Source organism: Somniosus microcephalus, chromosome 24, assembly GCF_052327205.1.
Source record: "Somniosus microcephalus isolate GS21.2 chromosome 24, FLI_Smic_1.0, whole genome shotgun sequence".
NCBI classification, from domain to species: domain Eukaryota; kingdom Metazoa; phylum Chordata; class Chondrichthyes; order Squaliformes; family Somniosidae; genus Somniosus; species Somniosus microcephalus.
This window is the reverse complement of record NC_141010.1, coordinates 45,600,682-45,744,860: the sequence shown is the minus strand read 5'-3', so window position 1 is coordinate 45,744,860 and position 144,179 is coordinate 45,600,682. Positions and strand designations below refer to the sequence as shown.

Sequence of the window (144,179 nt, the reverse complement as noted above, 5' to 3'; positions counted from 1 at the left end):
TCTCTACGTCCCTTCTGACGTTTGGCTTAATCAAATCCAGCCGGCATCTTATTCTTCTATTGAAAAACATCATGGCGGGAGTTTGGTTTGTGACCGCATGTGTTGCATTCCTGTACGCCAACAAGAAGTTATCTACCTTATGTTGTAGATTTATGTCTTCATTACCCATGGCCTTTATGGCCTTCTTGAAGGTCTGGACAAACCTTTCAGCTAATCCATTGGTGGCGGGATGGTATGGGGCGGACATATAGTGCTTGACCCCATTGCTTTTTAAGAACTTCCTGAATTCTTCGGACACAAATTGCGGTCCATTATCAGAACAGATCTGTTCCGGCAGCCCATTCCTGGCAAATATGGTCCTTAATACTGTGATGGTTTTTTCCGTGGTGGTGGAGGACATTTTTATTACCTCCGGCCACTTGGAGTGTGCATCCACCGCGATTAAAAACATTGAGTCCATAAATGGACCAGCAAAGTCGATATGTACCCTTTGCCATGGAGATGAGGGCCACTCCCATGGATGCAGAGGAGCTTGTGGTGGCGCGTTTTGGACCTTCTGGCATCCTAGACAGCTCTTAGTTATTTCTTCGATGTCTCCATCAATACCTGGCCACCACACAAACGCTCTGGCTAGGTTCTTCATTTTCACTCCACCCAGATGCCCCTCGTGAAGCTCCTTTAGTACTTTCTGCTGGAGTTTGGGTGGAATCACCACTCTAGATCCACACATCAAGGTTCCTCGGCACACTGACAGCTGTTCTCTTCTGTGCGAAAATGCTGGCAGCATTGGTTCGCCATGTACTGGCCATCCCTCCACCGTTAAATCGTAGACTCGTGAGAGAGTCGGGTCATTTCTTGTTTCCTTTTCGATCATGGAATTTGTTACTGGTAGACATTCCATTATGGTTGAGTGGAACATCTCCACTGGGTCCACTGTAGTCGCCTCTTCTTCCACTGGCAACGGTAGGCGCGATAACCCATCAGCATTTCCATGCTGTTTGGACCTTTTGTATTCGATGTCATATTGGTGTGCCCCTAGTAGAACGGACCACCTCTGTAGCCTTTGTGCTGTCATAGTGGAAACGGCCTTGTTAGGGTTGAATATGGACACCAACGGCTGGTGGTCTGTCAGCAATGTAAACTTCTTGCCCTGCAGGTAATGATTGAATTTCTTTACTCCCCACACAAGGCTGAGAGCCTCCCTATCTATCTGAGCATAATTTCGCTCAGCGGAGGTCAATGATCGGGACGCAAATGCGACTGGCCTTTCCGAGCCATTTGGTAACTTGTGTGAGAGTACAGCTCCAATACCATAAGGGGAAGCATCACAAGCTAGACGAAGAGGTAGCGTTGGGTTGAAGTGAGCCAACACTTCCTCAGAGGTAATCAACGCCTTGCTTCTGCGAAAGGCCTTCTTACAGTCCTCGCTCCACTTCCATGGTACTTCTTTCCGCAACAGAGCATTCAGCGGATGCAGCACCGTGGATAGATTTGGCAGAAACTTATGGTAATAATTAATCAACCCCAGAAACGACCTCAACTGTGATACATTTTCCGGAGCGGGGGCCTTCACGACCGCTTCGATCTTGTCAGGTGACTTGTGCAGCCCCTCTTGGTCAATGACATGACCGCAGTACGAGATCCGTTTCTGGAAGAACTCACATTTCTGGCGATTAACTCGAAGGCCATATTCCTTCAAGCTGGTGAGCACCAGTTTCAAATTTGCAAGGTGTTCCTCCTCGTCTTCTCCCGTAATCAGGATATCGTCCAAGTAACACTGAGTGCTTGGAATACCCTGTAAGACCTGCTCCATGGCCCTCTGCCAAATTGCTGGAGCCGAAGCTACTCCAAAAACCAGTCTATTATATCGATACAAGCCTCTGTGCGTGTTGATTGTGAGATACTGGCGTGACTCTTCCTCGACCTCCATCTGTAAATATGCTTGTGCCAGGTCTATCTTGGTGAAGTGTTTCCCGCCAGACAATGAAGCAAAGATATCCTCCATCCGCGGAAGCGGGTATTGTACCGTGTGAAGCACCGGATTAACTGTGATCTTGAAGTCTCCGCAGATGCGGACCTTCCCCGGTCCCCCTGGCTTGCTACTTGATGAAGACTTCATGACGGGAACAATGGGCGTGGCCCACTCACTCCAGTCCACCTTCGACAGTACCCCTGCACGTTCAAGCTCTTCCAGTTCTGCCTCCACAGCAGGTCGTATCGCGTAAGGTACCGATCTGGCTTTGAAAAATTTTGGGCTTGCATGTTCTGCAATCTTGATTTTTGCCTTAATTCCTCTCAGTGTTCCCAGTCCCCGCTGGAATACCTCTTTAGCCTCGTCCAATATTCTGGACAACCGTTCAGGTTTGACATCTTTCTTTCTGAAATCTACCGTCATTGTGTTTAGTGAGTGCCAGTCTATCTTTATTTTCCTGATCCACTCCCGTCCCAGAAGTGGTGGACCTCCCTCGGGTAGTACATATAAGTCCATTCCTTGGTGATCTTTGCCCTTGTGTCTCACCTTGACTTTTATCTTTCCGATGGGGTATACTTTATGCCCCGTGTATGTCTGCAATACTATCTCCGTATCCCGTAGGGGAATATGTTTGAATAACTTTTTGTAATCTTGTTTATTCATGACCGTCAACGCCGATCCGGTGTCCACTTCCATCTTCACTTGGACTTTTGCAATCTGCAGTGTGACCCAGATAGTTTGTCGGTCAGCTTCTTTACTCACATTGTGAATCCTCAGACTACCCAGTTCCTTGCTGTTGAGGTCTGAATCCGAATTCAGTTCATCTGGACTCTTCACAGTCACCTTATGTACCTTTCTGTACTTCTTCTGCGGTGACTTATTGTTGCTGGTCTTCTTTCCTGACCGGCATACTTTAGCTATGTGACCAAGTTTGCCACATTTTCTACATTCCTGGTTTTTAAACCAGCATTGGTTCTGGTCATGTGTTGTCTTCCCACAACGGTAACATTTCGTTGTACCCAAAGTCATTTGATCCACACTGAGTACCGCTGTCTTCAGCTGCATTTCCGCCGTGCCTCTCGCTGCGGCTTCGTGCGATGCTGCAATAAGGACAGCCTTATCAAGTGTAAGATCGTTCTCTTCGAGCAGTTGCTTTTGTGTTCCTTCCTTCGACATCCCGCACACGAACTTGTCTCTCAGTGCCTCTGTCAGATTTACCCCAAACTGACAGTCTTTTGCTAGCCTACACAGTTCAACCAGGTACTCCGCGTTGCTTTCCTCCTTTAGTTGCGTTCTCCCGTAAAATTTAGTTCGTTCCGCTAACATCAGCGGTGTGGGGTTCACATGATCCTTCAGGACAGCAACAATATTAGCGAAAGACTGATCCGCCGGTTTAGCTGGTGATAGAAGATGCTTCAATAACCCGTATGTCTTCGCACCCATTGAGTTTAGTAAGGTTAGAGCTTTATCATAATTTGCTATCTTATTGACCTTACAATATATCTTGATGCGTTCTACATACGTGGTCCAATCTTCCACATCAGAATCGAATTCGTTGATGTTGCCACGCTTAGGCATCTTCACAATCTTCCTGAGAAACAACAACGAAATTTTTCTTTAACTTTTTTTTTCCAAAAATGGCGGTTTCCCGCACTTGTCTTCTTCCCCCGCCCACTTTCAAAATGGTGGTTTCCCGCTCCTGTCTTCTTCTCCGCCTACTGGCGGGAGGGGTAAGCTTTTCCCTCGGGCGACGACCGCTGGCTTTCGGGGTTCGCAGCCTGCGCGCCGGCTTCAGTGCGTTCTTTGTTCCCTTTTCTCGGCAGGGCAACCGGCGCTGGGGACAACCCGTTGACGGCGAACAGTTCCAGCCGCTGGCTGAATCTCCTCGGTCTCCCTCACTCGGCTCTGTCTCTCCCGCTCGCTCGGGCTCTGTCTCTCCCTCAGCGGCTTCCAATCGCGCCTCCCAGCCCTCTCGCAGTCCGGTCCTTTCCTCCCCCGGCTGCGGCTGAGTTCTCCGCGGTTTCTTATTTTTATTTCTTCCCGCGCCTTACGATCCCGGTCGCAGTGCCTCGCGGCCTTGGTAGCTGCCCGGCCTTTTGCCGGTCGCGGTCGAGCTGTCTCACGACGCTGTTGCGTCTCCCAGCCCACTTGTAGCCCGGTCTCTCACACCGGCTGCGTTCCCGCTGGTAGCCCGGTCTCTCACACCGGCTGCGTTCCCGCTTGCACCGCGGCTTCCGTGCCCCACGCTGCCCCAGTCTCAGCGCCACTGGGCCCGACTTTTGTCCGGCTCCTTTCCCCCCCGACCATGGTCGAGTTCACCGCCCTTCCTCCGTTCTTTTTTTTTATTTTCCCCCGACTCACAGTCAACGTGGCCGACTTGCTTCTCGTGGCTGATCGGCTCACTCACCACCGTGGCAGAAGGGACGATCACTGCCTGTTGCTGATGGAAGGCTTCGTGTCTGAATTCTTCCTTCTTCCTTGCTCTGCAGACTCGAGTCTTCTCTCAGCAGAATGACGAGGGCGGGTGCCTCCTCTCGACGCTCGTTAACTGCTTTGGATGTATCGCTGCCGCAGGGTAAGATCGAACTCGTCGCCACTGTAAAGTCTGTGGGTTATATGGTGAATTAATACACAGACTACAAGAGTAACTTTAACAGGACTTTACTATTCGAAGGTCAGGGCGAATCTGCCCAATAAATCCTTACACAGCACTTATATACCGGTGTGGTCACCACCGGTATTACAGTATACAGTAGCCAAGATAAAGTAGTGCAACCCTTAAAATAGTTCTCTTAAAGGTGGAACGTTACATTCACTACAGACTCGTTCCTGTGACGCTAGGATCTGGTTGACATGGCGTCTCACAATGTTCTCCCCAACATCCACTGTGCACATTAGTGGCCCCTGCCGTGTGCATATCGTTCCGGGTTGCCATTTCTCTGTTCGGTAGTTGCGGGCCAAGACTGGTTGTCCTACATTGAAGCTCCTTGTCGGCTTCTCATTGATGTGCTGGAATTGCTTATTCTCAACATTTCTTCGCACATTTGGTCTGAGCAAATCCAGACGAGATCTCAACCTTTGGTTAAAGAACATCATGGCCGGGGTCTGGTTGGTAACTGCATGTGTCGCATTTCTGTAGGCTAACAGGAAATTGTCCACCTTACGCTGCAGTGGAATGTCGTCATCGCACATGGCCCTTACTGCCTTTTTAAAGGTTTGTACGAACCTCTAAGCCAATTCATTTGTGGCTGGATGATACGGGGCGGATGTGTAATGCCTTACCCCATTCCTTCTCATAAATTTCCGAAACTCTTCGGACACAAACTGTGGTCCTCGATTTGTTGATCGATCCCCGGCCACCACACATAAGCCCTAGCAAGGCTTTTCATTTTCACCCCTCCCAGATGGCCTTCGTGAAGCTCATTGAGCACTCTCTCCCTTAACTTGGGTGGAATTACCACTCGGGATCCACACATCACTGTCCCCTGGCATACTGACAGCTGTTCTCTTCTGGATGACAATGCTGGCAACAGTGAGTCGCCATGTGTTGGCCATCCCTTCACCGTCAAATCATATACCCGAGACAGTGTCGGATCATTTCGGGTCTCCTTCTCTATACCCGCGTTAGTTACTGGCAAGCGTTCAATTATAGACGAATAAAATATTTCGACAGGGTCCACTGCTGGTGCTTCCTCCGCAGTAGGCAGTGGCAGGCGTGATAGCCCATCAGCGTTTCCATGCTGTTTCGTGCCCTTATACTCGATTTCATATTGGTGCGCCCCTAGAAAAAGGGACCATCTTTGTAGCCGTTGTGCAGTCATCACTGGAACGCCCTTCTTTGGATTAAAGATGGAGACAAGTGAATGGTGGTCAGTCAGCAAGGTGAACTTCTGCCTGTGCAGATAGTGGTTGAACTTTTTTACTCCCCATACTAGGCTGAGGGCCTCCCTGTCAATCTGGGCGTAGTTGCGCTCGGCTGAGGTTAGTGACCGAGACGCAAAGGCTACTGGCCTCTCCAACCCGTCTGGGAATTTGTGCGTCAGCACCGCTCCAATGCCATAGGGTGATGCATCACACGACAACCGAATTGGTAGTGCTGGGTTGAAATGAGCCAACACCTCTTTTGATGTGATCAATTCTTTGCACTTCTGGAAATCTCGTTTACATTCGTCATTCCACTTCCATGGTACCCCCGTTTGCAGTAGGGTGTTCAGTTGGTGTAATACTGTAGACAAATTTGGTAAGAACTTATGGTAGTAGTTCACCAGCCCGAGGAACGACCTCAGTTTTGACACATTTTCCAGTGCTGGAGCCTTGACTACTGCCTCAATCTTTTCAGGGGACTTATGTAACCCCTCTTCATCAATAACGTGGCCACAATACGAGATCTGCTTCTGGAAAAACTCGCATTTGTGGCGATTAGCTCGTAGCCCATATTCCTTCAATCTGGTGAGCACCTGCTCCAGGTTGGCGAGGTGATCACTGTCATTTTCGCCCGTGACCAGGATGTCGTCCAAATAACACTGGGTCCCTGGAATCCCTTGCAGGACTTGATCCATTGCCCTTTGCCAAATAGCCGGAGCTGATGTTACCCCGAACACCAGCCGGTTGTATTGGTAGAGACCTTTGTGAATGTTGATCGTGAGGTATTGTTTCGAGGCTTCTTCTACCTCCATTTGCAGGTACGCCTGGGCCAGATCAGTCATAGTGAAGCGTTTTCCTCCAGATAGCGAGGCGAAAATATCTTCAATCCGCGGAAGCGGACATTGTACAGTGTGAAGGACTGGGTTCATTGTCACCTTAAAGTCCTCACAGATGCGAACCTTCTTTGGTTCCCCAGGCGTATTACTTAACGACCTCTTCATTACAGGAATGATGGGTGTAGCCCACTCGCTCCAGTCCACTTTGGGCAGTACTCCTGAACGTTCCAAACCTTCCAGCTCTGCTTCGACGGCTGGGCGGATCGCATAAGGCACTGGCCTGGCCTTAAAAAACTTTGGGCTTGCATTTTCCTCTATTTTGATCATCGCTGTTATGCCTTTTAGTGTTCCGAGTCCCTCCTGGAACACTTCTTGTGCGTCAGTTAGCATTTTTGACAGTCGTCCAGGTGTGACATCGTCATCCTTTTTGGCCTCTACCGTCAGTGCCTGTATGGAATGCCAATCTAAATGTATCTTCCGGATCCATTCACGCCCTAGTAGTGGTGGTCCTCCATCTGGCAATACATATAGGTCCATTTTTCGTGTTTCCTGGCCGTTGGATATCACGTTCACCCTTATTTTTCCTTTGGGGTAGACCTTTTGCCCCGTGTACGTCTTCAAGACAATCTCTGTAGCTCTCAAGGGTATATGTGAGAATAGCCGCTTGTAGTCACAGAATCACAGAATCACAGGATCACAGAAACACCACAGTGCAGATAGAGGCCATTTCGGCCCATCGAGCCTGCACCGACACATATCCCACCCGATCCCTGTAACCCCTACACCAACACATATCCCACCCTATCCCCGTAACCCCACGTATTTAATCCTCATAACACTAAGGGTCAATTTATCATAGCCAATCAACCTCACCCGCACATCTTTGGACTGTGGGAGGAAACCGGAGCACCCGGAGAAAACCCACGCAAACACGGGGAGAATGTGCAAACTCCACACAGACAGTCATCCGAGGCCGGATTTGAACCCGGTGTCCCTGGCGCTGTGAGGCAACAGTGCTAACCACTATGCCACCGTGCTCCCTTCGGTTTATGACTGTTAGGGCTGATCCTGTGTCCAATTCCATTTTCACTTGGACTCCGTCTATCTTGAGCGTGACCCAGATAGTCTGGTGATCCTCCATTTTGATTATATTATGTAGTTTCAGACAACCCAGCTCCTTGCTTCCGGAGTCTGTATCACTTTTCTGTTCGTCTGAACTACTCTCCGTCACCTTATGTACCTTTTTGTACTTCTCCTGTGGAGATTTCTTGCTGCTGGTTTTCTTCCCCGACCTGCAGACTCTTGCTATGTGTCCTGCTTTTCCACACTGTCTGCACACTTGGTCCTTGAACCAACAATCCTTATGGTCGTGTGTTGTTCTGCCGCAGCGATAACACTTCCCTGCTCCATATGACATTTCATTTGTGCCATATTCTTGCGGTCTCCGTTGTATCCCTGCAGCGCCCCGTGCGGCTGCTTCGTGTGATACTGCCATGCTGAAAGCCTTGTCCAGCGTAAGATCCTTTTCTGATAGAAGCCGTTTCTGGGTTCCTTCACTTTGAAGCCCACACACAAACTTGTCCCTTAACGTATCTGCTAGTCCCATTCCAAACTGGCAGTGTTTCGATAGCTTGCGCAGTTCCGTTAAATACTCAGCATTACTTTCGTCTTTATGCTGGTTCCTTTTGTGAAACTTAAATCTTTCTGCTATCAGCAGCAGTGTGGGGTTTAAGTGGTCCTGTAGGATTTCCACTATGCTTTCGAAATCCTTATCCACTGGCTTCTCTGGGGTTATTAGGTTTCGCAGTAAGCCATACGTTTTTGCACCCATGGAATTCAACAAAACCAGTGCTTTCCTGGCATCTGGCACTTCATTCGCCTTGCAGTACACCTCAATGCGTTCCACATATGTCACCCAATCTTCGACTTCCTTGTCGAACGCTGTGACACTGCCACTCTTCGGCATCCCTGGGTGTGGTTAGACTGGCTAAAATGGCGTCTCCCGCGCTCTCCCTTCTTCTCCGCTGGCTCAAAATGGCGTCTCCCGCGCTTCCCTTTCTTCCCGCGCTCGCCCTTCTTCTCCGCTGTGGCTTAAAAAATGGTGTCTCCCGCACTCTCCCTTCTTCTCCGCGGCTCAAATGGCGTCTCCCGCGCTTCCTTTCTTCCCCTGCGGACGCTGCTCAGCCCTTGAGCCCTGGCTGCGCTCTGCGTGTTCTCCTGTGCGCCTCTCTCGTTGCCGCCGCTCGGTCCTGAACCCCGGCTGTGCTTTACCCTCTCTCTCTTTTTGTTTTCCGTCGACGCCGCTCGGTCTTCAACCCCCGGCTGCGCCCCGTGCGCTTTACCCTCTCTCTTACCCCGTCGACGCTGCTCGGCCTTTTCTGTGCCGTCGGTCGGCTCCAGCCGCCGCTGTCCGGGAAGGGTCTGCGCTGTACCTGTTGCCAGCCTGTTGCTGGATCGTCATAGCTGGAGAACCAAGCCCAGCTCTCAACAGCCTCCCCTGCGATGCTCACTCTCTGCCGGATGACTGGATGGTTGCTCGTGGTCGACGCCCGTGCTTCTGGCCTCGACTTTCTTCCACTGTCCTCCAGGAGCGAATCCTTGGGAGGAAATGCAGAGTTGCAGGTAGGTTCGAATCGACCTCGTCGCCACTGTTAAATCCGTGAATCTTAAGGTATGGTGTTCTTCAATAAATAGACGGAGACTGCAGATCAACAATCAACAGGTGTTTACTGGATGAGGGTAGTCTAAAAACTAACAGTACAGAACCCTGCTCAGGGCTTATATACAGGTGTGGTCACTGCCGGTACTACAGTATACAGGAGCTGTAAAAGTAGTTTTTTCTTAAAGGTACATACACTACACTGGGTCCCTGGGATCCCTTGCAGGACTTGTTCCATTGCCCTCTGCCAAATAGCCGGAGCTGATGCTACCCCGAATACCAGCCGGTTGTATTGGTAGAGACCTTCATGGGTGTTGATTGTGAGGTATTTTTTTGATGCTTCTTCTACCTCCATTTGCAGATACGCCTGGGCCAGATCAATCTTAGTGAAGTGTTTCCCTCCAGATAGCGAGGCGAAAATATCTTCAATCCGCGGAAGTGGATATTGTACGGTGTGAAGGACCGGGTTCACTGTTACCTTAAAGTCCCCACAGATGCGAACCTTCCTTGGTTCCCCAGGCGTGCTGCTCAACGACTTTTTCATCACAGGGACGATGGGTGTAGCCCACTCGCTCCAGTCTACCTTGGACAGTACACCTGAACGTTCCAGACTCTCCAGCTCTGCTTCGACGGCTGGGCGGATCGCATAAGGTACCGGTCTGGCCTTAAAAAAATTTGGGCTTGCGTTTTCTTCAATTTTAATCATCGCTGTCATGCCTTTTAGTGTTCTGAGTCCTTGCTGGAACACTTCTTTCGCGTCAGTTAGGATCTTTGACAGTCACCCAGGTGTGACGTCGTCATCCTTTTTGTCAGCCACAGTCAGTGCCTGTATGGAATGCCAATCCAGTTGTATTTTCCAGATCCATTCACGCCCCAGTAATGGTGGTCCTCCATCTTGCAATACATACAGGTCTAGTTTTGGTGTTTCCTTACTGTTATATATAATGGTCACCCTTATTTTTCCTTTGGGGTAGACTTTTTGCCCCATGTACGTCTTCAAAATAATTTTTGTGTCTCTCAAGGGTAGGTGTGAGAATAGCCGCTCGTAGTCCCGTCGGTTTATGACTGTTAGGGTTGATCCTGTGTCCAATTCCATCTTTACCTGGACTCCTGCTATCTTGAGAGTGACCCAAATGGTTCGGTGATCCTCCATTGTGATCACATTATGTAGTTTCAGACAACTCAGTTCCCTGCTTTCGGAGTCGTTATCACTCTTTTGTTCGTCTGAACTATTCTCCGTTATCTTATGTACCTTCTTGTACTTTCCCTTTGTCGGTTTCTTATTGCTGGTTTTCTTTCCCGACCTGCAGACTCGTGCTATGTGTCCTACTTTTCCACACTGTCTGCACACTTTGCCTTTGAACCAGCAATCATTCTGGTTGTGTGTTGTTCTGCCGCAGCGATAGCACTTCTCTGTTCCATATGACATTTCGTTTGTGCCATATTCTTGCGGTCTCTGTTGTATCTCTGCAGCGCCCCGTGCTGCTGCTTCATATGATACTGCAATGCTGAAAGCCTTTTCCAGTGTAAGGTCCTTTTCAGATAAAAGCTGTTTCTGGGTTCCTTCACTTTGAAGCCCACACACAAACTTGTCCCTTAAGGTATCTGCCAGTCCCGCTCCAAACTGGCAGTGTTTCGATAGTTTGCGCAGTTCTGTTAAATAATCAGCATTGCTTTCATCCTTATGCTGGTTCCGTTTGTGAAACTTGAATCTTTCTGCTATCAGCAGCGGTGTGGGGTTTAAATGTTCCTTTAGTATCGTTACTATGTCTTCAAAACTCTTTTCCATTGGCTTCGTTGGGGTTACTAGATTTCGTAATAAACCATACGTCTTTGCACCCATTAAATTTAACAATACTGACGCTTTCTTGTCATCTGACACCTCATTTGCCTTGCAGTACACCTCTATTCGTTCGACATATGTAGTCCAATCTTCGACTTCATTGTCAAATGCGGTGATACTGCCACTCTTCAGCCTTTTGGGTGTGGTTTAAAATGGCGTCTCCCAATGGCTTAAAATTGCGTCTCCCGCGCTTTCCTTCCTCCCCCGCTGCTGCCAACGCTGCTCCCGGCAGCTCTCGTGGCAATGGCGGCACCCTGTAGGTTTCACGCGCTTCTCCTGCGCTGCTGCCAACACCGCTCTCGGCGGTCCTCGTGGCAATGGCGGCGCCTCGCAGGTTTCTGCGCGTCTCTCTCTCCCTCTCTTCGACGCTGCTCGGCCCCTGAACACCGGCTGCGCCCTGTGCGCTCTGCCCTCACTCTCTCTCTCCCGTTGTCGCTGCTCGGCCCTTTGCTGTGCCGCTCGGTCGGGCTAGGTCTGCGCACTACCTGTTGCCAGCCCGTTTCGCTGGACCACCTCGACTGGAAAGCCAAGCCTGGCTCTCGACAGCCTCCCCCGCAATTCTCGAGTCTCTGCTGGATGACTGGGCGGTTGCCCGTGGTCGATGCCCGAGTCTCTGGCCTTGACCTCCAATCCACTGATCTCCAGGAACGAATCCCCAGGAGGTGATGCAGAGTTGCAGGTAGGTTCGAACTTGCCTTGTCGGCAATGTTGTGTCTGTGTATAATAAGACACAGACTGCAGGAGAAACGGTACAACAGGTGTCTACTCAACGTGGCTCACAGTGGAACTGCCTGTACAGATTACTACTCAGTGCTATATACAGGTGTGGTCACTGCCGTTACTACAGTATACATGAGATGTAAAAAGTAGTTCCCCCCTTAAAGGTATATACATTACAGTATACTTACCAATGTACGAGAGCCCCGTACACGGCCACAGGTGCAGGAGTCCCGGTTACACGGTACTTGTGCAGGAACCCCGGTTACACGGCCACAGATCCAGGAACCCTGGTTACACGACCACTAGTATATAGTAAAACTTACCTGAACCTACTCCTGAATTTTGCCGGTTAAAAGAGAGTTTCCTGTATAAATGGCATTGCCCACTTCATGCTCAAGCCCACCCAAAGTTAGTTAATAAAGGAAAATACAGCCCATAATTTATCATTTATTACCTTTGCTTGCAATCCAGTCTTACAATTAACCTTCCCTACTCTCCTGCTCTTGGCAGTAAATGAGTTTTAGTTGGACTGCTCTTGTTGTATTGTTATTGATATCAATTCTCCTCATGTTTCAGCAATATGTTCCCTCATCACCAGGTCACTCATCATTTCCAATTTGTTATGGAATACCAAATCTAATGTGACAGCAGCCCTGGCGCACTGACTTACACAAAACACTAAAACCAGTCCTCGACTTCTTGTGTGCTTCCTCTTCTCAAAGATATTCCACTCACTGTATCAGAATTTTGTGGTTCAAGAAGTCGAAACAAAACTTACTGTCAAAATAAAATAACTTTTGTCACCTGTCTGTGCGTTTGCATGGTACAGTGAGACGGCCACACTCTTTTGCTTTTTGGATCTGGATTGTCTTAGACAAGGGTCAGAGGGTGTTGAAGGGTCAGAGGGTGTTGAAGGGTCAGAGGGTGTTGAAGGGTCAGAGGGTGTTGAATGGTCAGAGGGTGTTGACAATGAAACGACAGCCTAATGCCTTAAATATGTTTTAAAATTAAGTATCAGCTTAGTTCAGTATTAGTACCCTCACCTAAGTCAGAAGCTTGTGGGTTCAAGCCCTACTCTAAAACTTTAGTAGGCTGACAATTCAGTGTACTACTGAGGGAGTGCTGTATTGTTGGTGGTGCCATCTCTCAAATAAGATGTTAAACATCTGTCTGCCTGTTCAGGTGAATGTAAAAGATCCCATGAATTCATTCAACAACAACTTGCATTTATAAAGCACTTTTAACATAAAAAAATGTCCCAGGGCGCTTCACAGAGTCATAATATTAAAAAATAGCCACCAAGCCAAAGTAGGCGATATTAGAAGGGTGACCAAAAGCTTGATCAAAGAGGAGAGCTTTAAGGATTTGAGGAGAGGAGTGGGAAGTGGAGAGGAGGAAAGGTTTAGGGAGGGAATTCTACAGTGTGGAGCCCAAGCAGCTGAAGGCCCAACTACCAATACTGGTGAGGAGTGAGGGGGAATACACAAGAGGCTAGGGTCAAAGGAGTGGAGAGTTGTAGCGGGGCAGGGGAGTTGTAGGGTTGGAGGAGGTAACAGAGCTAGGGAGGGGCGAGGCCATAAAGTGATTTAAACCAATGATGAGAAGTTTAAATTTGAGGTGTTGGGAAACTGGGAGCTAATGTATTGACAGGTAATGGATAAATAGGGCTTGGTGCAGGAGATGGACAGCAGAGCTTTGGATGAGCTCCAATGTACGGAGGCCGTCCAGGAGAGCATTGAAATAGCCAACTCTGGGGGTGATAAAGGTATGGATGAGGGTTCAGTAGTGGATGGGCTGAGGTAGAGATGTGGACAATGTTCCCACTAAGCTGCGGGGCCGCTGTCTGCCGGTTCCACGCAGCCCGGGACCGACCTTTTCAATGTAAAATTTGGCGCATGCACAAAACTTTGAATGGGCCGCCCAGCCCGTTAACGGGACCGTGCACCCAAATTTAAAATTGGGGGAAGATTGGATGTGAATGAGTAATTTTACAGAAGTGGAATAGATGGTCTTTGTGATGGAGAGGATATGGGATCAGAAACTCAATTCTGCATCGAATAGGACACCAAGATTACAAACCATTTAAATTCAACATGAGACATTGTCCAGAGAGAGGGATAGAATCAGTGGCATGGCTACAGAGTTTGTGGCCGGTGGGGGTGAGGGGGGCGGGGGGCAAAGACAATGCATTTGGTCTTCCCAATGCTTAATCAGAAGAATTTGCAGCTCATCCAAGTCTAGATGTTGGACAAGCAGTCTGACAACACAGAGGTAGTGGAGGGGCCAAGACAGGTGGTGGTGAGGTAGAGCTGGGTGCCATCAGCGTACATGTGGAAGCTGACCCTATGTCTGTGGATGATGTCGCCAAGGGGCAACATGTAGATGTGGAAAAAGTTGGGGCCAAGGATAGATCCTTGTGGGACTCTGGAGGTAACAGTGCAGAGAAGAGAAGAGGCTCTAACTGTGCTTGGATAGCTAAGAGTGGAACCAAGCAAGTGCAGTCCCACTGAGTTGGATTGTGTGGTCAATCGCATCAAAGGCTGTGGAGTGGTCGAGGAGGGATAATGCACCATGGTCACAGTCACAGAGGATGTAATTTGTGAATGATGGTGCTGTGGCCATTTTGGAGCTGTGCCTAGGGTGGAAACCTGATTGGAGAGAATCAAACATGGAGATGCAGGAAAGAAGAACAGACAACATTCATCCCTCAACTGAAATAGGTTAACAGGTAATGATCTAACTTACGGGATTTAGCTGTGTGAAAATTGGCTGCTGCGTTTGCCTACATAACGACAGTGACTATACTTGCATTGGCTGTGAGGTTTTTTGGGATGTGACTGGTGCTATATAAATGCTAGTTTGTTTATTCATTCTTTCTATAAAGAAATTGATTCGAATTGTGGTGGAAGAAGGCCATCGTTTGCTTTCTGTCCTAGAAAATGTAGAAAAAAGGTTGGGTGCTGTTGTGTATGTAACCTGTTCCACCTTAAGAGAGCTTAAGCCTGTTCCACCTTAAGAGATGTACTACTTTCTCAGGCTGCTGTAGACGTAATACCGGGGGTGAACACACCGGTATATAAGCACTGTGCAGTAATCTTGTATTCAGTATAGTCCCTACCTCCAACCAGTAAAGACCTGTTGAGTTATACGTTTAAGTCTTTGTGTTAATTGTTCAATACAATACACATACTTAACACTGGCGACGAGTCAGGTTCTTACCCTGCGGCAGTTATTCCACGGCGGTTGAAGAGAGGTTTCAAACCTCACCACTCACCACCCCACTGGAAGCGACAGGCATTAGGACCCTGAAGCCTCCATCAGCTTGTGAACCGGAGTAGAAGACAGGACTGGGGAAGAGAGGTACAGGGCGATAGCGATCGGCAGATAAGGGCCGGGCCGCTTTGAAATGAGGGGCGCAGCCGGGCCATCGATCGCATCCGCTGATAAGGGCCGGGCCGCTTTCAAGTGCGAGGCGCAGCCGGGCCATCGATCGAAATCCCTGATAAGGGCCGCACTCGGGCTGAAAGGCGCGGCGGCTGCAGAAGCTCAAGGTGCGAGAGCCGCGGTGCACAGCGCGGGCTATCGATCGCGGCGAAGATAAGGGCGGCACTCGGGGGCTGAAGGGAGACGGCGTCGGGGGACGGGTGAAGACCGCCAAGCGCGGGAAAACCGCCATTTTGTGGGCGGAGGACGACGGCAAGAGCGGGAAGCCGCCATCTTGGATAGCAGTAAAAAAAAAAATCTGAGAAATTGCAAATCTGATAAAGTACTACAATGCCTAAACACGGGAATATTAGCAACTTTGATAGTGACATCGAAGATTGGGCCATATATGTTGAACGAGTTAAAAATTATTGTAAGGCCAATAAAATTCGTGAGGCTGATAAAGCACTAACATTATTAAATTTAATGGGTGCGAAGACATACGGGCAATTGAAACACCTGTTATCACCAGATGAACCGGCGGATAAGACGTTCGATGAGATTGTTACTGTCCTGAAAGATCATCTAAACCCCACGCCGCTGATGCTAGCGGAACGATTTAAATTTTACGACAGAAGGCAGCTACAGCATGAAAGCAATGCTGAATATTTGCTGGAATTGCGTAAATTAGCGAAATATTGCCAGTTTCGAACGGGACTGACAGATGCACTACGAGACAAATTTGTGTGTGGTTTATTTAAACAGGATACACAAAAGCGACTGCTCGAGGAGAATGAGCTGACGCTTGAGAAGGCGGTCACTATGGCAGCAGCACACGAAGCCGCAGCGAGAGGCACGGCAGTAATGCAGCTACGGTCACTGGAGCTCAGTGCACACAAATTGGGTGTGAGTTCTGTTAAATGTTATCGTTGTGGAAAGACAACGCATGATCAGAACCAGTGTTGGTTTAAAAACCAAGAATGTAGAACTTGTGGTAGGCTTGGACATATAGCTAGAGTATGCAGGTCAGGGAAGAAGACCAGCAACAAGAAGTCACCGCAAAGGAAATACGCAAAGGTACACAAGGTGGCCGAACAGGAGTCCGATTCAGACGCAAGCAGTATTGAACTGGCTAGCTTAAGGGTACTCAACGTTGGTAAGGGTGCAGACCTCCAGACAATTTGGGTTACTCTTCAGATAGAAGGAGTCCAAGTAAAAATGGAATTGGACACTGGATCGGCAGTGTCGGTCATGAATAAGAAAGATTACAGAAGGTTATTCCAACATATTCCCCTACAGGATACGGAGATTATATTGACAACCTACACGGGGCAGAGAGTGTACCCCATCGGGACAATAAAGGTTGCAGTGGCCAACAAGGGCGAAGGAAGTCAAATAATGGACTTATATGTGCTACCGGAGGGAGGTCCACCACTACTAGGCCGGGAGTGGTTTAGAAACATAAATATGGACTGGCATTCGCTAAAAGCCATAAAGAGTGAGAACTCGGTGCAGATAATCAGCCCAGACTCTAGAACTGACGATGGTAAGACCAACCCATGTGCAAAAGACAAAGTTTCAGCACAGAATTCCACTGAGCAACAACAACATAGTTTAACAGAGAATTCTGAGTCTGTCAAGTCTACTGATATGCACATTTTTGAGGGACACTGGGCTCGAACTCAACTCCATTTCAAACTACAACAGCAATTAGAACAAATGATTCGCCGTTTTGAGCAAGAGATGAATGAAATAAAAAAGTTCTTTGTTACAGAGTGGGAGAATCTGGAAAGGCAACAGAAGCAACTGATGGAGAAAATGGAGCAGGAGCACACCAACCATCTGCGCGAGGAGGCCGAACGAATCAAAGCTGATTCAGGTTCTGAAGGTGCGTGCCATAATCTGGTGTCAGAAGAGTTAACGGTCAGCCAACTCCTTCATATGCTGAGGGACAAGACTCTGAAATGGGAAAAACTTGAACACGAGCTGCGATCTTCAAAGGAAAAGGGTTCGGAGCTCTCAAAAGTCATTGAGATGGCTGATGTGACGACACAGACTGAAACGACTGCAACAGAGCAGCCATTGGATGCCAAAAGTACGCTGACTCACGTCAATGTAGAACAACAGACCGCTGAAACAGCTGCTCCGGTAGAGGGACTGCATAGTCCGAGCAATCAATCTCCAAAGGAAGTTGAAGTATTAAAATCACAAATGAGGTCACTAGTAAACGACTTGCTGAAAGCCCAGAAAAAGCTGGATGCAGAGGTACACATGAAGAAGTCTCTTCAGGAAAGATGTCTGGATTTGGAACAAGAGCTGGCTAACGTCCAGCTGGGTATGGAGGAAATAGACGACCCTCTCGCTGGCCTAGCTCAGGACGACACCGAATATTACCATGACCTGTCGGACGACTCCGAATATTACGATGTCCTGTCCTGCCCAGCTTGTAACTTCGACCCCCAAAGTGCAGAAATCATGGCGGAGCACCAAAAGTCTACGGAACATCGGAAGAAGGTGGCTCTACTACGGGAAGTAAGAGAGATAGAGAAGGAACAGCAGTCGGATAGCGTCCAGTTGGGTAAGGAAGAAGTAGAAGGGCCTCTCGACCTGTTGAGTGATAGTGAATACTACGAGGATGTGGTATGCCCAAATTGTGATGGAAACTCCCAAAGTGCTGAAATCCGGAGGAAGCACTTAAGGTCTAAAGAACATAGAGAGTTGGTAGCATTACAGCTGTCCGCCGAGAAGATGGGAACGACAAGAGTTGTAAAAAGGCAGAAAAGAAAAAGAAGAGGCCGAAAATAATAATTGTTTAAAATATTGTTACTTCTACTACCTCCGGCCGAACACTACGAAAAGATGCTGTCTGGAACGAATTAAGATCAGAGACTGAATTTACGAACTGTTCCCACAGAGACTGAACCTGTAAACTGTTCCCACTAAGAGTATGTTGCAACTGTTCGTAGAGATTGAATCTGTGAACTGTTTTCCGCAGAGACTGAATCTGTGATATGTTACGTTAAACATGAAGTTATATATGTATATATGTTATTACGTTATGTTAAATGGGGGGGATGACTATAAAGCTAAGAAGGGAGGAGTGTTGTGTATGTAACCTGTTCCACCTTAAGAGAGCTTAAGCCTGTTCCACCTTAAGAGATGTACTACTTTCTCAGGCTGCTGTAGACGTAATACCGGGGGTGAACACACCGGTATATAAGCACTGTGCAGTAATCTTGTATTCAGTATAGTCCCTACCTCCAACCAGTAAAGACCTGTTGAGTTATACGTTTAAGTCTTTGTGTTAATTGTTCAATACAATACACATACTTAACAGGTGCTTCTTGAGAAGCTGGATCGAGATGAGATCATATTTGATACACACTGAAAAATATGGAGGTAATCTCTAGAGCCTGAGAACTTTGGGTACTTTTTTTCATTATATTTGTGACTTAGCTCTTTTGTATTAGTTTGCTTGGCGCAATGTATGTACATACAGTATGTACGTATTGTTGTTTGTTTGCACATGTCTTGTTTTGTATTCATTGCATTGGTGAAGGCTTTAAGAAATTAGTGAAGATTAATTGAACTGTGGCCAGTCCCTCAAATTAAGGGTATTTTACCATCGCTGGTGATATAGATCTTTTATTCCAGGGACCTTGACACAGGCCTTCAGAGCCCAGTGTTTTAGTGTAGACTATATGATTTCAAATATATGAGCCCCTGGAGGGTCCACAAGAGAATGGAGGTAAAGAAAGAAAGAACTTGCATTTATATAGCGCCTTTCATGACCTCATGCTGTCCCAAAGCGCTTTACAGCCAATCAATACTTTTGATGAGTAGTTACTGTTGAAATGTCGGAGATCTCTCAGTTCTGAGAATATTTAGTTTACTTGTGTGTGTTTTTCTGGGGGATCCACAGGTCATTATAATTTCTGACCAGCTGTCATCAGATTTCTATATCTTTCAATATTTCTTTATTACTGGCAAATATTTCCTGTTGCTGTTTACTAATTTAAAATATTTCTGCAAATGAGAGCACTGTTTCCCTTTGGATAGCTGCCACTGCCTTTCAGATGTTTAGACAGGGACTTCCTCGGAGTGTGTCACCCATACGGAAAAGTTACAAAGCCAATGGTGCAGGCTTTCTACTTTGGTTTGAAAAACACAAATATATTTCTGAACATCACACTCCAGTGCAGAGCTGAGGGAGTGCTGCACTGTTGGAGGTGCCCGCTTTCGGATGAGATGTTAAACCGAGGCCCCGTCTGCTCTCTCAGGTGGACGCAAAAGACCCCATGGCACTATTTCGAAGAAGAGTAGGGGAGTTATCCCCGGTGTCCCGGCCAATATTTATCCCTCAACCAACATAACAAAAACAGATTATCTGGTCATTATCACATTGCTGTTTGTGGGAGCTTGCTGTGCGCAAATTGGCTGCTGCATTTCCCACATTACAACAGTGGCTACACTCCAAAAAGTATTTCATTGGCTGTAAAGCACTTTGTGGCGTCCGGTGGTCGTGAAAGGTGCAAGTCTTTCTTTTTCTTTCAAAATGAATATAAATAGATCTCACATGTTATGCTAATAGCTCCCCCTGCAAGGTTAGCAGCTATGCAGGTGACACTCCAATGTGCAGTGACACATCCATTGCAGTGCTCAGCATAGTTGCTGTACGTACGGATGATCAATTTTGAGTTGGTCCCACACTACAGTAAGTTTGTAAACCTACCATAGCCACTTAAAGCAAGGGGTGAACTCAAACCTTGCCTTTCCTCTGCCCCAGTTCACAGAAATACTGACTCACAATGCTGATGTTTGATATTCCTTATCGAATATATGCCAAATCTCATGTAAATCGACAAACAAAGTACAATCTTTGTGCATGGACGTACAGCCATTAATTTTAATTCATATTTGTTACACTGAGGTACAAAAATATGTAATGTTTTGTGAGATGAAGAAGAGGTTGGAGCTTAGAGTTGTTTAAGGGTCTAAACTACCATACAATTAAATTCACACTAATTTCTGGAAATCGAAAACTCAGTGTTATTGTGCTGAGCCCTGCTGTCACATTAACCCCCTGATTTCTCCCATACAGTTCCACATGTGCCAACCGCTCTCTGGTATCTCTGAGCTGTGAGTCTATCACAGAATGTTGGCAAGTAATTGAACTGTGTGGAATGGTGTTGGTGAGGGCGAGGGGGGGGGGGGACGGGGGGGGTGGTTCCACAGCTATCCTATCTTTATCTGATGTCCATGCATATACATTTTCCAGCAAAGGTCAATGGTCAATGAGAATCTTGGCTGATTTTCCCCCTTCACTAGGCCAGAGACTGAGAGGCAAATGTAACATCCCAACTGCCACAGATACTAGAATTGTACCAGTGTAGGAACATGGGTTCCTAACTAAAAGACTGAGTTCTACTCAGGCGATCAAACAAAACGAACTTTAATGAAACAAACAGGTTTTAACAAGAAACTGCAGGATAACATCGAATGTAGGTCTGCTCTCTTTGGAGGCTCCACGAGGACTGCCCCTGCAGTCCCGTGGCTGACGTCATGACGTCATCACGTTTTCCCGCCAGTGAGGAATCACGTGATGAGCGGCGTGATGTCATCACGTTTTAGCCGTGCTGTTAAAGTAACCACGCTCTGTACAGTTAAACAGCATAAATACAGATACAGACTCAGGCTGTAGCTAACATGTTGTTAAAGGAATTATATACAAATGATCTGAGTCCTTTGGTGGCTCCGCCACATGCGCCCCCCCGAATTGTCTTTAACAGCAAAAGTGAGGCGTCGAGGAGGCCTGACAAGTCTGTCCGAGCGACTTCAGTAACCTTGCAGAGGAAGCTGATGGACGGTGGTCGAGCTGGCGGGCAGTTGTGGTTGAGCTGGCGCGGCGAGTGTGGTCGAGCTGGCGGGCGGCTGTGGTTGATCTGGCACGGCGGCTGCAGGCGGTCGGCCATGTTTCGGCGGTTGAGCGATGACGACTGGGCGGTCCAGGTCCAAGTGAGCCAGCTTCAACCAGTCCACCGAAATGTGTTCCGGCTTTCCTCCGATGTCGACCGAAAAGGATTTGTCTCCTGATTCGATGACGCGGAAAGGACCAGTATAAGGGGGCTTGAGTGGATCCCGGTGAGCGTCGTGGCGGATAAATACGTACTCGGCGTTCTTCAGCTCCGCTGGCACGTGGGAGCTCTGTAGGCCGTGATTTGATGTAGGCACCGGAGCGAAGCATCTGGCCGCTTCCTGGTGGCTGACGAGTTGCTGGGAGGCGGACCATGGCTCTGTGGGAGAAGGGAGGAAATCCCCTGGTACTCGGAGCGGCTGGCCATAAACGAGTTCTGCCGAGGACAATTGCCGGTCTTCTTTGGGCGCCGTACGAAGACCCAAAATGACCCATGGGAGTCTGTCCACTCATCCCACACCTTGAAGACTGGCCCGTAGGGCGGCTTTAAGCGACCTGTGGAATCGCTCGCACAGGCCGTTCGCCTGTGGATGATAGGCGGTGGTGCGATGAAGTTTGGGGCCGAGCCGCTGAGCTACAGCGTTCCAGAGCTCCGAGGAAAATTGTGGCCCACGATCGGAGGAGATGTCCGCCGGTACCCCGAAACGAGCAACCCAACAGGAGATGAAAGCTCTAGCGACATCTGCCGAAGTGGTGGAAACCAAAGGAATTGCCTCTGGCCACCTAGTGGTGCGGTCCACCATGGTGAGGAGATGCGTATAACCATGGGAAGGCGGAAGTGGCCCCACAAGGTCCACATGCACGTGGTCGAAACGACGCTCCGGAACAGCGAACGTAGCCACTGGAGCTTTAACATGACGCTGGACCTTGGCTTTCTGGCAGACCACGCAGGTGTTGGCCCAGTCACGGACATCGAGGTGCATACCCTTCCAGACGAACTTCGCCGACATTAGCCGTTGTGAAGCCTTCATACCAGGGTGCGACAACCCGTGTATGGCGTCAAACACCTTCTGGCGCCATGCAACTGGCACGATAGGTCGGGGAACGCCCATGGAGACGTCACAAAGGAGCATGGTGCCTGCGGCCTGGAAACTGACGTCAGTCGCTTGGAAACTAGAGGGGACGGTTCTGTACGATTGGACCTCTGGGTCCGAGGCCTGATCCGCAGCCATGAGGGCGTAGTCAATCCCCAGGTGAACCGCATGGACCGTCACACGGGAGAGGCAATCCGCCACCAGGTTGTCCTTACCAGACACATGTTGAATGTCCGTGGTAAATTCAGAAATAAACGTCAGGTGACGCTGTTGACGAGCTGACCACGGTTCGGCGGTCTTGGCCATGGCGAACGTTAGAGGCTTGTGGTCGACAAAAGCCGTGAAGGGACGTCCTTCTAATAAGAACCGGAAATGGTGAATGGCTAGAAAAAGGGCCAGCAACTCCCGATCGAAGGTGCTGTATTTTCTTTCATTTCTCCGTAGTTGACGGCTGAAAAACGCCAGCGGTTGCCACGTGCCGTTCACCCACTGCTCCTGCACTGCGCCAATGGCGTAGTCTGACGCGTCTGTGGTAAGGGCAATGGTGGCACCTGGAAGTGGGTGCGCCAGCATGGTTGCATTGGCCAAGGCGCTCTTGGTGTTGACGAACGCCTGGTCCACCTCGGCCGTCCAGCTGATTGGATCCTTACCGGACTTGCCCTTGAGGGCCCCGTACAAAGGCTGCATAAGCTGAGCCGCCTTAGGGACGAATCGGTGATAGAAATTGACCATCCCCAGGAACTCTTGCAGGGCCTTGACAGTTGGTGGGCGCGGAAAGAGGTAACAGCTTCCACCTTCGTCAGTAAGGGGACGGCGCCGTCTGATGTTATGCGGTGTCCCAAGAAATCGAACTGCTGCAGTCCGAACTGGCACTTGGCCGGGTTGATGATCAAACCGTGCTGACTAAGGCGTGTAAAGAGGGTACGCAAATGGCAGATGTGCTCTTCCTTGCTAGTGCTGGCGATGAGAATGTCATCGAGGTAGACGAAGATGAAGTTTAGGTCTCGGAGCACGGAGTCCATCAAGCGCTGGAAAGCCTGTGCCGCGTTCTTCAAGCCAAACGGCGTGCACAGGAACTCAAAAAGGCCAAAAGGGGTGATGACTGCAGTTTTCGGGACGTCTTGCGGGTGCACGGGAATCTGGTGATACCCCCAGATGAGGTCAACTTTTGAAAAGATAGAATTTCCCGCCAAATGGGCCGAGAAATCCTGAATATGCGGGATCGGGTACCGATCAGGAGTAGTGGCGTCGTTCAGGCGTCGGTAGTCACTGCATGGCCGCCAGCCGCCGCCCGGTTTCGGAACAATGTGGAGAGGCGAAGACCAGGGACTATTCGACCGGCGAATAATCCCCAGCCGCTCCATCGTGTCGAACTCCGCTTTCGCAGCCGCGAACTTGCCTGGTTCAAGCCTTGTAGCCCGTGCATAAACCGGAGAGCCAGTAGTGGTGATATGATGTTCAACACCATGCTTCATGGCCGAGGAGGAGAAAGTGGGCCTGGTCAGCTCCGGGAACTCTCCGAGGAGCCGCGTGAAGTCATCCGGAGATGGGAACGCGCAGGCGATAGAGCGCGACACGGAGGTACCGTGGTGGCACGGAATCGAGTGGAAGGTGGCCGCGTTGATCAACCGGCGGTGCCGGGCATCAACGAGGAGGCCGTTGGCACACAGAAAATCCGCCCCTAGGATGGCCTGCGAGACTGTGGCTGTGACGAATTCCCAATGGAAGCGCTGACCGCCGAAACACACTTGGACCCGACGCTTTCGGAAAGTTCGAATGGCTGCGCCATTAGCCGCTACGAGGGAAAAGCCGTGCTCCCCAGCTTGCATATCGAGATTCGATGCAGGTAGGATGCTACACTGCGCCCTGGTGTCACAAAGGAAACGTTGACCCGATAGGGAATCGGTGATGTAAAGAAGTTTCCCCGAAGATCCGATGGCCATCGCAGCCGCGGAGCACCCGTTAGACCTGGTCCTCCTTCGCCAGGAATGCTGCAGGAGTTTTTCTTTGGGGGGCGAAAAGCTGCAGGGAGAGCGGCAGCGTCATGCCTTCATGCCAAAATGGGCGTGGTGGGAGCACCAGCCCACTGCAAGAGGAGCTGCAGCCGCACCTGTGGGGGATGGGCGTCTCGTGGCAGCGCAGCACTGCTGGGTTACTGTGAAAATCTTATCTGCTTCGGCAGCAAGCTCGGCGCAGTCTGTGACCTCGGACCTGGCTAGGGCAGCCTGCACCTGCTCCAGCAGTTGGCAGAGGAATAGCTCCCGGAAGAGGAAGCATTCCGGTTCGGCACCTAAGAGCGTGAGCATTTGGCTCATGAGCTCGGACGGTTTGGAGTCTCCGAGTCCGGGCATAGCGAGGAGCCAGCGAGCACGTTCTGACTTCGAAAGCCCAAAGACTTGTAGCAACCGCGCCTTTAACGTATCATACTTGCGGTCACTAGGAGGACTACCGAGGAGACTGACGATCCGCGAGGCAGTGGCGCTATCGAGGGCGGAGACCACGTAGTAATAACGGGTCTGATCCGCGATGATGTTCCTGATGGCGAACTGGGCTTCAGCCTGGATAAACCACGCGGCTGGTTGTTGCTCCCAGAACTGTGGCAGTTTCAGAGTCACGGCGTTCGTTTCCATGCTGAAGATCTTCCGTGAAAACCGTTCATGAAAGTCGGGGTCACCAATGTAGGAACGTGGGTTCCTAACTAAAAGACTGAGTTCTACTCAGGCGATCAAACAAAACGAACTTTAATGAAACAAACAGGTTTTAACAAGAAACTGCAGGATAACATCGAATGTAGGTCTGCTCTCTTCAGAGGCTCCACGAGGACTGCCCCTGCAATCCCGTGGCTGACGTCATGACGTCATCACGTTTTCCCGCCAGTGGGGAATCACGTGATGAGCAGCGTGACGCCATCACATTTTAGCCGCGCTGTTAAAGTAACCACGCTCTGTACAGTTAAACAGCATAAATAAAGATACAGACTCAGGCTGTAGCTAACATGTTGTTAAAGGAATTATATACAAACGATCTGAGTCCTTTGGTGGCTCCGCCACACCAGAAGATATTTTCTTGATAAAAAAAGTTACCAAAAATCCAATAATATGCGTATTTTGTTGCCTTTTCCCCTTTTAGAATGTAGAAGAGCAGGCTTCCTGCACTAGAGTACTAACTTTCCAATAAAACTGTTGATAAATGTGATAGGATTTATTTTAGCTACTTGCTTGTCTCCTATCTTCAAGGCCCTGCACTTGTCCCTTAATCAATTTGAAACAAAGCATTTTCTCCTCTTGTAAACAGATATTATTCATCTGCCTTTTCAGAAAAAGCTTTCTGTAGGAACGCTAGCTGCTAGTTTACAGCCTTTGGAAAAAAGACCTGGCAAATAAATCAAACATTTTAAAATCCTTTAAGGATCAAAGCACTTTGCCAGCTCTCAAATCATCATGCCCTTCCTTTATTCTTTTCCATCATTTTACAATTAAGTTTAAAAACAGTAGATCTGCAAAAGGTGATATTTCTGACAAACAATTAAAATACTGCAGATGCTGGAAATCTAAAATAGAAATAGAAATAGGAACATAGGAAAATTCGCTTCCACAGCACCATCTCTATTTTCAGCTCCAACTCATTCCATATGGATTCCAGCTTAAATTCCACCCTTCCTCTTTCAGATTAACCCACAATCACAGGTATCTCTGTGGTATTTATCATTATTCTAACCACTGCTTTCACCATTTCATCAGGTCCACCCTCTCCACCACGTGCTGCCGCGTGCATAGAAACATAGAAGATAGGAGCAGGAGTAGGCCATTCAGCCCCTCGAGCCTGTTCCGCCATTTAATGAGATCATGGCTGATCATCCAAATTCAGTACCCTGTCCCTGCTATCTCCCCATATCCCTTGATCCCTTTAGCCTTAAGTACACTCTCTCAAACTTTCTCTTCAGTAGCACTGACTCACTTTATTTCAGAGCTGTCCTAGTTCCCCAATTCCAATTCATCCTTCATCCTATCTGGTGTTTAAACAAAAAACTCTTCTTTCCCCTTCCTTTTAGGTGGCAAGACTTTGAATTTTATTACATTATGTTTTTTGGGTTCTGACAGGGGCTCATAGACCTGAAGCATTAAACCAAGCTTTTTCCTTTCTCCACAGATGCTGCCTGACCTCCATGATCTTTTTTATACAGCTCCAGTGCATGAAAGTAATGAAGTAGAACTAGGGAATGCGCAACAACGAAGAACATGATTAAGTTTGCCATGTACAACTCTGTGGTTGCCAACTCTGGTTGGACATATTCCTGGAGCTTTCATCACATGATCTCCCACATTCAACCACCCGCAGACAAATAGCCATCTCCAATATTTTGATATACAAAAGTGTTCAAAGAAAATGAAAAATACGCAGAATTTTTTTAATGCCCCTGTGATTTTTCTCCTAGGTTGCTCACAGCAGTGTCCAGTAAATTAATCTTTACTTCCTGGAGACTCCAGGACATTTTTGATGGGTTGGCAGCCCTAATGTACTGGGGACTGACAGGAAATATTTGATTGATGTTGCTGACTTGCTACTACAAACACTTCAAAGTTAAAGAAATGTCAATTAAACTCTTCTTTTTTCGCATTCTAAAGTTAAACAATCAATGGGTCTCTTCAGTATAGAATGGAAGGAAGGGCAGTGCAATAATGGAGGATCTTTCACAGTGCAACGACAGAGAAATAATAAGCCCCAATCTTTCTGGTTTCTTATCTATCATTTTTCTCCATTCTGGTCTGTGCGCAGAGAAAAACTACATTACCCACAACCCCACCGAGCGAAAACGCGCCTGCGCAGGAAGACTGCCGTCACCGCACCCCCTGCTGCACAACCGACCTTACTGGTTGGGAACGCCACTCCGCCCCGCCCACAAGCTGACGTCCATTGGGCGGGAGCGCGCGATGACGTCACCGGCCGGCCGCGCCAGTGGGCCAGCGGGCTGTCAGTCAGATGACGTGCGGGGGGACGGCCAGGAGGTTAGGTTGCGCGGTCGCGGTGGGGAGGGGGAGGGACTTGATGTGATTGTCGGTGAGGAAAAAGATGGCGGCGGCGGCATTAGTGGAGTTCCAGCGCGCTCAGTCCTTAGTCAGCACCGACCGGAACGCGTCTATAGACATCCTGCACAGTATCGGTGAGTGAGGCCGGCGGAGGCCGCGGCCAGCCCCGGGGGTTGCGGGCAGGGGGGGAACAACAAGAGGCCGGGCCGGGAAGGAGGGAGGCGCCGGGCCGCGGGGCTAACGCTGCTGACTCACTGTGAGTGCGGGGCCGGGCCTAGTCTGCACACACACTCTCCAACTCACTCACTCACTCACTCACTCTCTCTCTCCACCGTCCGTGTGTACCGGCCGGTGGATCCGGGCCCAGGGCTCCGAGGAGTCGGCAGACAGGCCCCGATTAAATGCTTGCCGAACGGCGTGATTGGGAGCCAGGGAAGCAGGGAACCACAGGCGGATGAATGGAGGGTCCGGGAGAGAAGTGGTTTGGAATTGATTGCCAGGCTCCCTGGATGGAGCACGGCTCCGCACATGATCCTCCTCCTCCTGCTGTTACTACCAGTAGAAATAGTCACTTCAAAAGAATCTGATATGGGCTGAAAGGCAACTGGCAGATCTTCAAAGAGGAATCGTCCCCAAATTATATTAATAAAAAAAACAGCTTTAGAGAAAGTAAATTATAAGATGAAAATGCAATGCACAGGAGTGGAAAAGTAGTCAATGAGACCTAATGCCAAGAAACGGGATAAGCAAGAGTGAGGCAATTTACTGAGTCATAGTAACAATGGACAGACATGTCACCTACGATCAGTCTATGGGAGTGAACAGGGGCAGATTAGAAAGTAGTAATGTTGCAAGGGAAAACACATAAATAATCATTGTCAGGAGTGTGTCCTAATCGGAGTGTAGAGGGTCCTGGCAACGAATTTCTTTGATGATTGGTGTAAGCTGATCATCATATAAATAAGCCAATATGAAGACAACACTGTTTTCTGGTCTACATCAGTTTTACAATCGGGAATGTGGTAATTATGTGAATGAAGTACATATTTGATACTTGTTCTAGCATCTAAAAGGGAGAACTGAGCACTATATCCAGCATGCTTATTATGTTTTTTCCCCCAAAAAATGCTCAATTAGCTTGAAGGTAGGGAGGGTAGGCCAGGCCAGAACAGATCAACTGGTGCTCGGAAAAGATTTTGCATGTGAGCGCAGTGTCCAGAGTGCATACGCTAATGACATGCACAATTAAGTTGAACTGGAATTGAATAACACTCTTTATCCTGTGCATATGAAAATTGATGAAGATTTCACTACTTCTTTTGCACTGATTATCAACAGTTTTCTGTAGCATAGTACCCTATTTTTAAGGTTCGTAGCATGTATTCATGTGTACACTTTGAATATACCTGCGTTTCGAAACTTCAGGCATTTTCTATTTCATTGTCTGGGTGGTGGTCTTGTAGAATTGGGAGAAGTAAACAGTTGAAACTGTCACTCAGTTCTTGTGTAAGTGAGAGCATCCCTTACTATAATCACTCGGGTGAATGACTGACATTTTCCCATCAATCAGAAATACAGTATCTTTTGGAGTGAGACACCAGTATCTCCACAACAAATATATTTTATATAAATTAAAAACAAATTGCTGGAAATGGCCATCATGTCGGGCAGCATTTGAAAGAGAATGAAAGGTTAACATTTCAGGTAGGACACTTCTTCAGAACACATTTAATGCCTTGTCTGTTTTTGGACACTTGGTTAGTTCAAAAATGTTGACGAATAGGAAAAGAGTTGAGAGCTTGAAATCTGTTATGCTGATCCTCTCCAACATATCAGATGATGAGGTGTAAAGTTTACTGCTAGATCAGTCTGTAATGGTCCTATGGTGCAGAAATGTATTTTGCAGACCCTAAAGTATCTCAATGTCAGATCTAATTCTGGAGGACTTTTTATCTTTTTGGTGGCTTGTTTGGTTTTGAGAAGTTCTGTACTGACTTCACAAAATAATTCAGCATAAGCTGAGCCCGATTAGAAGATACTGCAATGTAAGTTAAGTAGGTTGGCTTTTCTTGATATTAGTGGCTGTTTTGGTATTTGGAAACTACTTGTCTTTGTCTTAATTTTTTTTAAACAAAATTTGAGCCTACTTTTAAGACTCTCTTGTGCTGTCTTGGTTTTGCATTGCCCAACAGTAATATCACCTGTAGGATCTGTTCGTCAATAACGCAGGGAGGTTCTTAAGGTGGGGCTGAAGAGCAGTTAATAGTCAGGGTTCAGATCTGGTTAGCAAGAAGAGACACCAAGTAAACAATAACAAACTGGTTTCTGAATGTGGCCATGAGAATGTTCTTTCCTGAATGACAGTCAAGTTGAACAATTCCACAGGTCAAGAGTATTTGGCTATGTTTGGAAGCATTAGAGTTTTTCACTGGAATTCTGGGAAAAACAACTATGGTCGCCACAGATGACAAATGTTGTCCTTGTGCTGTTGTTCGGTGTTATCAACAATAGCACCAAATACAAAGGTAAAGACTAAGCTATTGTTAGTTCTTTGTCAGATTGATCTGTTCTCCAGTCTTGGGTTTGACACTGCATTCTGTTGTACTGGGCTTGGAAAGTAAACTATTTGATTGTTTATGTGCAACACTTGTTGAATAGATTAGATTTTGCCAGAGTGCTTTTCCAATACAATGGAACCAATCTACAAGAACTTGTAGAGTGAAGCTATTTATAATGAAAATCTCTTGCTTCAATTATTCAGCTGTATAACTGAAAATCCAGGCATTCGTGTATCTAATTGTTAGGTTATTGTGAGGAGTGAGATGTATCTCGAGCGTGTCTCACTAATTTGTTATTTCATTACATTCCCTTGATCAACAGCATTTGTGTTACAGAATTCAAAATGTTTTCTCCGTAACCACACTTGAAAGGGCAAAATCTATCATTGCACTGCACTGTGTCCAACTCAAGTGGACACAGTGCAAAAATTTCACTCACTCCTGCCTCAGTTGTAGAGAATTTGAGCAGTCAATGTGCTATATAAATATTAATTGCACACTTCACTTTTCAAGTGTGTTGATTTCTATTTAGCTATAGAGCGCGGTCTCAAAATTGTTTTCATGACATATATAGTCGTGTTAACCTGACGCAAAATTAGAATATGATACAATTGAAAACCACACTCCCTGTGTTATTGGCAGGTCTATATCCGATTTGATGAGGGATCTTTGGTCCTGAAGTCTTCAAACACACACAAGTTTATTTCACTTTTACATCCGTGTTTAATCGTGAATTCCAAAATAGGTGATTCAGATAAGCAATTTTAACTCTTTTGTGAATGCGGTCAATTCTTGATAATTCACTTTTGCACTAAAATTAAATTGAGCAACCTAATTAACACCGTATAGTGGGAATTTAGAGTTTAAAAGTTAAATTAGGTAGTTTGAATTAAGAGAGGATGCTGATATCTTAATTCACTTTGTCGTCCAATAAATGTGAAGGAAATGTATTATATTGTGTTTAAAACTACATAGCCTCACAAAAAGTAGTAGAAAAATCTCCTTGCTGGCTCAGTAAGTGTATCAAGTGAGTAATAGAACCAAACGAAACATGCAGGTCCCTGGTCTTGATTCCTGTTCCCTTGAGTTAGCTAATCACAGCTGGGGCAGCAGAAGGGGCTTTATTAGGAAAAGAAAAATTGCGCAGTGTTCCTGCTCCTGATCGCCATCCAGTCACTCCTCCTGGCAGTGCATATGTGTAGATACCATGGAAATGCATGGAAACAGGCCCTTTGACCCAACCAATGTGTGTTGGCATTTACCCTCCGTGCGAGCAAATAGTTTGAATGGTGAGGGGTGGATTAGGCTTGGCTGTATTGCCCCCCCCCCCCCCCCCCCAAATCCTCAGTAGTTAAAGAGCCTGCTGGTACTCTTTGTCAAGGCTCACACACCGATAATGTCACTTGGGTTAGACACCATGAAGCTGTAATTCCAATGGGGCACAGCTACCTGCAGGAGATGAGAGGAACCTGGGAAACTATAGAAGGCAAAGACATTTTTGAGACTGATTTTAAATGGAAATCTCATGACCAGGGCACTGTTTTCCCCTGTTCACCTGGTAAGCACTAATGAAATGATTTGGGTTGCAGAGTTTGACACTGCGAGAGAATGGCATTAACATACAGTTGATGCGGAAGTATATTTTGATTATATTCAGTCCTGTTGCTATCGGACCCAGTACCGACTTCAAAACCGTGCCCCAGGTGTTGCCAGCGCTCACTTTAAACAAAAGTGAATTATGATTAACTTCTGTTTAAAGATTTTCATTGGGTTCTGATACTGGAGGTGGCAGTTTTTAATACTGAACTGCATATATTTTAAGACCAATTTAGGTGAACAGTCGTGTTTATTTTACAAATGTGTACATCATTCGTATTTTACAAAATCATACATTTAGGTGCAATCCTAAAGGGGGTGCATGATCAGAGAGACCTTGGGGTATATGTGCACAAATCGTTGAAGGTGGCAAGGCAGGTTGAGAAAGCAGTTAAAAAAGCTTACGGGATCCTTGGCTTCACGAATAGAGGTATAGAGTACAAAAACGTGGAAATTATGATGACCCTGTAAAACACTGATTCGGCCTTGATTCTGTGTCCAATTCTGGGCACCATACTTTAGGAAGGATGTGAAGGCCTTAGAGAGGATGCAGAAAAGATTTACGAGGGCGATTCCAGGGATGAGGGACTTCAGTTACGTGGATAGACTGGAGAAGCTGGGGTTGTTCTCCTTAGAGCGGAGAAAGTTGAGATGAGATTTGATGGAGGTGTTCAAAATCATGAGGGGTCTGGACAGAATAGATAGAGAGAAACTGTTCCTATTGGCAGAGGGGTCGAGAGCCAGAGGACACAGATTTAAGGTGATTGGCAAAAGAACCAAAGGCGACATGAGAAAAAACTTTTTTACTCAGCGAGTGGTTAGGTTCTGGAATGCACTGCTTGAAAGGGTGGTGGAGGCAGACTCAATCACGGCTTTCAAAAGGGAGTTGGATAACTAACTGAAGGAAACATTTTTGCAGGGCTACGGAAAAAGGGCGGGGGAGTGGGACTAGCTGAAGTGCTCTTGCAGAGAGCCGGCATGGGCTCGAAGGGCCGAATGGCCGTCTTCCGTGCTGTAGCCATTCTATGATTTCACGTCAATATATCCAGACTTCTTGGCATGACTGTGCTTGTGGGCCAGGGTTGAGGTAAGCTTGTTTATTTATTTGTTCAGCTGGTTAGTTCGGCCTATGGGCAAGGAGGCTGACATACTGGTGGTCATGGCAGTTGGTATCTGTGCCACTCCTGGCCAGGGGGTGGGATGCTGTTACCCCAGTTCCAGGCGGAGATGCCACATGTTTGTTTGTGAGCGGAGCTCAATAATCCCCCTAAGGTGTGCAGGCGCACAGCCGCGCATCAGTCGGGAGGTCCCGCGCTGGGTGCTGGAAGATACCACGTGCAGCAAATTTAAAGGGACCGTGCGCACACAAAATTAGAGGGAACATTGGCGGAGCTGTACTGCGCCACAGTGGAGGAGGTACCTTGTTGCAGCTCCTAACAAATTAGCCGCCCTACTAATTGCAGGGGACCATCGGGCGTGCCTTTATAAATGGAAAAAACATTGCTTTTAAAAGACAAAAAGCAAAAATGCTGGAAGGCATTGAGTTGGTCAGCATCTGTGGAGAGAACAGATGCGTTAATGTTTCGGGTGTAGACCATTCGTCAGAACACCTTTGTTGAAGGGTCTACACTTGAACCATTAACTCATCTGTTCTCTCCACAGTTGCTGACTGACCTACTGAATGTTTTAATCATTTTCTAGTTTTTGCTTGTCGAGGTTTGGACAGTTGCCCTCTGGCGCAGGTGCATGCAGGAAAGTTATTCTGGTAGCCTTGGTATATAGATAAAACTGTTGGAGACTAATTGGGGGCCAAGTCAGAAAATACCTTCAATCCAAAATTTTATTTCCTTAATTTGCTTTCATTGGTGTGTCCACGCATCCAATCCAAAACTGAGGAATTGGGAATTGTGCAATGTTGAGAGTTTTAAATGATCATTAGCAACAGGAAATGTATGATGAATAGAATCCTAATGCGTGTATATTTATTTTATTTATTTGTCTGAATACGCTTTACTGTCTCTAACTTTACAGTCAGCTTTTAGGGCCATGTCATTATACAGGAGCTGTGTACATGCTGATCTGTTTCATACCGTATGACTGTACAGGGTTGAGCATGCCTGCAGATGTAATGATGGACGACTCCCTGGCTCACGACATCTTGGGTGGAGCATACACTTATGTTTTTACACCATCTTAGTTCCATGGTCTTTTCACTTGAGCAGTGCCTGAATTCCACTCTGAAGTGTTGTTCCAGTGCAGCAATGAGTGTGTTTGAGGAGCATAAACTTCATAGTATGGAAAGAAGACAGTTAAGGTGTACTTAATGGAATTGTATAAAAATATAAAGTAAACCCAGATTATTAGTTCAAAGCAAGCTAGGAGAACATAAATGGAAATGAGTGGGGAAAATAACAGATATCAGTAAAAGAAACTTCTTTACTCAGTGATAAATATATTGTATAATCTACCAAACAAGATAATGGAAGCAAAGGTGCCAACCTTAGCTGACCTCTTGCCTCTGAGTCATAAGGTCAGGGGTTTAAGATCCACTGCAGAGACTTGAGTGTGTAATCTAGGCTGGCGCTTACAGTGCTATACAGGAGGAGTGCTGCACTGTTGCGGGCGCTGTCTTTTGAAACCTGACTGCTCCCCCAGGTGGACGTATAATATTCCATGGCTTTAGTTGAGGAAGAGTAGGCAAGCTCTCCCCGTGTCTTGGCCAACATTTGGCCATCAACCAACACTATTTGAAACAGGTTATCTGGTCATTTGTCTTTTTGGCTGGCAAAAAGATAAATGACCCGATAGTCTGTGTTGAAATTAGCTACCATATTTCCTGTATTACAGCAGTGATCACACTTCCAAACGTGCTGTGAAGGGCTTGACAGGGTAGATGCAGGGAGAATGTCTCCCCTGGCTGGGGAGTCTAGAACCAGGGGTCACAGTCTCAGAATAAGGGGTTGGCTATTTAGGACTGAGATGAGGAGAAATTTCTTCACTCAGAGGGTGGTGAATCTTTGGAATTCTCTACCCCAGAGGGCTGTGGAGGCTCAGTCATTGGGTATATTCAAGACAGAGATCGATAGATTTTTGAATATTAAGGGAATCAAGGGATATGGGGATATTGCAGGAAAGTGGAGATGAGGTAGAAGGTCAGCCATGATCTTAGTGAATGGCAGAGCAGGCTCGAAGGGCCGAATGGCCTACTCCTGTTCCTATTTCTTATCTTCTATGTTCTAAGCTTTTGGGACATCCCCAGGACATGAAAGGTGCTATATAAATGCACACTGAGATGCAATTAGATGTTATGAGGGAGGGGTAATGAAATTGAGGAATGAGTTTCAATGGGCTGAATGGCCTTTTCTCATTCCTGACATTGCTGACTATCTTTACTGCAACTTCCCCAACATTATTGCATTCTAAAGTGGTAATCCTAGATTGCTGTTTGCGCGATCGTAGATCCCAGGTCCAAGTAGTATCCAAGCAATCTTTCTGATTGGTTTTCATTACACCGTTCGATGTGCTTATGCCAGCACAAACTTTTAATACAAATGAAAGAATCATCCTGGCACATGCAGAATATCTATACTGCATTCTCCAGTGTCACAAAAGGGAATAGTAATTTGCAGCATGAGCAATGAGTACGAGCCCGTGGTGTAGTATGCTCGGGTATTAATGGTCTGTACTGCTCTGTACACTGTCTTTTTTTTGCATGGTTCTTCGACCATGGGCAAAATGGACCTTCTGCAGTGTCTGTTCTTAATATTTTTAAAAGCGTTCGGTTAAAAAAATGGCAATTGTCCTGGAGAAAATTGCTTCTCCTCAGAATGGAAAATACGATGTAACACTAGTCAGCCACAAGTTGGTGCGAATTTTAAGACGGGCAGGAAAACCCCAAGAAGGTCTGCTTCCTGGACATAAAATGCCCTGCTCCTCCAGGCTCATCTCTATTGTTTGGAAGACTGCTCGCTTCTGCTTCTACAATATTTTACTGCTGCTCCCATCTCCCACTTTCTCCCACTTTCTCCCACCCCCGCCCCTCCTAGTTTTCTTGTGGTTTATCTCATTTGCTGTAAATATCTTTCTCTGGTGTAAGGGAATTTCTGGGTGATCTTGTAAGGCTAATGCCATCACTGTGAAGCCTTGTTCTGTGGGAGCTCCGATTTGGGTAATTTAGCCGGGAGATCAGCCCTCCAGATTTCCTGAAAATTGGAAAAACCACAAGGTGGGTGGACAGAACCCTACATCCAGTTCTCTGATTTGTGCTTCGATAGCCCGAGTCTGTGTCCCATGAGTAAAGACTTGCAATTTCAAACTTTATTCGTCTAAGTAACCTTTCTTTTAATAAGCCTGCAAGGATTTGTTGCAGTTGAAGAAAGCACTGCGAGTTTAGTGTTAATATGAAGCGATTATTGCTCTGCATTGATGCTAAGCTGGAAGATGTCTGATGTGACTAGAGCGAAGCAGTGTGAGACTAGGGGCAGGACAGTTAACATTTTGGGGAGACAAGAGAAGCAATGTAAACCAGGCTCTGCCCTGATAGGCACTCGAACTGCAGCAACTGGTCTCGGTGTACAGTGGAACTGTTCCCTAAAATAGCAAATTAACGTATAAACATCTTTAATATCTTCAAACTCTGCTGCCCATATCCTAACTTGGACCTTCTTCCTTTCACCCATCACCCCTGTACTCGCTGACCTACGTCGGCTCCCGGTCAGGCAATGCCTTGATTTCTAAAAATTCTCATCAAATTTTGCCTGATAATGCTCCTGTGAAGCAGCTTGGGATGGTTTTACTATGTTAAAAGTGATGTAAAAAGACTACTAAGCACTTGGTTTGAATATAAAACAAGGCTTTAATCAACTGTTTCAAAACCATGAGATTTCGAGTTACATCACTAGTTCCTGGTTACAGAAACATCCTGAGCAAGCTGGGCCCACGCCCGAGTATTTATACACCTTGGGCGGCGCCACCAGCTGGCCGCCCAGTGTTACTTCATGAGTCATGATGAGATTCATGACATCCTTCCTGCCTGAAAGTTTTGGAAGTCCGACGACTTCCTTCTAGTGGATTAGGCGGACCACGAATAGGTGCAGTCTTTTAGACCTTCGCTTGTGGCTGGAAGGCACGTCTCCACGGACCGTGTCTTGGTCCCTGGATCACTTGGTCTGTACTGGTAGATCGACGGGGCCCGTATCGCCTTGATCGACCTGCGGAAGACTGGGGAGATCGTGACTCCGGGTGCGGCTCCCCACAGGCGCAGAGCTGGCGTCATCTTGGTTGGTAGCCAGGGATTGACTGGCTTCGGGTGGCCATCCCATGGGAAGCGCTCGGCTCCCCGAGTTGATCCGGTGGGGTAGCCAGCAGATCCCTTGATGTCCCAGGTAGGGCGTCATCCTCAAAGGAGCGCAGAGCGTCGGCATCATTACCATGGGTTCCTCTACCAGTTGGGTCCGTGGGACTGGTTGGACAGGGAGCCAGATCTTGGAGTGAAACGGTGGACTCCCGGCCATCAGGGTACCGCACGTGTGCGTAAGTGGGATTAACGTCCGTTAGTTCCACCTCGTCGACGTGGGGATCGTTTTTGGAAGATCGGACGAATCTTCGGAGCAGCACGGGGCCGGGAGCTGCCAACCATGATGGTAGGGACATCCCATGAGCGGAGCGACGCTGGAACCTGAAGAATCGCTCGTGAGGAGTGACATTGGTGGACATAGAAAGAAGAGACCTGATGGAATGCAACGCGTCAGGGAGCACAGTTTCCCACTGCTGGTCTGGTAGGTTGCGTGACCTCAGTGCAAGACGAACAGTGTTCCAAATGATAGTGTTGTATCTCTCAACCTGTCCGGTACCAATGGGATGATACGGTGTTGTTTTACTTGTGGCGATTCCCTGTTGGGAAAGATAACTTGAGTTCGCTTGACATGAAGGAGGGACCCCGATCAGAGTGGTTGAAATTGACCATACCGCAAAGAGAAAAGACTTGATCGAGGCATTTGATCACGGTGGAAGTAAGCATATTGGGGCAGGGGAAAGCAAAGGTAAAGCGTGAATATTCGTCCACCATAGTAAGCAGGTAGGTGTTTCGTATTGAGGAAGGCAATGGCCCTTTAAAGTCAATGCTGAGTCGCTGCATAGCGTGTATGAGTGAGCCATCCGACGGATGGAAGAATTGCGGTTTTAATTCCGCACAAATTTTACAGGTGGAGCATGTTCTTCTCACATCTTCCGTAGAAAATGGGAGATTTTTAGATCGCACAAAGTGCAACATACGGGTAATGCCAGGATGGCATAAGTCAGTATAAAGATCCGCAAGAGTCGAAGTTGACATAGAAGGGCAGAATGCACGCGAGGGTATCCGGGACTACATTCTCTTTGCCGGGTCGATAATGTATGGTGTAGCCAAAGGCGGCCAATTCCATCCTCCAGAGCTGTATTTTGTTATTCTTGATCTTAGTGCGTTTCTGGTTATCCAGCATAAAGGCCACGGAGCGCTGATCAGTTATAAACGTGAAATGGTGACGAGCGAGAAAATGACTCCATTTACGTACTGCTTCGATGATGGCCGTAGCCTCCTTCTCGACAGGAGGATAATGGAGCTCGCTACCCTGCAAAGTTCTGGACAGAAATGCCACGGGTCGACCACCTTGATTCAAGGTAGCCGAGATCGCCACCTCCGATGCATCGCACTCGACCATGAAAGGAATATTTTCATCGATGGAACGAAGCGTGGCTTTTTCCAGTTGTCGCTTGAGGAGGTTGAAAGCTGAAATAGCCGTTGCCTCCAACGGAAATTACTTTGCGTGAAGCAGGGGCTGGATCTTGTCGGAGAAGTGGGGTATCCACTTCGCATAATAGGCGAAGAGAGCCGAGATTCGTAGGGGGAGGGAGCTCCTGAAGCGGACGAAGTCGCTCCGGATCCGGTTTGATGACACCGTTGCCCACCCAGTAGCCAAGGATGTTGACTGATGGTACTGATTTCACAGATTTGGACTCATTTAAGGTTAAGTTGTGACGACGGAGAACGTCAAAAAATTTCTGGAGGTTGGCATCATGCTCCTTCTGGTCATGACCAGCAATGGTGATATTATCCAGATATGAAAAAGTGTCCGTTAAGTTCTCCTGTTTGACTAGGCTATCCATTACCCGTTGAAAGACAGCCACCCCATTGGTGACTCCAAATGGAAGGCGACAAAACTGATAAAGCCGACCATTGGCCTCAAAGGCCGTATACTTTTTGTCAGAGTCCTTTAACGGTACTTGATGGTATGCGCCCTTTAAATCAAAAGTTGAAAATACCTTGTAGCTGGCAAGGTTATTGACCATGTCATCAATGCGTGGTAGTGGGTAGGCATCCAGGTCGGTATACTGGTTAATAGTTTGCGAGTAATCGATGCAAAGACGTTTCTAGTGTTGCTTCAGAGGATTTTTAACAATGACGACTTGAGCCTGCCAGGAAGATGAACATGGCTCAATGATACCGTCAGCTAGAAGGCGAGAGATTTCTTCCTCGATAAAGGATCGATCGTCTTGGCTGAAACGTCGTGACTTAGTGACTATGGGCTTACATCGGGGGGGAAAGATTGGCAAACAAGGAGGGCTCGTCAAGCGAAAGCGCACAAAACGGTACTTTGGAAATAGTAAGCTCCGGCTTTGACCCTCCAAACTCGAAAGTGAGTCTTTTGTGTTGTTTCTGGAAATCCTGTCCCAGGAGCACATCACTGCATAGGTTTTTGAGCACCCCGAGCCGGGTGGAGAAATAAGTGCGGCCATTGAGAATAAGGTCGACAAGACAAAAGCCGGAAGAATTGGTGGTCAGTGTCATCAGAGCCATTGCAATTTCCCTGTCAGAGGGGTAAATACGCAGTTTTAACTTACTGACAGCCCGCTCACTAATGAAGCTGAGTCGATTAGTGCACTCAATGTGTCCATTTACTGAAACCTTTGTGGCTGCATGGGACAGACTTTGGGGAAAAACAGCTGTGATGGGAGGAGGGGCAGTTTTACCCTTGACAGCTGTAACCTTAGTCGTGGTTCTTGGGGGAGGAGCAGTTTTATAGATAGTAGCTGCAAAACTAATGGGCTCTTGACTGGTATACCTTAGCAAAGTAACCTTTCTTACTGCAATGATTGCAGACTGCGTTATGAGCAGGACAAAATTTCCTATAGTGGAATGCACCTCCACAGAAGAAACACTTCCTTCCGGATTGCCAAGATGCCGCTAGGGCAGGGTCATCATCAGTGAAGGCTTCTAGGGCAGGGTTGTCATCAGCCAGGTGGGGGAAGTCATCAGTGAGGGCTTCCGCCCGAGGCCTGTCGAAGGAGTCACTAAAAGTGACAGCAGCAGCCCGTGCACGTGGTGAAAGATAGGCTTCTGCATTCCTCTTGGCTAAGTCCAAAGAGCATGCCTGGTCATAGGCAGCCTGTAACTTGAGGGGTTTATTCTTCAACAGACGCTGACGTATGAAGGGAGACGCAATCCCATTAATAAAGGAATCACAAATTAACTCCTCCTCGTACTGCTCAGCTGTGACAGCTTTAAGATTACAATCCTTGCTGAGCCTGCAAAGTTTCTGAAGGAATTCGTCAAGTGATTCCCGGGTTGTTGTCGAGTTGTGGCCAGTAGATGCCGAGCAAAAATTTCGTTTGGGGACTTAACATATAGTTGCTGTAGTATTTGGATAGTGGCGTCATAGTCTACACAGTCTTCGATATAGTCGAACACATGAGGGGATACATAGTTGGCAAGCATTCGTAACTTATTAGGAACATCCTCACCACACTCCTCAAGGAAGTTGCTAAAGGTACGATACCAGTGTTTCCATACCTTAGTAGCTGTAAGTGAATTCGGGTCCAGGTCGAGATGGGCAGGTCGGAGTAGTTTCTCCATGATGGATCGATTACTTTGTCCGAGTTCCCTTCTATGGTTTGAGTCGTAGCCGTCTGTTCCCAAGACCAGTCAGGGCGTGGAGCAGGTTCAGTTGATTAAATTGATGTAAAAAGACTACTGAGTGTTTGGTTTGAGTATAAAACAAGGCTTTAATCAACTGTTTCAAACCATGAGATTCTGGTTACATCACTAGTTCCTGGTTACAGAAACATCCTGAGCAAGCTGGGCCCACGCCCGAGTATTTATACTACTTGGACGGCGACACCAGCTGGCCGCCCAGTGTTACTTCATGAGTCATGATAAGATTCATGACAAAAGGTGCTATATAAATGCAGGAAGTTGTTGTTGTTTATGTTCATTGTTGTATATGATGGTTAGTAGAGGCTTCCAACAGCCAGACAACCAGCAAATAGGTTCAGGTTGAGCCGAGGGTTTTGTTTTTTGTATTGTAGGTTATTATTTTTATTCGTTTATGGGATGTGGGCGTCGGTGGCAAGGCCAGTATTTATTGCCCATCCCTAATTGCCCTGGAGAAGGTGGTGGTGAGCCGCCGCCTTGTACCGCTGCAGTCCGTGTGGTGAAGGTACTCCCACAGTGCTGTTGGGTAGGGAGTTCCAGGATTTTGACCCAGCGACAATGAAGCACGCCGATATACTTTGAAGTCAGGATGGTGTGCGACTTGGAGGTGGTGGTGTTCCCGTGCGTCTGCTGCCCTTGTCCTTCTAGGTGGAAGAGGTCGTGGGTTTGGGAGGTGCTGCTGAAGGAGCCTTGGCGCGTTGCTGCAGTGCATCTTGTAGATGGTGCACACTGCAGCCACGGTACACCGGTGGTGGAGGAAGTGAATGTTTAAGGTGGTGGATGGAGTGCCAATCAAGTGGGCTGCTTTGTCCTGGATGGTATTATGGGCTATGCCAGGTTACTCTTGGCAACTAGATTGGTCAGGATAATAGCTAAATTAAAAAGAAGGAATTTGTTAGCCTTTATAAATGTTTGACTATAATTGATTCAGCAAAATAATTGAAATGGCATCTTTCACAATCTTTCCTTGTCCCAGACCCATTCCAAAATTTGTGTAAATGATCTAGTGTGGGCGTTGGCACGCATTTAAATAGAGCGTAACAATTGGAATCTCTTTCCAAAATGAAAATTATACAATTATCATGCACTTATTTGTCTAGGCATTTATGTGCCTATTTTAGTTCAGAAAGTAACTACTGGTGGTAGTGAGCCTCCTGATTTCACTCGCTTGCACGACTAGATTGCTGAAGCGCTCTTGAGTATAAAATCTGCAAATTTAGATTTTTTGCACTGTGGGTCTCGGTCACTCCTCCAAACCAGTCTCCTGGGTGTCATCAACGCTCAGCATTTAAACATTCCAGTAGAAAAAAAAGTTACGTTAATCACAGTTTCCCCCCACCTCCCCTCCATTGTTCTCCTACACTCCTGAAAGCGCTGGCTCTTGCAGGGTTATGCTTCCCAGGTACTCGAGCCCACCAGTCCCTTGCTTAAGTGGACATTCTTCATGTGAAAGCTTGGACCCTCAAGTGTCAACAGGCTGTTCAATCCTTGAGGGCATTACGGCCCTAACTCTAATCCTGTTTTCATCCATGTCTTAACAGCATTTAGGAGCAAAAACCCCTGGAAGATTTCCCCTCCACCCGTCCCGCTCCATGTTCAGCCCAGAGCTGCTGAGGTGAGTTGTATCACCCACCTACTGCTCTGGCTCAAACAAGCTCAATCTTCACACTGGGGATTGAATATGAGACCTTCTGTTTAGTTCCTACCACACTGTGATGCATTTGTCTACTAAGCCATTGAGGAGCTGCTAATCACAAATCTCTAGAAAGAGGATACTGCTGCCAAAGTTGCACAAATTAATATTGCTTAATTTTCTGTGCGACTCAGTGCCTTGAATATATTGAGGCCTTTGAAATCCCTTTGCAGGTAACCTAAATATTGATTTCATGGGGTGAAAGCTGCTTTGAGGTGTAACGGACATGTTGGACAGTTCAATTTTAGCCCAGTAATCACAACGTGACCCAGGTTTTGTGAATGTGACCCGACCAGTGTGTGAATGTGGCCCGACCAGTGTGTGAATGTGGCCCGACCAGTGTGTTAATGCACATTGTTTCAAACTGGGGTCCTTGTAGCTTGGGGGCGTCCACGAAGGAATGAGAGGATATGCAAGGTCATAAATTTCTGACCGTTCTATCAGATCTCGATATTTTCCTGTATTTATTGACATTAATTAACAACACATTATTTCTGTTGCTGAACACTTTGGATAGCTGATGCTGTGTTTTGGAGATAGGTTGGGATCCCCAGAGGTATTTTAATAATTGCAGGAGGTTCCCCATACAGAAAATCTCCACTTCAGATACATCTATTTTTTGCATCAGTCTGCAGTTGCTTTGATACTTGTATCTTGTTTCGGGTCCTCGTTGGAATTTGGTTCTAAGTATTTTTGTGAAACCATTCTATATTATACACGGTAGTTCCATAAAACAAAGTACTGCTCCTGTTGCATTCTCGGCATTTTAGTTTAGTACTTCAGGCTTCTCCTTTTTTACCTATATAAAATCAATTAAAAAAATAAACAAAGTTTTATCTACTTCATGAATAAAGAAAGTGATGAAGAACTAACTGATTTATCTCCCCATTCGCTTTGATGACCATAACACTTCCTTGAGTGATTAGGTCAACCTACTTGTGATTTGTGTGATGATTGCTGAATACTATACTTACTCCACAAATGAAGGAACCTTTGTAGCTCCAAGTTAGTTACACAGGTGGTGTTCACAACTGGAATGAATACTTTATCCAGAAACATGGTGTTCCACATCCATTGAACATAATCCGGTTTCATATATTAGTGTTTAAAGAAAGACTTACATTTATATAGCGCATTTCACGACCACCGGACGTCTCAAAGCGCTTTACAATCAATCAAGTACTTTTTTGAAGTGGAGTCACTGTTGTAATGTGGGAAACGTGGCAGCCAATTTGCGCACAGCAAGGTCCCACAAACAGCAATGTGATAATGACCAGATCATCTGTTTTAGTGATGTTGGTTGAGGGATAAATATTGGCCAGGACACCAGGGATAACTCCCGTATTCTTCTTCGAAATAGCGCCATGGGATCTTTTACGTCCACCTGAGAGAGCAGACGGGGCCTCGGTTTAACGTCTCATCCGAAAGACGGCACCTCCGACAGTGCAGCACTGCACTGGAGTGGAGCATCACAGTGATGGTGCATTTGAAGATTTGACCAGTGTGAGAGAGCCTGATGCATATTTCAGTTGTGTGGCAGGACTGACTACGATACTGATGGCACATAAAGCTAAGTTGTGGCACATAAGCTATCTTGCAGCTGGGCTTCTCTGAAGCTCTCTTTGCTGGTCTCTTCATTCCCACCATGCTTAAATGACGCATCCTCCAGCATGCCACAGGCAGTATCCAGCATCCTCATCACCTTTGCCCTTGCAAAACTCCACCAGCTTCCTGTATATCCTTCCTTGTCTTTCAATGCTTCCACAACCTCACCTCACCCCTCCCTATCTGTGATCTCTTCTACCTCAATGTCTCTGCACTCCTTTTGCTTACCCTGCTCCTTCAGCCACCTTGCCCCACCTTCTGAAACTCCCTCCTTGTCAGCTGTGGCTCAGTTGGTAGCACACTCGCCTCTGAGACAGAAGGTTGTGGGTTCAAGTCCCGCTCCCGGGACTTGAGCACATAAAAGCTAGGCTGACTCTCCAGTGCGGTACTGAGGGAGTGCTACACTGTCGGAGGTGCCGTCTTTCAGATGAAACGTTAAACCGAGGCCCCGCTTGCGTGCTCAGGTGGACGTAAAAGATCCCATGGCACTATTTCGAAGAAGAGCAGGGGAGTTATCCCCGGTGTTCTGGCCAATATCTATCCCTCAATCAACATCACAAAAACAGATTATCTGGTCATTATCACATTGCTGTTTGTGGGAGCTTGCTGAGCACAAATTGCCTGCCGTTTTTCCCACATTACAACAGTGACTCCACTTCAAAAAGTACTTCATCGGCTGTAAAGCGCTTTGAGATGTCTGGTGGTCGTGAAAGGTGCTATATAAATGCAAGTCTTTTCCTTCAGAATCTTTGCCTTGCCACCTCCCTCCCTACCTTCAAATGTCTCTTAAAGAGCCTCCTGTTTGTGCATTTATCCGCTCCTGAACATCTTCCCTTTCCCACCTTCCCCCAGCGCAGTGCGCACTCACCACCCACTGTCCTCTCTTGGATATCTCTTTCTATGTAATGTAAGAAAAATAAGATTTTTTTTGCCTCTGTGTAAGCTGTCTTGGGACATTTTCTCTGTAAAATCTGTGTTATATTTACGTGTACCTGCTGTAATTGTTGGCTCTGAACACTGGCTTGTAGTGTGATGCCCTGATTGACAGGACAGATTGTGATTAGCTGAAGAATAAGACTGCGATGCCTTGCAATTGGTTCAGTCATTTTTCCAATGCACGGTCACGGAGCCTTTCTCTGTTTTGGCTACTTCTGTTGGGAGTACAGTTGATTTCAACAAATTAAGGAATGCAGCTTAAAAGCAACACAGCTCAGTATTTAGTGCTGGCACTAGATTAGGAACTTTAGTAGGTTTTATAATTAAAAAATAGATCAATGCAAATTGTAAATTTATAAGGATTACTTAAGTAAAATTTGTTGAACGGGAACTCAGAATTGTACAATGAGAAGTCAAATCCTTAAATTTTGGTTAGATTATTAATTTTAATTCACAGCTTAATATTTTAACAAAGCCATCCATACCTCTGGTCTGTTCGCTGATGGTGTTGATGCCGGGTGGCAAGAGGTTGAGAGTAAAACTTTCGTCTGGAAATGTTGACGCAGTTCGCTGTCTTCTAACCTTTTTTTGACAAGATGTTTATCTTGCCAAAAAATAGTGAAAATTGTGACCATTCCATGGGGGCGATTGGTGCCCTCTGAGTTTGAGGACAAAGGTGATGGTGATCAAGGTGTGGTGGAAACCGATTTCTGTCGCTTGCAGTGCAAACAGAAACCAAATATTCTCGTATTTGATCTGGTGGTGCTGTCACTAGCCAAATCATTGACCAGTTAACTTTCAAACTGCTGCTGACATAGTCAGTATTTAAGTTTAAACATCAATGGATTTTCATGTAATTCACTCTGTAGTGACCTGTTGTTCTTAGTGGTGCATGTGGCACTATAATGAAAGCAGCAGCCACATTAAATGAATTAACTGGCATCAAACTTATATTTGTAAAATACAAAAAATAACTTTCCAGTAACTGTATGCTGGAACAGAGTGTTTTTCTCTGTCACCTGAAAATGACAGTTGTACTGCAGTTCTATAGCTGACTGACGCCTCTCTTCCCACCTACATACGCCTCAGATCCTACCTCTTCAACTTCACCTTCAGCCACCTTCCATAACTTGTCTCCCATTCTCACTTGGTTTACTTTGTTCTCTTGTAAAGCACCGTGGATATTTGTTATGTGAAAGGTGCTATGAGTGTAAGTTATTAATTTATTACCCATCGCACCTACGTTCAGGAAAGCAGGCAGCTGTAGATAACAATGTGTTTTTCAAGTAGTTTCTGGCTGAATGTGAAGTCTGCAGTTTTAGGTGTAGCTTTTTGTTCAGTTGTATTTGGGTCTCAAATTTAAGGTGGCTTAGGAAATGGGTTTTCTATGAATCTTCCGCCTCATTAAGACACTCCATAAAACCTACCTCCTTATCCAAGCCTCGACCCTAATATCTCCTTGTGTGGCTCGGTGTCACATTTTATTTGATGATACTCCTGTGAAGCATCTTGGGATGTTTTACTATGTTTAAGGCGCTATATAAATGCAAGTTGTTGTTGATGGGATAGACGTAGAGAAGATGTTTCCACTTGTGGGGGAGCATTCAACACTATTGTCCCCAACAAGCTGGCCTCCAAACTCTTGGCCTGAACACTTCCCTCTGCAACTGGACCCTGGACTTCCTGACAAACAGACCCCAGTCTGTCAAATTAGGTAACCACACCTCCCCCCCCCCCCCCCCCCCCCCGACCCTGAACACGGGGGCCCCACAAGGATGTGTGCTGAGCCCCCTCCTCTACTCCCTCTTCACCCACGACTGTGTGGCTGTTAATGGTTCCAACACCATCATCAAGTTTGCAGATGACACCACGGTAGTAGGCCAGATCACCAACAACGATGAGTCAGCCTACAGGGAGGAGGTCCAGCATCTCGTGAAGTGGTGCGCCGACAACAACCTGGCCCTTAACACCAAGAAAACAAAGGAAATAATCGTGGACTTCAGGAAGTCCAAAGGCGGAAGTCACACCCCCATCCACATCAATGGGGCGGAGGTGGAAAGGGTGGCCAGCTTTAAGTTCCTCGGAGTCCACATCACGGAAGACCTCTCCTGGTCCCTCAACACCTCCTCTCTGGTGAAGAAGGCCCAGCAGCGCCTATATTTCTTGAGGAGGCTGAAGGGATGTAATCTGTCACCCCCCGATCCTCTCTAACTTCTACCGCTGCACTATAGAGAGCATCCTGACAAACTGTATCATGGTATGGTACGGCAGCTGTAGCTCCCATGACCGGAAAGCCCTGCAGCGGGTAGTCAAAACTGCCCAACGCATTACCGGCACCCGGCTACCGACCATAGAACATATATATCAGAAACGCTGCCTACGGAGGGCACGGCCCATCATCAAAGACCCTACCCACCCCAGCCACAGTCTGTTCGCCCTCCTACCATCTGGAAGACGCTACAGATGCATTCGCACCCGTACGACCAGATTTAGGAACAGCTTCTTTCCCAGGGCTGTCATCCTACTGAACTCCACAAATAAACACTAAAGCCTGCACATCTGCCGATGCACTTTATTATGGTCATATTTATGCTAATATATATGTACAAATGTATGTTGAAATGTTTAAGTGTCCAATCCAAATTGTACACTCTCGGGAGCCGCAAGCCTACATTTCGTTGTACTGCACTTGTGCACTAACAATGACAATAAAAGTTGATTTGATTTGATTTGACCAGAGCTAGGGGCTGTAAATAGAAGATAGTCACTAATAAATCCAGTGAGGAATTCAGGAGAAACCTCTTCACCCAGAGAGCGGATAGACTGTGTAACTCGCCACCACAAGAAGTAGTTGGAGGCGAATAGCATAGGTGCGCTTATGGGAAAGAGAGATAAACACGCGAGAGAAAGGAATGGAAGGCTATGTTGATAGGGTTAGATGAAGTAGGGTGGGAGGAGGCTCGTGTGGACCATAAACACCAGCATAGACTAGTTGAGTCAAGTGGCCTGTTACTGTGCTGTAAATTCGATGTAATTTATTTTTCAGCTTTCAAGTGAAGTAAAATTCTATTCATTCTTTGTACTTTCAGTTAAGTAGTATCACAAATAATTATGGGGCCTGTTGGCAGGAGCTATGTTACTATTGATTCTAAAGCTACATTGTAAGAATTAAGCATTCAACTATCAATGTAATACAACATTTTATGTGTAGTGTGCCATACATTAAATCTGTTAAAAAAAAAATTTTTAAATCTAGCGCTCTGCCTTTCTGATTAAGATAAGTAACTTGGCTATACTGATTTGCTGAAATAGTGATCAGCAAAGATCCTGAGATGCAGCCACCTGAAAGCTGTAATTTCAACCAATATAGTTATAGCCATAATTTTCTTTCTGACCCAGCTGAATGTATAGCCATATAAATGACTAGCTGGGGGGGCCTGGCGTTGCCTAGGCTTTTTTGTAGAACGGCAGTTTACAGGGCCGCGCGGTTGACGGCCGCTGCCGCTCCCCCGCTCTGTGTCTCGGGCTGAGCGGTTGTCAGGCTCGGCCCGAGTGAGCCCAACTCGCCTCCCGCTCTGGCGGGCCGGGAGCAGGATACTGTGCCGGAGCCACAATGTGGGGGTTTGTTGTGCTGGTGCTGTCGCTGTCGGTATTTAAAAAATGGTGGCGACGTTTCGGGAGGCTGCAGGATTAGGCCCGCCCACACACGGAACGAAACGCCCCCCCCGTGACGCACCGATTAGTCAACCATCAGGTCACTGAACTATAGGATTGGTCAACCATCACGTCACTCAACGCTAATGAGCGGTAGGATTGGTCAACCGCTAATGAGCGGATTTTTGAACGTTTTTTGTATACTGTCTGAACAATTTTTGTCTGACCAAAAAGTAAATATGCCTATGACACTCCCCTGATCATCAGCTTTCTTTTGATATAACGTGTAGGTACGCTCTAACTTTTGAGTGTATAGCAGGCAGACAGACGGACAGACACCACTATTTATATACTAGCTGGGGGGGCCCGGTGTTGCCAGGGCAATTTTGGACCGCGCGGTTTACGGCCGGGCGCTGCCGCTCCCCCGCTCTGTGTCACGCTTTCCCTCCGTGACCCTCTCTCCCTCCCCCTCTCTCTCCGTGCCCCTCTCTGTCCCTGCCCCTCTGTGTGTCCCCTCTGTCTCTTCCCCCCCCCCCCGTCTCTGTCCCCTCTCTCGCTCTCCTCTCCCTCTCTCCCCTCCCTCCCCCTCTCTCTCTCCCTCCCCCTGTCTCTCCCTGCTTTGCTCTCTGGCCCTCCCTCCCCTCTCCCTCCCTAGCGCCTCAGGCCCGGTGCCGTTGTGATAATTTGGGACCAGGGGAAGGGCTTTGAAAACTGAGCCTGGCCGCGGTGGACGTGCGGGGCCTTGCGTTTGAGGCCTGGCCGGGCTCTGGGGCCGAGACGGACCCCAGCTGAGCTCCTGGTGCGGTGTGGCGTTAACGGCTGGCCGCTGACGCTCCCCCGCCCGCTCTGTGTCTCGGGCCGAGCGGTTCTGAGGCCCGGCCCGAGTGACTCCAACTCACCTCCCGCTCCCGGAGCTGCAATGTGGGGGTTTGTTTGGCTGGTGCTGTCGCTGTGGGGATGAAAAAAATGGCGGCGAAGTTTCGGGAGGCTGCAGTATTAGGCCCGCCCACAGACGGCGGATTGGTCAACCATCAGGTCACTGAACTGTAGGATTGGTCAACCATCACGTCACTCAACGCTAATGAGTGGTAGGATTGGTCAACCGCTAATGAGCGGATTTTGTCCTTTTTTTGAATGTTTTTTGTATAGTGTCCGAACAATTTTTGTCTGACCAAAAAGTAAATACACCTATGAGACTCCCCTAATAAGCTTTCTTTTGATATAACATGCGTGTAGGTACGCTCTATAACTTTTGGGCGGCGCAGACACGATGGGCCGAAGGGCCTCTTTCTGTGCTGTAAAACTCTATGACTCTATAGCGGACAGACAGACAAACCAACTGCTTTTTAAAAAATATTATATATTATTTTATATAAGATATAGATAGATATATATGCTGTCACAATGTAGTTGCAAGCTCCGGCCACTAGGTAGCACCATGGGAAAATGAATGGTAAATATTAAATAAATCTGGCTAAAATCATTACACTTGGACTCTCTGCTGTTCTACAATCCTGCCATGCTATATCTTTGCGGAGGCCTACTTGTATCCTGGGAACCTGGAACTCACTTTTTCTCCTTCCCTCTAGGTTCATTTCTTCCTCTTGTTGCCCATTTATTTGTCTTGCAGTCTGGTCCAGTCATAATGTGCCAATCTCTCTATTCCTATTCGCTTCCACATGCACCGTATTTCACAGACTCTTACATTTTCCCCCTTTCAGCTGTTGCTGTTACTGGCAGTTTAATAACCATGAACAGAGTGGAATTATTCCAAAGTTTGCCACTTAAGCAACCGCACAATTACTGGATCCTTATTCAGGTGAAGCATTTTTGTTGTGAATGTAAGCCTTTGTGCCGTCCCTAGTTTGTGCTGTAGTTATCCAGTATCCTGAAGATGGGTTTAAATTATATCTAGAAGAAAATTTTCTTTGGCTAATATTGGCAGTGTATTATGTATTCAAAGCAAAATTGTATGAAAATGAAGGTGTATAACGTCTGTTCGTCATCGCGTCCTATTTTACAGAAACAATTTTTATTTTGACTAAGGGAATTCTTGTATTATCATTTCTGCTCTATAGGACACCTCGTAAGATTGGGGAGAAAATACATGTATATCCACAATGTTGGAGTATAACAATTTCACAGTAAAATTGTCTTGTGTAGGGATTTCTGTAACATATAGGAGACCTGTGTGTTGTTTTTAAGTCTCCATATTTTGAAAACCATATCTATGACTGAGATGTAATGAAGTAGTGCAGTAGAGGACTTTTAGCCAATCAGTTCTTTGACCACTCTACATTCATCCAATCAGAAGCAGGAACTAATTGGATTGCAGAACCATCTCTAGTGTCATTTTTGATTGGTATTACTTTCCAACAAAGCATTCTGTGGTGTACTGCCGCCATTGATTACCCAATCCCTAAAATAAAATTTGGAGCTGAATAAACATGCTAAATTAATGTCTTGCATCTTCCATCACAGCAACCACTACCTCCCCTGTACCCTCTTAGAATCATCATAACCATGATCCAGGTACACCACCCATATTGGCAAACAGCACTAGACCGCCACGTACCTCTAATCCCCAATGTGACCAAGGCATACACAGCAGACCCAAAACAAGAATGCACCCACACATGCTGGGGTGGGGGGGAGAAAGAGTGCATCTGTCTGCAGCATTTCAGTTCCTGACGAGGCTCGCTCCACGCTCCAACCACACTCCTCAGTCCCAAGATGGACCACCAATGGTCCTTGCTGCACTTGCAGCCTGAGCCCAGATCCAGCCAGCTGCTTGCCGCCTGAGTCCTGAAACCTTCTCACGTCACACTCCTAGTACTAGTCTGGCCTCTTGCCGGCGTCTCAACCCAGCTTGAGCCCTCTGCGTAGTTTATTCTGGTGGCAGTTCCAAAGTTCTCTCTCGGGATCAACCTAACTGACGCATTCCACTCCCCCACCCCATTACTGGACTCTGTTCTGGGAAGAGACAAAGAATTGCAGGTAACGCACAGGGGGAAGAAGAGAAGAAAAATCAAAGGGTGATACAATTGGAAGGAGAGACGGCAAAAAATCCTGAAAGTGGGGTGAGGCAAGGAAGCCAGGAAAGAAATCATGGTAGAAAATAAAAAGGGTGGACTGAGCGAGAAGCACAAAACAACAAGGAAGGTTTTTACAACAGCTACCTGTGCTGAGCCGAGAGGTGGAAGTGACTTCTCTCGACTCCAATCCTAATCCCTGTGTAAATGCCTTTGTCTTAATTGTGATCTGTGAGCAATGCCGCAGGAGACCCACTTGTTATCATTAATTTTGTACAGTTTGTCATATATAAAATGCTACAAATTGATGCCCTAAATTTTTCTTCGGAAAACAAATACTATTCCAGCCAAAATCTCCTGAGTCTTCTGTCTCTCTCAAATGTGTGTTTCTACCCTGTGGCCAAATTTTCAACTGCAGAGCTGATCGCTGAATCTAGTGAATCATACTGATTGAAAATGCAGAGTTCTGATTGATTGATAGCTGTACTTCCAAACTCTATTCCAGATAGCCTGATGTATGATGAAATCTTAACTGTTAACTGCTTCAAGGTGTTCTCTAACAGCAAAACATTGCTACAGGTCAGGGCACGAGTTTAAAAGTTGCTTATGTTCCATAAAGACTCGTAAAGAACCATACTCAATGATCATGGGATAATGCAATAATCGTGGGGGAGTTTAATCTTCATATAGACTGGGCAAACCAAATTGGCAAAAGTAGCTTGGCGGATGAGCTCATGAAATGCATTCGAGACGTTTTTCTAGAAGAATATGTCGAAGAACCAACTAGGGAACAGGCTATTTTAGATCTAGTACTGTGGGCACATGGGATTGGGGGCAAGTTACTGACTTGGATAGAGAACTGGTTGGCAGACAGGAAGCAAAGAGTTGGAATAAACGGGTCTTTTTCCGAGTGGCAGGCAGTGACTAGTGGGGTACCGCAGGGATCGGTCCTAGGACCCCAGCTATTCACAATATATATTAATGATCTAGACGAGGGAACTAGATGTAATATCTCAAGTTTGCAGACGACACAAAGCTGGGTGTGCTGTGAGGGGGATGCCGAGAAACTCCAGTATGATTTGGACAGGTTGGGTGATATGGCAGATGCAGTATAATGTAGATAAATGCGAGGTTATCCACTTTGGTGGCAAAAACAGGAAGGCAGATTATTATCTGAACGGCAATAGATTGGGAGAAGGGGAAGTGCAATGAGACCTGGGTGCCCTTGTGCACCAGTCGCTGAAGGTAAGCCTGCAGGTGCAGCAGGCGGTTATGAAGGCAAATGGTATGTTAGCCTTCGTAGCGAGAGGGTTTGAGTACAGGAACAAGGATGTCTTGCTGCAGTTGTACAGGGCCTTGGTGAGACCACACCTTGAGTATTGTGTGCAGTTTTGGTCGCCTTATCTGAGGAAGGATGTTCTTGCCATGGAGGGAGTGCAGCGAAGATTCACCAGACTGATACCTGGGATGGCAGGAATGACGTATGAGGAGAGATTGGGTCAATTGGGCTTATACTCGCTGGAGTTTAGAAGAATATGAGGGGATCTCATTGAAAGTTATAAAATTCTAACAGGACTAGACAGACTAGATGCAGGAAGGATGTTCCTGATGGTGGGGGAGTCCAGAACCAGGGGTCACAGTCTAAAGATAAGGGGTAAGCCATTTAGGACAGAGATGAGGAGGAATTTCTTCACCCAGAGAGTGGTGAACCTGTGGAATTCTCTACCACAGAAGGCAGTAGAGGCCAATTCATATTCATATATTCATAAATATATTCAAGAAGGAGTTAGATATATTTCTTAAGGCTAAAGAGATCAAGGGATATGGGGAGAAGGCAGGGACAGGGTACTGAATTTGGATGATCAGCCATGATCTCATTAAATGGCGGAGCAGGCTCGAGGGGCCGAATGGCCTACTCCTATCTTCTATGTTTCTATGTTAATAAGACAGGGTTAATTAGTACTCTTGTAGTAAAGGATCCTCTGGGGAAGAATGATCATAATATAATAGAATTTCAAATTAAGTTTGAAAGTGAAGTGGTTAAGCCCGAAACTAGGATCTAAAATTTAATCAAAACCAATTACCCAGGTATGAGGGGCGAGTTGGCTGAGGTAGATTGGGAAATTAGATTAAAAGATATGACGGTAGATAAGCAATGTCAAACATTTAAAGAAATAATTTGTAATTCTCAACAAATATGCATTCCCTTGAGAAATTAAAAACTCTACTGGAAAAGTGGTACAGCCGTGGCTAACTGGAGAAGTTAAGGATAGTATTTGATTAAAAGAAGATTACAATGTTGCCTAAAAGAGTAATAAACCTGAGGATTGGGAGGGTTTAAAAAATCAGCAAAGGATGAGAGTAAACTAGCAAGAAACATTAAAACAGATTGTAAGTAATGTAAAAAAGAAGAGATTAGTGAAAGTAAACGTGGGTCCCTTAGAGACAGACTCAAGAGGAATTATAATGGGGAATAAGGAAATGTTAAACAAATATTTTGTGTCTGTCTTCACAGTAGAAGACACAAAGAACATACCGGAAATTGTGGGGAACCAAGGATCTAATGAGAGTGAAAAACTTAAAATAATTAATATTAGTAAAGAAAAAGTACTGGTGAAATTAATGGGACTAAAAGCCGACAAATCCCTGCACCCTAGGGTTTTAAGAGGTGGCTGCAGAGATTGTTGATGCATTGGTTTTGATTTTCCAAAATTCCCTAGATTCTAGAATGGTCCCCACAAATTGGAAGGTAGCAAATGTAACCCTGCTGTTCAAGAAAGGAGGGAGAGTGAAAACGGAACTATAGGCCAGTTAGCCTCACACCAGTAGTAGGGAAAATGCTAGAATCTATTATTAAGGACGTGGTAACAGGGCACTTAGAAAATCACTATGATTAGACAGAATCAACACATTTTTATGAAAGGGAAATTCTGTTTGACATTTTGAGGGTGTAACTAACACAGTAGATAAGGGGGAACCAGTGGATATAGTATATTTGGATCTTCAGAAGGCATTCGATAAGGTGTTACACAAGATTAAGGCTCATGGAATCGGGGTAATATATTAGCATAGATTGAGGATTGGTTAATGAATAGAAAACAGAGTAGGAATAAACGGGTCATTTTTGGGTTGGCAGGGTGTAACTAGAGGGGTGCCGCAAGGAGTGCTTGGGCCTCAGCTATTTACAATCTATATCAATGCCTTGGATGAGGGGACCGAGTGAATGTATCCAAGGTTGCTGATGTTACAAAGCTATATGGGAAAGTAAGCTGTGAGGAGGTTGCAGAGAGGCTGCAAAGGGATATAGACCGCGGTTAAGTGATTGGGCAAGAAGGTGGCAGATGGAGTATAATGTGGGGAAGTGTGAAATCATCCACTTTGGCAGGAAGATATGGGGATAGGGTGGAAAAGTGGAGTTGATGTAAAAGTTCAGCCATGATCTTGTTGAATGGCGGAGCAGGCTTAGTGGGCTGTATGGCCTACTCCTGTTCCTATTTGTTAAGTTATTGTGTTCTGGTTGTGGTAACTGGAACTGCTGACGATGGAGCACTGAAAATAAAAGCTGCATGTAGTTTCTGCATGTAAATCTGGTTATATAATTGAATGAGACCCTGTTTATAGTGCTCCCCTTGATATACCACAAAGCTTCACTGGCTCCTGCACACTACGTTTTAGCAAGTTGTTAACTGTCCCTAATTGTGATAAAGCCAGCTGTGCTGATCCACCCTTGTATATGACTGTTCACATCGGAGAGGCCTCTAGGTTTTTAGCTTGCAATGTCTGATGCAGGTCTATATTGTTGTATCTAACAGCAACAACAGCTTGTATTTACAGTAAGGCTAGTCTCACTGATAAGTCTGATAAAGGGAGGGAACAAAGATGTAAACGTGTGAATATGGGATAAGCTTCCTTGGTACGTTCTGATGCTTTGGCTGGGAAGACTTTGTGGTGAATTAGTTTCTTATTTCACATCATTGCATCCTGAACTCTTGAAGATTATCAGAAACTTGCCAGCATAAAAGGATGATGCAGCCAGTATTAATCTTCCATTTGGGAGTTGGCTGATAAAATGTGAAGGAACAGCAGGGATGCAGATGTCCACTTATTTGGGATGAAGAGAATTGTTTACGAGTGCCAACAAGGCATCAGTGGATATTTTTATTTGAGTTTGCAGCTATTGGATTCAAAAAACTGCTTTATTTCTTACACAGCAGCTTTCTTATGACCCTTGATTAAATACTGCTGTTCCTTCTGTGGTGGAGGAATTGTTCGTGAATGTGTGTACATATTACTCATGATACCAGATCTCTTGAGGGTTTGTTTTTTATTGGACTTTTTGCTTAAATACAGTTAGCTCACTCTTATGGATATGGATTTACCATTTGTACTTGGGTGTAAGGTGGATCGACATAGAAGACTTATCTTCTCTGTTCTCTTTCCCCCCTTTCCCCCCCCCCCCCCCAACAAAATCCATGGATCTTGTCTAAAACAAAGGACAACATTACAATTTTTCTGTCTCACCTGTGAGGCTGACATCCACAAATACATTTTTTCCCTTGCTATGTCATTCTTATCCACTATTGCCTCACTCTTCTCGTGCTATTACAGGGGTATATTTAAATCGCAACCCTCCCTGATGTCCTGGTATTGTGTTCCTGCTGAGTCCACCACCTTTAGAGAAATTGCTAGAGGGAAATTTGAAGGAGGGTATGACTTACATATAATACAACCCTCCCTCCTTTTAACTAAACCAGAACATACATTTCTCCCGTTAAATTGAAAAGAGAAGGCTGAGGGGTGACCTTATAGAGGTGTTTAAAATCATGAAAGGTTTTGATAGAGTGGATACAGTGAGAGTGTTTCCACTTGTGGGGAAAGAGCAAAACTAGAGGCCATCAATATAAGATAGTCACCAAGAAATCAAATGGGGAATTCAGAAGAAACTTCTTTACCCAGAGAGTGGTGAAAATGTGGAACTCGCTCCCACAGGGAGTGGTTGATGCGAATAGTGTGGATACATTTAAGGGTTGGTTAGATAAGCATATGAGGGAGAAGGGAATAGAGGGTTATGTTGATGAGGAAAGACTGGAGGAGGCTCGAGTGGAGCGTAAATGCTGGCATGGACTGGTTGGGCTGAATGGCCTGTTTCTGTGCTGTAATCCTATATAAGTTGAAGACCATCTTCCAAAACACACTCGATTCAGGAATTGTCCCTTTAGATTGGAAAATTGCAAATGTAACTATTATTTAAGAAAGGTGAGAGAGATACCAGGAAACTATAGTTAGTTTAACATCTGTTGTGGGGAAGTTATTGAAATCTATAATTAAGGAGAGTGACTGAGCACTTGGATAAATTTAATATGATTACAGAGAGCCAACATGGATTTGTAAAGGTTAGGTCATGTTTGATGTACCTAATTGAATTTTTTGAGGAATTAACTAAAGTAGTAGACAGTGGAATGTCTATGGATGTAGTTTATATGGACTTCCAGAAGGCATTCAGTAAGGTTCCACATAAGAGACTGTTAGCTAAAATTAAAGCTCATGGAATTGAAGGCAAATTATTGACCTAGCTAGGAGATTGGTTAGGCGGTAGAAGACAGAGTAGGGATAATGGGTATGTACTCGAATTAGAATGATGTGACACTGGTGTCTCACAAGGGTCTGTGCTGGGGCCTCAACTATCCATTATATTTATTATTGACTTGGATAACACAAAGAGAACCATGTATCCAAGTTTGCCATGGCACAAAGATTAGTGGTATAGTAAGTGTAGAGGGGAGCATAAAATTACAAAGAGATATTGCTAGATTAAGGGCAAATCTATGGCAGATGGATTTCAACACTGGTGATTTTGGACCAAAAAAGGATAGATCGGAGTATTATTTAAATGGTGAAAGGTTAGGAACAGTGAAAGTCCAAGGAGATTTAGGGTCCATGTGCGCAGATCACTAAAATGTAGTAGTCCGCAATGTTCCCTCTAAGCTGCCCGGCCGCACAGGTCTCTGCGGGACCGGATTTCTGAATGGTAAATTTTGCGCATGCGTGAAATTATAAATGGGCCGCACACCCCCTTAAAGGGGCTGAGCACCCAAAAAAAATTAGGAGGAACGTTGGTAGTCAGATACAAAAAATAATCAAAAAGGCTAATGGAACGTTAGTTATACAAAGCCCTGGTGAGAGCACATCTGTGTACAGTTCTGGACACCGCATCTTAGAAAAGATATATTTGCCTTGGAAGGAGTGCAGCGCAGACTCAGCAGAAATTTACATGGGGTCCAAGGGTTAGATTATGAGGAGAGATTACATAAACTAGGCTTGTATTCCCTGGAATATGAAAGGTTTAGGGACGATTTGATTGAGGTTTTTAGGATTTTGAAAAGGATTGATAGGGTAGCTAGAGAGAAACGTTCTCTGCTGGTGGGGCAAGTCCATAACAAGGGGGCATAACCTCAAAATCCGAGCTAGGCCATCTGAGAGAGAAGTTAGTAACCACTTCTTCACACAAATGGTGGTAGAAGTGTGGAACACACTCCCACAAAAAGCAGGCAATGCTCGCTCAGTTAATTTTAAAACTGAGATCGATAGATTTTTGCTAGACAAGGGTATAAAAGGTTAAGGAGCCAAGGCAGGTGGATGGAGTTAAGATACAGATCAGCCATGATCTCATTGAATGGTGGAACAGGCTCAAGGGGCTGAATGGCCTCCTCCAGTTCCTATGTTCCTAAAACAAGCCTGAAATTGCTGCTTGTGACATCTGTTCTTCACTATGATGGTGTAAAATATATTGAGAAAGAGGAGCTCGTCTAAATCCTCACTTGTGCTGATACACTTGCTCAGCAATCAAATTTGCATGGATGCACTTCGAGTAAATTTCTTGACGGTTTCATTACTTTTTCTTCTTTGCGCATCCACTGTGATGTCCATGAAGCCCTTTAACTCCAGCTGGTGTGCAGGAAGCCTCGATTGTGAATTGCCACCAGTATGGGTCTTGGGTATGCCAATTGCAAATCAACCCTTAATTATATTGGTTTTTAGCAGAAGTAGTATTTCAACTTTAAGGAATGTGTCAACATTAACTGCAGTTAATCGTATGGCCAATTGGTATGCATGTCTTAAATTTTTTAATGCACTTTGAGTGATGGTATGGGCAGATTAGTAGTTCTACATGGTTAAACAGCCAAACTGGTTTATGTGGAGGGACCGGATAGTAAACCAAATTGAATAGTACGGGCAGCTAATGAAAAATTAAAGGACTTGATCTGAAGAAGTTCAAACTCCAGATTGGAATGGATGGTTACCACTTGAAATTGCTTCCTTTTTAAGGAAAAGGGTCAAAGAACAGCAGTGAGGAGGTTGACTGATTTGCATTTTACTGTTTTAACACTAAGAGATGGCTCTGATTAAGAGGTCGAGATGGACATTGTTCTTGGTCCAGTAGCTGTGCTTGAGCAGTTAAAAATTCAATGACCGGTCAGGTGTGGTAAATGTAAAAATGGTACTGTGTGCAGATTAAATGTGTATTTTTCTTAAAGCATTCTCCACATAGCACTAGGATAAGCCGAAGAGAGCATGATCCTTTTACACTTTCTTTTGATTAATGATGTTGAGGTATCCAACATGCTTCAGGTCTAAAAACATCCCGCTGGGCCAAGTCAATCCTTACCTTCCTGCCAACTTCTCAGTGAGATTCAAAAAGCCTAATTTACTCAACTCAGTGTACCAAAGCTTTATAAGCACTAGATGACTCTTTCTGATGTTTCTTGTGAGTAATGAAACCTGGTACGAGGCTTGCCGTTTTTGCCTACCTTCCCTTTGCAAAACACAGAAAGCATGCCTCCTCAACCTTTGAGACCCTGGGAACTTGCTCAAGGAGCCTCAAGATAAAATGATGTTGGCCTCATTGTTGATTATGATAGCAGACAAGTCCCTGAAAGGCTGACTAAATCCTCCCTTGTGGACATGGTGTGGAGATGCCGGTGTTGGACTGGGGTGGACAAATGTAAGAAGTCACACAACACCAGGCTATAGTCCAACAGTTTTATTTGAAATCACAAGCTTTCGGAGCGCTGCTCCTTCGTCAAGTTGAACGGGCAGGGAGTTTCTCAACTTTCCAGAGGCACCTCTGCATCTCTCCACTTCACCTGATGAAGGAGCAGCACTCCAAAAGCTTGTGATTTCAAATAAAACTGTTGGACTATAACCTGGTGTTGTGTGACTTCTTACATTTCTCCCTTGTGGAGTTTGTGGCCTTGAAATTGGTTGATGCGGCACCCATTTTACAGGCGAGAAATGAGTGAATATGCATCCAATAAGGTGGGTGGCATGTGCCATATTGGTGAAGACAGAAAAAGAGCTGTCCAGGGTTTGCACTTGAAATGGGCGTTAGGTCACTTGTATATGCAAAAAAGTGGCCTAGCACCTGTTTTAGGTTCCCTTCACAAAATTGGTCTTTTCTGAATGCTGGCTCCTTAAGAACCCCTGGAGGCTGCAACCAAAAAGGTAAGTTTAAAAAAAACATTATCTGAATGTTGAGCTGGAGGGACAGTGCTGAAAACTGTTGCCCCCTTTCCAGTCTCACCAGACCCCCCCAAACAAGGACCTACCTACCTGAGGGTTGCTGTGGGCTACATTGAAATCCTCCTCACTGCCGACCTCCTGGGCTCGCTCAGCGGCCGTTCGCAGCTCTATCGTCTCGTGTAAAGGAGGCCCGATATAGTGTGTGCCTGGGGCCTACCTGTTCCATTGCACAGATCATTCCCTGTGCCCAGTTCATGCAAGCCTGCCAATATGAACCAATTTCTATGCCATTGTCTGAATTGGTAGGGCCTGAACTGACTCAATATGTTAACAGCAATCTAATTCGGTACTTCAGAATAAAAACCATACTCACTGGGTTTTACAGGCCGATTTTGTTTCCACATGGTGACCTGCCTGTTGAGTACTCGTAGCTCCCAGGAAAGGGCCTCTCATTATCAGTTGTGGAGATACTTGTAGTCTCTTGGCAAGCCTGTATAAATAAGACTTGCAATACTAAGGAGATTTGTCCTTCAAGATTGATACCAATATTTATGGACTCCACCCTGTTTGAAGTTTTCCTTCCTTCACCCTTACTGCCACAAAAAAAAGTTGACCATCTAAATTTGTATGGCTGGTTTCCCTGTAAGTTTTTACTTTTTTAAAAGCTCTGTTAGCACTAGAATTTTGAAGTACAGTACTGTTCTTCAACTGCTAGATGTTACAAGTGCATTTTACGAAACTGTTGAGAAACCTGCTGTAGAAAATGTATGCATCCTTCTAAGTGATGTGTCTGCAGGCACTCTAACACTACAGAAAAACCTGCACGTATAGGCATGACGAAAGTCCAAGCTAGCGCATCTTTCCAACGATACTGGACTAAATGTCTCATTTGTTCTATTTTCCAGTGAAACGTGATATTCAGCAAGATGATGAAGAAGCTGTCCATGTTAAGGAGCAGAGCATTCTGGAGCTGGGGGCACTCCTAGCCAAAACGGGACAGGCAGCAGGTAAACGATATAGCACTTGTCTATTTGGTGGAGGGGACATGTATACTGCAACTAGTATTGAGTACATGTGAGGCCAGACTACAAAAACTTGTTTCTAGCAAGAGCATTGTGTTTCCTGTTTATGGATGTGTTGCATTAAAAGGTATTATGCTGAATTGCCGGATACTAGAAAGGAAATATCAGACCCCTGGTGATCCTTTCCTGTTTTATGTTTTCAAATTGCTGATCAAAGGCAGTCTTGGAGCAGATGTTTTCCAGTGGTCCCCTCCTGGAGTGTATCCTGTTCTGAGTGTTAACTCTCAAATGATTTCTGGCAGCATTAGGAAGAGTAAGTCAACGAGTGTAGGACTTGAACTTGTTTTCCTCTTTTTAAAACAATGTTTCTCTTCAGACAGTATCTGGACATTAAATAATTTTCATGGAAGGAGGCCATTCGGCCCATTGTGCCTTCAAGTATTTCTCCAATTTTCTTTTGAAAGTTATTATTGAATCTGCTTCCACCACCCTTTCAGGCAGTGCATTCCAGATCATCGTAACTCGCTGCATTTAAAAATAATAAATAAATAGTTCTCCTGGTTCTTTGGTCAATTACCGTAAATCTGTCTCCTGGTTATCCACCCTTCCACCACTGGAAGCAGTTGCTCCTTGTTTACTCTATGAAAATGCTTCATGATTTTGAACGCCATTATTAAATCTTCACTTAACCTTCTCTGCTTTAAGGAGAATGAGCCCAGCTTCTCTAGTCTCTCCATGTAACTGAGGTCCCGTATCCCTGGTACCATTCCAGTAAATCTCTGCACCCTTTCTAAGGTCTTGACATCCTTCCTAAAGTGTGGCACCCAGAATTGGACAAACTACTTCGGCTGGGGCCTAACCAGTGATTTATACAGGTTTAACATAACTTCCTTCCTTTGTACTCTATGCCTATTATGTTTATAAAGCCATGGATACCGTACTTTTTTTTTAACAGCTTGTCCTGCCACCTTCAGAGATTTGTGTACTTACACCCCCAGGTTTCTCTGTTCTGCACCCCCTTAAAACTGTACTATGTTAGAGATTTTTAATTGTTGCTTATATCTTCAGTACTAAACTTGTATTTGTGGTTTAATTGTGCCTGTTGTGGCAAAATACAGCATCTGGCAGTGTGAAACTTGTAGAAGCCATTGGTCTCAGCAGCGCCACCTTAAAGCACTTTGTGGAACTGTAGGGCTGATAGTAAATCCTCTATAGGGTCACTGGTTTACAGTGGCTAAATAAGTCGCATTCAATTTTATTGCGATGTATTTCAGGTTGTTTATCGGTGTCTTGGGATTGTGTTCTGTAAGCTTGTGTTCTTGATCATTTTATACCAAACAAAATGTCATCTCCAAGAAATAATTTTCCTATTTCATGTGAAATATCACAGTTGAGAATGGATGCCATTGTGAAGCAAAACTACTCCATAGTCTCTTCATCAGTTTAGTTCCCGTTTTTAAGTTTACCCCTAGTTGTTTAAATTAAATGGGGCATAAATGTAAATATAATTCCAAGCTGGGATACACTCCGTCCCATTCAATGCATTGGCCGTGACTCACTTGACACTTGGATATACATTTGCATCCCACTGTGTCTCTCCAATGTATACTCATGGAAGCACAAAGCTCCTGTCTTTCAAATTTGTAGGAACTGGTGCTTTTAACCTTGCCCCTGAAATGCAATTTTTTTGGCAAACCCAAGAACCAGTTACGTATCAAGATAGCTCTGAAACTTAGCAACGTATTTTGTATGTTCTTCCATGAACGTATTCACATACTGCTGAGGAGACATTGATAATTGTTGCTGCTCTTTCACGAGAGCACAGACTTTATTTCTTTGCTTCACCTTTTCTCTTCGAGTTACTCCAGTAATTGAGATTTGAGCAGTAGTAGCCAGTTGACACAAGCCTTGTCTAAGGAGGTGCATTTCCCAGAGTTTGTGGGCACTCATTGCGAAAGTGATCACCAAGTTCTAATTAACTAAAAGTAAGTGGGGAAAATGCTTTGAATGCTTCTTGGTTTCCAAGCCTGCAAACATCTGTAGTATAGAGAGAATGCTGAAATGGTACCTGCTAAAATACCACGCAGTGGTTTCCCTTTTATGGCCAAAGAAAATTGAGGGTTCTGATTTTTGTTTTGTATGTAATGCAACTCTGAATATCTGAAATCTGTCTTTCCTCTCCAAAGAGCTGGGGGGGCTGCTGAAGTACGTCAGACCCTTCCTGAATTCCATCAGTAAAGCTAAGGCTGCTCGGTTGGTTCGGTCTCTGCTCGACTTGTTCCTAGATATGGAGGCAGCAACTGGTCAAGAGGTAAGAGCTAACAGTGCTGAATTATAGCTGCACAATGCTGATTTACTAGTTTTAACCCACAAACAAATGGAAGCATAGTTTTGATTACATAGAATTGACTTCCCTGGAGACCTAAATAATGCAGGATTAATGTCATGACTAAAAACTTCATGCATACCCCTAATTCAGTGAATCCTACCAGCAGCTTGGACTTGCGTTGATGGGGGTGAAGTTGATGGCCCAGACCATCCATCCTTCCAGCTGGTAATTATTGTACGGTGACGAGCAGCTATCAAGTACGGTGACAAGCCACCTAATAAAATGTGTCCGCCTTGGCACAGTGATAGCCCCAATCCAGACAATTGAGCACATGTTCTAGGCTGACACTTCTGTGTAGTGCTGAGGGTATGCTGCACTGCGTGGTGCCATCTTTCAGATGAGATATTAAACCGAGGCCCCATTACCCTCTCAAGTGGTCGCAAAAAATCCTGTGGCACTTTTCAAAGAAAAGCGATGGGTTTCTCCAGTGCCTGGCCGATATTTATCCCTCAACTAACATCACTAAAGCAGATTATCTGATCATCAATTTCATTGCTGTTTGTGGGACCTTGCTGTACGCAAATTGGCTGCCGCCTTTCCCTACGTTACTTCCTTGTTTGTGGAGTTCTTTGGCACATCCGGAGACTGCAAAAGGTGGGCCTGTGGATTAAATTAAGACATTGGCCCGGAATTTGCGGTATAGCGGCAAAGCAAAGGCGTTCGCCGCTGGTCCCAAAGTAAGCTTCGCACAAAGATCTCGCGATTTATGTGTCGAAGGTTGGGTTTTCCGACGTGTAGTTCAAATCAATGGAGTTTAGTGAGGATTGCCTAGTGTGAGCTGCTGTGACGTCGACAAGCTGTCTAAGCAGCCAATCAAAACGCAGGATTCTCTCACAGCGAGCAAGGAAGTAAGCTCTTCCTTTTTAATAATGTTAGAGAGGAGCAAAACAATGATTGGGGCTCTCGCACGGGGAAAAGGCAAACCTGAAATAGATGAACAAACTTTTAAAAAGAAAATTGTAAAAATTTTATTTTAAAGTTTCTTAAATTTAATTTTTATTAAAATGGATAAATTTGACTGCACAAAATTTAAATGAGTTTTTCCAAGCCATCACCTTTGTTTAGCAGTCAGTACGTTGTTAAAACCCCAGTTACACCTAATCCCTTTGGGTCTAACTTTTAGTAGGGTATTTAACAGCGTAATTACTGCGGCAGAACCAACGATTTTGTCGGTTTCCCTAATCTGAGTGATTACACTGATTGCAGTGCAGTCTGTGGAGGAGCAGCGAATGACGGACCGCAACTTCAAGATTTCCGCCTGCATGTGCGCCAAATCCCGAAGTTGCAGTCAGTTTCAAAGGCGGATTGACGGCAAATGCTGCCAGTTTGCCGTGATCCAGACCACAAATTCCGGGCCATTGTTAGATGCTTTTTTGTGTATAATTTTTAGAAAGTACTGTGCCCTCGCATCAGATTATTTAGCTCACTTTCCTTTGTGCTCGGCTGTTGTGGAATTAACTAAGATGTGGCTTTTACAGGTTGAATTATGTTTAGAATGCATTGAGTGGGCGAAATCTGAGAAAAGGACGTTCCTACGCCAGGCTTTGGAGGTATGTTTCTGACGTTATTTGGGAGGTAATACTAAATAATATCCAATTTAATCCAAGAGTTCAGATGAAGTTTCTAAACCAATTTTTTTCTTCCAAAATTCCAACTTAATAAATGCCAGTATTTGTAGGGTGAAATGTTGTAGTGTGTTCTATAAGTATTTTCATTTTTTTTCTTTTTTTAAAATAAATTTATCAAGCCAGTTACCAAAAGTCATGCTTTTTGGAGCAGCGAAGAATGTTTAGATTTTGACTTATTTTTCATATTTAACATGTCAGCTTTAATTTTTTTTAAACAATGTTTTATGAAATCATATAATTTTGATTCCTTGTATCATTTGGGGGAATCTCCCAATATTTATTTTTTGACATTCAGGGGAATCAATCAATGAGACTACTAGAATACGAATTTCTGATATTCGGGACCTTTCTAGGTATTGCTCGCATGAGGTGGCTTGCTTTCCCACGGTGGTGAGGGCAATGAGCTAACATTGACACAGTGCTTATGTTCTTTCTAGCTAGAAGCTAGTTCCACTGCTGCATAAGCAGAAGCCTGTGAGCATGACACCAGCCCACTGTTCTCAGCAAGGGAGTTGAACGGGGAGGGGCAAAATGTTCTTGACTGCTAATAGTTTTACTTCTACTGTGGAACTTTGTTTAGACTAATACACAAGGTGGTGTGACTCATTATTGCTAAAATGGGGCTGCTTCTTCTGCACCTTGCGAATGAACACCTGAAATTACAAAAAATTGTTAACTTGTCTTCCAGAAATGGTAGTTCAAAGAAAATTAAAGGCTGTGCACAGCATCTGTACTTTTAATCCATAGTCACTGACTTGAAATTTACGATTTGTAATTCAAGAATTAAATTGAATCACCTCAGGGGAGGGAACTTTGTATCATTGGCCTATTGATAGTTCTTGTTGTGGGGCTAATTGTAAAGCTTATTGAGTTGCAGGAATACCAGGAGAACTTTTTTAAGCATGTTGTGATTTATTGGCGCAGCATGTTGGAGTTGTGACGTAGAATGGTAAAAATTTGTGAGATGTCAGCCAGGGAAATTGTGTAGCCTGGACAGATTTGAAAAGTGGGGTGGAGAATTAATTTTCAAGAAGTTTGAGATGCATTTATAGTTGAACATTTTCCTGAATTTTAATGTGATTTAAAGTTTATCTATATAGTGTGGGCAACGCTGAAGATACCCTCAAATCTGATATTGTGAGTATGCTATGTGGGAAGTTGCAGATGAAAACTCGCATACTTAGCACTCTGATGCAGCACATTAGTGTGCGAACATTCTATGGCACTAGGCAGTCAAGAGAATTCCTCCTTTACTGTATAGACCACTACTATTAATAGCACTAAGCCTAGGTTTTTAACTGAACTGCAATGTGCACTGCTATGTGATTGTTGTAAAGTTCAAAAATGTGGCATTATTTTGGTGCAATCCCAGGGCAGTGAGACTATACACTCAATTGCACAAAGGAAATTGGTGACCAGGAAATCTGGCACTCGTCTTTGTGACTGCTGATTTGGGGGGGTTGATGGCAGATGATTTGGTCAGTGATTTCTTGTTTGAGAGTTAAATCTTTAAACAACTGAAGCTAGAGCCTGCTAACTGCACGCCTGCTAGCTGCACATCTGCTAAGTCCTTTTAAGATAACTGCAAAGGGAAGAAGTGCTGTTGTGTGGAAGCATGGGGTCTTTTAAAATGGTATTTGAAGCCTCTTTAGACAGTTAAGAACTGCTTTGAAAGTAAATGATTTGGCACATCATGAAGCTGCAGGGGTGATTAGGAGCACAGTGCGGGATTAGCTCATTGGCCCAGTAATTCCTGTCACAACGCGTGAGTAAGGACGGGGTACTCACGCGTGTGCCAGGAGGAATTGTCGGTTTTCAGCATGCACAGCGCATGCGCTGAAAACCGGCATTTCCTGTCCTCTGACCCAAGGGGTTAAGAGGCTGAACGCATGCGCGGTATCGGGCAGCGCGTGCGACTTGGATTTCCTGTATTTTTACAGATTTGCGCATGTGTAAAGGCCTCCGGTTTTTACGCGTGGAAAAAGCAGACGTAAGTACTTAGTTTTACAGGTAAGTGGTCTTTTAGTACAATTTAGAATTTTTTTTTCCCACAGGTTTATTATTTTTAAAGAATCTACAGTAAGGTAAGTTTAGTTTTAGACCCTATTTTTAAAAAATTTATTTTTTTCAAAAATTTGATTAATTGTTTAAAATAGTTTTTTAAAGTTATTCATAGTTAATTTAATTATTGGGATGCTTTTTAAATTTTTATTTAAAGTTTAAGTAGTGTTTTGGGGTGCAGTACTTTTCATGAGTTTGACAGTCTTTACTATCAAACTTATGAATGAAGTTTCCCCTCCCCTGATTGGCTGAACAGTGCTCACCTGACCCCAGCCGGCACATTGCACTAACTACGCCACTGGGTCAGGTTAGCACAGCGCGCCGGGATCAGAACCTGGCCACTGACAGGAAATCCACTGCGGGCCAGATTTCAGATGTTGGCGCGCAGGGTGAGCGCACATCGGGGGCTTGCACGCGCGGCAAGCCCCCGACAGGAATTACTGGGCCATTGTGTTCCTCTGCAAAAGGTCACGATAGCACAAAAATTATCCTAAATTTCCGTTGCCTAAAGACATTTGTCAATCGTGGTCAAAAGTTTCCTCTGGGTTCTTAATGAGTTCCAAGTCTGATGCTGTTCAAGCACACAGAAGTGTTCTCTGGATCTGGAGAAAACATTGAACCTTGTTGGTGCTTGACTCAGTAGGCAGGCATCTGCTTTGATGTTGAAAAAGCCATGGAGTGTAATGTGCAGATAGGACTTAATCAACTATTTTGATTGAGTGGACTCTATACCCCGTTAAAGATGAGGTGCAAACATGAATGATACGGTAAATGTCTAAAAGCTGCTCTCGACTATAGGTAATGGTCTTAGAGATAAGTACTAAGAATCGCTGACTCATCTCGAAGCAGCCCATTTGAGGCTGGGGAATTGGATTCAGTTTGAGGTATGTACTCCCTCCGTGCAATTGTGATTTCTATTCACAAGAAGGGAGATTCTAAATTACTGAGGGATCTTACTAATTGCAATGTAAGTGCATCACCATCTTCTTTCTCCTTCCTTTTCTAGGATGTATGTCAAATGTATTAGAAACCTGGGGTATAATGAAAAGGGAATAGAATTTAATTGCCATGGTTATTGGTTGTAGCTTTGAATGAGATTTGAATGATGTAAGGCTCAGAGGAACCCACTTATAGTGCTTTCATGCATCTTAAAGATTTTCAACCTAGTGCTCATACCATCCTCATGCAGAAGTTGGAAGCACATTGCTGAGTCTTGGATTTTATCCAGGATGTGCACTTCAGCTCCAAGATCCCATGGGCAGTTGGCAGACTCGCTGAATATACTTACAAGCCGGTCCACCACCACCATCCTATTTAACATCTGCATCAACGTGTTGGATGGCATCATAAGGGACAGTATCAAGCGTATGTGTTCCACTCATTTCTGGCCCACTGTCTGATTAGCGATGGCTGAAACTCGTATGTTGGTTGTCTAGTGGCCAGCTAGGAAGGGGCCGGTAGTGAGCTAAGTTCTGTCTCTTTTGCGGCCAAGCTGACATATGGGAGATTGGAGCCAGGTTGATCCTCCCTGGCAGACTTGATAATCCGATACTTGAATCGCACAGGTCCATAGTGCTCCAGGGGGATTGTGGATTGGCCAGGCAGCCTAACTCATTGGCGAAACTTGTCATTGGAGCTAGAGTTATTCCCGCTCCGCCCTGCATAATGCTGCAAGGTAATGCTAAATCGGGTAGGGTGGAAGAGCAGCCGGAATCTGAGCAGCTGGAATCTTACTAGCATTCTGTGCTGTTGAACTGCATGGTTCAACTCCAGCAGTACCCGTGATTGGGTCGCTAAGGTTTGGCTTTGCCAACCTGCATGCAAGTTCTTTGGGTTCAGGTAAGTGTATGTGTCCAGTAGGTAGATAGTGTGCATTGCGTATCGGGCAAACATAATCCACTTATGTTGATTTTGTCAGTTGTTTGGTATGAAGACTGTTGAGCAGCATGATGTATTTCCTTGTGTGTCAGACACCCATCTGAGGAAACAAATTGTGTATACATTGCAAATATTTTTTTGTTTGTGTTGAGTCTCTGTTTCCAAATGTAGTTATGCTGAATAACTGGACACAGACTACAGAAATAATTAAACAGGTCTTTAGTAATTGAGGGTCAGGGCTGAACTGGAATACACTTTGCTCCACAGGGTTTATATACCGGTGTGGTCACCACCGGTACTACAATGTACAGGAGCCATCAAAAAGTAGTCCATCACCTTAAGGTATCCTCTTAAGGTGGTACAGGTTACATACACTACAATTCCTCCCCTTTTAGCTTAACAGTGTACACCCCAATTTAAACATTACATGGATAACATATATACAACTTTCACACAAAACTGTTCAAAGATTCAGTCTCTGAGGAGGCCTCCTGATCTGGGCCGGATAACGCCTTTCAGGGGTCTCTGGTTCTCGTTGCTGGGGTGACTCATCCATTTGATCTCCTATGGATTGAACATCATCATGTACGTTCGAGTCTGAGGTAGATGCTACAGGCTCAATAACTTCTTCAACTGGTGTCTCTGCCGTAGACATGGGGTCGACCCTTGTTCTCGATTCCACAAGTTGGTCAGCATGACGTCGTATTACGTTCTCTCCAACGTCTACCGTGTACATCAAGGGTCCTTGTCGGGCACGAATTGTTCCGGATTGCCATTTATCATTCCTATAGTCCCTGGCCAACACTGGTTGTCCTATTTCGAAACTCCGAGTGGCCTTGTTATTTACGTGCTGGAATTGCTTGATTTCGACTTCCCTACGCACATTGGGTTTTAACAAATCCAACCGGGACCGCAACCTCCTGTTATAGAACATTATGGCAGGGCTTTGATTTGTCACTGCATGCGTGGCGTTTCGATATGCCATCAGGAAATTGTCCACCTTGTGTTGTAGTGGAATATGGTCTTCGCTCATGGCCTTTATCGCCTTTTTGAACGTTTGTACAAATCTCTCGGCCAACCCATTTGTAGCCGGATGATATGGGGCAGATGTATAGTGTTTCACCCCATTCTTGTTCATGAATTTCTGGAATTCTTCTGACACGAACTGTGGTCCGTTGTCTGAACATATTTGTTCCGGCAACCCATTCCTTGCAAATATGGTTCTTAGAACTGCGATCGTCTTTTCAGAGGTAGTGGTCGACATCTTAATCACTTCTGGCCATTTAGAATGTGCGTCTACTGCTATCAAAAACATGGAATCCATGAATGGACCTGCAAAGTCGATATGCACACGTTGCCATGGGGTTGAAGGCCATTCCCACGGATGCAGCGGTGCAATTGGAGGTGCGTTTTGAACTTTTTGGCACCCTGAGCAGCTTTTAGTCAGATCCTCTATTTGTTGGTCGATACCTGGCCACCACACATAAGCCCTAGCAAGGCTTTTCATCTTGACTCCCCCCAGATGACCTTCATGCAATTCCTTCAGAACTCTCTCCCTTAATTTAGGAGGAATAATCACCCTTGTTCCATACATCAATGTTCCTTGACAGACGGACAGTTGTTCTCGTCTGGCTGAGAATGCTGGTAACAGTGGGTCGCCATGTGCTGGCCATCCCTTCACTGTCAAATCGTAGACCCGAGACAGTGTCGGGTCGTTTCGGGTCTCTCTCTCAATACCCGCATTGGTGACTCGTAAGCATTCGATGATGGTCGAGTGAAATATCTCGACAGGGTCAACTGCCGGTGCCTCTTCCGCTGTAGGTAGTGGCAGGCGTGGCAGGCGCGACAGCCCATCAGCATTACCATGTTGCTTTGTACCTTTGAATTCGATATCATATTGATGTGCCCCTAGGAAAAGGGACTATCTCTGAAGCCTCTGCGCCGTCATAACCGGAACACCCTTCTTAGGGTTAAAAATGGAAACCAACGGCTGGTGATCTGTCAGCAGCGTAAACTTTTGGCCTTGCAGGTAATGGTTAAATTTCTTAACTCCCCACACGAGGCTGAGAGCCTCCCTATCTATCTGAGCATAGTTGCGCTCTGCGGAGGTCAATGATCTGGATGCGAACGCGACTGGCCTTTCCAAGCCATTTGGAAACTTATGTGAGAGCACTGCCCCGATACCATATGGAGAAGCATCACAAGCTAAGCGAATAGGCAGCGTTGGGTTAAAGTGAGCCAACACTTCCTTAGAGGTGATCAGTGCCTTGCTTTTTTTGAAAAGCCCGCTTACAATCATCGCTCCACTTCCATGGTATTCCCATTTGCAAAAGAGTGTTCAGCGGGTGTAACACCGTGGATAAATTTGGAAGAAACTTGTGGTAATAGTTAACCAACCCAAGGAACGACCTCAACTGGGATACATTTTCCGGAGCGGGAGCTTTCACAACAGCTTCGATCTTGTCAGGTGACTTAAGGAGCCCCTCCTGGTCAATGACATGGCCGCAGTACGAGATTCGCTTTTGAAAGAACTCACATTTCTGGCGATTAACTCTGAGCCCATATTCTTTCAATCTGGTGAGCACCTGCTCCAAATTCGCGAGGTGATCCTTATCATCATCTCCTGTAATCAGAATGTTGTCCAGGTAGCATTGTGTGCCTGGAATTCCCTGCAATACCTGCTCCATGGCCCTTTGCCAAATCGCTGGAGCCGATGCCACTCCAAAAACCAGTCTATTATACCGATATAAGCCCTTATGTGTGTTGATCGTGAGATACTGGCGTGACGCTTCATCAACTTCCATCTGTAGGTACGCCTGCGCCAGGTCTATCTTGGTGAAGTGTTTCCCGCCAGACAGCGAAGCGAAGATATCTTCAATCCGCGGAAGCGGATATTGCACCGTGTGAAGAACAGGATTAACAGTGATCTTGAAATCGCCACAGATGCGAACCTTCCCAGGTTCCCCCGGCTTGTTGCTCAACGAACGCTTCATGACAGGAACAATGGGTGTGGCCCATTCGCTCCAGTCCACCTTTGACAGTACTCCTGAATGTTTTAGCCCTTCCAGCTCTGCTTCCACAGCAGGTCGTATCGCATAAGGTACCGGTCTGGCTTTGAAAAATTTTGGGTTTGCATGTTCTTCAACCTTGATGTTTGCCGTAATTCCTTTCAGTGTTCCCAGTCCCTGTTGGAACACCTCCTTAGCATCGTCCAATATTTTGGACAGTCGTTTAGGTTTGACGTCGTCCTCTTTACAGGAATCTACAGTCAGTGCTTGTATGGAATGCCAGTCCACATTTATTCTCCGGATCCATTCCCGTCCCAGTAGTGGCGGACCTCCATCAGGTAACACATACAAGTCCATTTCCTGACTTTCTTTACCATTGTAGACCACATTTACTTTTATCTTTCCGATGGGGTATACTATGCCCCGTGTATGTTTTCAATACAATCTCCGTATCCCTCAGGGGAATGTGCGAGAATAACCTTTTGTAATCTTGCTTATTCATGACCGTCAATGCCGATCCAGTGTCCAATTCCATCTTCACTTGGACTCCTGCTATCCGAAGCATGACCCAGATAGTTTGGTGGTCTGCTGTGTTACCCACATTATGTATTTTTAGACAACCCAGTTCCTTACTGCTGGAGTCTGAATCCATCTTCTGTTCATCCGAACTGTTCTCTATCACCTTGTGTACTTTTTTGTACTTCTCCTGCGGCGACTTTTTGCTGCTGGTCTTCTTTCCTGACCGGCATACTCTCGCTATGTGACCAAGTTTGCCACATTGCCTGCGTTCTTTATCTTTGAACCAGCACTGGTTCTGGTCATGCGTTGTCCTTCCGCAACGATAGCACTTTACTGCGCCCAATGCCATTTCATTGGTGCTGAATTCCAATGGCCTTTGCTGTATCTCTGCAGCGCCTCGTGCTGCTGCCTCGTGCGATGCTGAAAGCTTTGTCCAGCGTAAGATCCTTTTCCTCTAGCAGTCGCTTCTGGGTTCCTTCCCTTAGGAGCCCACACACAAACTTATCTCTCAGTGTGTCTGCTAGTCCTGTACCGAACTGACAGTACTTTGATAACTTGCGCAGTTCGATTAAGAATTCAGCGTTGCTTTCCTCTTTAAGTTGAATTCTTTTGTAGAATTTAAATCGTTCCGCTATCAGCAGCGGCGTGGGGTTTAAATGCTCTTGCAGGATAGTAACAATATCCGCGAAACTCTTTCCTACCGGTTTATCTGGTGTTACAAGGTTCCTTAATAACCCGTACGTCTTCGCACCCATCGAGTTTAATAGGGTTAGTGCTTTCTTATCCTCCGGTACCTCATTCGTTGTACAGTAAACTTCGACGCGTTCCACATAAGTGGCCCAATCTTCCACATCGCTATCAAAAGCAGTGATGTTACCCGTTTTTGGCATCCTTGTTGAGTTTCCTTTCCTTCGGATATGATTATTTTATTTTATTTTTTTTTAATTTCAAAATGGCGGCTTCCCGCGCTTGGCGGCTTTTCCCGCGCTTGTCTTCTTCCCCCGCCGACTCAAAATGGCGATTACCGCGCTGTTGCCGTTCTCGCCTCCCAGCGGTCCTTTATTTTCCCCTACGCTGCTGCTCTTGTTCCCCGCCGCTCCCGCAGTCCTTGTGGACATAAACGCTTTTCTGGCTGCTGCGCGTCTCTGCCCCGATTGCAGTCCGGCTGCGGTCGTGTTCTCCACCCTTTTCGTCGTTTCCCTCCCCTTCTCTTACTGACAACTCGGCCGACTTCCCCCCCGTGCCGCTCGATCGGGCTTACCCGCCGCTGTCGTCGAAGGGATGTTCACTGATGTTTGACTTCGTGGCCAGAAACCAACCCAGATTCCCGATTTCCTCCCGTGCTATGCAGTGCCCAGCAGGATGTTGAGGGTGGATGTCCTTGATCGACGCCCGTTTCAGAGGCGAAGCTTCCTTTGATGCAACTGCCGCTAGGTAAGATCAGACTCGTCGCCACTGTTGAGTCTGTGTTTCCAAATGTAGTTATGCTGAATAACTGGACACAGACTACAGAAATAATTAAACAGGTCTTTAGTAATTGAGGGTCAGGGCTGAACTGGAATACACTTTGCTCCACAGGGTTTATATACCGGTGTGGTCACCACCGGTACTACAATGTACAGGAGCCATCAAAAAGTAGTCCATCACCTTAAGGTATCCTCTTAAGGTGGTACAGGGTACATACACTACAGTTTGCACCTAGGGTTTATCCTCGACAGGAGCTCATGGGTATAGAACAGAAGCCAACATCTTTAAACAAACCAGGCATTATTACTTCCTGTAGCAAAAAAAATACTTCTAAAACTCTGCAGAGAAGTTGCCATTGGTAGATATCTACCCATTAATTATTTTAAAGGAGGCACTCGATTCGAATGCAATCCTTCTCCATAGGACCTTGTGACAAACAGAGTCATATATATATCTTGTATAGGAAACTAGCATTCACTTAAATTTTGGTTACTTTCACAGTTAATAGTCAGTTAAAAATATATAAGCCACTGCAGACAAAATCCATGTATTTTGCTAAATGGATCGGATATTCTTTGTTTGCAAAACTTAAAGGGGGAAAAATTCAGTTGTTTGCGCCTCCCGTTAGCGCCTTAAGAGGGCGCTAATGGGCGCAAAGTAACTAGCGCCCGGGCACAGCGATGTTTGCGCCGCTCGCGAAATTAACTAGACATTTTGCGGCGGCGCTAAACACTACCGCCACGATCTCTTGCACCGGCAGATTGTGACGTCAGTCAAGTGCGCAATGCCCCGTTAGCGCCCCGGACCAGATATTGAGTAGCACCCCCTGCCTTACTGCCTGCCGCTAGCAACGACAGGTTGAGGGGAGCGTTATGCTGTCAGGAAGGGACAAGGGGAGCGCTATTTAAAGGCGACCGCTTCCTGCCTTTTTTTGTCGGTGACATTTTTGCACCACGCATTCAGAGAGAGAGAGAGAGAGAGACTTCTGGAGAGATTCAACACTGTGTGAAGGAGTTTTGGGTACTGAGCAGCACTTTGCAGGTTCATTTTGATTTGCCCTTGTATCGATTTAGAAGAGACTATGGGGGCTGCACTCTGAGCTCTTTCCCTGGGTCTCTCCATTGTTCTTTCCAGCAGATTTGATGTACAGGTCTCTCCAGGCCGAGATTCAAGGCTGCAATGAGCAGGATGTGGATGGAGACCAAGATCAACCCTCTCCTTTAAGATAAAAACAGAAAATGCTGGAGAAACTCAGCAGGTCAAGCAGCATCTGTGAAGAGAGAAACAGAGTTAACGTTTCAGGTCGATGACCATTCGTCAGAACTCCCCTTTAAGAATTGGCCGGTGCCAGTGTGTCTGTGTTCCATTGCTGACTGACATCACATGAGCTTCGCCAGCGCTGTGAGGTAGCGCCTCGCTCCTTGGCCTTTGCGCCTTAAGACGGGTGTGAAGCGCCTGATTTAGCGCTCCAATCACCTCCAGGGGCGATAAAAGCCAAGTTTGCCGTTGGAGGCGATAATTAGCGCCAGGCGCTAAACTTTGCACACGGCCGCTAATGGCGCCCCAAACAGGGCTATACCGAATTTCTCCCCCAAAGTACCTGCTTAAGCGTATCTGTTCAGTTGTAAACCCGTTGGTACGACTTACTTGTTCTGTGAATGGTCAATTAAGTCCAATCAGGTTTTTTTACAACGAAGTGGCAGATAGATTTGTATGAAACATCAATTAGGTGAGATCTGCAGACCTGCTCTTTGTGTCTAAATACAAGTTTGATTGGCAGCTTTATTTGACTTGGAAAGATAATTTCCTTTGTTCCTGGACAAACGTCACCCATTGCACTTGTACCATTGTACTACATTGAGACCCCGTGAACCATACGAATCCCCGTGTGGAGTTACCACTCGGATACCAGTACAGATTTAGTATCAGTAATTAGTGAAGTGTGCATTTGTTATTTTTGTACCTGAGGACAGAGTGTGAGTTCAGTGTTCTTTTAATCTGTTGTATTGCCTATACTACTGATTAATAGATATTAATAAACCTTTGCTATAGTTTATAACACAAGCAGCAGTAATACTCTTTGTTAGCTTTCCGAAGGAAATCACAAGAGGGCTCATGTCATGTTTGTAGGCTAAATACACTAATTCAGGTTTTTGCTTGACCCGTGGGCATCAGTACAATACCAGATGTGTGTGTAAAGTCACACTGTCAGTTTATAGGGAACAGTGGCTCACTTACAAGGGTAGTCCTTGACGCTGAGCACGAGGAAAGTAGGAGTTGTATTTATTTTTTTTAAATAGCTGAACTGCATTCAAATCCAGTTCGGGCTGAGATCTGAAACATCTTCTCTGATTAGTTTGTGCAGACACAGCCAGTTCCTAGTGATAACCTGAAAATTATATGCCAGTACCCAAAAACATGTACCGATGATGAGGCTAGTGACTTGTTACAGATTACAAACACCGACATCCCATGGTTTTTATAACTACTGTGATGAGCATGATTTTGTTGTCATGGGATTGTGATGATTTTTTAAAATGTTGACGTATTTTTTTTAATGTTGCGCTAAGAACAAATTTGCTTCCTATATTGTGTCCTTTTAAGATAAACTTCAACTTAACAGCAACTGGAGTGCTTCCTGTAGGAGCACTAGCTGTCTGTAGTGGTCTGCTACAGCAAATACAGTACAGTACTAGTGCACTGCAATTAATTGTATGCGGATCCCAGAGCGCAGCTACTTAATTGTCATGAAGGTGGAATTTAGTGAACAAGTTTTTAATTTCCCATTTGTAATTCTGCTGACATGCACATTTGAACAATAATCAGCTATTTTTATATTCATCATTTTTATTTCAATTTTACTCTTAACAGTTCCTTAAACTTTGGGTAAATTTTCCATGATGATTTACCCATAATTAGCTCTCCGCTGATAACCAAGTGAATTTATCAAAAGTAGTTGATGACGGAAAATAAAATGTAAAGCAGCGTTGCTCAGCACCTGTCCGGGCTTTAGGAGTGTTCAATTACTAGGTGCAAAAGAGGGAATATTTAGCAATTCCGGCTTGAGTATGAGAAAGTAATTCATTCGTCCTGCTGCAACAATACTTTTTCTAGTTCCATGTAATCTAATTTTAATCAGCCTAATTCAAATCTGTTAAATTGATTTTTCATAGCAACTGCACATTAGAATAATTTTGTTACTTCTGCAAAACTGATGTTTTGGAGAATTTAGGATGGCTGTCCGGTACAGTCTAGGTATATCAGGCCAACATCTTAAAGATTTAAAGTTACAGAAGATGTATTGCAACAGAAGTTTGGCAGCAGAGTTAAAGGATTTTTAGCGTATTTACTGTACTTCCAAACGTGTTACACTTTAATGACTTGAGTTCAAACTTCAGCTGAAACATGCACATTTTAACCATTTTAATATTTTCTGTACAGGCTCGCTTGGTTTCTCTATACTTTGACACGAAGAGGTACCAGGAGGCATTGCAATTAGGTAACTATTGATACTGCCTTTCATCTATTGGGTAGATAGTGTGGGAGCTGTGAGCACTGTGGCAGCAGTATGGTGGGGGTGGCGTGGGTGGAAGAGACACAACTTCAATCCTAACTTGCTTTCAGGTAAATAAGAATGCAAGAATTTCCCGAAACCTTTCAATGTCTTGCGTATACTGAAGGTGTCGATGGCAATGAATTAGCACGCGGATTTTCACAATATATATTAATGATCTGGATGAGGGAACTAGATGTAATATCTCCAAGTTTGCAGACGACACAAAGCTGGGTGGGCGTGTGTGCTGTGAGGAGGATGCCGAGAAACTCCAGGATGATTTGGACAGGTTGGGTGATTGGGCAGATGTAGTATAATGTGGATAAATGCGAGGTTATCCACTTTGGTGGTAAAAGCAGGAAGGCAGGTTATTATCTGAATGGCAATAGATTGGGAGAAGGGGAAGTGCACCGAGACCTGGGTGTCCTTGTGCACCAGTCACTGAAGGTAAGCATGCAGGTGCAGCAGGCGGTTAAGAAGGCAAATGGTATGTTGGCCTTCATAGCGAGAGGATTCGAGTACAGGAGCAAGGATGTCTTACTGCAGTTGTACAGGGCCTTGGTGAGACCACACCTTGAGTATTGTGTGCAGTTTTGGTTGCCTTATCTGAGGAAGGATGTTCTTGCCATGGAGGGAGCGCAGTGAAGATTCACTAGACTGATACCTGGGATGGCAGGAATGACGTATGAGGAGAGATTGGGTCAATTGGGCTTATATTCGCGGGAGTTTAGAAGAATGAGAGGGGATCTCATTGAAACTTATAAAATTCTAACAGGACTAGATGCAGGAAGGATGTTCCTGATGGCGGGGGAGTTCAGAACCAGGGGTCACAGTCTAAGGATAAGGGGTAAGCCATTTAGGACTGAGATGAGGAGGAATTTCTTCACCCAGAGAGTGGTGAACCTGTGGAATTCTCCACCACAGAAGGCAGTTGAGGCCAATTCATTAAATATATTCAAGAAGGAGTTGGATATATTTCTTAAGGCTAAAGGGATATGGGGAGAAGACGGACAGGGTACAGAGTTTGGATGATCAGCCATGATCTCATTGAATGGCGGAGCAGGCTCGAGGGGCCGAATCTTCTATTTCTATGTTGAGAACTGCTGGTTTTAAGTCTTCCCAAAAAGTGGTGCATTTTGTTATTAGACAGAAATCTTAGTAACTGCTTTAAGCTGTGTGTCTCTTACTTTTGGGAAATTCATGGTGGTGTTTTTCAGCTATTTTGGGGTGGATCCTGTGTTGGACTGATTATTAATCAGATGATGCTTAAGAGCACTTAACTAGATAGTGCAATGATGTATCAGTACAATAACCAGGTGAGCACCAGTGCGAAAACAAAATCTAAACACTGATATCTGGGAAAACTACTGAGATTAATTTAACACTTGAAGCATTCATACCTGAACACACAGTTTTTAAATTGTGAGATACGTGATTGTAATTCAGATTTGCGCCAACTATTGACCTATTTAATATCCTATTTGTTTTGACACCGATTTCAAAATGAGCCGGCTGTGAATTTCCATATTAATGTTTGAAGCGGTTTCGAAAGAAAGACGTCCTTTATTGCATCTCTGATATGCATCTCAAAGCCCTTCACATCCAGTGAGTTACTTTGAAGTGCAGTCACTGTTGTGCTTAAAATCAGATGAAGTGACTTCAAAACTGTTTCTGGCCTCAGTTTAAAATAAGACCAATGTGCTGATTTCAACCCCTTTTTTTTGAGAGTTTATGTAATACGCAGTGGCCTAGCCAGTCTCGCCAGGGCACCGGAAGTACCGCCCCGGAAGGAGTAGCGGCCGCCCGCCGCAAATTCACTTTCAGCGCCCCCAGACGGAAACGCGCGCTACTCGAGGCACCCCGCATCCCTCTTGGGGCGCTGAAACTGAAAATCGCAGCGCAACGTGCCACAGCGCCGCGCGCTGCGGTACTGCAGGCCTTCCTCTCCTTAAAGGGGAGGGGCCTGCTGCAGCGTGCTCGAAGAGCGCGAGTGCCGGCAAAAGAGCCCGGCACCAAGGAGAAGTGCCGGGCTCTTGGGACACAGCCGGCACTCCACGGGGGGCGGGGGGGTTCAGGGGGACGGCGGCGCGGGGAGGTGCTGGCAGGCGGCCAGCAAAAACAATGGCCGCCTCGCACCTCAGCGCCTCTACCGCCGCAAATTGCGACCGGCGTTAAAGCAGGGGGTGCTACTAAATTTCGCGTTCGGGGCGGTAGCGGGGCGCTGCGCACACCGATGACGTCATCGGTAGCGGCGCAGTGCTAATGGCTAGCGCCGCCATTAGCGTCCCGCTAAATTTAGCGGGAAGCGTGGCCAGTGGCGCAAAACCCACTAAGTGCCCTCTTAAGGCGCTAACGGGTGGCGCAGCCCACTGAATTTCTAGGCCAGTGCCTGTTGCAGTGTACGTCACAAAAATGTTTTGTTAAGGCGCTTTATCCTTAACCACGTGAGTGATTTTTTTTTCAGAACCATGATGGTGCATTCACTGCGCTAAGCCATGAATTCACTTCAGTATGCAACATACAAGTTCCACTAGAGGGCAGGGCTCTATAAACTTTCATAACTTGCTGTAATTTAATACCATGGTTTATGTATCCCTGACTGCCCACTAGGGGCCAGTGTTTACTATAGAAGCATAACTGAATTTAATTACAGTATTTCTGTTGGTACAGGTATGCTGCATTTTCTCTCTTTTTTTAAATTTGCAATTCATATTTTTGTAGTTTGAAAAGGTTTAGAAACCAAGACTGGCATTTATGTAGCACCAGAGAGAGACATCTCAAAGCATTTCACATACTGCAAGAGTCATATCCTACATAAATTGAGTAGTTACCAGAAGTGATGCTAGATTATTTTTGTGGGGAAGGGGGAATAATGGTAATAACGAAGCTGGGCTGAGAAATAGTGAAATTAGCTAAAATGCAGCTCCACTTCCCCTTATACTTCACGTTATTACAGTGTGTAGGAATTGTGATTCTCTATGCCTGTACATTAGACAATATTTTTCTGACCAGTCTTGAAGCTGTCTTGGATTTCCATTTTTGTGCACCATCCTTCGCACCATTGTTTTCAACTTTGCTATGCTCAGCAGCCAGAAGCCACTTGCTGAACATTTAGGAGTAATTTCTCATTTTCCGCTTCTCATTTTTTAAAGTTTAATGACCTAGTATTAAGAATGTTGCACGATGCAGCGTGCTGAATACATTGTTCCGCGTAAGTTTGTGTCTGATTTTTCTCGCCTGTTCTTGAAATATCTGAGCTGTTCTGTTAGAGGTACAAAGTACAGCTGAAGTGATCACCTGTAGGAGGAGGGATAGTTGGGTATTGATTGGGTCTGTTCCTCCACTTGCCAGCAGCAATACCAAGTGCAACAATGGCTGAGGCTTAAGATCAGATCACCTGCCCAGCCTTTGACCAGCGAATGATTTTTGCCCAGAGTAAATATTTTTAAAGGGGTTCCCACGATGCCTGAGTGGGTTTAATCAATGACTAGCCGAGCATACAGTCCAGAAGGGTCTCGGGATCTATCTCATCTCTGTTAAGTTATCGTATCTCAGCATGTACAATTGTCCTTAGCCCCCCTGTTTTAGAGAAGGAAAAACTGGCCAGAGTTCTCGTGCTTGACCACTTTAACCTATGGCTCTTGCTGGAAGCATGCGTGTGTAGACATTGGGTGATAACACTATTCTCGATGGACCAAAGACCTACTATCCTGTTAAACTGGGTGTTCTTAAAGAAAGAAAGAATTAATTGCTGTTGGAGATGCCTTTCAGCAGATTGGAACTGGTGCTGCCAGTTTTTGTTTTCTCGGAGGTGGAACACTTCCTCTAGTGCCCTAGACAATAGCTGGAGAGGCTTGCAGATTATTGGAATAAGGTTTGACAGCTGAAGCTGGAATTTGAACAGAATTGAGTGGCAGTGCAGTGATGCAACATTAGAGTTACTGAGCAATCTGACCTTGGTGCAGATTTTAGACCTGGATTGTATTGTAAAAGACTTCAGCTCAGAAATTGAAATTCTCATCAACTTTTAGGTGTTGTAGACTGTGTTTTTGTGTTCGTTCAAATGCTGGTTTACTGGCAGCCATTTTGAAAACTATTTTTCAATTATGCAGTGTCTTGAATGCTGTGAGTTTCTTGGAAAACTTCAAACATAAATGCAAGATCCAAGCATCATCATCTCCCAAGTGCTAGTTCAGCACTGCCTCCACCCTCACCTCGGTGTACCTCCTTGTTGGTATTCTTGGGTACTCTTATCTAATTACACAAAGGACAGTGGAACTCTGCAACCCAAAAGGCCACTGATGCCTGATCAATTGAGATTTTCGAGACAGAGATTGATAGATTCGTGTTTTCATGTTGGTAAGGGTATCGAGGGGTATGGAGTAAAGGCGGTAAATTACGTTGAGCTACGGATGAGCTATGAGCTAATAGTGCGGTAAAACAGACTTGAGGGTTGGATGGTCTATTCTTCCTTCTATGTTCCTATATATATTGAATTTAAACATTTTTGATGCACTTTGCTGATTTAAAATAAATGTGTTTGAACATGACATCCTTGATAACTTGTGATCAATATTTGTTAAATGCAGACTTTTAAAGTTTTTACTATAATTAGAATGAGTATTTATGTTAAAGTTTTCTTACAATTTCCTGATCACATTTTATGTATAATTTTTTTTTGTATAAATGTCCTTTAAAAAAAAACTCTAGTCCCGCAGAGGAGCAGACAGTGGAGAAGCTGCTCCCTGCTTAGCCATGGCTCCACACCACAGGTGCTCCTCACTCGCTCATCTGCTGTTCCTTCTTGCTCTCCGTCTCCACTGCATTATTCTCTCCTTGACGTTTGCCCACTTCAGCTCTATTTCTTCTCTGCTTTTTTTTGATCTTTTGTGGGCCTGACAGATTGGAAAAGTCTACGAGCCATTGTTTGGAAAAGAGCTGCTCCCTGATTGGACCTAAATCCACTAATCAGGGTACAGCTTTTACAGGGTAGCCTTTTTCAATCTGCCAGCCCGCAAAGTTTAAAAAGCCAAACTAGACAGAAGAAATGTAGCAACTGGGAAATTGAGTGAGGAGATTGGGGCTTTGTTGGATGGATAATTGGAGCTTGTGCTGGATATGGTTCTCTGGCCACAGTTTAGACACCTCCAGTTTTGTTTGTCACCTTCCCTAATTCTCCCACAGAAGCTCAGTGTCTTCTTTTTCTTCCTGTGAAACACCGCTGACCTTTTTCTATGTCATAGGCACTATATAAATGCAAGTTGTTGTTAAAATCCTTTCCCCTTTATTGATCACCTGCTCTAATGGGATATAAACTGTGATAATTGGGCAGGAAATGGTTTAAAAATAAAATCTATATTTTTGTACAAGTAAAAAGAAAAATCCTTTGCAATTTCCTCACCAATAGGATTAATGATATCCTTTTTCAAACCTACATTAACCCAGATTTCAGAAGTATTTTAAGTATTATTGAAATAAAGAATAATGGTCTAGTCATGAAGATGATGCCGCCATCAATAAAATCCTAACAGTTTTTGAATTCATTAAAAATAACTCTCTACTAAATTTTCTAATCTTTTTCAGGATCACAGTTGCTTCGTGAGCTGAAGAAGATGGATGACAAGGCACTTTTGGTGGAAGTTCAGCTGTTGGAGAGTAAGACGTATCACGCTCTGAGTAACTTGCCAAAAGCACGAGCTGCCCTGACCTCGGCACGAACAACTGCAAATGCAATCTATTGCCCACCCAAACTACAGGCTGCACTCGATATGCAGTCAGGTACGGAACAAAAATCAAACTTTTATCCTTTTTAATGCAGCGCAGTAGGATTTTCCTTCCGTTTACTCCCTTTGCATAAAATGGGACACTGTTGAAATCTTTTTAACCTGAAATTGTAAGATTATATGTAAGGATCATGAAGTACAGACAACTAAAATATATATCTTTCCTAAAGGAAAGAGTTAAAATAGATTTTTATGCTTAACTTCTATCTGAAATTTATGTGGAAAACGTGCAATATTACATGTATAAATCATAAAAATTGTAAACCATTTTTAGGAATAGTTAAGTGAGAAGGGTTATTCTAACCTCAAGGATTCTAGTAATTACCAACCTGTAGCACCCCTTGTATAAGAGATGGCCAGGATCATCATATTGCCGTGACTCAGTTGGTAGCACTCTCCCCTCTGAGTCAGAAGGTCCTGGGTTCAAGTCCCACTCCATAGACTTGAGCACATAATCTAGGCTGACACTCCAGTGCAGTACTCTGGGAGAGCTGCACTGTCAGAGGTGCCATCTTTCGGATGCAACATTAAATCGAAGCCTTGTCTGCCCCCTCAGGTCGGCATAAAAGATTCCATGGCACTACTCAAAGAGGAGCAGGACAGTTCTACCGGGTGTCCTGGCCAATATTTATCCGTCAAACCAAGTTCACTAAAACCGATTACCTGGTCATCGTCACATTGCTGTTTGTGGGACCTTGCTGTGCGCAAATTGGCTGCCGCATTTCCCACCACTACAGCGACTTCGTTGGCTGTAAAGCGCTTTGGGACGTCCTGAGGTTGTGAAAGGCGCTATATAAATGCAAGTCTTTGTTTCTTTATGTGGCTGGCAGGGCAGGACTGTGAACCGTAGCCGATTTTTCTCCTCCATAATCTAAGGGCACTGTGGCTGATTGTATGTGCTAACTGCTGCCCTAGCTGAGATCCACTAAGTGAGCACAATCGAGTGTGGACCCTTTCTCGGTCCATATGGCTCACATGTTTACTGATTTAACCAGTTCAGTCATGGGGAGATCTGAGAACCCAGCTTTTTGAGGCATTTCTGTTGTCTTAATTGGTTTGGAACAGTTTAATCTATTACTAATAGAAATAATGTTCCAATGTTCTTACCCATGCCATTTGTCTGTTAGATATACACAATGGAAAATGTGGTGATCCAAGCAAGAAAATAGACTGCCATTAAACATGACTTCAAATTAACTTTGTAAATAATGCATTAATCTGAGATTGTTGCTTCTACATGTAGGTATTATCCATGCTGCTGAAGAGAAGGACTGGAAGACTGCTTACTCCTATTTTTACGAGGCATTTGAAGGATATGACTCTATTGATAGCCCCAAAGCTATCACAGCATTGAAATATATGCTACTGTGCAAAATTATGTTGAATTTGTAAGTTTGAAAGGTTTTGGTCAAAATTGTTCATGCAGAAGCTGTACAGTGCCTTAGAAAGCAAACACATTTAGTCTGGTTAAAGGAATAGTGCGTACACAAAACAACTGGATTTTGATGGTCTATGCAAAGTCTGAATGCAGTTAATTATGTAACTATTTGGAAGCCGTGCACATAGGCCAGTCTCTCAAAACCCAGATCCAGACAAACTGCAAAAGTGCCTCGAGTTGAACCTATAAAACCCGATCTCTTGTGATAAACCAGGCTGCATTTATGGCAACTGTTCCTACCCCATGCTGTTTCAACTGGTCAAAGTTACTGAAGATTTTTTCCTGTTTGGTGGGGCAGAGTGACACAGAAGGTGGTGATTGAGGCACGTGTTCAGTTGCAGTAAATGCCTTGTTCTGCCTTTAGTCAACATACCTAAAGACACCTGGCCACTTATGTATGAGAAACTATTTTGAGAAAGAGCAGTTGACCAAGCAGGAAATGAATGGCTTACAGTAATTCTGATTACAACCCCCATGTGGATGTGCACCATATTACAGGTAGGAAATGGGGTGAGAACTTGAATGTCATACTTAAAAATCTTGTAATTGAAGGCCTGGAGGAAAAAAACTGACCTTGGAGGTAGTTTCGGGATAATGCTGACAGTGTGGTTCATGGGCTTAGATGCCTGAGTTATATTTTGTAGAATTTCCCTGATGCTAATGAAGACTGTTTTTTAGAAGCACATTCTTCTTTGTTATTTACTGTAGTTAAAGGAGATCAAAAACCAGTCCCTTTGTGGTTTTGAAAATGCCTCTGGAACAAATGCTGTAGCATGATGACCACAGTGACCTAAGTATGCGGTGCATCAAAGATAGATACTCCCATTGCAACTACAAAGCTCTGGCATTGGGGGAGGGAAGAGATCATCAGAATTGATGAAGTGGGGCCTAAGGTTGGACTTTGGCAAATTGTATTACAATACTTGAAGAAAAGAGGATCTCACAGCAATTTTCAAAGCGTGAATTTTTTTTTTCAGACCAGATGATGTGCAGGCATTAGTGAGTGGGAAGCTTGCTCTCCGATATGCTGGACGACAGGTAATACAAAAAATTTATATATTATTTGATTTCAGGAGAAGGGGAAGATGAGAGGAAAGGGTAATGAATAGTTTGCCAGTATGGATTTCAGTCTGTTTCTCTCGCAGATGCTTTTAGGTCCTCTGGCACCAATTTACCTAGGGTAGGAAAACATTTTCCTCCTCTTGTATTCTGAAATCTGACAAGGAACATATGTTCCACTGCATGGATTTTCTGTTTATATATAAACAAGCTGAGAGTTATTGGAAGGTTTGGTCAGCTCTTGATCATCCATGCAGTCAGGACCCAGGCTCAACCTGACTTCCCTATGCGAGTATATCAGTTGGCAGGACTGGACCTGCCAGAAAAGATTTATGACCCCAGCCTGGGCTAGCTTTAATGGATAGCCATTTGCAGAAAGCAAGATGGAGTTATTTACAAACGTTTATTAAGCACCCTTTCCATTTGGCTAACTTAGGAGAATATCAACAGTATCGGAAAAAAATTTGAAGAAAAGTCATTGGTAGTTTAGCCCTCTTTCAAATGAATTACCTGTATCAGTTTTCCCACCTTCCTCTTTAGGCCTGGGTCCACTGTGTGTTAGTAGTCTATCATTATTTCATTTTTACACCCATTTTTCTTGTCTCCTAAAGCTGCTGTGTCCTTAATACTGGCAGATCTCTGGTATCTCGCCCAAGAGCCTGGCCAATGACTTGAGCAACTGCTCAACTGTAGAGGGCATCACAGATTACCCGATGCCCATACACTTTCCAGTCGGGGTCCAAAAGCCCAGAAGAGTCATTTACAGCACCTCTGATGTTGTGTTAGCTAAGATCAGCTGATCCATCGGAAGTTTAGGATCAAATCTACAGCCTTGCTGGTCTATATGTCATGGTGCCACCATTGGTAATGCATTTACCCATTAAGTGAACATCTGTAATTTCTGAGAATTTCTAACATTCATGAAAGGTGGATTGTGGAGAAAGGGAATTCAAACCCAGCATTTGGTATGAGTTGACGGGTCTTCCCTTCGATCTCTGTTCTGTTCACATGTTTCTTGTTTCAGCATGAAGCATGTTGAGCCATGCAGGTAGTGGTGGGAACCGAGAAGGAGAAGAACATAACTCAACAAAAAAAGTATCAAGTTTAGAAATGGTTTTGAAATTAACTTAAAAACATGACAAGAAAAACAGCACAAAATAAGGCTAATGTGTGGATAGAGCAACAGTGGTATTGGGCTGGCAAGGATAGTAAGTTATTCTACTGTCTTGTCTTGATTCTAAAATAATGACGCAGTTTAACTGTGTTCCTGTCTTTTGTTGAAAAGAACAAGGGTGAAATAGTATATTAGCTTATATAAAGACACACATAGATGAGTATGTCATAAAATAGTCCAAGCTATAATTTTGTATATCTGGTATGTTTAACTGGTGATTGAGAGCAGACTCCAACGGCAACTATTAATTTCACTTCAGCTAATGGTTAACTTTTTATTTATTTTAAGACCGATTCGCTAAAATGTGTGGCCCGAGCAAGCAAGAATCGATCGCTGGCTGATTTTGAAAAGGTAAGTTAACAGGAAGCTGAACTGCAGGTAATGAAAAATGTCACGGTTATCCGATGGTGTGCAGTGCCTATAGCGAGAGGGATGCTGTTTGCTAGTGGCATGAAGTCCAGATATCAGAAAGGATGCACTGTTAGCTGCTGGTATGTTTAACTTCTCACTGCAACAAAAATACAAGGAAGTTTTAGCCTATTTATGGAGAAAAAGGGTTCAAAGCGAAACTTGAGGCCTCCCACTACAGAACATGCCTATGAAAAGGTGATGTGCATAGGTTTACTGATACTGTTGGGAAAATTATCCATTGCAAGCAATGGAAAAATATTTGTTCCTCTAACATTTACAGGAAACTTTTTTTTATCCGGCACCGACGGGACCAACGTGGTGCCGGTTCATCAAAAATTCCGGATAACCGAGAGCTATAGTAAAAGATACAGAGAGCTGAGAGCTCCGTATAAAGCAACAAACCCTGTTGCTTAGCAACAGGTTCAGAACAATGGCCACAAGTTCCAAGCGTCTCTGTAGCTTAGCAACAGCTGCAGCCGCAGCCACACCCTTGCACAGCAACAGATCGAGGAAGGCAAGTAGAATATGAAGTAAAACTTACCTGAACCTACTCCTGAATTTTGCCGGTTAACCGAGATTTCCGGTTATTTAGGTGCCGGTAAATCGAAAGTTTCCTGTATCCTGTTCCTTGTACTTATAGGTGAACTGTAAGGCCTAGAAATTCAGTTTGGGCCCGCCAGCTGGTTTGCGCCCAAAAGTTAGCGCTGAGCGCGGAGCCAGTTGCGCCCGTCAGATATTCGGCTTTTGCGCCCCCAAGTCGGAACCAGGCGCTATTCCAGGGTGTGCCTGCCCCCGCTTGGGGCGCTGAAACTGAATTTCAGCGCTGTAGGCGCCGCTGCGCCACCCGATGCGGTGCGGCAGGCTGCGGTACTGCAGGCCTCCTCCTTCTCTTAAGGTGGAGGTGCCTGCAACGGGGAGATCGCCGCTGGATTGTGCCGGCACCACGGAGAAGTGCCGGGCTTGCGGAAAGCAGCCGGCAATGCCGCGGGGGGGGGTGGTGGAGGAGGCCGGGGAAGGAGGTGCGGGCAGGTGGCCGGCCGCACCTCCACCTTTATGCGCCCCACTAAGGCTGCAGTAAGGCCCTGGTCTCCGGATGTAAGTAGCGGCCGCCACGGAGGAGGCGGCGGCAACTGAATATGGGATTCGGGCCGGCATCGGGGCGGAACCGGGGCACTGCGCACACCGATGACGTCATCGGTGCCGGCGCTACCGGCTACCGCCGCCAGTACCGCAGCGCTGAATATCAGCGCGAACTCCTCTATTGGCGCAAAAGCCCTCTTTGGGCGAAAACTGGGCGCAAAGCCAACCGAATTTCTAGGCCTAAATGTTTGCAATATTTTAGGCAGTACTTTAAGGTTTGGGGTGGGTGGCTTTGTGTTGCCTTCTTTCCCACTGAGCTTTCCATAGGCAACACATTTCTTCTTGCTGAGGAGTTTGCAGCTAAGAGAAGTTCAGCAAGCACCCCACCCCCCCCCCCCCCCCAAAAGAAAAAGACCAGGTTATCTAACTTTTTAGTTAAGATCCAATTTTGCCTTCCAGTTGAAAATGGCGAACACTAAAAATACATGAATCCTGGATCATAAAATTGAATAGACTTTATAAGATTAGATCAAATATTCTAATTTTTGGCCTGCTGTTCATAATACAGAAAGTGCTTGCACCAGGAGCTACTAATGTCACCACCTACCGAGAATAGGCGGTGGTAATATATTTGTTAAACTGGGCGGATTGTACCAGCTTTTGGTCTCCAAACTGTTGTTCACTATATGTCAGCAAAAAATATTCATTATGATAATTGACTGTCTACATCACTGAGTTTCAGTTGCTCTTAAAGACTGTTTATTTTAATGGTATTCTCTTCTATAAAAGTTTTTTTTGTGGCAAACCTGTTTGTTTGGGAAGGGAATAGAACAAGAGCTTTTTTATTATCACTCCTGCCAGAAGCAAAGTAATGTATGTCAGTGAGATCCATATCAAATTGTGCGTTTCTAAGCCAATGGGTGTAAATAGGTTTGTCGGACACTTGCAAACGATTCGAAGTAACATGCTAAGATTAGAAGAAAACTAACGAGTCCATGGTGAATTTGTGGGTTGTTAGTTACTACTACAGTGTTTAGTAGGTTAGCCTTGACAGTGTTATTATCTGACCCAGCAGTTCAATAGAATAAGCATTTGATTTTGAAACCAAAAATCTAAATTCAACCAGGCTGATAAGTCACTCAGACTTAGTGAATTTTCTTTGTTCTTGGTATGCCTCCAGGTAACTATATGAAAGAAAGCTATTCATCCTTTGAGGGATGGGCACTTTCTACTGGAACAGCTCCTTTATTGACTGTTCAGAGTGCCATTGGTGGAAAGTAACATTTTTAGCCCAGACCATCCCCCTTTGCATCCCACTTTTCAACTTTGCTGGCAAGCCACACAATAGGCTTGCCAGCAAAGTTGAAGCCCATGGAATAAAAGGGACAGTGGCAGCATGGATATGAAATTGGCTAAGTGACAGGAAACAGAGTAGTGGTGAATGGTTGGTTGTTTTTCAGACTGGAGGAAGGTATACAGGGGTCGGTACTAGGACCACTGCTTTTCTTGATATATGTTAATGACTTGCACTTGGGTGTACAGGGCACAATTTCAAAATTTGCAGATGGCACAAAACTTGGAAGTATAGTGAACAGTGAGGAGGATAGTGATGGACTTCAAGAGGACATAGACAGGCTGGTGGAATGGGCGGACACGTGGCAGATAAAATTTAACATAGAAAAGTGCAAAGTGATACATTTTGGTAGGAAGAACGAGGAGAGGCAATATATAAACTAAAGGGTACAATTCTAAAGGGGGTACAGGAACAGAAAGACCTGGGGGTATATGTGCACAAATTGTTAAAGATGGCAGGGCAGGTTGAGAAAGCGGTTAAAAAAAGCATACGGGATCCTGAGCTTTATAAATAGAGGCATAGAGTACAAAAGCAAGGAAGTTATGATGAACCTTTATAAAACACTGGTTCGGACTCTACTGGAGAAGTGTGTCCAATTCTGGGCACTGCAGTTTAGGAAGGATGTGAAGGCCTTAGAGAGGGTGCAGAAAAGATTTACAAGAATGGTTCCAGGGATGAAGGACTTCAGTTACGTGGATAAACTGGAGAAGCTGGAGTTGTTCTCCTTAGAGCCGAGAAGGTTGAGAGGAGATTTGATAGAGGTGTTCAAAATCATGGGTCTAGACAGAGTAGAGAGAGAGAAATTGTTCCCATTGGCGGAAGGGTCGAGAACCAGAGGACACAGAATTAAGGTAAGTAGCAGAAGAACCAAAGGCGACATGAGGAAACGCTTTTTTATGCTGTGAATGGTTAGGATCTGGAATGCACTGCCTGAACGAGTGGTGGAGGCAGATTCAATTGTGGCTTTCAAAAGGGAATTGGATAAGTACCTGAAGGAAAAAAATTTGCAGGCTACGGGGAAAGGGCGGGGGAGTGGGACTAGCTGAAGTGCTCTTGCAGAGAGCAGGCATGGGCCGAATGGCCGCCTTCTGTGCTGTAACCATTCTATGATTCTATTGGTGGCAAGCAGCCTGCAAAGCAAAAGGTTAAAGGCAATATCTTATTCTAGAATGGTTGGTGTAAGGATTTTTGTCACTATACCAGATACCCATGGCAGATTTTGCCTTGCTAAATTCAGTCTTGCAAAAAAAAAAAGCAGCAACTGCATTTTAATTTGCTTAAGTTGTGAGCGTGTGAACTTTACAGCTCCTGAAATATCCTGTCTACTGTGAATGACAATTCTGCCTTTCCGGTTTGCAGGCTTTAACAGATTTCCAAGCAGAGCTACGAGATGATCCGATTATCACCACGCATCTGGCAAAGCTGTACGACAACTTACTGGAGCAGAATCTTATCCGAGTGATTGAGCCTTTCTCCAGAGTTCAGGTATGATTGCAAGTCATGTGAATGAAATGAAGATCCCATAGTACAGGAAACTTTTTTTTATCCGGCACCAACGGGACCGGCGTGGTGCCGGTTGATCAAAAAGTCCGGATTACAGAGAGGTATACTTACTAATGTACAAGAGCCCCGTACACGAACACAGATCCAGGCATCCCTGTTGCATGGCAACAGGTGCAGGAACCCCGGTTACACAGCCACATATCCAGGAACCCCGGCTACACGGCCACTAATATGAAGTAAAACTTACCTGAACCTACTCCTGAATTTTGCCGGTTAAGAGAGATTTCTGGTTATTTAGGTGCCGGTAAAAAGAGAGTTTCCTGTACTTGTTTATACAGCAAGTCTGACTGGGACCCATTAATTTTTGTGGCATTATTGCAAAAATATTGGGTGCTTCAATATTGCTCATGTAGACTGAATATTGATGGTTTATTTGCAGTGGACTGTTTCTGAAACCAACGCCTTTTTGACTTAAAATTGTGTGTGGTGTGCATGTGTATATCGAAGATAGCATCCTTTTAAAGTTGTCCCCTCTCATGCCAACCTTTTCTACCAGTTATTTAATTTTTGCTGCAGCACTTGCTACAAGTTACTGTTATATGAAAATATTGCCTTTTGCTTTTATCACGCTATTATGTATACATCAGCTAACACCACCTGCAAACTCAACTCCCTAAATACTGTTTGCCCACATTTTACTAAACAACTTTGGGTCATGGAGCTGTTATTTTCGTGTTAAGCCCCCATAGTAGAGCCTCTGTGTTGTCTTAATTTTCTTTTTTAAAATACAAATTTTAAACTGGTACTAAAAAAATGGAATTCCTTTTCCATTCCACATTTTCCACAGACTTAGCAATCTTCTGATTGGGCCCTGGGAATTCATGCTCAGCATGCAAAAAATTGAATTATTTGTACTGGTGCCAACAAGTTACCAGCTGTACTGTACAAAGACGGGCACCATGTTTGTGTGTCAGTTCAATTTTTCCCAGCTCCTGTATTGACTTTGTTTCTCCTAGTGCTTTTCACATCAATATTTGGATCTGATATAAGAAAGGGGTAGTGCAGCCTTCTCTTTGGTCAATCATCGCATTTCCAATTAAAATTGTTAGTCTGGCATGCTGGAAAAAATACAAGAGAAATTAAATACAGGAAACTTTCTGATAGCCGGCACTGACGGGACCGAGCTGGTGCCGTACCATCAAAAGTGCCGGACATACCAGCGTTAATGTTGAAACATACGGAACTGAAAAGCTCCATGTGAATCAACAAACCCTGTTGCTTAGCAACAGCTTCAAAACAGTCGGCTGCAGCTGCAAGCGTCTCTAGCTGAAGCTGTTGCTATAGCTACAGACCTTGCAGTGCCTGACTGGGGGAAAAAAAGCAACGAGAACTAAAAAAACTTATAGAAAATGGCTCCTGATTTTTGCCGTTAGATCGAGTGTTCCAGACATATAACCTCCGGATAAACCAAAGTTTCCTGTAGGTCGAAGCCCTTTGTCTTCACGTTTCTAATCCATTCTGAATGGATTAAGGCTGCCTCAACCCAAGAGTTTATAGCATTGCAGTAGCCCATTCTCAGTAATGAAAGGTGTGAGAACAGCATAAAATACCCAATGCTAAGCACACCACCAGTAATTACACAGCCTGCCCCCAAGCAGTACTTGCACCATAAGGAATAAGCACTCTACTTATTCTGCATGAAGTGGGATAAATTAGACAGTGTAAAAACACAAGAAAAATGAACGCTCCTGAGAAAAGACTGGGGGTTGTCAGCTGGTGTGTTCCAGCCACGAGTCTCCATCAGCGCCAAGCACTGTTAGTAACCTGCCAACACTGGCAGCTCCTTAGTGCCCAAATGGCTCGGGTACTGGTTAAACTCCCTGAGCCATCAGGGGAGCCCTGTGGCTGTCTTGCCCCAAATGGCTACATTCACCAGTCTGTAACCAGTGATTTAGTACAAGTATCCTGCACCGTAACTCAGTGCAAAGCAAAAGAAAAACTGAAATCTCTTCAAATTTATTTGCTGCTGTTTGAAGAGAGAAGTTGCTTTTGTATTCAAATTTCATCCGATAGTATGCAACTGAATTGTAGCTGTGATAAAATGCCTGAATATAGCAGATTTATGGCAGTACTGAAGATGTAAATCTGGCCTTCATATTCTCAAAAGTGCACAATGTAGCTTAATGGAATCAACTTTTTTTATAATCAGGCTGGTTTAAATTCTCTATGGTAGGCATTTATGGAGCCTATTAATCTGTCACTATAGCCATGAACATAACTTGTCATACCCCTTCGTTAAAACTCTTAATTTTAACTAATTCTGTTCAGTGAGAGCCGCCCCAGTATCAAGATGATGAGTAGTTGAGCCATGCAGACCCTTTGCTGAGTTAGCTGACCTCAGCCAGGGCAGTGGTAGGGGCGCTACTGTTGCCCTCTATACTCCTGGGTTAGGAAAGCAGAAATCAGGCTGGAGTCTTTTTCCTGATCGTTATCCAGTCATCCCTGCTGGATGTTTGGACATTGAGAGAGAACAGGATTGGTTGCTGCGTTGATGCCCACTGTAGTCAAATAGCCTGCTGGTACTCAATGTCTGGGCTCCTAGATGAAGAATGACCACTTGGGCGAGGTATCCGAGGATGGCCAATGCCTATAGAGCCTTACATCGAGTCTACAGCACAGAAATTGGCCTTTCAGCCCAACTGATCTATGCCGACGTTTATGCTCCACATGAGCCTGCACCAGCCTGCAAGCATCTTCAGAAGAAGAGGAAAGCAAGGGAGAATACTGGTGGAAAATAAGAAACAAATTGCTCAGATCTCCCCAAGACACTGGGTTCCTTTTGAGCAACAATATTTTATAATATCCAAATTGTTCCGGAGGTGGGTGCAATTAAGTTTTCTTTAGTCATCAGTAAATACTATTAATCTAAGGAAGAGTTTAACTAAGAGATGGCTTATGCACCAAGGTGATCATCCCAAAAGCAAAATATACCACATATGAGTTGCAGCTGGCAATCAACACATCCCTTACAGGTTGGAGCACACGTCACAAAGGAATGTGGACCCACCCCATACATTTCTTGCATGTAAACAGGCTGGAGTAGCAGGCAATCCTGGGTGGTCCTGCTAAAAGAGCATTCTCAACAAATTGTCTTGCTTCTGAATTGTCGTGGGGTACCATATACTGTATGAATGAATTGGTCCTGTATTTCTGCCTTCATGCCATGTAGATCTGGAATTGGAATCAAAATCATATAGACCTCAACACCTTGCTGGAGCTCAAAGCACCAGAAGATGCACTTGGGGATGATACATAGATTCTACCATAAGATGGTACAAGTCATCTCCAGTTGGGGTTATGGCAAGAAGTTGCAATAGCCAAGACAGCCAACAATAGCACTGAGTTACTTGATCCCTGAAACAAAAGCTTCCTTTGTGTCTGTCTTCTGATCCTTCATCCCAAAGATCAATCACAATATTCACTTGGAGGAAGCCACAGTGAAAGCAAGAACTTGCATTTATGTAAGACTATCGCTTCAGAATGTTCCAAACTGCTTTGCAACCATTGAATTATTTTTGAAGTGCGGCTGCTGTCGTTATGTCGGCAAATGTGGCAATCCATCTGCACACAGCCAGGTCCCACGAGCAAATGAAATAACTGGCCCGTTAATTATTTTTTGGTGGGGTGTTGGTTGAGGGTGGAATGTTGACCAGGATACTGCTGCTGCTCTTCAAATATTGTGAGCGGTGATGTATGAACATTCCTTACAGTCCAAGCAACATTAGGTTTTCATGCGAACAAATCTTACCTGAACCCATTCAGAGAGGGTCTATTAATGGAGGCCCAAAATGATATAACGACCCACACAGGCTCTGCTGCAAAACCTGGCTTTAGGAAGACTAGCTTAAGCAGTTGAAAGCCCTCAATTTTTGAAGACTTGCCTTGCCAAATGGAAACGCTTTATCAACTGATACCAAGACAACAGCAGGAACCCAGTAGAATGTATATTTGCAAATTCTGCTAGAATATGGACTTCCCCGGTCTTCTTCACTGGCAGAAAACCCATATCCAGGTTGTGCAGACTTAGAAAGACATGGAAAGTCAAGCTAATTACCTCCTGCTTAGGATTTAAATTTGATCATGAACAAAGTCAAACCACTTGTATTGATGTGATCCTACGTTTTACTTTGGCTCTCTTTTGAATTGGAGAGTTCGTGAAGTGCAGTTCTTGTTTTGAGATGCGCTGTATCTCATTTGACACCTGAATAGAGCAGTTCATAAACTGCTTGAGTAGAAATCGCCAATCCTTCTATGGAAATGAATTCCCCTGCTGAACTGAGTATATATTGTGCCTCAATAATCCCCGGGTTGAATAACAAACCCACAGTCAACCCCCCATCCCTTGCACGCACGCCACACCAGTTCCTAGATGGAACAGCAAATTCACTTTGCCACATCATTGCTGAGCAGAAATTTCTAGAATGGACGAACGCACCCTCAGCCAAGCAACCCGCCCCCACGCACTGAGCATTATGTTGGTGACCGGACCTCAACTGAGGCACATTTTCCCATGTTTCTCATGTTACTAAAGCATTTGAATGCAGCAATTGTATACAAAATACAGAAAATACCAGTAAAAGTGGGCCTTTTTTTACGTGCATACATTCTTATGTAAAAATCCCTGCTCATGTAGGTTGGTTCTGTTAGCTTTGGCTGTGGTGAAGTCAATTTTCTGCATATACATGAATAAGCGTGCAAGATTTCCTATCCAATATATAAATTGTTCACACGCATAGAACAGTGTAATGACTGAATTAATTTATTGCCACATAAGGTCGCCATTACTTTCAGAATAACTACTCTTGTATAACAAAGGCTTGTTTTACTGAAATATTTGAATTTTGTAATTTTGCATATCTCGTTATATCCGCTTTTTGAGTATTAAAAGAACACAAATTCTTTGGCAAACTCTTTGAACATTGTGAAAAGTTACAGCTTGTGTTGATGCTTGATTGTGTTGTGAAGATTCTTGCACGCCATTATGACAAATGACTTGCAAGTGTTTCTTTCCTAGTCTTGCCTTTTAAATGGCAGCCTGTAGTTAATAAAATAAAATGTTCTTAATCTTACAGATAGAACACATAGCAAGCATTATAAAACTATCCAAGGTAAGTGATCATCTATATTTAGAAGTAAAATGCAGAACTGCGCATTTTGTTGATGATGATCTGAATCTAATTTTTTTTTAAAGTCAGTTTGTCTCACTTGGTAGCATTCACCTCAAAGACAGAAGATTGAGGACTCGAGCCCCAATCCAAGATTGGAGCATATAATCTAGGCTGGAACTTCAGTGCACTGCTGAGGGAGATGTTAAACTGAAACTTGCTCAGTTTGATCTGGTGGTTCAGATAAGCATTAAGAAGCTCCCATTGTATTATTCAAAGAAGAACAGAGTTCTCTGGTGTCCTTGCCAAAATTCCTCCCTCGGCCGAGTCGGCCCACACGCTAAAAGTAGATTAACTGGCCATTGATTTTATTGCTGTTTGTGGAGGTTTTGCTGTAAGTAAAATGGCTACCATGTTTGCCCATATGTACGCCACTTCACTTCAAAGTAATTAATTATATGTGAAGTGCTTTGAGACATTTGAGATGTGAAAAGTTGCTATAAAAATGAAAATCTCTCTTGCAAATCTCTTTGACACTCTTCCACAACAATATCTTAAGCAATCTTACTGAGTTGTCGCTAAAATACATGAAGCAAAACTAAAGCCTTCTCCTTGAGCTCCCTGGTGGCTGACTAAACTTAGTAAGTGAGTTGCTCTCAGCCAGAGTACTGCAGCTGACTTCACTGTCCTTGGGTTAAGGAGGGGGACATTTGGGCAGCTTTCTAGCCAGGGACCCCCACTGAAAGTGCTCATTGGGTAAGGATAGGATTAAGCTGAGCTGTGATGCCTCCCTATGACCGAGTAGCCTGCCAATACTCACTGTTGGGCTTTACTTAAGAATAATGGACTCCGGAGTTGTATCTCAGCAAGGAGTCAACACCATCAAGAGAAGAGAAAATTGGGGATTAAAAAAAAGGCAGTTCCTGCAATACAGTTACTGTAACTAATGACCTTCCACAGCAATTATAGATTGGATTAGCTCACCGCCTTCTATAAACGGCTGTTTTTTCCAAATATTTGAATCTGGACATTCTGTAACAAAGCTAGAATCCAAAGAAATGAATCAAGAGAATTATTTGCAATATCTTTGCCTCCCTATTTTAATCTGTTCTCTGAATGTTTATTGAATAGATACAGTAAAACTAGAAAAGTTTCAACCCTTAACTGGCATCCTTCACCTTGGTGAGCACAACTTTTAAAAATAAAATGGGGTTATCTCTTGCTCCAGGACTGAAGGTCTTGATTTTTTTTTCGAAAGACAAAGCGCTAAGCTTTGTAAAAAAGCAGCTTTATTTTTAGTCTTGCTATGTGGCAGCTGGCCTCATAATCACACTTCACTGTGTTTCAAAGCCAAGCGCTTGAAATATGCCTTTGCCTCCCAGCATCTCTGTTGCTCAGTGCTCCCACTGGAGTAGTGAGGGTGCGCTGAGGTGGGAATGAATGGCAAGACATTTTTCAACACATCAAATTAATTTCACTGATGGCAGTTCATCAGAGTACAGATGGTTGGCTTGATACTATGTAGTTGTCACTGACCTCATAGGTTTAAGACCCAAGTAGTTCTGATACACAAATGCAAATGGCACAGTTGTAGCTGAGTCTTATCCCGACCTCTTAGGAGCTGGATGTTTCTTTGAGGGTAGAATTAAAAAGGACCGTGCCCCTGTATTTGTGCCAGTTCATGAAATTGAACAAGTTTACAGCTTGTTTGATAATGCACTTGAGATCTGGGAATCAGTAATGGCGAAATGGTTTGTTTTGAATAATTTAAAGTCTACTTCCATTGTTGGGACTGATGGTTGAAAATAACTATTGTCCCAGGTGCAACTGAAATGTCGAGAGCTTGACGGTGCATCAAGTCAGTTGACAGGAGTTTGGTTATCTTGAAATCTGCCAAGCTTCCCAATCTGTATCTTCTCCGGGTCCTCGGAAACTTTATTTGACTGAATTTGAAATGCCATGAGCTCTGGTTCAGCCAAGATGGGAAAAATCCAGGGAATTTTACCCTGGATAATACAACCAAAGTAACCCGTCTTCAGCTGTGCAAGTGTAAAATCGAACTTGAAGCTAACGCTGTACTGTAATTACAGGGTGATGTGGAAAGAAAACTCTCTCAGATGATCTTGGACAAGAAGTTTCATGGTAAGTGTTGAACAGTTGCTACATTGAACACAGAAGAAACTACAACAAAGTTAAAATGATGCCCATCTCTGACATACACTATATGTTGAACCAGTCAATAACCTAAAATCTTTTTCATGTAACCGATATAACCATCTAGCCTAACCACAGTTGCAGTTATAATTTGATATCTTGACTATGCATTATCTTAGAGGGCTACCATTTTTGCCAAGAGTAGCCCTTGTCTCTTTTTTTTTAGTTCTTCCTTAATAAATCATCTCCTAAGACAGGTGTGATTTTAACTTTGATCAAATCTCTTGTCCCAAATAACTTCTTACCTGTTCCAAATGGAACTGAAATATTAGCTGCGTGTGGCATGTTTGCTCCAATACACAGTTCCATACTGCACGTCCTTGGTGTGACACAGAATTCTGGTTTTGGCTGCAGTATAAGAGATACCATGCAGAAAGTGAATAGTTTTGTGTACACAGTTTAAAAATGATATGTTAAACACAGTGATTATTTTAACTTACATCACCTTTAACCCTTTGCAGATTAGGATATTTTAGCTATAAAAATAACTGACTTGTGGTTACTAGTCTGAACTAAACAAAATTTCCTGGAAGATTCGTTGGTATTGGAATAACCAACCCCATCAGTATTGTGCAACCAATAACTTTGGTGTGCTCAATTGTATAAGTTCACACTGGGTATTGTACATTATGTAGCTCTCCCAGTATTAAATTAATACTTTCTTAGATTTATTTTTTAAAAACTGTGTAGTGAAATAAAAAATATTATTTCCAGGCAATTTTGCTGCAGGTTTCACTCGTGTTTTTTCCTGTATTTACTTCAGGTATTCTAGACCAAGGTGAAGGGGTCCTGATTGTGTTTGATGAGCCTCCAGTAGACAAAACATATGAAACTGCGCTTGAAACAATCCAGAATATGAGTAAAGTAGTGGACTCGCTCTACAACAAGGCAAAAAAACTAACATAGGTGGGTGTAATATAATGTGAGGGACAGAATCTGTTTTTAATATCCTTTTCGGGTGCAGTTGATACCAGAAGATATCCATGGCCTTCCATACTCGAGAGGCAAGGCATTATTCATATGCAAATACGTTTTCGTTCCATGAAATTGGACATCATGGAATATTTCCACTACTCTCAGTTTGTACAGCTGCCGGGCGAGACGGAAATCCAGTAAGGGACCTAGATACGCGAGCCCGTTATATCCCATTTTTACTTTGAAGACCAAACTGGGACAAAAGATTAAATGGTTATCTTTCACAATTATATTTAGCAACCACAGTAGAATTCAAAGGGATCGTTCTACTTGACCAATTTTCCTAATGTCTCCACCTGCAAAACAAAACAACTTTACATGCAGAGTGAGATTAGCTCTCTCGCCCCCCACCTCCCACCAAAAAAGGAAGTTGGGCTAGCAATCCCAAACAATTAGCTTAGTCTCCTTCTCAGCCAATTAATCAATATTTATCTGTAATACATTCAAAATCTTAACATCTGCATGCATTTTACGTCTACTTTTTCCATTTTAAGTTCCTGTGTCTGCATTTATAATGAAAACTTGTCACATTGTAATTATACCCACCAGCCAGTGGAGGCACTGCAGAATGAATTACATCTCTGCACCCTGTCCAATTATCCACCCACTTGCCCCGCTTTACCCAAGGATTGCATTTGGTCTTGACTCCCCCTGTGCAACACCATGGGAGATTGGTTAATATGTTAAAAGTCTTACACAGGCATGCAACTTCCATTATAAATTCCTGTGCCTGCCTTTACATTGGAAACTGCGTGTGTAAATTTGTCACGCTGTAATTGCATGTTCCTGCCTGTGGTGACACTGTCGTGCCTCAGTTTGGTGTCTCCCAGCTCCTTGACCTATACTGCAGAGAAAATCCTACTCCAACCAACTCTACGTCTCTGCTTCCCAAATTGCTGAACATTTTGCTGTTTTACTTTTAACTTTATATTATTTATAGTTAATGGGGACAGAATGTATGATTTTAAAATAGGGACTTAATTATGTCTACTCATCAAATTAAAGCCTGCCCTGTAGCCCCGCTTCATTTGAAGACTACACTTGCTCTTCACTCCATGTGTGCAATGCCATGGATGATCGACTGGTATAAAGTGTTTGTCATATACGAGGCATTGGAATTAACATCTGTTAAGCAGTTCATCGAGACAGGGGTGGCTCATCCACTCTTTGCAGTGGCTTCAGCATGAGACAGATAATGGGTATTTCAGGTGCACACGGACTATTTGCTTCCGGCAAACAGCAGTTAAGTTGAAGAGGCTACAATGCTGACAAAGCTACAAGATTCATTAAAATATATTAAAGCGTTGTCTTTTATATCATTTTAAATCAGACTCCTGTCCAATTCGTCACAATACTATAGTAACTGGGCTTCTGCTTTGACATTGAGATGCATTCTGTTAGCTATCCACCCAATAAACTAAAGACCAAGGGGCCATTTTCATACTGGATGTGAGAACAGTGATGTCCATCTAAGAACAGGATCTGAATGACTAAATGTATTGCACCAAGCTCATCCAGGCTACAATGGCTACAGGCTTGATTGAATTTAAGATTTCTGATTAACTTTTTTTTTAAATCAATTGATTGGTTACATTAATTTCTTCCCTCCCTATAAAGGTGCTTCCTGACACAGGCTGCAATTCCAAGGGTGAAGGCACCTTCTCTCTAAGTTTTCCTTCCTTTGTGCATGAGGCTGCAAAGTGAGTGTCTGGAGGCTAGTTGACCAGCATCACCATCCAAGCCCATTAATGATGCCCACACGCACACCTTTCAAATTAATGTTCATCTTAAAAGATGTGAAATGTAATTTGTGCTTTCACTGACCCAAACCTTTACTTAGCACTGAACAACTTCTGTACAGAGACCACTTTTCTGTTTGTACTGCTAGCCTTTTGGGTTAAATTATTTATCTTGTGAATGCAATGTAGAGAATTCTAGACGCATATCAGGAATTGTAGAAAAACTCCATAATATTCCGATATAACCAACCCTTTGAGCAATATTGGGGCCTCCTTTGCCTCAGGCTGGCCGGTTAATTGAAAGCCTGCAGTGCCTAGCTTTGTTTTATAACATTAAAAACATGCCTAATTCCCATCATGAGCTGAGTGCAGCTGATTTATAGGATTAAAGGCAATATGTTTTTAAACTAAACTTATTTAAAAGCTTCCATTAAAGTATGATTAGCATGGAAACTACTGTTAATGCACAGAGAGGGGGCGGTACTGGACCTAATTCTAGGGAATGTGGCCAGGCAAGTGGTCAAAGTGTTAGTAGGTGAGCACTTTGGTGACAGTGACCATAATTCGGTGAGATTTAAGGTAGTCATGGAAAAGGACAAGGATGGACCGGAAATAAAGGTTCTAAATTGGGGGAAGACCGATTTTAATATGATATGGCAGGATCTGGCCAATGTGGACTGGGATCAGCTAATTGAAGGAAAATCCACATCGGAGCAATGGGAGTCTTTCAGAAAGGAAATTGAGAGAGTACAATGGCAACATGTTCCCGTAAAGGTCAAGGGTGGGACCAACAAGCCCAGGGAACCTTGGATGCCAAGGGATATACGAGAATGGATTAGGAAAAAAAGGGGGGCTTTTGGCAGATACAAAGGACTAAAGACAGAGGAAGCCCTAGAAGAGTATAAAAAGTGCAGGGGGATACTTAAAAAAGAAATTAGGAGAGCGAGGAGGGGCCATGAAATAACACTGGTGAGCAAAATAAAGGCAAATCCTAAGGTGTTTTATAAGTATATTAAGGGCACGAGGATAACTAGGGAAAAAGTAGGGCCCATTAGGGACCAAAGTGGCAAGCTGTGTGTAGAGCCAGAAGATGTAGGGGTTTTAAATGAATTTTTTGCATCTGTGTTCACGATGGAGAAGGACGATGTGGACATAGAAATCGGGCAGGGGGACTGTGATATACTTGAACATATTAGCATCGAGAGGGAGGAGGTACTAGCGGTTTTAGCAGGCTTAAAAGTGGATAAATCCCCAGGCCCGGACTAGATGTATCCCAGGCTACTATGTAAGGCAAAGGAGGAGATTGCAGGGGCTCTGACACAAATTTTCAGAACCTCTCTGGCCACAGGGGATGTGCCAGAGGACTAGAGAACAGCTAACGTAGTACCATTATTCAAGAAGGGCAGTAGGGATAAACCAGGGAATTACAGGCCAGTGAGCCTAACATCAGTGGTAGGGAAATTATTGGAAAACATTCTGAGGGACAGAATTAGTCTCCACTTGGAGAGGCAAGGATTAATTAGGGATAGCCAGCATGGCTTTGTCAAGGGAAGATCATGTCTGACCAATTTGATTGAATTTTTCGAGGGGGTGACTAGGTGTGTGGATGAGTGTAGTGCAGTGGATGTGGTTTACATGGATTTCAGTAAGGCTTTTGATAAAGTCCCGCATAGGAGACTGGTCAGGAAGGTAAGAGCCCATGGGATCCAGGGTGCCTTGGCACATTGGATCCAAAACTGGCTTAGTGGCAGAGGGTGATGGTGGAAGGTTGTTTTTGTGACTGGAAGCCTGTGTCCAGTGGGGTACCGCAGGGATCGGTGCTGGGTCCCTTGCTGTTTGTGGTCTACATTAATGATTTGGTTGTGAATGTAAAAGGTATGATCAGTAAGTTCGCAGATGACACGAAAATTGGTGGGGTGGTAAATAGCGAGGAGGGAAGCCTCAGGCTACAGGACGATATAGATGGGTTGGTCAGATGGGCAGAACAGCGGCAAATGGAATTTAACCCTGAAAAGTGTGAGGTGATGCATTTTGGACGGACTAACAAGGCAAGGGAATACACAATGAATGGTAAGACCCTAGGAAAGACAGAGGATCAGAGGGACCTTGGTGTGCATGTACATAGATCCCTGAAGGCAGCAGAACAGGTGGATAAGGTGATTAAAAAGGCATATGGGATACTTGCCTTCATTAGCCGAGGCATAGAATATAAGAGCAGGGCGGTTATGATGGAGCTGTACAAAACGCTGGTAAGGCCACAGCTGGAGTACTGTGTGCAGTTCTGGTCGCCACACTATAGGAAAGTTGTGATTGCTTTGGAGAGGGTGCAGAGGAGATTTACCAGGATGTTACCTGGGCTGGAGCGCTTCAGCTATGAAGAAAGACTGGACAGGCTGGGGTTGTTTTCCTTGGAGCAGAGAATGCTGAGGGGGGACCTGATTGAGGTGTACAAAATTATGAGGGGCATAGATAGGGTAGATAGAAAGGAACTTTTCCCCTTAGTAGAGGGGTCAATAACAAGGGGGCATAGATTCAAGGTAAGGGGCAGGAGGTTTAGAGGGGATTTGAGGAAAACCCTTTTCACCCAGAGGGTGGTTGGAATCTGGAACTCACTGCCTGAAAGGGTGGTAGAGGCAGGAACCCTCACAACATTCAAGAAGCATTTGGATGAGCACTTGAAAGGCCATAGCATACAAGGCTACGGACCAAATGCTGGAAAATGGGATTAGATTAGACAGGGCTTGACGGCCGGCGCAGACGCGATGGGCTGAAGGGCCTCTTTCTGTGCTGTATAACTCTATGACACAGCTTGTTAAAATAACTAATTAAAATTTTACAACATTTTTTAAGTTAACAGAGAGGAAATTAGCCCACATTAAAATAAGGACAGCTATCAGTGAAGAGATGGCAGGTTTATTCTGAAGAAATGTTGCTGACTGGGAGTAAATATTCAGAACCTGTTTTCCCATTCTCGCTAAAGCAGAACAGAGCCTAACTGCCGTGTAGGAATGAGTGTTGCTTTCTTCTCTTCCTCCTTGTGTTTTATATAGTGTTAAAAGTTTTATGATTGTAGAGTGTTACTGATTGAAATGCGGTTAGCGTGGACCAGTCACATGGCTCGCGCGGAACAATCAAATTCCAAACATGGAAACCTGACGTGGCAGTTCCCCACCAACTTCACCTTGGTTTTTCACTGCCATTAAAGAGGAGTGCTATAAAGCAGTTTACTAGCTAATGCTGTATGCATCACTCATGACTCAAGCCACCCAACTAATGTTCCCCCTAATTTTAAATTTGGGTGCGTGGTCCTTTAATGGGCTGCACGACCCATTCAAAGTTTTGCACATGAGCAAAATTTCACATTGGAAAATCCAGTCCCGGGCTGCTCTCCCTCTCTGTGTCTGCTTTCCACCTGCTTGCTCAGGCCCAGCCTGCCTCCCATTCACTCAATCCCAGCCTATAAAAAGTAGACTCTCGTCTTTTGTAGGTTTCCTGAATGACCACTATTCGTTCAAAACATCTTGTTATATGAAACTTTTCACTCTTTAAAATGGCCTTCCTCTGACCATCAGTCTGTTGTTTAATGCCAGTCTCTCTGCTTAGAAGTCTCTGAAGAAATGTATTTTTCTTTACTGAACAAAATCTAATTTTGCAAGTAGTTAATTTAATTGTCCAGAAACCAATTACTCTGCCACGTTTTCAGAATTATGTGCTGTTATATCGTAGAAAAAAATAATTTGTAGCGTTCTGTCTGCCTCATAACAGGAAGTTAGGAACCATTATTTTGACCAGTTTGTGTTCTACAGTTTCATGACCCAACACTTTTGAGTTCAAATGGATATATAAATATAAGAGAGAGGATTTCTGTAGGCTGATTTAATGCAGTGTCTTGTGTAGCATTCCATTGGTCATCTGGACTGCCTTGCAGTACATAAATCACATTAGCACCCAGCAGAGCCTTGAAAGAAATGAGCTCTGTATTTTTAGTACAATGCTTAATTCAGGTGGGGGTGTCCTCTAAGATCTTGGCAGGAGATGAAGGCAATGTTACACATATTGACTTAGATTAAATTGGGGAAAGTTCCCAACTATGAAACTATTGAGGGTGAATTCAAACTCTAGTTTTATTACACCACTAACTCACTTTTTTGGTAGGGGGAAATCATCCACAGCAACATCCTAATATAGGTTAGCTGGCAAATGAAAGATATACTTGCTTGTTACTTTGTAGGTAAAATGATTGTAATGCTGGCTAACCTTTTCATAGGGATCTGAGAAGGACATTCTGTACTTAATGTGGACCATTTTGAACATTATTACCTTGATTTGGTTAAAGCTCCTTCATTCCCACCCCATAAATATACCACAATTTTAAACCTTAGCAACAAAATTTAACTATACTTGTTGCAACTTATTAGGTGAATACTTTGACATTTTCATTTATAACCAATTTCTCCGACAAAAAGGATCTCAACAACTGCACTACATTTGGAAGGACATGCTGTTTTGAGGACCTAGCTTAGTGCAGTGAAAGGTGAATTTGAACATGTGTACAGCCCATTGTCAAATCACAAGGAATACACATGAGCAGTAAATCTTGGCTCCGAATCTTGTTTGTGCACATGCTCTCAGTTAGAAAAGCATTGATTTAAGCCTTCTCCGTCACTACTTCACTTCTAAACCAATCCATGTACATTTATATTGTAGCACAGTCCATGTCACATGTCTGTGGTGCCCGTCTATCCACTTAGTAGCCCAATATCTTAAAAATGCCTCACCAAATTTCAACAGAACTTTGAAGTTGTCCTTGCCTTGTCTGTTACTGGATTTGCATAGTATTTACAGCACAGAAACAGGCCATTCAGCCCAGCAGGTCCATGCCGGGGTTTATGCTCCACACGAACCTCTTCATCTAACCCCATCAATATATCCTTCTATTACTTTCTCCCTCATGTGTTTATCTAGCTTAAATGCATCTATGCTATTCACCTCAACTACTCCATATGATAGTGAATTCCACATTCTATCCACTCTCTGGGTAAAAAAGTTTCTCCTGAATTCCCTATTGGATTTATAGTGACGATTTTGTATTTATGACCCCTAGTTCTGGTCTCACCCACAAGTGGAAACGTCTAATCTACATGGTATCATTCTAGTAAATGTTTTTTGCACCTTCTCCAGTTCCCCTATATCCTTATAATATGGAAACCAGAACTGTGCACAGTACTCCAATTGTGGTCTAACAAAGGTTCTATACAATTTTTAACATAGCTTCTCTGCTTTTCAATTCTAATCCTCCAGAAATGAACCCCACTGCTTTGTTTGCTTTAGTTTTGGCTTTATTAACCTACGTTGCTACTTTTAGTAATTTGTGTATTTGTACCTTCAGATTCCTCTGTTCTTCTACCCCATTTAGGCACTCACTTTCCAAGGAGTATGTGGCCTCCTTATTCTTCCAACCAAAATGTACCAGCTCGCACTTAATTTATATTGAAGCTCATTTACCAATGTCGTCCTATATTTTGTTGCAGTGCTCCTCTATTAACTACATCCCCACCCAAATTTGGTGTCATCCACAAATTTTGAAATTATACTTCCGATTTCAAGTCCAAATCGTTTATGTAAATGGTGAACAACAGTGGTCCCAGCACTAATCCTTGTGGAACGCCACTTCCCACCTTTTGCCAGTCTTAATAGCTACCTTTAACCCCTACTTTCTGTTTTGTAGCCAGCTTGCTATCCACTCTGCTACATGTACCCATACTCCGCACATGTTCTGACCGTAGTCATGAGTCTACTATGCGGTACCTTTTAGAAAACTAAATATAATACATCTACTGCGTTACCCTTATCTACTCTTTCTGTTACTTCTTCAAAGAATTCAATACGGTTGATCAAACATGATCTTGCCTTTTAGAATCCGTGCTGACTACTCTTTATTATATTTTCAGTTTCTAGATGATTTTCTATTACATCTTTGACCATTGCCTGAATTACTCATTGTGTAATAAATGTGTTCGGTTCAGACAGACTAAGTTATCCATCAGAAAAGGCAAGTTATTTCTTTGGATTTTTCTGTCTTTGGATGTACAGAGCACAGACCATTAGCACCCCAGATGACTTATGTTAATCTTGTAACTTGTCACCTCGGTAGCGTTACACGTAAGAACACTCCATGCGATGTTACGCAGTGAGAGACTACCTCCTGAGTCTCGTTCCACTTCACTGGAGTTGGGTGGGGCCCCGAGTCTGTACTTTTCCAGTTTAGCATTAGTGCAATGGACAAATCCCTTCATTCGACACTACTGGGGTGTGATTCCACTCTTAAATGTGTGAATACTTTTATGTGCCTATAAACAAGTTAGACTTTAGGTTTGAAAAATATGTGAGATACTGTTATTACAGATTTTTAATGAATAATGTATTGCTCTCCTGGGGGAGGTTTCACTTTGTGTAACATAGTTTTTCCTTTGCCAAAATACATTTAAACCATGGCAAAAATATGTAATGGTTCAGTTCAATTCTATTTTGTATCTAGATCAAATTATTTTGTTCAAATAATTTCAAAATACAGTTTTACTTTTGAAATTGGGCCCTGACAATGACAGTTGTTTGTATTTTTCATGACATTTTGAATCCGTTTTTTAAAATGTTTTTAAAGAATTTGTGTAAATCTTGCTTCTGTTTTTAGCCATAATAATTGGAAAGACTGTGTTCACATGTAACAAAGACCAAAAAGGATTGATACTGGTACCAAAAATACTTTATCCAGTTATTGTGTCAATAAAAGAACACGAGTGTGAAAATTAGTTACTGTACTTTGAGATGAGGAGTAATGACCATGGAGTTGGTGTGTTTTCTAGGAGAACCTTTGCTTTTAGTAGCGCAGAAGGTTGGTGCAGAGTCTTTCCAATTTGGTTTGTAGGTAAAGCTAAAGGTTCTATGCACCATAGAGCAACCAGTGGCACCATTTTCATCCCAAACTCCGAGATTTCCATTATCAGTAGAGTTCTATATCCCTTGATACCCTTGCCCAACAAAAATCTATCAACCTCAGTCTTGAAGCTTTCAATTGACCCAGTATCCACAGCCGTTTGAAGGGAACAAGTGCCAGATTACTGCTACCCTTTGTGTGAAAATGTGTTGCCTGATTTCACTCCTAAATGGCCTAGTTCTAAGTTTAAAATTATACTCTCCCATTCTGGATTCCTTGTCAGCGGAAATAGTTTCTCTATCTACCCTATTGAATCCCTTTTATCATTGTAAACTTTGATAATATCACCTCTAAACCTTCTAAACTCAAGGGAATACAAGCCAACTTTATGCAACCTGTTCTCATAATTTGACCCTTTAATCCCAGCTATCATTCTGGTGTAACTGTGCTGTAACCCTTCCAAGGCGAGTATATCCTTCCTGAGGTTCTAAAGGGGCAATCGGATACAAAATATAGTGTCCATATTCACACAGCAGCCTGTTGGATGCGTTGGCCACGAAAACAGCCACAGGCACGATGGGCCGAATGGCCGCCTTCTGTGCTGCATCATTCTATGATAGCATTGTCTCTGACCAATTTTCAGTGGTAATTAAGATGTTTTATCTTTTTTTTGCAAGCTGTGCTATGTGCTCAAGTCGAATTTTTCTTTACTATAAAGTCTGTTGCCATTTCAGGCTGTTGTTGTCAGGCTGGCTCTTATTCAGCTCTGTCGACGTATATTTAGCTGTTTGTTTTCCTCCTACAGAGAGCGACTTTATTCCAGAGAGTTGGAGTGTGTGACAGAAGAGAGCGGAGCTTGGAGAAATGCTAGGATTTTTTCAGTGTGTCCTACTTTCAGTCTGAAAGTTTTTAAATCCCTCGTCAAACTCATTCTGTTCAGAACAAGTTTGTTCCGGTTTGATGTAGCCTTTACCCAGCAGGTTATCAGGGGATGGTATGACATTTTTTTTAAAAATCCTTTGTCATATTTTGTCCTGCTCTTCATTCTCTTGAGGGTTTAACCAAACTCTCGCTTTGTTATACCCAGAGGTTTTTGGTTGACCGTTGACCCATGCTGTCTCTATGGACCTGGCTAACATCACACTGCTTTTGACCTGACTTGTTTTCCAACAGTTTCCTACACATGCCGTCGCTGTTTTGGTTCTTGCCATCAATATCAAATGTACAAACGGTTCTCGCTAACCAACAATTATCAGGTATATCTGATGTTCAGATGAGTTCATAAATAAAGAAGAAAACATTTTTTTTCAAAGTGTGATGTGTGCTTTTTTTTTCCTTTTTAGGTTTCTAAATTAGTTTTGAGAAAAAAAAACTTTTGCGAAAACTGTGTAGATTGACTATTGGAACTCATAGGTACCTAAGAACCTTATCTCGGCTTTCCCATAGATGTTTGAATATTTTAAATAAAATGTTATTGATGAGTCGTCAGTAGTGTACATATTTTCTGCCGTCTTTGTTTGCATCTCTTGGGGGTGAGGGGGGAAGGAAGAAAGTCTCTTGGTAATTTTTGAAACATCAATATTGGTACTGTCTATTCTACACTGAACATCGATGTGTGAGAAGTTGTTTGGCGGGACTAAATTGCACATACAGGAAACTCTTGTTTAAACGGCACCTAAATATCCGGAAATCTCTATTAACCGGCAAAATTCAGGAGTAGTTTCAGGTAAGTTTTACTGTATATTAGTGGCCGTGTAACCGGGGTTCCTGCACATGTAGCCGTGTAAGAGGGACTCCTGGATTTGTGGCCGTGTAATGGGTTCCTGCACCTGTGGCCGTGTAACAGGGACTCCTGGATCTGTGGCTGTGTAACGGGGCTCTCGTACCTCTCCGTTATCCGGAATTTTTAATCAACCGGCACCATCCCGGTCCCGTAGGTGCCGGATACCAAAGAGTTTCCTGTATTAAATCGGCATCTTGCTGAAGGAGGAGATTTGCCTGTAAAGCTGCTTTGGTGGCCTTTTTAAGCAAACTCCACCAGTATCTTCAGCCAGTTTTTAAAAAAATAAACGGGGAGAGGGGATATTTTGGAAAAGTAAGGTGGTCTGCATGTTTTTAAAGGGCTTATAACTTGATACAGTTCCAAACCTAGTTTTCAAGGTCACTGAAGTATAATGGTGGCTTGTCGATCTCGTGCACTAGTCGCTGGTCTCTTTCAGAACTAGCTGGGTTCGAACCTGCACGTTACTCCTTTGCAAATGGACTTTGCATTCATCATTATTTATAGTGGCATAAAATGTATTCAGTTGCAAGAGAGTTCCGGAAATTGATTTCCATGATTTCATTAATGAACAAATAGCTGCTGGATTGATTGAGAACAGAGTGTTCTATCTGCAGTGTAAATGTGGAATGCAGTGGAATTATGTTAAAAATACAAAGTACTGGTTCTGCTGTCGGCAGCAGAAGCAAAAGATATATTGTTTCCGACTAATTACACCAGATGACTGAAGGTTGCACCGACACATGATCATCAAGCCCCGAGTTATTTTTCGGCTATAGCTAGTTTTATTGTAATAGAGGGTGCGAGTGACTCGCCTCAGCAGTGCGAGATGAGTGATTCTGATGCTTTTAGATGCAAAAGGATGTACTGATTTAATTTACAGTGGCTGTCTTTAACTGGTGACAGTATCATGATCTTACTTTTCAGAGCACTCTTGATTGGCCATTACTTCACTAGGCAAAATCAGCAATAATTCGTAATGATTCTAATTCTTTAGAACTTCTAGACAGATTTGTGCACGAGGGAATATGAAGGAAAGGGTTAGCTTCCGTCCCATATCTAAGAATGGCATTGTCGCATCTACTTTCACATGCAGCACGTGGTATGGTTGCTTGCATTGGGCACCTCGCCTCAATTGCGGTGGAATAGTAGGATATCTAGTTAGAAAATACCAGAAGCAACTAGATTAAACTTTGGTGCCTCAAACGGAATGTTCAGCTCACTACCAGATTTAAACCCTACACGAAAGGCAGGCATACATAAAGTGGGAATTATATAAAATGAGAATGTTAGCAGAGATGGAACGTAGAATCTTGGGAATCCTCTCGAGCTCAACAAGAAATTGAATTTGAGGCAAATTGCTGTTTTACCCAGTTAGTTTTGTACTTGAGTATTTTGACACAAAAATCCCTACCAATTGATTAACATACACCATGTTATTTAACAAATCCAGATTAAATTGACTGTTCTGAGGACTTTTTTTTTGCTAAAACTGCATTAATGAGTAGCTGCGGTGATCACAATAACTAATTATAGTTTGGGACAGTACATGCCCTATGTAGGTGTATCTTGGTTTTAATTTTTGGGAGGGGGTTTGAGCCTAATTGACGTAGTTTTCCTGTCGCTACATCTGATTGATCCTACTTAGAATGCACAGATTTTGTGCATGGCGCTCCTTCATTACCTGTACCTGTTCATGTCATTGGCCATATGAAATATTGGCCAATGTAGACATAGTTCCACAACTTTAAAAAAAAAATAACCCCCCCCCCCCCAAAAAAAAAATCTGGTGCATTTTAAGAGTTTTAAATTATATTCATGTTTCAAAGCTTGTACAGTATTAGTTCATATTGGGTTGGGGAGGTTTTGCTCCTTGCGATAGTGGTGTTTATCTTTGATGAGCTGGAAATGCTAGCATCCCAGCTTGTACATTCGACCAAACAGACCTTCTGTAAGATCTGGCTTTTATTTGTTCAACTTTCATGTACAAATCAGAACTCCTGCAGAGGAGGTCACTGTTCCTCTCTCAATCTCTCCAGGTGGCAGATGGCCTTCCTCCACTATGCCTTATCCTGCTTCCAAGTCGACAATGTTTTCCTTGTCTTGGCCAGCAGGTGGTTTGCCTGTTATCTTCCCACACTGAACAATATTTTACACCATTTATTTTATTTTCACTACTCGGTTCTAAAACAAAATCTACTGATAAGTTTTTTTGGGTGGGCAGGGGAGGTAGGGTGAAGAGTGAAATGTTCCATTTTTTCTCAAGTTCTCGTATGCATGTTTAAAGGCTGAGCGATTGTGAACTGGTATCATTTTGAAGGAGGCATTTAACGGGCAGTCCAGCTTTTGTGAGCCCTTAACCCTTGGCCCCAGTTATTTCCAATGTCTGGCTTCAAAATGTTAATAAAGTCATGGGTCCTTGCCTGCTGCTGTCATATGATTTACCATCATAGAATGGTTACAGCACGGAAGGAGGTCATTCGGCCCGTCAAGCCCGTGCCGGCTCTCTGCAAGAGCACTTCAGCTAGTCCCACTCTCTTCCCCCACCCTTTCCCCGTAGCCCTGCACATTTTTTCCTTCAGGTACTTTCCAACTCCCTTTTGAAAGCCGTGATTGAGTCTGCCTCCACCACCCTTTCGGCCATTGCATTCCAGACCCTAACCACTTGTTGAGTAAAAGTTTTTCCTCATGTCGCCTTTGGTTCTTCTGCCAATCACCTTAAATCTGTGTCCTCTGGTTCTTGACTCCTCTGCCGGTGGGAACAGTTTCTTTCTACTCTGTCCAGGCCCTTCATGATATTGAGCAGCTCTCTCCCCCTCAATCTTCTCTGCTCGAAGGAGAAGAACCCCCAGCTTCTGCGGTTTATCCACGTAACTGAAGTCCCTCATCCCTGGAATCATTCTCATCAAAAGCAAATTTCAGCCTGCTCAAGTGCTAGTGTTGGAAGACCTCAGCCCAGCGTGTGAATAGGGGGCATTTGCTGCATCATTTGCTGTATTCAGTGTTCATTCGTGTGACTGGAGAGAGCGCCTGTGAGGATGTGTGAGGCCTATGTGTTGGGTGCATAAGGACCTCCCCTTTGGATCCAGTTGGAAGATGCACCCTAACTGAATAGTCATTCCTCTCTCTCTTGCAACATGGGGTAGTGCCACACCATCAGCCCAAGTACTTAGATTCCTGAGCTGCTCAGAGTCACTGGTTTCACTCAAAGTGAGAGATGGTGCTGTGAGATATTACCAAGGCTGCAAGTGACTTTCCCTGTGGAAAAGGGGGAAATGGGAGATTTCTGTTTCCCTGATGCTCCTTAAGCAAAATGTTAATTCAGCAGACATCTTTAATGGGCGCCATCACAACAGGGGATCCACTGGGCTATGCAGTGATGCCATCTTGGATTTCATGGATATGTCATAACTTCATGAAATTTACTCTGCCTTCATGCAAGCTCCAACTAAAGAGAGAACTTACTTGGTAAGGACCTATGGTGTCACACCCAAGCAAGGCTGTGTAATGTTCCCCAAGCTCCAGAAAAACGTGTCTACGTTTCGCTCTTGCCGTACCAATTGTTTGTTGGAATTATGTTAAGTTTCTGTTTCTTTAGCTTTGATGAACTGAAAATGCTAACTCTACCTCAAACATTCTGTCCTTAATCTTTGTCTTTTCCTTTTTTTCCTCAACTTCCACTTGACAGTTTGTCTAGGTGGGTAGAAAATGTTAAACGGTTTCTCCTTTTATACACTTGAATATTGACTGCTAAACAATAAGCCCTGCCAGCCACAAAGAAACAAAGACTTGCATTTATACAGCGCCTTTCACGACCTCAGGACATCCCAAAGCGCCTTACAGCCAATGAAGCACTTTTCAAGTGTTTTAAAGTTGCAAGGCAGCCAATTTGCGCACAGCAAGGTCCCACAAACAGCAATGAGATAATGCCCAGATAATCTGTGTTTTAGTGATGTTGGTTGAGGGATAAATATTGACCAGGACCCTGCAACATCGTAAATGCATTCAAAAGTAATGTTGGGTGATTTTACAGCACACCGTGACCAATGACTTCACTTAAGCCAGGAAGCTAATTAAACAAAGTTCATAGAAGATAGTAAGACTAAGGGGTAGATTTTGCCGAACCTGTCGGGAAGAAGGCGGGACTTCCCCTTTCGGGTTTTTGACCCGCCTACTTTGATGTCCGGCCAATCCGCGCGATTTTCCCTTGATTGACCTTGTTGAGCACGCTCAGCAGGCCAATTAAGGGCCACCCGGCAACAGGTGACGTCACAGACTGAAATTTCATCTGTCAAGAGTTTTTGACAGATGAAATATCAGTGTCTCACAGCTGTTTGAAGCTGTGAAACACTGATACTCTGAATTCTAAGCTGAGTCATTCTGCACAGACTCAGTTAGAACTCTCACTGGCACTCGAAGCTGAAGGCTGTCACTTTTGACAGATCGCAGCCGTTCAGCTTTCAGATCCGGCTGAGTGATGCACTCCCGACGGCTACAGGAAGAAAGGCTGTTAAGGTAAGTACAGGTAAGTAAAAGTTCTTTACACACTTTAGACACACCAAACACACTTACCTTTACACTCGTGCACCCATCACTCACCTGAGCGCCGACATCGCGACCCCTCCAACTCCTTCAACCCGACGGTCTACCTGGCGTGGTTTGGAGCCGTCGGGAAACCCACACGAAACCCCTCAAAATAGGGATTAGGCTAAAAACTGCCTGTTAACTACCTGTTAACAGGCAGTTAATTGGCACTAATCTCTTCCCGCCTGGTTTCGGTGGGTCCCAGTGCGGGGTACCCGCCGCCCCTGAAACTTACGTGGGGCGGGGTTTTGGGCGGGATGGTGTCAGGACCCCCAAATTCGGGATTACCACCCCCCCCCCCCACATGCCTGACACCCCGCCTGACGGCTCCCCGAAAATCTAGCCCTAGGAGTTCAAGTGCATTTACATCATAACTTCAGCATTGGTGTGAAGTGTTTTTGGCTTTACATCTTTTCCAAACTTGTGTAGTCTAGATCAGATTTTATAGCCTGAAGTGGAGTGAGACTTCCTTCTCCAGAGTCTCACTCCACCCTGGTGTCAGGTTAGTCCCTGACTCTGGATTCAGGCTGCTGATACACTATAATTGCAGTGTAGATGAACCCTTGATGTGCTAATGCTCAGAGCCACCATGCCATTTCACTTTAGTGACTTATTTACAGTAGAAATTTATACTATCTAGGTCCTTGGAGAGAAAAAAATCTGTTTGCAAACTCTATTCTAGAGAATCGAGATTTGATATAAACATTTTAACGGTTGACCAATTAGTCTAACATTAGTTTAACTCTTAGAATCAGTAATTTGAGATGAAATTAATGAGCATTTAGAAATGTATGGGATAATCAGGCAAGCCAGCTTGGATTTGTTAAAGGTAAGTTGTGTTTGACAATTTGAATAAAGGGCTTTTGAAGAAGTGATTGAATATATAAAGGCAATGCAGTCGATGTGATGTACATGGATTTTCAGAAGGGAGTTCAATCAAATATTCTCAGGAGTCTTGTTAAAACAAATTCAGGCATATGGTATAAGAGGAAATGTAGCAGTATGGATAGAAAGTTGGTTGGCTGGCAGGAAACAGAGTTGGGGCAAATGGGTGTTGTTTGGATTGGAGAAGAGTTGGAAGAGGTGTACCCCAGGTGTCAGTTCTGGGTCCACTATAGTTTTTAACTTGTATGGCTGATTTGGACTTGGGCTTAGGGAGTACAATATCAACGTTTGCTGATGACATAAAAGTAGAGGGTTTGCCAACAGTCAAGGGGACTGTCAAAGACTTGAGGATACTGACAGGTTAGTGGAATGGGCAGATATAATTTTAATGTGGTTAAGTATGAGGTAATGCACACTGGGAGAGAAAAAACAAAGAATGAGTATACACTCGATGGGAGACACTGAAGGGTATGGATTAACAGGTTGAAATACATAGTTCCCTGAAAGTTTTAATGCAGTTCGATAAAGTCAATAAAAAATTTACGTCTTATAAATAGAACATAGAGTACAAGAGCAAGGAGTTAATGAAAGATTTGTACACCGTGATGGCTAGAATATTATGTGCAGTTTTGAGGACCTATACAACAACTTGTATTTATATAGCGCCTTTAACGTAGTAAAACGTCCCACAGCACTTAACAGGAGCATTATAAAAGATTCCTTTCTCTGGGGGAACAGATAGGGTAGAGAGAGAGAAACTGTTTCTGCTGGTTGGGGATTCTAGGACTAGGGGACATGGTCTAAAAATTAGAGCCAGACCTTTCAGGAGTGAAATTAGGAAACTTCTTCACACGAAGCGTGGTAGAAGTTTGGAACTCTCTTCCGCAAATGGTAATTGATGCGAGATTAATTGTTCATTTTAAAGCTGAGATTGATAGCTTTTTGTTAACCAAAGGTATTAAGGGATAGGGGGGTATATGGAGTTAGGTGGCAGATCAGCCATGATCTCATCGAATGGTAGAACAGGCTCGAGGGGTTTAATGGCCTACACTTGTTCCTATGGTTGCAGATTCAGTGATGAGGGAAGTCATCAACTTAAAATTGTCACTAAGAATGTGCAGAAATAAGTTAGGTAAAATGAGCATGCAAGGTGTTTTGCCACAGGGAATAGTTGGGGCAACGGCCATTGTATCTTTTAAAATGAAAAGTACATAAATAGTTGAAACAAAAGAAGACACAGTGTGACAGTAGGGAGAGAGCAGGGCAATGGGATCAATTATGGGTTGCTCTAGAGAGAGTTATCAGAGACCTGATGGGCTGCCTGTGCTGTATAATTTGATGTTCCCATGGTTCTATACACAGACTGATTCCTCCCCCCCCCCCCACCACAATATCTTTGGTCTCCTTGGATTAAAAAAATGGATAACTCAATTCATAAAAGGAACAATCAATGATGCACACAACTGCGTGTTTGGATTATATGGCTTGCTTTATCTCAAGTTTGTTACATTGGCGACAATTCAACAAAGCCGTGCAACGATTGTATCAATTAAGGCTGGGGACATGGAACTCTGCTGCAGCTTAATTTCGGGGCTGGATTTTCCTCCAGGGTGGTTTCGGCACTCGAGGTGGGTCGGGGTAGTCGTAGGCCGTCATGACCCTGACTCACTTTCCTGAGTCTTGCCACATCCAGATTAAACCTGCAGGTGGATCTCAGCTGCAGAGAAGGAGTGTGTCCCCACACTGCCCACTGTGAAAAGTAAAGTGAATGCCGCAGCAGAAATAGGAGGAGCTGAATTTAAAAGTGTTCTCAAGCCCCCTGAAGGTGGCAAAAATCTTTGTCTCCAATGGTTTGGAAAGTGATCAGCTAGAGGCTGGGGGTATGAGGATTGCTCAGGAGAGGGTGAGGTGACCAGGAGCAGGCCTTCTCCCTCTTTCAGTCCCTATGGCCCTTGGCCTGTTGCTCTCAGTGTTGGGGTTGGTGGTACTGCGACGGGAAAGCTCCCGAGGTCCCCACTCCCTTGCTGTCATTTAAATGCTGAAATCCTTAGTTGGGGAAAGAAAAACTTCTGGTGGTATTTTAAGGGACAGGGATGTGGAGCTGGGCTGTGGTGGTTAAGATATGGGTTCGTGCACAGTCTGTGAAGGGGGAATGAATGAGCCAAGGGCCTGCTGACTGAACCAAGCTGATACTTCATTACAGGTTCTAAAATTCTGACGGCCACCTGCAACAGTCCCACCGTGTGCCAAATATGCCAATTCCCAGCCTCTCCCGCCAGTTTCCATAGGACCTTGTTGGGGGAGCGGGGGCGGGTGCAAGGATGAAGACCGGGACTCCAGCACCTGCCAGAGCATTTGTGGGCCCATTCGCTTTGAGAGACCAGGCCTACGGTCCACCAAACAGGAGATGTGGAGCCCACCTATGGTCCAGGCCTGCATTGTGGCCTGGACTCCAAAGATCTGAAGATTTAAGAACTTATATTTTATACTTTATTTACTATAAAGGGGGCCAATGGCCAAGTTGCAGCAAACTTTGAGGTACCCACACACCTCAAACAGACACAGCACAGACATAGAAGATAGGAGCAGGACTAGGCCATTTGGCCCTTCGAGCCTGCTCTGCCATTCAATGAGATCATGGCTGATCATCCAAATTCAGTACCCTGTCCCTGCCTTCTCCCCATATCCCTTGATCCCTTTAGCCTTAAGAAATATATCCAACTCCTTCTTGAATATATTTAATGAACTGGCCTCCACTGTCCTCTGTGGCAGAGAATTCCACAGGTTCACCACTCTCTGGGTGAAGAAATTCCTCCTCATTTCAGTCCTAAATGGTTTACCCCTTAGACTATGACCCCTGGTTCTGGACTCCTTGGCCATCAGAAACATCCTTCCTGCATCTAGTCTGACCAGGCCTGACAGAATTTTATAGGTTTCGATGAGATCCCCTCTCAATCTTCTAAACTCCAGTGAGTATAAGCCCAATCGACACAATCTCTCCTCATACGTCATTCCTGCCATCCCAGGTATCAGCCTGGTGAATCTTCGCTGCACTCCTTCTATGGCAAGAACGTCCTTCCTCAGATAAGGCGACCAAAACTGCACACAATACTCAAGGTGCGGTCTCACCAAGGCCCTGTGCAACTGTAGCAAGACATCCTTGTTCCTGTACTCGAACCCTCTTGCTACGAAGGCCAACATACCATTTGCCTTCTTAACCGCCTGCTGCACCTGCATGCTTACCTTCAACGACTGGTGCACAAGAACACCCAGGTCTCTTTGCACTTCCCCTTCTCCCAATCTACTGCCATTCAAATAATAATCTGCCTTCCTGTTTTTGCCACCAAATTGGATAACCTCACATTTATCCACATTATAGTGCATTTGCCATGTTTCTGCCCAATCACCCAACCTGTCCAAATCGTACTGGAGTTTCACGACATCCTCCTCACAGCATACCCTCCTGCCCAGCTTTGTGTCATCTACAAATTTGGAGATATTACATCCAATTCCCTCATCCAGATCATTAATATATATGGTGAACAGCTGCGGTCCTAGGACCGATCCTTGCGGTACCCCACTAGTCACTGCCTGCCACTCGGAAAACAACCCGTTTATTCCAACTCTTTGCTTTCTATCTGCCAACCAGTTCTCTATCCAGGTCAATAGCTTGCCCCCAATCCCATGTCCCTTAATTTTGCACGCTAATCTCTTATGCGGGACCTTATCGAAAGCCTTCTGAAAGTCCAAATACACCACATCCACTGGTTCTCCCTTATCTATTTTACCAGTTACATCCTCAAAAAATTCCAGTAGATTAGTCCAGCACGATTTACCTTTTGTAAATCCATGTTGACTTTGTCCGATCCTGTCACTGCTTTCCAAATGCTCTGCTATTACATCTTTTATAATGGACTCTAGCATTTTCCCCACTACCGATGTCAGGCTTACCGGTCTATAATTCCCGCTTTTTCTCTACCACCTTTTTTGAATAGTGGGGTAACATTAGCTACCCTCCAATCCATGGGTACTGTTCCTGAGTCTATAGAGTTCTGGAAGATGACCAGCAATGCATCTACTATTTCTAGGGCCACTTCCTTAAGTACCCTAGGATGTAAATTATCAGGTCCTGGGGATTTATCGGCCTTCAGTCCCATCAATTTTCCTAACACCATTTCCCTACAAATACTGATTTCTTTCAGTTCCAGCAGGGTTCTCGCCCCCTTCAGACAGGTAGGTGTCCAAGATGTGCCCCTAGAGGCATACACGGCCACCACCATTCTTTAAATTAAGTGAACTCTCCCTGATTTTGGTGGTGTCGAAGATCAGAGTTTTCAGCCCCAGTGTATCCAACAGGGCTTTAGCATATGTCCATTATTTTTAACCTCACTGGTGGTTATTTTGAGATACTTGTGCCTAATACAGCACTATATCCCATTGAAACATCTCTTTCACACAATAAATTAATTTTTTTAATACAGTGGTGTGCAAAATAGTTGCCATTCCACAAGCAGGAATCCGGGAGGGGTGGAGCATTGTTTGAGGGAGGAATGGTGACCGCGGCCGATCCAATTGGTATAACAACTTTCGGATGAGACATTAAACCGAGGCCCCGTTTGCTCTCTCAGGTGGATGTAAAAGATCCCATGGCGCTATTTCGAAGAGCTGAGGAGTTATCCCCGGTGTCCTGGCCAATATTTCTCCCTCGACCAACATAACAAAAACAGATTATCTGGTCATTATCACGTTGCTGTTTGTGGGAGCTTGCTGTGTACAAACTGGCTGCCGCGTTTCCCACAGTGATTATGCTTCAAAAAAGTACTTCAATGGCTGTAAAGCGCTCTGAGACGTCCTAACCCGCCTTCCAGCGAGGTGGGATTCAATTGCTGTTCCTGCACCTGCCAGGGGATGTCGCCCTTGTATGATATTCCACACAAAGCGCTTTAAGCGAACGCAGTGGGACCACAAGCCTCTGTGACACTCGATGCAAATCTGGGGAAATACAGCACAGTGGATTGCTGGGTAGAACGTAAATCACTTTATTTTAATGCCAGGGATAGTCCAAATTCAAGGGTCCCTTATTTTACACCCCCCGCCCCTCCCGATAAAATGAATCATAAAAAACCCCATGCACACAGGACAAAATGATTGCAATTGCTGCAACCGCAAATCTGACCCAGGCTGACTCCTCGCTCGAAGCAAAGACCAGTTTTAGGAGAAACCAAAAAAACCCCAACAGCTTCCCACTTAAAGCGATCAGATGGGAAATGCTTGCAGATTATCATCCACCCCCCCCCAAAAAAAAACGTGGAGAGAAACCGCGCGAGAGCGAGGGGAGAACAAACAAGTTCTCAGTCTCACTTGGGTTCATGTAACGAAAGCGGTGTATTTTGTTTATTCCAAGAATGCAAATCCTGTTATATTTCCATGGATTCCTTTGTATAAGCTCTGACAAAATGAGTTCACTGTTACTGAGAACATTGCACCTCAATCTGTCAGAGCGGATGTGGAGAGAATTACAATTTCCACAATTCGTAGCTTCACCACCGGCTGATTTCAATATTCAATGAGATTGTGCTGACTGGATGCGGGGCGGAGCTAACGGTTAACCCATAATATGCCAATGAAATTTCAACAACAACAACAACTTGTATTTATATAGCGCCTCTAACGTAGTAAAATGTCCTAAGGTATGTTTTGAAACAAAATTTGACACCAGGCCACATATTAGGGCAGATGGCCAAAAGCTTGGTCAGCAAGGTTTTAAGGAGCATCTTAAAGGAGAGAGGCGGAGAGGTTTAAGAAGGGAATTCCAGAGCTTAGGACCTTGGCATCTGAAGGCACAGCCACCAATGGTGGAGCGATTAAAATCGGATGCACAAGAGGCCAGAAATGGAGGAACGCAGATATCGCGGGGAGGGGGTTGTGGGGATGGAGGAGATTACAGAGATAGGGAGGGGACGAGGCCATGGAAGGATTTGAAAACAAGGGTGAGTATTTTAAAATCGAGGTGTTGCTTAATTACCAGAGGCTGTTCCTATTTACAATGCTATTTTATGAAGTTACGCTGCTGAATTTTACAGTGGGGAGGAAACTAAATTAAAAACCCTATATTAGAATTCCGTTTTTATGAACAAACAGCGTACTGGAAATGCTGACCTTCACACAGTGACGTGTACAAACTTAAAACGTTCTTTTAACCATCACCGTGTTGCTCCTCCCTGTAATTAATTATTCTTCATTAATTATCCAGACTTAAAGCTCAATTCAGAAGCCACTTGTTTGCACAAAGCATTTCAAATTCGTCCAAATGTTGTGCAATATCAGCATTTGCTGCATGACATCTTTAAATAGTTTATCAAGCTGTATCTATATTACATAAAATAATTATAACAGGCCAGGCTAGGACCTAAACCTATTTTGAATTTTTTTTTCTCCTCTAACATTGTAGGATGACAGATACCTGGAGAATGATGCAAAGCAAATTATAATACTTTGAAATAATTACATGCAGGATTAGAGACTGGCCGATGTGTGTTACACTGTAGTAACACACCGAGGGGCTGAGATAAAGCTGCAACAGCAAAACATGAACCCTTTAATCTAATCAATGTCAGCTTAACCCCAAGTGTGTTAAATTCTTGGAACACGCGCCAGTCCGTGTTGTACATTAAACTATTTTAAACATAGTGTTTGGGAGAGCGCTTTCATTCTGTAAGTTCTTTGCTGGGGAGGGGACAGACTCCAAGTGACTTCAATCAAGGTGCTGTGGGCCTACTTGATTTGTACCGCAGTGATACTGAATTTTATTTCTGTGCATGCAAATGAAAAAAAGAAAGCACTTGCATTTATATAGCACCTTTCACGACTTCAGGACGGCCCTGTTGTAATGTAGGAAATGCGGCAGCCAATTTGTGCACAGCAAAATCCCAAAACAGCAATGTGATAATGACCAGATAAGTTATTTTAGTGATGTTGGTTGAGAGATAAATATTGGCCAGGACACCCAGGGAGAATTCCCCTGCTCGCCATTGAAATTATGTCATGGGATCTTTCACATTGATCCGAGAGAGAAGACTTAATGTCTCATCCGAAAGACTGCACAAGTCTCCAGAGCGGGACTTAAAAACCCACATCCTTCTGACTCAGAGGCAAGGGTGCTACCTGTTGAATCACGGCTGACATACAGGGAACATAATCAATACCTGTGAGTGACTATAAGCCAGTAATATAATTGAGGGTTTCATGATTCACAATAAACCCCCTTAATGATGCTTGAACGGTTTATAATGGTGAAAACCCAGAGATTAGATCACTGCCTTGAAATCATTTGGGTGGGGAGAGGAGGATGTTTTTTTATTGTACTGTAAAACTAATAGATGGTTTTAGTCAGGGTTTTATTCGTGTTTACACTGACAGCAGCTGTCAGCCCAGATGCCCTGTGTCGTTGATGTCATCATTATGTTCAAACCAAAAGATAAATGATGATGAAGTCTGAGCTATTTCAATAAACACTGAATTCTATGGCCAGTATATATTAAGTAGTGGCTAATGACTAACTGGGACGAATTACGAGACCAGTAAGGAGTTCAAACATCAAGAGCAAAGCTTCAGTATATAACCACTGTCTGAGTTCCACGATTAGGGTATGAGTGTTGTTGCTAGCATGTTGTAAACATGGTACAGGAAACTCTCTTTTAACCGGCAAAATTCAGACGTAGGTTCAGGTAAGTTTTACTTCATATTAGTGGCAGTTCCTGGATCTGTGGCTGTGTAACTGGGGTTTGATCACTCGTTGCTAAGCAACAGGGATGCTTGTTCTGTGGCCGGAGTTTCTGCACGAAGCCTGGATTTGTTGCTGTGTACGGAGCTCTCGTACCTTTTAACCAAACCACTCTGTAATCCGGACTTTTTGATAAACTAGCACCACGCCGGTCCCGTTGGTGCCGGATAATAAAGAGTTTCCTGTATACTGATATCACTGTTTAGGACAGCATCTTACAGATAGTGCTCAAATCTGCTGCACTCCATATGAAAGAGAAAGGAAAAAACTTGCATTTTATATACAGCACCTTTCACAACCTCGGGGCTTCCCAAAGTGCTTTACAGCCAATTAAGTACTTATAGAAGCGTAGTCACTGTTGTAATGTAGGGAAACACAGCAGCCAATTTGCACACAGCAAGGTCCCACAGACAGCAATGCACTAATGTCCAGATCATCATGTTTAGTGATGTTGGTTGAAGGATAAATATTGGCCCCAGGACACCGGGGAGAACTCCCCTGCTCTTCTTCGAAATAGTGCCGTGGGATCTTTAACGTCCACCTGAGAGAGCAGGCAGGGCCTCAGTTTAACATCTCATCCGAAAGACGGCACCTCCGACAGTACAGCACTCCCTCAGCACCGCACTGGAGTGTCAGCCTAGATTTTTGTGCTCCAGTCTCATGGAGTGGGATTTGAACCCAAAAACCTTCTGATTCAGAGGTGAGAGTGCTTCCACTAATCCACAGCTGACACCTGTATGAATGGCTCAAATATACAAATAAAAAGAAAAAAAACTTAAGTGCTGCAATAGAACAGAAGCTGCTGAAAACACAGAGCAGGTCAGTCGGAATCTATAAAGGAAAAGGTCAGGTTAATGATTAGGTCTCACCTCAGTCCTGCTCAAATCGTCAAGTTGTCTTTTCTGTCTACAGATGCTGACTGACCTGTTGTATATTTACAGCATTTTCTTTGTTTGTAAAACATACACCTTTGTGCAAAATATCAATTTAAATGGGTTTTTTTTTTAAACTTGTCATAAATAAGCTGATGAGTCTCTAATCTAGGCCATCTTACGTGGGAAGCCTGGCTACTCAGTCACCGCATGCTGATAGTTTCATCAACATCTTAGGAAAGATTATTGCAGTCAATCGTTTTCTTGACCTGGTCCCAAATATTTCTTATTATTCTTTTTTTTAACCAACCTATGAAATTTGATTGGTGCTTCCCTTTGCCCTTATTTTAGATTCTTGGTTAGCACAAGAACCATGATTGACTGAGGGCAAAGATCACACCAGCCCCAGCATATTGCTTATAAATGTGGCAAAGTTTAAAAATAAAACTCCCCACTCTACAGATGCTCAGTTTAGGATTGATGCTGATTTTGTAACAATATATCTAATCAAGTACTAGTTCATCTTCTGTGGCATGACTCACAGTCCCAAAGTGCTTTACAGCCAATTAAGTATTTTTCAAGTGTTGTACTGAATTGGTCTGTTTTAATGTTTTTCAAAGGTAACAGGCAAAGTGGACCTGGGCCTGGTAATGAGTAATGATGTGGATCTGGTGGAGAAAGGCTGGGTTTGGGTGGGAGATGCTGTAACACACATGGGGTAAGAGGAACAGAGGGTTGGGTTCATGGCTGGGAGAACTAAGGGCCTTAAGCCAGAAGGGAACACGGGACTGGGGCCTGATCTGGAAACCAGTAGCCGGTCTGGCTCCAGGTGGTCCTCCTGTTGATGTTGTATTAGATCCAGAGTCATGACCCTAGCACTTATAATGCTGGTCCTGTAACTCACTAATGACTTCTGAATTATTTGTCTTAATACCATGCAGTATTCTACCATACATCAGAAATAATGAAACCCATCTTCATTGTAGCTCTTTTCAATCCTTCCATAGTGGTGTTGACTAGTTGCTAGGAAATACTTGGAACTCAATAGACAGAAGGGAACAGTAGCATTGTGGTTATGTTAATGGACTAGTAATCCAGAGGCCTGGACTAATGATCCTGTAGATGTGAGTTCAAATCCTCAGCATGGTTGGAGAATGTAAATTAATTTAATTAATTCAGTGACTCTATTAAAGCAGGGGAATAGGACTGACTGGATTGCTCTACAGTGAGCTGGCACAGACTCGATGGGCTGAATGGCCTGCCTCTATGACTCTAAATAAATATGGAATAAAAAAGCTAGTAATGATGATAATGAAACTACCAAATTATTGTTAAAAACCATCTTTTTTAAAATTTGTTCATGGGATGTGGGCAACGTTGGCAAGGCCAGCATTTATTGCCCATTCCTAATTGCCTTTGAAAAGGTGGTGGTGAGCCGCCTTCTTGAACCGCTGCAGTCTGTGTGGTTCACTAATGTTGTCTTTACCTGGTCTGACCTATATGTGACTCCTAGACCCACAGCAATGTGGTTGGCTCTTAACTGTCCTCTGAAATAGCCGAGCAAGCCACTCACTGGAAAACAGTGACAGGATCGGGCAAAGTCAACATGGATTTACAAAAGGTAAATTGTGCTTGACTAATCTACTGGAACTTTTTGAGGATGTAACTGGTAGAATAGAAAAGGGAGAACCAGTGGAAGTGGTGTATTTGGACTTTCAGAAGGCTTTCGATAAGGTCCCGCATAAGAGATTAGCGTGTAAAGTTAAAGCACAAGGGATTGGGGGCAAGGTACTGACTTGGATAGAGAACTGGTTGGCAGACAGGAAGCAAAGAGTTGGAATAAACGGGTCTTTTTCAGAGTGTCAGGCAGTGACTAGTGGGGTACCGCAGGGATCGGTGCTAGGGCCCCAGCTATTCACAATATATATTAATGATCTAGATGAGGGAACTAGATGTAATATCTCCAAGTTTGCAGATGACACAAAGCTGGGTGGGCATATGTGCTGTGAGGAGGATGCCGAGAAACTCCAGTATGATTTGGACAGGTTGGGTGATTTGGCAGATGCATGGCAGATGCAGTATAATGTGGATAAATGCGAGGTTATCCACTTTGGTGGCAAAAACAGGAAGGCAGATTATTATCTGAACGGCAATGGATTGGGAGAAGGGGAAGTGCAACGAGACCTGGGTGTCCTTGTGCACCAGTCGCTGAAGGTAAGCATGCAGGTGCAGCAGGCGGTTAAGAAGGCAAATGATATGTTGGCCTTCGTAGCGAGAGGATTCGAGTACAGGAACAAGGATGTCTTGCTGCAGTTGTACAGGGCCTTGGTGAGACCACGCCTTGAGTATTGTGTGCAGTTTTGGTCGCCTTATCTGAGGAAGGATGTTCTTGCCATGGAGGGAGTGCAGCGAAGATTCACCAGACTGGTACCTGGGATGGCAGGAATGACGTATGAGGAGAGATTGTGTCGATTGGGCTTATACTCACTGGAGTTTAGAAGAATGAGAGGGGATCTCATTGAAACGTATAAAATTCTGACAGGACTGGACAGACTAGATGCAGGAAGGATGTTCCCGATGGCAGGGGAGTCCAGAACCAGGGGTCACAGTCTAAAGATAAGGGGTAAGCCATTTAGGACAGAGATGAGGAGGACTTTCTTCACCCAGAGAATGGTGAACCTGTGGAATTCTCTACCACAGAAGGCAGTTGAGGCCAATTCATTAAATATATCTAAGAAGGAGTTGGATATATTTCTTAAGGCTAAAGAGATCAAGTGATATGGGGAGAAGGCAGGGACAGGGTACTGAGTTTGGATGATCAGCCATGATCTCATTGAATGGCGGAGCAGGCTCGAGGGGCCGAATGGCCTACTCCTGCTCCTATCTTCTATGTTTCTATGTTTTTCAAGGACAATTAGGGATGGGCAATCAATGCTGGCCTTGCCAGTGATGCCCACATCCCATGAACAAATTTTAAAAAACATAGAGAATAAAAACATAGCCTCTGCTGCTGCACATGCAACAATTTTTCAGTATAGTTTGTTCCAAAGACTTGAATTTATATAGCACCTTTCACAACCTCAGGACCTCCCAAAGCAATTTACAGCCAATGAAGTACTTTGAAAGTGTTGTAGTGTTGAACTGTTGTAATGTAGGAAACACGGCAACCAATTTACGCACAGCAAGATCCCACAAACAGCAATGTGATAATGACCAGATCATCTGGGGCTTTTTTTTCAGAATAAATGATCGGTGACATATTTCTGCTTTGGGTGCTACATAAATGCAAGTTTGTTCTTTTTTCTTTTCTTGGTCGTGACCTGCACCATCAGCTTCGGGACATCTGCAAAAACCTTGAACGAGCATAGACTTCACCCAAAACAAAAACAAAAGCAATTATTCTGCTTCAAAAGAAAGGACTTGCATTCATATAGCACCTTTCACAATGTCAGCACTTTATAGCCAATGAAATACTTTTGAAGTGGAGTCACTGTTGTAATGTAGGAAACGGGACAGCCAATTTGTGCACAGCAAGCTCCCACAGCAGGCAATGAGACACATGACCAGATAATCTGTTTTTAGGTGTTGGGTTGAAGGGCGCCAGGGAGATTCCCCCTTTTCTTCGAAATAATGCCATGGGCTCTTTTACACTCATCTGAGAGAGCAGACGGGGCCTCGGTTTAACGTCTTATCCGAAAGACGGCACCTCCGGCAATGCAGCGCTCCCTCAGGACGGCTGGGAGTCTCAGCCTGGATTCTGTGCTCAAGTCTCTGGAGTGGGGCTATGAAACCATCCGACTCCGAGGCGAGAGAGCGACCCATTGAGCCACGGCCGAAGTGGCAGCGAAAGGGTTGAAGCGACAGTCTAATAAGCTCCCCCTCTTTGGAAGGCATTGTGTGTGTTATGACTGGCGCGCCTGGCAGGAGGCGGAGTGTGTCAGAGCGAGAGAGAAAAAAAAACCCAGTCTGAGTGAGGAAGCCGCAGATACAGGACGAGAACCGGTGTGTGAGAGAGAGGGAGAGGAAAGCCGGAGTCGCTGAGCCCCCCTTCGGCTCCGATCCTCACTCAACTCGGGAGCAAGAGGCTGGCCGGATCGGCCTCAACATGCAGCCGGGACAGCAACCGCCCGCTTAGAGAGAGAGAAAGAGATACTTCACCGAGAGGGACCGGGGCAACGTTCTTCATCTCCGGGGATACAAACCCTGGTCCACCCGGGGGAGGGGGAAAGATTGATTATTGCAGCCCGGGGAAGGGGCAGCAGAGACGGGGCTGCCATCCAGCAGTGTTTACATTCTCCAACAAAAAAAACAGGAAGAAGAAAGGAAGCTATTGTTCGCTTGACTTTGGGGCAAATCCGAGAGGATCTGCCATTTTACTGCAGCGTGGTGTCTCTGATCCAATACTGACACATCGCCATTAATCACGGTGCTACAGCAGATCAGAAGAAGCAGATTGGGGGGGAAAGGGACTGGGCTTTTGAAGAGACTGGAGAAGATCTGGATTAAGACCTTGATTTTTCATTGTCGTTCTGCATTCACAAAGGAAGCCACACTGGACATCTGCAAGGTGGGGAGAGGCGGGTCTCCATCCTCCGCCCAGACGCATTGAGAAGGTCCCAACATCTGCAGCAGCAAGACAAGGCACAGATCCAGCGGCCGCCCTCCCCTCCCTCTCCCCTCCTCGCCAGCCGCAGCAAGGGTCCCACTGCAGCCATGGGCACCGTGCTGTCCCTCTCGCCCAGCTACAGGAAGGCGGCCCTCTTCGAGGATGGCTCGGCCACGGTGGGCCAGTACACGGCCGTGCAGAACAGCAAGAACTCCAAGGACAAGAACCTCAAGCGCCACTCCATCATCTCGGTGCTGCCCTGGAAGCGCATCGTGGCCGCCTCCACCAAGAAGAAGAGCTCCAAGAAGGTCAACCCCAACAGCTACCAGAACAACGTGACCCACCTCAACAACGAGAACCTGAAGAAGTCGCTGTCCTGCGCCAACTTGTCCACCTTCGCCCAGCCCCAGCCCCCGGCCCAGCGCACCAACCAACAGCCCAGCAGCAAGAGCAACATCTCCTCGGTGAAGAAGACTCCTCACGGCACCGCCCTCAGCTCCAGCTCGCCCAAGAGGGTCGTTGTCCAGGCTTCCACCAGCGAACTGCTCCGATGCCTGGGCGAGTTCCTGTGCCGCAGGTGCTACCGGCTCAAGCACTTGTCCCCGACAGACCCGGTGCTGTGGCTCCGGAGCGTTGACCGCTCCTTGCTGCTCCAGGGCTGGCAGGACCAGGGCTTCGTCACGCCGGCCAACGTGGTCTTTGTTTACATGCTGTGCCGGGACGTGATTCCAGCAGAGCTGGCCACCGAACACGAACTGCAAGCCACCCTCTTAACCTGCCTCTACCTGTCCTATTCCTACATGGGCAACGAGATCTCCTACCCGCTCAAACCTTTTCTAGTGGAGAGCTGTAAAGAAGCTTTCTGGGACCGCTGTCTCAGCATTATCAACGCCATGAGCGCGAAAATGCTCCAGATTAACGCCGACCCCCACTTCTTCACCCAGGTCTTCGCCGACCTCAAGAACGAGTGTGACCAGGACCAGCAGCGTGGCCGAATGCTGATCGGCTTGGACCGGTGACTGCTGGCTCGCCAGGGCTGTGTAATCCTCCCAGAGACACATTGATAATTATATCTCGAGAATCGATCAGACCGTAACCGAGACCTCGGTTTACTTGAGTGTGCAACATTTTGTTTTGTTTCATGGGGTCTAGTACGAAAGGGATTTAATTCCATGCTGCTAAACGTGTTTTAGAACAAATTTTAAAAACCCGTCCTGCAAAAAGGCACGTTTTTTCTCTTCTCTTTTACTCTCTCTCTTTAAATTGCTACAGTGATATTGTGCATGCAAAGTATCTGTGTCCCTGAAATCTATATTAGTGCAAACTGACTCTTAGCAACAAACAAAATCCACACGGCAAAAAAAAACCACAGCGAGGAAAATATTGAGTATTTGGACAGGGTTATTTTTTTGGTTAAATGTTTTAAAGAAGTATTTATCAACAATGGAGACCAGGGGGAAAAGACGTTTTTTGGGGGGGTCGTTTCTCAGATGCACGTGTCTTCTGTTTCTCTTGGAAATCAGGTGACTGCGGAACCTGCAAGGATGTGCCATTTTCACACGGAAGTCTGTCGGATAGACTTCAGCTGTACATTTTGGAAGTGCTAATATATGAAAATGTTTCCCAGTGCAATTTGTTATTTAAGGAAAAAAAAGGAAAATCTCTGTTGACCAAACGGTGTTATTTGTTGTGTGTGTGTGTGTGTGTAGGGTGTGTGTGTGTATGTGTGTGGGTGAAATTGAGGATATTGGTGTCACAATGCTGTAAACAGCGGTGGCTGTATTTTATGTTGATGTTTTTTTTTTAATTTTTATTTATTTTTGTACTGTAATGAATAAAATGCACTGATCATTCATGACTGACTGAGTCTGCCTGGGAGTTTTATTTAAGGTGACAATGTGAAATTTGAATGCATTTTTCACCCAGAGGGTGCTGGGGGTCTGGAACTCGCTGCCTGAAAGGGTGGTAGAGGCAGAAGCCCTCGTCGCATTTAAAAAGTACTTGGATATGCACTTGAAGTTCTGTAACCTACAAGGGCTACGGACCAAGAGCTGGAAAGTGGGATTAGGCTGCAAAGCTCTTTCTCGGCTGGCACAGACCTGATGGGCCGAATGGCCGCCTTCTGTGCTGTAAATTGTTATGATAATGGAGCTTGGCTCTTCATTAAGGACATGGTTAACCAGCCTCGGTTCCCAGGATGTCCTAATTGATAATGCGACAAAAAAAGTTTAGTATTTTTATTCCAAAGCCTGGTCATTTGTGCTATCACCCAATTTACTCATCAGTAATCCATCCGATGTCGTTTCATATGCCTATTTTACACATGTGTAGGTATAACATTTACATTGATCTGAAGTCTCTTAAAAAAGAATTCTCTTCAATTTTGATGTTTTTGCTAATATTTCTGTGCCTGAAATTTCCAATTACAGCTAAATTTTGTATTAAAATACCGGCACAGTTACAGAATTTTCTCTCCGGGTCATGCCACAAAATAATCTTGAATTAGAAGGAAGTGCTGATATAGAAGTAAATGTTAAGCTCCCTTTGAACCAATGACGTCTTGATCTTACCCACGGCGTAAAGAAAAAGCACAAATTTCCTGTAATTTCTGTTGCCCTTGACTCTTTAGATTTGATTGACAGTACAAAGTAACAGCAACCAAACAAGGCAATGTTATATGATATATCTGCCCAATCTGAGATTGAGATATGTTTTTCTCATATGTAGGAGTTTATGTATCTATGGAATGACATCAATCTGAACTCATATCTTCAACCATATCTCATATCTTCCCTGACGTCAGTTGTCCCCATGCAACGGTGAAATAGGCATCAATTCTAACAAACAGCTAGGGTCATCATACGCTTCAAAACGGGCAAATGCAGATTGTATTCATTAAGAAAAAATAATAACTTTAATAGACAATTATCTTGTAATTCTTTTGCGAGTTTTCGATTTTTCCCACATAATCTAACACATTTATTCTGCTGCTTCTGTAATGACCACTGGCTCAATTGAATATTGCTTTTTCAACACAGGGCTCCAATTTTCCTTAGTTCGTGAGGCTAGAAAAGAAAGGATTTTTTATGATTTGAGTGCTCCTGACAAAATGAAATCTTCATCCTACAAATTCACATTTAATGCAAAGTATTTAAATGTGCATTAAATTGTCCGCTGCAAATTGATCAATATATTTTTTGTGTACAAGAGGGGTGACAGTTGAGGATGGACTAAAATAGTTTGCTCCATGGAACCACCTAGTGACCAGAGCCTGCAACTACATTGTGACTGTTGACATAGAAAAGAAGACTTGGAAAGTCTTTACACAGCACTTTACAATGTTAAATGTTGACACAAAAGCGTCAGCAAAAATTGTGACAACACAAAATTAGGTGTTTCCTAAATATGATTTTTAATAATATAGATACAGGTGAGCTTAGTGCATTGGCTTGACACCTCTAGGACCCGAGTTCATATCCAATTAGAATTAATGGGATGAAAATTTTCTCTGTTGACTATAAGGAGCTTATGTGAAATGAGCCAAGCCTGTTTCCTGGTGGGTAATGGGTCAACAGCATTAAAAACTGCCCCTAATTTGTCACTAAATTGACAGATGCGGGGATGGCTGGGGTTAAGAAATGGAAAACGTTGCAAAGTTGAATTAGGGATGATCTTCTGAGGATGAGAGTTAAGATATATTGTTGGGGCATAGATAGTAGAGGGTCCTTTACTTGCCACTAAGCAGTGTTAGTCCTTGACTGGAGAGTGCTTGATGTTGAAACTGATTGCCTAACATGGTAAAGTGCATTGAAATCCCTAACGTTGATACGCACATTCACCAAAAATCAGTAGGTATTTACAAAAGTATAACTAAAGATAATTGATAAAGAAAGAAAAGTGTTTTGTTTAAAATGTCATGTTGGAAGAGGTAAGCTGTAAGTTGGATATGAGATAAAAACAAACCAAAAATGCTGGGAATACTCCGCAGGTCAGGCAGCATCTGTGGAGAGAGAAACAGAGTTAACGTTTCAGGTCGATGACCTTTCATCAGAGGTTGCATACGAGTATAGTTAGGTTTTGCCATATACAGTAAAACAATAGTGACTACATTTCAAAAGTAATTAATTAGCTGTAAAGTGCTTTGGCATGTGATGAGGATGTGAAAAGGTGTTTTATAATGGAAGTTCTTTTCCTTTCTCAAGGGAGAAAGGGTGGTGGAAAAAAAACAACCAGGTTTCCTGCTTGCTATCCCCTGTTGGCAAGTATGTGTGTGTGAATGTCAGGCCAAGATAGGATTGAGTTTGGCTATAATGTACCCTGCTCCCAATAATTGAATAGATTACTGACGCACTTTCAGAATAAGGGGTCGCCCATTTAAAACTGAGATGAGGAGGAATTTCTTCTCTCGGAGGGTCGTAGATTTGTGGAATTCTCTGCCCCAGAGAGCTGTGGAGGCTGGGTCATTGAATATATTTAAGGTGGAGATAGACAAATTTTTGAACAATAAGGGAGTGATGGGTTATGGGGAGCGGGCAGGGAAATGGAGCTGAGCCCAAGATCAGATCAGCCATGATCTCATTGAATGGCGGGGCAGGCTCGAGGGGCTGAATGGCCGACTCCTGCTCCTATTTCTTATGTTTTTATGTTCACTCAGTCCATTCTGACAGATGGAAGCAAACGCCCAGCTTGAGTTCCTGTCTGCAATAGAGGAGGGGAGAAATGGAGTGAAAACCATAATTACTAAATATTACTAAATTGATGTCTAGGAGGATGCTGATTGACTTCTGACCAAGAGAGCCTTATATACTAAAACCCAACAGCAACATCATTACTCCACAGTTGCATACTAAATGGTCGAAGTTATATGTTAGTGAGTGGCACCGGGATGTGGGAGGTGGGAAGGAGACAGGCATGGGGAGATGCTCAGCCACCAGGCAGGCAGATTCCTGGGAACGTGTTTGTAAGAAAGCCCAGTTGATGTAGTCTCATGCCGCAACTGCAAGAAAAATAAAAGTTGATCCGGATGTTGTCTTTTTATTGAACACAATTGGGGACGATAAGTCGATAGGGTGAGATGGGGGAAAGCACAAAGTACTTCATTGGCTGTAAAGCGCTTTGGGACATCCTGAGGTCATGAAAGGCGCTATATAAATGTAATTCTTTCTTTAATCTCGAACATTGCTCTTGCAGTTCATAGCATCATCCAAACACTCATAGACACTCCGTAAATCCCACCCCTTCCCTCACACCAGCCATCGGTTGCTCGGTGCAGTATAGGTAACTGCACCAAATGTATCCAACCTGTGACCCTAGGCACATGCGCTCCCAGCCTGGGAAATCTGGCCCTTGAAGCCCCAGCAACTCAACCCCTTAGCCTGTTTGTCCTATTTGACCATGAAGTAAATCCCTGAAGGCAGCAGGACAGGTAGATAAGGTGGTTAAAAGGCATATGAGATACTTGCCTTCTTTAGCTTTTAGTGATGTTGGTTGAGGGATAAAATTGCTAAGTTGCAATAAAATTGAAAGAGGAAAAGACGATTTCATCGACCAACAGGAAAGGGAAAAGAGGAAAAGGAAAATTAAATTGAAAGCGGCAGGATTTCGAGAGGAGAGGAGGGAGTCGGTGAGACAATCTGTGACATAGTCATAACAGTTTCAAGATGTTTCCCGCAGGAGTCTATAGTCCGAGATTCGAGTGACGCCGTAAACACAGTATTTCTGAACATGTTTATGAGTTTGATAGAAGTACTGAATATGGCAAGCCTTCACAAACACACTTGCGAGTTCATCACACATAATAGCCAGAGCACTCCTTCCCTGAATTTCGACATTTTGTGAGAGGTTTTTGATAGATATTCAATGGCCCAGAATTTGCGGTCGGGTTGACAGCGTTCGCTGTCATTCCACCTTTGAAACTGACCGCAACTTCGAGATTTAGCACACGCAGGCGCATGCAGACATCCCAATGTTGTGGTCAGTCATTGACCGCTCCGAAACAGGCTGCGGTGTTCGCCCCCACCACCACCATACAGAACCGGCAATCAGTGTCATCGGCCAAATCAGCAAAACTGACGAAATCTTCGGCACTTCCGCAGTAATTACCCTGTTAAATTCCCCAATAAAAGTTAGACCCAAAGGGATTAGGTGTAACTGGGGTTTTGGCAGCGTACTGACTGCTAATCAAATGTTAAAGGCCTGGAAAACTAATTTAAATTTTGTGCAGTGTGAAATTTGTCCAATTTAATAAAAATTAAAATTTTTAAGAAACTTTTCAAAAAATGTTTTTTTTTTAGTTTGTCCATCTTTATGTCAATTTGGTTTTTACCCATATGAGAGCCCCAATCTTTGTTTTGCTCTCTCTAACTATTTACAAAAGTTAGAATTTTAAGGGCTTACTCACTTCTTTGTTCGCTGCCTGTGAGAATTCTACATTTTGATTGGCTACTTTAGACAGCCTGTTGACGTCACAGCAGTTCGCGCATGGGGATCCCCACTGTAGCTCGTTGATATAAATTGAAGGTCGGAAAACCTGAAGTTCTCAACACAGGGATGGTGAGAACCTTTCGCGAAGCATACTCCAGGGCCAGCAGCGAACACCTAAGCTTTGCTGCTGACTGCAAATTCCAGGCCATTATATTATGGGTTTTCCACTATTGAGAAATGAGGGCACAATTTCAGCCTTGTGGGAGTTCCGCCCACCACAATGATGTGTTGGGGTTATTTACATAGTTCTGATGGGGTCCCCGGTCCCCCCCCCCCCCCCCGGAGACTCACCCTGTAAGGAGGGGTGGGGGTGGGAGATGGCTGTACAGTGTCACTGGCAGCAAATTCAATTTTTTTTTGAATTTGGTCGTTAATACCATGCACTGGGGCCATTTAAATGTTAAGTGGGCCCTGCATCACCCTTAGCAATATTGGACACCAGGGACCAACATATCTCCTCTGCGTCCAATATTGGACACCAGGGACCAACATATCTCCTCTGCGTCCAATATTGCCATGGGTCAAATGGCAGGAAATTTGCTGGATGGTGTATATTCAACATTTCAATATTATCTTAGTATATTCGCCCAGTTCTCCCTGGATGGAGGGCAAAACATCCTGGCTAACAGATCTACAGATTAGAGCAGAAGAGAGAGGAAATACCGAGGCAGAACTAAACGGGGGCGTATTTTGTGGATCTTTGACAAATCACACAACACACCCTGGCGGTCTGTATCCACTGCATGGGTGAAAATACTTTCCCATTAAATGACAGCTATTGAAAATGAAACATAACATTCCAAAAATGTTCTTCTTCCCCTATCCTATTTTAAAGGGGATTATACCGTACTGAATTGCCTCAGATAGTTTCATCTTATAATATTACCATGCTGTAAATCTCTCCGTGTTTTCTATGTACTGACAAGGAAACCCTTGTTGCTGTGTGTGGTAAACCACGTTCACTATCGTATCACTGTTAGTAGTTAGCACTGTTCACCACTGTTCGTTATAACTGTATCACTGACCACTATTGTATCACGGTACGAGGTCGCCTCTTGCCACACTGCTATACCTGGGATGACCACCGCCGACTCCGCCTTGGCTCCACCCACCAGGCCAGGTATAAAGGTGAGCGACTGACTGGTATTCCTCCTGCTTGGATCGGATCACCCACGAGAGTGGGCTCTGTTATTTAGTCAATAAAAACCTTTAGTCACCTTCGTAACTCTTCGCCTTTTATTGGAGGAATTGATAGGTATATCAATTTTATTGACTAAATTTAATGATGTCCGACAACGAGTCACAACCGGCGGAGGAGCCACCAGCGCAGCTCCCAGGAGCACAGCCACACCAGCCAGCTTGGCTGCGAGCCCTCAGACCGCCGTACCTGGACCTGAACCCACGAGCAGCAAACTCAGCCGCAGACTTTAAACACTGGCTGGTCTGCTTCGAATCATACCTGAGAGAATCCAGCGTCCCTCAGGCATCCAAACTAAGTGTCCTGCAGGCGCAACTGAGCCCGAGAGTATACACTCTCATCGAGGACATGACTACCTACGAGACCGCCATCAACCTGCTGAAACAGAAGTACCGGACCCCGGTAAACTACATGTACGCTAGGCACCTCCTAAGATCACGGCCGCAACAGCCAGGAGAATCAGTAGCCGAATTCTCACAGGCGCTATATGCACTCGCCAGGAACTGTGACTTTAAATCGGTGTCGGCAGCCGAAAATACTGAAGATAATATCCGCGACGCATTCCTGAAAGGCCTACGGTCCGAGTACTCACGGCAAAGACTGCTGGAAGCTAAAGACCTCAGCATGGAAAAAGCTGAAGCCCTCGCTATCTCCCTGGAAGTGGCCCACCAAGATCAGGAAGCATTCACCAGGTACTGCTCGCGACCCTGGGACTCGGGCCCGACCCCTACCACAGCACCCTTCCCAGCGCCGCCCCCGGGACCTACCTCTGCGTCGGCGTCCCGGACCCGACCGGCCCCGCCACCCCCGGCACCGGCCCCGACATCGGGCATCCGCGATCGGGCCGCCGGCTGTTTTTTTTGTGGCCAGGAGAAGCACCCGAGGTCGCGCTGCCCAGCCAAGAACTCCACATGCAGAACCTGCCTGAAGAAAGGCCACTTCTCCAAGGCCTGCAGGAGCGGATCCTCAGAGGCCAGCAGTGCCGCATGCGAACTATGGGGGCGGCCATCTTTGTTTAGGGCAACTGAGGCCAGCATCCCCACACATGAGTCATGGGGGCGGCCATCTTTGATTAAGGCAACCGACCCCAATAGTGCCTCATGTGAGCTACAGGGGCAGCCATCTTCTCCGTCATTTTGCCCTACCTCGTGGGAGACGCCATTTTACTCACCACGCCCGACCGCCTCGCCCGCAGATGACAACGACTCGCTCAGCTACACACTAGCTTCCGTCACCCTGGACCAAGCCCGCCCGCACCATCTGTCCAAGTCAATGATGGACATCAAAGTGAACGGCCACGCCACGACCTGCCTGTTCGACAGCGGAAGCACGGAGAGCTTCATCCACCCAGACACGGTGAGCCACTACTCCCTCTCTGTCCTACCAACGCGCAGCCGAATCTCGATGGCATCGAGGTCCCACGCCACGGACATCAGCGGCTACTGTGTCGTGACCCTGTCGGTTAAGGGCACGGAGTATAAAAACTTTAAACTCCTCGTCCTCCCCCATCTCTGCGCTGCCGTCCTACTAGGGCTGGACTTCCAATCCCACCTCCAAAGCGTAACCCTAGCATACGGTGGACCCCTCCCCCCACTCACAGTCAACAACCAGCAAACGTTAAACCGCCCACCGCGTAACACCTGCAGCCTCTCCACCCTCAAGGTCTCGCCACCCTCTCTGTTTGCTAACCTTACCCCTGACTGCAAACCCGTCGCTACCAAGAGCAGGCGGTATAGCGCCGGGGACAGAGCCTTCATTAGCTCTGAGGTGCGGCGCCTCCTGAAAGAGGGCATTATCGAGGGGAGCAGCAGCCCCTGGCGTGCCCAGGTCGTAGTCGTAAAGACCGGCGATAAAAACCGCCTGGTCATCGACTACAGCCAGACCATAAACAGATATACCCAGCTGGACGCATACCCCCTTCCCCGCATATCTGACATGGTCAATCAGATTGCACAGTATAAAGTATTCTCGACCATCGACCTGAAGTCGGCCTACCACCAACTCCCTATCCACCCTGAGGACCGCCAGTATACCGCCTTCGAGGCGAATGGGCGCCTATACCACTTCCTTAGGGTCCCCTTCGGTGTCACTAATGGGGTCTCGGTCTTCCAAAGGGAGATGGACCAGATGGTTGACCAGAACGAACTGCAGGCTACATTCCCCTACCTAGATAACGTCACTATCTGCGGCCGCGACCGGCAGGAACATGACGCGAATCTGGAGAAATTCCTCCGTACGGCCCAACGGCTGAACCTCACCTACAATAAGGAGAAATGCGTGTTTAACACCACACGCCTTGCCATCCTCGGCTGCGTAGTGGAGAACGGAATCATCGGCCCCGACCCAGAAAGAATGCGCCCCCTCATGGAGCTACCCCTCCCCCACTGCCCTAAAGCACTTAGGAGAACCCTGGGGCTTTTCGCCTACTATGCCCAATGGGTACCCAATTACGCGGACAAAGCCAGACCCCTCCTGAAAGCCACTTCCTTCCCCCTCACGGAGGAGGCGTGCGCGGCCTTCTCCCTCATTAAGGGAGACATAGCCAAGGCCACGATGCACGCAGTGGACGAGTCCATCCCCTTCCAGGTGGAGAGCGACGCATCCGACTTCGCCTTAGCCGCCACCCTAAACCAGGAGGGGAGGCCAGTGGCCTTCTTCTCAAGGACCCTACAGGGCCCCGAGATCCGACATTCGTCGGTCGAGAAAGAGGCCCAGGCGATCGTGGAGGCAGTACGGCGCTGGAGGCACTACCTGGCAGGCAAACGATTTACCCTCCTCACCGACCAGCGTTCGGTGGCTTTCATGTTTAATAACAAGCTGAAGGGCAAAATCAAGAATGACAAGATTTTGAGATGGAGAATCGAGCTCTCCACCTACGATTATGAGATCTTGTACCGGCCAGGCAAGCTGAACGAATCCCCTGATGCCCTTTCACGAATGACATGCGCCAGCGCGCATGTCAATAGGCTTCAGACCCTCCACGACCAGCTCTGCCACCCCGGAGTCACCAGACTCTACCATTTCATTAAGGCCCGCAACCTGACCTACTCCATCGAGGAGGTCAGGACCATGACCAGGAACTGCCAGACCTGTGCGGAGTGCAAACCGCACTTCTATAGGCCGGACCGAGCAAGCCTGATCAAGGCCACCCGCCCCTTCGAGCGCCTGAGCATCGACTTTAAGGGGCCCCTCCCGTCCTCTGACCGTAATGTGTACTTCCTCAACATCGTTGATGAGTACTCCCGTTTCCCCTTTGCCTTCCCCTGCCCCGACATGACCAGTAGCACGGTCATCAAGTGCCTGAATGCCCTCTTCGCCTTGTTCGGGTTCCCGAACTATATACACAGCGACCGGGGCTCCTCCTTCATGAGCGAGGAACTCCGGCAATTCCTCCTAGAGAGAGGTATTGCAGCAAGCAGGACCACCAGCTACAACCCCAGAGGTAACGGTCAGGTGGAAAGAGAGAACGCGACGGTATGGAAGGCCGTCCTCTTAGCCTTAAAGTCTAAGGGCCTCCCAACCTCCCGCTGGCAAGAAGTCCTCCCGACAGCGCTGCACTCCATCCGGTCATTACTTTGCACGGCCACTAACACCACCCCCCATGAACGAATGTTCGTTTTCCCCAGGAAGTCGACTACGGGAACCACTCTACCAACCTGGCTGACCGCCCCGGGGCCGGTCTGGCTGCGGAAACACGTGAGGGCCCATAAAACGGACCCCCTGGTCGAGAGGGTGAACCTCCTGCACGCCAACCCCCAGTACGCCTACGTGGCGTACCCAGACGGGCGGGAGGACACTGTCTCCCTACGAGACCTCGCACCCTCAGCCGATCCGGAAACACCGCCACCACCCCCCCCAACCCCAGCCCAGGTAGACGGCATGCCGGAACCCCACGAGCCCTCGCCGACCACGCAAACACCAGCATCAACACCGGATAAGGCACCAGCACCGGATAAGGCAACACCACCGCTGCGGCGATCGGAGAGGCTTACGAAGCCTCCGGACAGACTGACCTACCAGAATTGGTAGTACACTTCACCCCGCCGGACTTAATTCTAAACAAGGGGTGAATGTGGTAAACCACGTTCACTATCGTATCACTGTTAGTAGTTAGCACTGTTCACCACTGTTCGTTATAACTGTATCACTGACCACTATTGTATCACGGTACGAGGTCGCCTCTTGCCACACTGCTATACCTGGGATGACCACCGCCGACTCCGCCTTGGCTCCACCCACCAGGCCAGGTATAAAGGTGAGCGACTGACTGGTATTCCTCCTGCTTGGATCGGATCACCCACGAGAGTGGGCTCTGTTATTTAGTCAATAAAAACCTTTAGTCACCTTCGTAACTCTTCGCCTTTTATTGGAGGAATTGATAGGTATATGTGTCAACTGCTAGTTAGAGGGAAGCAAAAACAGAACATTCTGGAAACCCTTGGCGGGTCTCAGTCCGTCTGCATCTACAAAGACAAATGTCAAGTTGGTGTTTCTGGTTTTGACCCTGCGTCAGAGCTGAACTCCGAACGACAAGTGAGCCCATTAATAGGACTGGACAAAACAAAAGGAGAGGGAGAACAACAGGTAGAAGCCAGGAATGCTGACTCCTGTCACAGAGTTAATGGGTTAAATGGCCAGCAACTGGTGAATGATAATGTAAAGGTAATGTTAGTGGGGCAACAAATAGGCAGTCTAGAGACGGTTTCATCTTTGAGCTTTGCATATAGATTTACTTTATTGTATTAGACGGTGTAGTGGCGCTTCTTAGTTTCCAAACAGGCAGCCACTGAGCTGTGGGGTTTTTAACAACGAGTAGACGCGTGTCGAAATAAAACGTTCCCAAACGTAGCTTTGTCTTTTAAACTGTTTACTATAACACTTAACAAACGGAATTACAAAGCAAACACGTATAAATGAACACGTTCAAAAACTGTACTGCTCCAAACCTCACAGCTTCTGCCTCCTTCAACCACGTGCAGTTTAAACTGTAAAATGGCTGCACCCATGTGTGGCTTAGGGACTGTTCCATTGTGGCAAGAATGAAGGGGGTGTCTCGGACTATACTACTGGAGCAAGAACATAGGGGGTTTCTTAATACAATAAGTCGGTCAGGTAAATTAACTGTATTATGCCATTTAACCACTATTTTAAAGTATTTTCTTAAGCTTTTATGGCTCTTACATTCCGGCCCCTAATTGACTAGGCACGTGAAGCATATCAATTACTCAAACATTAAGAGTCATAAACTAATGAGTTCAACATATTTACAATGTAAGTGTCCACTTTTTTCGTTCGGGAACCTTTCACGCTGCTTCTTGTAGCAGGCAGAGCTTTGTGATCGGTCTTTCCAGGGTACTGGTCTTGGTTTGCAAACAAACGCGACGAACGACGCCTCTGGAGTCTGGCATGGTCTTAATTATTTTTCCCATCAACCAAGAATTTCTAGGGGCTGAATCATCCACAATTAAGACAATGTCTCCGACAATGAAGTTCCTCTTTATTTTGGACCATTTTTGACGCTCCTGTAGCAGAGGTAAGTATTCTCTTGTCCATCTGGTCCAGAAAAGGTCTGACATATACTGAACTTGCCTCCACTTCCGACGGGCATACAGATCTTCCTTTTTGAAGACTCCCGGGGGCATGGCTGCCTGTGTTTTCAACAACAACAGGTGGTTCGGAGTCAGGGCTTCGAGGTCATTGGGATCATCTGATGTCTTAGTTATCGGTCGGTCATTAATGATGGCTTCGACCTCGCACAGAACGGTTTGGAGTCCCTTGTCGTCAAGCGCTTGCTGCTTCAGTACAGAACTGAGTAGTTTTCTTACGGTGCGTATCTGTCTTTCCCAGACACCTCCGTGGTGGGATGCAGCCGGAGGATTGAAGATCCACTTAATTCCTGTTTGCATCATGGCTTCCTGTATTTTAAGCTGATTCCAACCTTCAATAGCTTCCCGTAGTTCTCTCTCCGCTCCGACGAAATTAGTGCCATTATCAGAACGCATAATGGACACCTGTCCTCTTCTACAGACAAAGCGCCGCAAGGCGTTAATACAGGAATCAGTGTCAAGCGTGTGTGCCACCTCAATATGAACAGCTCTGATGGTCAAACAAGTGAAAAGCACACCATATCTCTTGACAAGGCTCCGTCCTCGCTTTACCTCGAAAGGCCCGAAATAGTCCACCCCTACGTTTGTAAATGGGGGCTTGTCTGGTAACAAATGGTCTTCAGGCAGGTCTGCCATTTTCTGCTCCCCAGCTCTAGCGTGTAACCGTCTGCAAACAATGCATTCAGAGAGTATTTTTCTTATTACGGAATTAGCTCCTGGAATCCAGTATCTTTGTCTTAGCTTCGCAAGCACGTGATTCCTCCCACTGTGTCCAATACTCTGGTGTATATGCTGAAGAATGAGGGTAGCAACCCGGAGGTCCTTAGAAAGGATAGCAGGATGCTTGGCCTCCTCTGGCATAGCAGATTTGTTTAGTCTCCCTCCCACCCTCAGTACTCCATCTTGCAGTGTAGGGTCCAGCTTGTAGATATGACTACCTTTCTTGATTGGAGTATTTCGCTGTAGAGCTTCGATTTCTTCTGGGTATCTTTGTCTTTGACTGAAGCGAACTATCTCCTTCTCAGCCTTGGCCAAATCCTCCACGGTCAATGAATTCTTGCCCAATGTGGTCTTGTGATGATGCGTATACTGCTGTAGAAGCATTCTCTGCTTATCAGGGTTACTTTCAGACTGACTGATAGTGGCTCGGTACTCTTTTCTCTTACCGCTCAGGTGTAGCAGCAACTCTTTCAACCTTAGAAACCATGCAACTGCTTTCCTCAACTGGTGCCATCCTGAGAAATGGTTAACAAGCTTGTTCACTGTGTCAAAGTTCTCTTTCGTATTTATGAGATTTACTGTGACTGATCTCTTGACTTCGACGTCGTCTTCAGCAATCTGACTTGGCATATCTGGTCTTTCTGGCCATGATCTCTCTGTTTCCAGCAGATAACTTGGGCCTTGTATCCAAGTTTCACTCCTCATGAAGTTTTCAGCCTTCAATCCTCGTGAGGCTTGATCTGCTGGGTTTAATGAGGTGTTTACGTACCTCCATTGAGATGGTTGTGTAGCTTCTCCAATGGATGAGATTCTGTTTGCTACGAAGGTCTTGAAGCGTATCTTCTCATTCTCTATATACTTCAGCACCGTCGTGCTATCCATCCAGAAGACAGATTCTTCTAATGGGAGCTGTAACTCTTTCCGCATCACCTGGTCAACTTTAACTGCAACAACCGCTGCCGTCAATTCCAGTCTCGGGATGGTGACCTGCTTCAGCGGAGCCACCCTGGATTTCCCCATGAGGAAGGCACAATGTTTCTGGCCCTGTTGATTTGTCAGCAAGAGGTAAGTAGCCGTGCCATAGCCGTCCTCACTGGCGTCCGAGGAATGATGTAGTTGAGCCGTCTTTGTAACTCCAAAACTCGCGGGCTTGATGCATCTACTGACGTTGAAGCTAGAAAGTTGTTGCAAATCTGTCAACCATCTGTGCCATCTCTGAGCTTGACCTTCTGGGATATCTTCATCCCATCCTCTCTTGTCTCTACACAGCTCTCGTAGCATCAGCTTCACCGGCAGAATGAGTGGTGCCAGGAATCCAAGAGGGTCGTAGATGGAACTGACCACGGAGAGAATCCCTCGTCTTGTGGATGGTCTTTCGTTCACCATTATCCTGA

The 144,179-nt window shown here is 44.9% G+C and overlaps 2 protein-coding genes across 2 annotated transcripts; both read left to right on the top strand.

The window, feature by feature from the left end:
* The first annotated feature begins 27,356 nt into the window (after window positions 1-27,356).
* Window positions 27,357-109,749, top strand: LOC147101464 (26S proteasome non-ATPase regulatory subunit 11). The gene is made up of 14 exons (XM_085966603.1): window positions 27,357-27,486; window positions 60,820-60,921; window positions 63,123-63,247; window positions 64,804-64,875; window positions 77,328-77,385; window positions 83,023-83,217; window positions 84,466-84,610; window positions 85,638-85,698; window positions 87,182-87,244; window positions 91,098-91,223; window positions 96,374-96,409; window positions 98,497-98,548; window positions 99,384-99,526; window positions 109,074-109,749. Exons 1-13 carry the CDS (start codon window positions 27,396-27,398, stop codon window positions 99,524-99,526), a joined length of 1,269 nt encoding a protein of 422 aa, XP_085822729.1. The 5' UTR covers window positions 27,357-27,395; the 3' UTR covers window positions 109,074-109,749.
* An 18,361-nt stretch (window positions 109,750-128,110) lies between these two features.
* On the top strand, window positions 128,111-130,640 carry cdk5r1b (cyclin dependent kinase 5, regulatory subunit 1b (p35)). The gene has a single exon (XM_085966602.1). The coding sequence runs from the start codon at window positions 128,886-128,888 to the stop codon at window positions 129,795-129,797; it is 912 nt and encodes a 303-aa protein (XP_085822728.1). The 5' UTR covers window positions 128,111-128,885; the 3' UTR covers window positions 129,798-130,640.
* Window positions 130,641-144,179: the final 13,539 nt, after the last annotated feature.

Excerpts from the sequence above, each read along its gene's own strand:
- LOC147101464 (XM_085966603.1), top strand. The coding sequence starts at position 27,396 with ATGGCGGCGGCGGCATTAGTGGAGTTCCAGCGCGCTCAGTCCTTAGTC. Across the intron at positions 83,218-84,465 it reads TGCACTCGATATGCAGTCAG|GTATTATCCATGCTGCTGAA; the intron begins GTACGGAACAAA and ends TTCTACATGTAG. Across the intron at positions 98,549-99,383 it reads CTTGGACAAGAAGTTTCATG|GTATTCTAGACCAAGGTGAA; the intron begins GTAAGTGTTGAA and ends TATTTACTTCAG.
- cdk5r1b (XM_085966602.1), top strand. The coding sequence starts at position 128,886 with ATGGGCACCGTGCTGTCCCTCTCGCCCAGCTACAGGAAGGCGGCCCTC.